Source organism: Hemiscyllium ocellatum, chromosome 26 (genome assembly GCF_020745735.1).
Source record: "Hemiscyllium ocellatum isolate sHemOce1 chromosome 26, sHemOce1.pat.X.cur, whole genome shotgun sequence".
Taxonomy (NCBI): Eukaryota; Metazoa; Chordata; class Chondrichthyes; order Orectolobiformes; family Hemiscylliidae; genus Hemiscyllium; species Hemiscyllium ocellatum.
In genome coordinates, this window is record NC_083426.1 from 3,353,380 (window position 1) to 3,482,112 (window position 128,733).

The following is a 128,733-nucleotide window of genomic DNA, read 5'->3' on the forward strand; positions in this document are numbered from 1 at the left end:
CAGAAAGAAAATTATAACATTAAGGGGATTAAGACTGAGGCTTAATCTGATTGAGTAGCAAAGCCAATGAATGGAAGAGACTGCATTCCAATTGGCAGTATTTCACTTAAACAGGCTAATGGGGAGCAGGGTTCAGAATATTATGTTGTTCAGGCCAAAGGGAGTTAGATGATGAAAGATGGTTCTTTTTCAGCCTCTCATCCTGTGTGGTGAACACTGATTCACTGATTTCCTTCCATCAGGAGCCTATTTCTAATTGAGACCAAGATCATCTTTTATAAAGGAAATTCAGGACCAACTTGATCACTGCGGAGGGCAGGAGTGTATAATATTGAAGAAGGATTTCCCAAGCTTTCCTTCCACTCCCCCTTTACTCCATTGACTGGGCTTCCTGTCTGACTTCCCAGTTTTGCAATGAGGCCAGGGCATGGGGCAGGCTGGATTAACCCGTGCATTATCTTGTATTCATCAATTTTCTTTTGGGATTGAGGTGGATCATCAGGATGTGTGGGCAATGTCTAAGTCTATTCAGTCTGTAGCACTGTATTCAGCTGCTCACTGGTTGCTATCCTCCTTTTTAATTCACCTTTGGGATGTGGCTATCACTGGCTAGACCAGCACTTATTGCCCTTCTCTAATGGCCCTTGAGCTCAGTGACTTGCTCGGTCATGTTGTGGGTCTGGAGTCACATATAGGCCAGCCCAGGGAACACAGGAGATTTGTTTCCGTACAGAACATTATTGAACCAGGTGGATTTTAACAGAATCGAAAATGATTGCATCACTATCGTTAGGGTAGCTTACAATTCCAGGTTTTTGTGGAATTCATCTCCACGGTGGGGTTTGAACTCATGTCCCCGAACAGCCCTGAAGGGCTTTTGCCTGAAACTTCGATTTTCCCTCTCCTCGGATGCTGCCTGACCTGCTGTGCTTTTCCAGCACCACGCTAATCTTGTCCCCAAACATTAGAGTCTGGAGCTCTGGATTACTAGCTAACATTTGCTCTCGCCTTCCCATTTTCCACACTTCAGAAATATGCTCCTGAGATGAATGTTTTATAAGCTGTTGTCACTGCACAGGGGATATATACAGAGGGAAGGAACAGGATAATCTTATAAATGATTCATCCTGGTGACTGTATCTGTCTAAGAGTACTCTCAGTATTCTCTGCTCTTCATTGTCCACCCTCAAGTCTCACTGCACCTAATGAGGGGCTGGTTTCTCAGTCCCCTCATGTGGGTTTTCAGACTCATACTCCACCCCCTTTCTGTTTTGGATCTACAGTACTCCAGCCCAAACTTCTCTCGCTCCTAATGTCCCTTCTTCCTATTCCTCTTGCTCCCAGTCCACGTACAGGAGGGGAACTGAGCAGTAAGTCAGCAAATATTATCATCAGACGTCATCACCTCAGAGTGACTAAGACTATTTTTGGATCATGGATGCTTGTTGAGTTTTTTTTTGGATGGAGGGGTGGGGAGTGTTTCCTTTTGTAAATCAATATTTTATGGCACAGGAGGAGGCCATTCTGAGTATTCTGCCTGTGCTTGCTCTTTGTTTCAGTGGACTCACTTTGTCCTTCCCAGGTCATGTCAACTTTTCCCTTTGAACATTTACCTGATTTCCATTTTATGAGGGATACTGAGTCAGCTCCCACTGCTCTTTCAGGCAGCTCATTCCAGATCTTGATGTATCAGAAAAACATCATCCTCCTGGTTCTCCCACCCATGACCTTAAGTATAGTGATGCAGTAGCCTCAACAGTGACATGGATCAGTGGAGTGAGGTAGCCAGCTATTAGTTGTATCATTCCTGGTTGTCAGGGGAATAAGACCAATGTCACCAGTCTGTATATTCCCAAAGAACTCCTGACTGACATTCCAGAGTACCACAACCTTCTCTGGCCCTTCTAATTCACGTACATTCCTGTCTACCTAAAGCTTGAACAAACTTCTTTGTATAAATCATAGCAAAGGACATATTATTTTTTAATTCATGGGATGTGGGCTGTTGGCTAGTCCAGCATTTATTGCCCATCCTTTTTACCCTTGAGAAGGTGATGGTGAGCTGCCTTCTTGAACCACTGCAGTCCACCTGCTGTAGGTTAACCCACGATGCCCTTAGGAAGGGAATTCCAGGATGTTGGCTCAGCAACAGTGAATGAACGGTGATATATTTCCAAGCCAGGGTGGTGAGTGGCTCAAAGGGATAAAAGGGGATCCCTTGTCATTCTGGGTGATTGTGTTGTGGGTTTGGAGGGTGCTATCTAAAGTGCTTTGCATCTTCTCGATGGAGCCTCAGTGCTGGATCTCCTGAATATTGAAGGTGGAAATGGGTAAGACCTCTATGTTGAGTTTAGTTTGGATATACTGAGCAAATTCAGCAACAACCCACCACCCAAGAGAAATGCTGCTTTTATGTAACTAACTATAGCAGCACTGCTTGAACAGCAACATTTATGTATTTTTGTGTTTAATCGAAAGTCTGAATTTGTTTTGTGTGTAAACTGTTTATAAACAACGGTAAGTGCTATTAACCTTGTTGAGAACGATGAGTAACAACTGAGCCACAACTGACACTGAAACATCAAATAACTAACCAGAAACCTGTGACATAACGGGGTCCAAAAACCAAGCTCTGTACATACATCAACCATACATCACAGTCTCTCTTTGTCAGGTATTTTAATTACTTCCCTGCAGCATGGAAGTTTATAAAATCATGGGCGGCATGGATGGGGTGAATAGTCAGGGTCTTTTCCCCAGGGTAGAGGAGTCCAAAACTAGAGGGCATAGGTTTAGGGTGAGAGGGGAAAGATATAAAAGAGACCAAAGAGGCGACATTTTCATGCAGCAGGTGATGCTTGTATGAAGTGAGCTGCCAGAGGAAGTGCTGGGAGTGAGTACAATTAAACATTTAAAAGGCACCTGGATGGGTGTATGAATAGGCAAGGTTTAGAGGGATATGGGTCAAGTGCTGGCAAATGGGACTAGATTAATTTAGGATATCTGGTCAGCATGGACGAATTGGACTGAAGGGTCTGTTTCCATGCTGTCCATCCTTACAACTCTATGACTGTATCTCAACACTGAGAAAGAAATAAAGTTTAAAAATCAATGAATAGATTGTTAGACCGCAGAGCGGAAAGCAGTGGACTGTAAGATTAGCCACAGAGAGAGTAAGGAACACATTATGCCGTGTATTAGTCATTGGGATTGCAATTGACCTGTACTGCCCCTGAAGTTTGGGCATGAAGTAGCCTGATATAGAAGGGGGCAGCCTACCTCTTCCACTCAGACCTTGGTCCCACTCCTTATGTCTCAACCATAGACAGACTTGCAAAAGTTAATTGGGGACCTTACTCTGCTGCAGGATCTTTACAGAAGTGTATTATGTATATGGAAAGCAAGCATTATGCCTTCTATTCTACTACAGAATCAACCCGCTCGTTAATCTCCTAAAACTCATGGCCACTCTCTAGCAGTCTAACTTGACCCAAAAAATTGCTGACACAAGCTGGGTTGGCATTAAAACTGCAGGTTAATTGTGGAAACAAAAAACTCAATGAAATTTTCCAATCTGAATTTTCTATTCTGCTAAATATTTAATATTTGGATCTAATCAGAAATAAATGGAGGATCATAGTTCATGGAAATATACGTGAGTCAGATTTGCACAGAATTGCAGATCGATCAAGGATTTGGTTGCAGATAGTTCAGCAGTGCTTTGTGTTGGTCCTTTCCACTAAGGAATTCTCAGTCAAGCTGCCAGTATAGTGACCAGCAAGGAGCGGAGATGGACCAGCACAATTCCAACCATCGAAGCAGTGTAGATATTCCCAGTTGCAGTCAGTTTCAGTGTCTGTGGGAGTTTGGTGCTGGTCGAAATTGTCAATCCTGGATTGGCCAAGCTCGTACCTGAGTGGTTTTGTGCATTCTGGGTACTTGCATTTTGTGCCAGTAGCCTTATCATGGATCTGTGATGGTGATTGACCAAGTCTGCCCCGTACTCCTTGTAATTGAACTTCTTGCCATACCGCCCAGTGATGTGCTCAACCCAATTCAGGTACGACTTGGTCACAGTGAAGACTCCAGGCCAACGTTTCTCATAATCAGTGATCCAACTGACAACCCCAATTAAGAAATACTGCTGCGTGCTATTAACTTTGCAAACGAGAGGGCCACCGCTGTCCAGGTGACAACCAATGCGCTCATTTTCTTCGAATTCCATGCACATCATTGTCGGTTGGAGATTGCCACCAAAAACTGTGGTATTGCATTCTCTGAAGGAGATGATCTTTATAGGTGCATCCTGCAATGAATCGGTCGTGTCTTCACCCGTCTTCATCCATCCTGTGATTCGACAGTTCAGCCAGGTATTCCCAAAGAAGATCTCATTGTTGGGAAAGCACACAGGCATGGCGTACTTCCCGAAAATGATGCGCTCACTCACCCGCACCAACGCAAGATCATTTGCCCCTGTTTCCTCATCAAACCCATTGTGCAAGATGACGTTACGGGGGTTGGAGTAGCGTACCCAGGTTTCTGGTGTCAGTTGCTTGTTCAACCCGATGACCACCACAATCTCCTCCAAGCTTTGTGATATGGGCGGCATAAAGCAGTGAGCAGCAGTGATGATCCAGAACTCATTGATGATAGCTCCACCACAAAAGTGCCTGTTCTCCACCGCCATCTCAATGCTGACTTGCCAAGGCCAGGGGCTTGGCTGGGGTTCGCCTTGGAAAGACTTCTTGACCTCCCACCGAGTTCCACATTTGACATGGTTCTCAGCCAAGAGTGGACCATCCAGGAGATATATCAGAATCATTAGAGCACAGAGAGAGACAAATGTCATCGCGTATTTCTCTTAACACATTCCTTTTGGCCATATGGTGTTGCGCCCTGAACTGAGGCCAGTTTTGATGTTTTGGCTTGCGTTGGATTGGGGTGTGCTCTATTCTGAAGGAGGAGGGGAGGTGACACAAGGATGAATGAGTTTTTGCATGAGCTGGAGGTTTGTGTTTGTGAGGTCACAGCTCTTTAACATAACGAGAAGATCATGTGATAAGTCAGCAAGTAATGACATCACCAGGAATTATGATGTCACTGCAGGAGTTGCTTCAGAAGTTAAAACCTTTTGAACATTTTTTCATTTCCATTTCAGTCCAATCTGCCCCATTGTTCAATCAGTTCTCAGAGTCCCTCGCCTTGGTGAGCTACACCCCAAACTGGCCTGCTCTGGTGTTCAGTTACAGGTTACTTAGCGAAGATAAGAAAAGTTCACTCATGTTCTTTTAGTGACTTACCTGGACTAGGACTCTCATGTCCCTTTGCTAGTCAGATTTCTGAATTTTCTCCCCATTTAGAAAATAGTCCATGCCTCTATTCGTCCTACCAAATTGCATGACTGCACACTTTCCCATGTTGTACTCCATCTACCATTTCTTTGCTCACTGTCCTAACCTGTCCAATGTAGTCTACTTTGAGGAATTCCTGCAGAGAGTTTCTGGGACTAGATAATTGGGACTGAAAACAATGACTTTGGTCTTCCTAATATTTAATTGGGAAAATATCTTCTCATCCAGTACTGGGTGTCTGTCAAGTGAGCAGTTTGATTTAACAACAGTGGAGGAATCAAAAATGTTTCAATAAGGTAAAGCTGGGTATCACCAGCGCGTGTATGAAACGTGACACTGTGTTTTTAGATGATGTGACCAAGGGCAGTTTGTGGATAAGAACTAGAAGGGGTCTAGGAAAGGTGCTTGGGGAACTCCAGAGTTAACAGTTCTGACTACAATGAGGTGACTCATAATGGAAACAGACAAAAAGCAATCCACCCGGACGGGTGACATCTGAATGGGGTCACTTGAGGATGAGGAGCCATTTAGTTGACCATATCAAAAATAACAAATGGGTTAAGAAGTATGAAGAGGGTAAGTGTACTGCAGTCATCGCCACACAGGGATGTTGCTTGTGAATTTACTAGAAGCCACTTGTGTATCATAGAGTCTTGAAGGGAGTAATGTTTCTCCTTAATAGAGGTGTCAATAGCTTTGCGGTGGTGGCAGTGGTGGGGCTTTAAGGTAAGGGGCAGGAGGCTTAAAGATGATTGTTGGAGCATTGTTTTCACTCAGAGATTGACTGCTATCAGGAACTAACTACATAAAAATGTGGTAGAGGTGGAAATCTTCAAGACATTGAAGATTGGAGAGATCATGGTGTTCTGGGAAAGCTGAGGATGGACTTTGGAGGTGACAACACATTGAAGGAACTTGGTGAGGAAAGCAAGGTTGGAGATGGGATGATGCTTTGCAAGGATGTTAGTTGAAAGGTCATTTTGTTTGGAGGAGAGTGATGCCAGATGAAGGCATATGAGCAGTGCTATTCTCAGGAGCAGTTGTGTTGCACCATGACTTAGTCTCTTTACTCAGGCTTGACTCACACAGCAGAGTTTAGTAAGAAGCTGAAGTGTTTGGAGGACTGCAGGCCAGCCCTGAAAGCATTGGAAGAGCTGACTCTGCAAGTAGCACAGAAATCCATGAGGTTTTCAGCAGCAACTATTGCCTGGCCTGCTGTGCTTTTCCAGCACCACACTCCTGACTCTGAGGCAGATTTGTAGTCCGGTACAAGGTTACAAACTCTGTGACTTAACCTGACATTGTAGCCAGGGAATGAGGTATTGTTTATGAGGATATGCAAATCTAACAGCTAATTTCAATGGTTTCAAGCCACCATTCAGTTTTCTTTGACTGTCACATTTTCCTTACTACAGTGTGAATGGAATAACATTGGTTGAAGGTTCAAGTTTCAAATGGGAAAGTGGAAAAATATTAATGTAGGAATGTTCACAATGGTTACTGCTATGCTGTAAATCAGACACTCTGTGAAGGAACTGGTGGAAGAATCCTTTGTCCTTTTTCTCATTAAGCACTTTCCAGGAATCTGCTCCTGAATTTTCCATCAACTAGATCGTTTGGTGATAAACCCAAGAGAAGGCAAATCAGTATTCAGGTGGCGAGAAATAGGAACAAAGTACAGTAAATTATTTATTATATTTTTCAAAATGTATTTCAAAAACAACAACAATTAAGTCCTGAAGGAATGAAATTACATATTTGTAAAATTTAATTGTTAGTGTCAGGGATGTTGTTTGACAGTAATTAAATTCAATGCAAGAACCCAGACTCAAAGGTCAAAAGTCACACAACACCCGGTTTATTTGAAATCACAAGCTTTTGGAGAACAACCTGGTGTGTGTGACTTTGGACCCTGTGCTGCCCAGTCCAACACTGGCACCTCCACATCATGGATACTGAGGAAGAGAGAAAACAAGAAAGGAATCAGAAAAAAAAGAGTATAGTTCTGAAAAAGACGGTAATGAACTAAAAGCAAAAAGAGACAACTTTCTTTAAATCAGAAGAGGTGCAATCAAATGTCCTTAACCATTTCTGAACTCTGTTGGTGCACTTTGTCTTTGAATTATGTATATATCTTGTGAAATTTAGATGCTTCTGAAAATTAAGCAATATATGTATTAACCTTTTCAGTGCAAGCTGTTACTGTTATAAACAAGCGCCAGTTTGTATCACCCACGATGTGTTCAATTATTTTAATGTAGATTATAGTGCATCTTATTATTAAACCAATATTGCATTGGAATGAACGTGGGAATTGTTGATAGTGAACTACATTTACATCTTCAGCTCTTTTTCACTGTTTTACAGTGTTACATGTTGCTTTCCTTTCATCTGGATGAACAATGTCTGACCTTGTCCATATAGTTTCAGCTTTATAGGCTGTCACTTCTGGTGGTGTGGAGGAACAGAGGGATCTGGGTGTGCAAGTACATAGATCTCTCAAAGTTGCCACTCCAGTGGATAGGGTTGTTAAGAAAGCATATGGATCGAGTTTAAGAGCTGCGAGGTTTTGCTGCAGCTCTACAAGTCCCCGGTGAGACTACACTTGGAATATTGTGTCCAGTTCTGGTCACCCTACTACAGGAAAGATACAGAGGTTTTGGAGAGGGTGCAAAGAAGGTTTATCAGGATGCTGCCTGGACAGGAGGGCTTGCCTTATGAAGAAAAGTTGAATAAGCTCGAACTTTTCTCTCTGGAGAGAAGTAGGAAGAGAGGAGACCTGATCGAGGTGTACAAAATAATGAGAGGAATAAATAGAGTCAATAGCCAGAGACTTTTCCCCAGGGCAGGATTGACTGGTACGAGAAGTCGTAGTTTGAAGTTATTAGGAGGAAGGTATAAAGGAGATGTCATAGATTGGTTCTATACGCAGAGAGTTGTGAATGCATGGAATGCGTTGCCAGCGGTGGTGGTGGAAGCAGAGTCATTGGGGACATTTAAGTGACTGCTGGACATGCACATGGATAGCAGTGAGTTGAGGGGTGGGTTAGGTTATTATATTTTACATTAGGATTAAATCTCAGCACAACATCATGAGCCAAAGGGCCTGTTCTGTGCTGTACTTTTCTACGTTCTATGTTCTCCAGCTATCTGATCTGACAGGATTAACTCCTGTATCAAGCTTAAAACTAACAAGATGTAAATGTGTTATGTGGAACATGAAATGGTTGCATCACTAACTTTGTTTAAATAAGCAAAAGCTTCAACACTAATTCTTTCAGAAACATTAGTGTACACATTTGGACCAAGTGTTGGTCCATGTAGATTAGATATTTTGGGGGCAGCATGTTGACTCAGTGATTATCACTGCTGCCTCACAGCACCAGAGACCCTTGTTCAATTCCAGCCTTGGGCTGCGTGGAGTTTGAACATTCTCCCCGTTTCTGTGTGGGTTTGCTCCGGGTGCTCCAGTTTGCTCCCACAGTCTAAAGATGTGCAGGTTCAGTATATTGGTCATTGGAAATGCAGGGTTACGGATATGGGGTGGGTCTGGGTGGGATGCTCTTCAGCATTGTAGACTTGCTGGGCCAAATGGCCTGTTTTCACACTGTAGTAATTCTATGATTCCAGAGTGTATCTTTATCAGTGCACGCTCAATGTGCCGATTCTATGACAACACTCATTAGAAATGCACAATAGGAACACTCCCTGTTGTTATGCATAGTAGCGCTGTTGCATCTGCATTGAAAGTTCAAATTCTACTCCAGAGGATTGAGCACAAAACATCTAAACTGCAAATCTATTTTCCTGAGCTTATTTAGACAAGACATTGAATATAAGAGTAAGGAGATAATAAAGGAATTCTACAGAGCATTAGGTAGGCCACAGCTGGAGTACTGTTCTTTTGCTACATTATCGGAGGGATGTGATTGCACTGGAGGGGGTGCAGGGAAGATTCCCCAGGATGTTGCCTGGGCTGGGGCTATCAGCTATTAAAAGAACCTAGATAGGGGAAAGTTGTTTACCTTCAAGCAGAGTAGATTGAGGGAAAATCTGATTGAGGTGTACAAAGTTCTAAGGGCCATAGACGGTATTGAAAAGGAGTAATGTTTCCCCTTTGTAGAGGAGTCAATCATTGCGGTGGGTCACAGTTTTAAGATAAGGAGCAGGAGGTTTAGAGATGAGTTGAGGACTTTTTTTTACCTACTCAGAGGTTAGTGGCTGAAGGGTGGTAGCTGTAGGAATCCACAAACATTTAAGAATATCTAGCTGAGCATGTGAAAGGTCAGAGAATGTAAGGCTGTGGGTCAAATGCAGGAAAATAGGATTAGACTCAATTGTTGTTTGACAACCAGCAGATACACAATGGGCTGAATGGCCTCATCTCATGCTGTAAAAACTCTCTGATTTTATGATCCTATCAAAAACAAGCACTAACATTTTTTTCTGACGATATTTGTGCACGATGTCATTTCATGCTGTTGCACAGTGAGAGTCTCAGTGAGATGCTGTTAGCATGTAGCTTCTAGAGGAACAGCGGATTTCAGACAGCAGCCTGGTGAGATCTGTATTTATGTGCTCATCTGCAATTGCTGGGAGACGTGGTCTGATTTCCACATTGTTCATCTCACCATTACGTCTCCTGCAGGCTGGTGTGCTGAGATTTCGCAGCCAGCAGATGGTGCTGCTGTACATGTTGGAATTGACAGCATAGAAACCGAGCCAGTCTATCAAGGTGTATCAATGATGTGGAGGTGCCGATGTTGGACTAGGGTGGACAAAATTAAAAATCACACAACACCAGGTTATAGTCAAAAGGTTTATTTGGAAGCACTATATGGTTAGAACATAGAAAAGGAGAGCACAGAACAGGCCCTTTGGCCCACGATGTTGTGCCAGTGATTATTCCTAATCCTAAAGTAAAATAACCTAACATACACACCCCTCAACTCACTGCTATCCATGTGTACATCCATCAGTTGCTTAAATGTCCCTAATGACTCTGCTTCCACTACCACCGCTGGCAAGGTATTCTATGCATTCACAACTCTCTGCGTAAAGAACCTATCTCTAATGTCTCTATAATTTCCTCTTAATATCTTAAAACTATGACTCCTTGTGCCAGTCAATCTTGCCCTGGGGAAAAGTCTCTGGCAATATCAGATCACCTCTCTTTCTCTTTCTCTCCAGAGAGAAAGGTCTGAGCTTAGTCAACCTCTCTTCATCAGACTAGTCCAGGCAGCATTCTTTGCACCCTCTCCAAAGCCTCTGTATCTTTCCTATAATAGGATGACCAGAACTGGATACAAAATTCCAAGTGTGGTCTCACTAGGAACTTGTAGAGCTGCAGCAAAATCTCACTGCTCTTAAATTCGATCCCCCTGTTAATGAAAGCCAAAAAAACCTTATGCTTTCTTAACAATCCTATCCACTTGGGTGGCAACTTTGAAGGATCTATGCACTTGAACATCAATATCCCTCTGTTCATCCACACTGCCAAGAATCCTTACTTTGATCCTATATTCAGCATTCAAGTTCAACCTTCCAAAATGCATCACTGGTCATGGAGAATAAGACTATAAAACACTGAATTTACAGCAAAAGATTACAGTGTCATGAAAGTGAAATGATATATTGAACAACCTGGATAGTTGTGAAGTCTTTCCTCTTTTATAATGGGTTGCAGGTTTCAGTTCATTAATACGTAAATTCCAGAACTTCTTTTCAGTCACCTTCTTGAGATAACTTAAGGTTTTATAACAAAAGGTGACAGCTCAGCTCAAGCAATGCATTAAAGGTGTGATGTTAGAGTCAGTCTGAATCCCAATCTTGAGTCAGACTGGTTCTATTTCCAAAGTGGAATTTACAAAATATTACATGGATTGACTGCCTTTACAGATTGGGCATTTTTTGGGCAAAATAATATGTATCTGCAAATACAAATTCATCCCATAGACTTATAGGTGTATGCACATGCCTGAGAGAGAGAGAGAGAGAGAGCGCATGATTGTGTGCATATGAGTGCACATGAGAGAGTCTGTGTTTGCATGTGTGAAAGCTTGGTAAAGTGTCTGTGTGGGTGAGATAGAGTATAAGCCTGTGAGTGTGTGTGTGCTTGGGTGTGAGTGTGGGGGGTCTGTGTGTGTATGAGAGAGAGAGAGCATGTGTGTGTGTGAGAGGATCTACATGAGTGTGTGTGTGTGTGTGTGTGTGTATGAGAGAGAGAATAGTGTTGTGGAGTTACCTGTAGTGCGACATGAACCCAAGGTCCCGGTTGAGGCCATCCTATTGGTTCGGAACTTGGCTCTCAGCCTCTGCTTGGCCAAGTCCTGAAGTCCGCCTTGGAGGATGGTCTCTGTTTCGCTGCTTCTAGGTTGGATGTATTGTTCCAGTCAAACAGCAGCTAATGAACTTAAAATACCCTATACATGTAAAGTGAACATCATTTACAAAAGACATTGGACAAACAGGCAGAAAACTAGCCACCAGGATGCATGAACATCAACTAGCCACAAAAAGACATGACCCAACGTCACTAGTATCCTTACATATAGATGAGGAAGGACACCACTTTGACTAGGCCAACACGTCCATCCTAGAACAAGCCAAACAGATACACACATGAGAATTCCTAGATGCATGGCATTCCAATTGGAACTCTATCAACAAACACATCGACTTGAACCCATCTATCACCCTCTGAAGAAAAGAAGCGGAAATGACATCACCAACCCCAGGAAACCTAAACACATAAATAGAAAGTGGAACATAACTCCAGCGCTTCACCGAGGCTCACTGAAGATGTTACATCATATGGTGACGAAATGTCTGAAAATGAACCTTCCAGCTCAGCAAGCAACCTTACACTCAGAACCTCAACCTGAGCTACAAATCTTCTCAAAAACTCACATGTAATATTTGGTAAATTCCACTTGGAAATAGAACCAATCTGACTCAAGATTGGGATACAGACAGACTCTAACTTCACACCTTTAAAGCATTGTCTGAGCTGAGATGTCACTTTTTGTTATAAACCCTTAAGTTATCTCAAGAAGGTGACTCTACAGAAGTTTTTGGATTTATATATTAATGAACTGAAACTTGTAACTCATTCTTAGCAATAATTTAGGTTTGTTCAATATATCATTTCAGTTTCATGATACTGTAATCTCTTGCTATAAATTCTGTGTCTTCTGGTCTTATTTTCCACAACCAGCTGATGAAGGAGCAGTGGTCCAAAAGCTAGTGCTTCCAAATAAACCTGTTGGACTTCAAACTGGTACTGTCTGATTTTTAACGAGGCTTATTTGTTGCACTCAATGTGGCCTCCTCTACATCAGGGAGACAGGATGACAACTTGCGAATTGTTTCAGAGAACATCTCTGGGACACCCACACCAACCAACTCCAACACTCCATGGCTGAACACTTCAACTGCCCCTCCCATTCTGCTAAGGACATACACGTCATGGGTCTCATCCATCGCCACTCCCTTATAACCCAATGCCTGGAGGAAGAACACCTTATCTTCCACCTTGGACCCTATGAGCACACAGATTTCGCCAGTTTCCTCATTTCCCCTCTTCCCACCTTATCCCAGTCCCAAACCTCCAAGTCCACACTGCCCTCCTGACCTGGCCATCACCTTTACCATCTATCTGCTCCACCCTCCTCTCTGACCCCCACCTTCATCTACCTAACGCATCTCAGCTACCTTCCCGCCAACCCCCCCTTCCCCCCCCATTTATCTCTCCACCCCCCCAGCCCACAACCACATTCCTGATAAAGGGTTTATGCCTGAAACTTCAATTCTCCTGCTCCTCGGATGCTGCCTGACATGTTGTACTTTTTCCAACACCACACTCTCGTAACAGAACTCCAGGATGAACATTTCCCAGCAACCCTCTGTCTTCTTTCAGCTAGCCAATTTCCAAACCACCAAATCGTCCTCAATCCATGTATTTTGTGCAACAGCCTGCCATGGGGAACCTTGTCAAACGCTTTACTAAAATCTGCATGAAGGGCTTTTACCCGAAACGTCGATTTTACTGTCATCCAGAATCTGGTTTCCAGCATCTGCAGTCCTTGTTTTTACCTAGTTGATTTTAATCCTACTGCAAATCCTCTTGCAAGGATGCCTACCTTGAAGAAGTTTTCTTCCTCTCTCTACAAGAATCTACTCTATGCTACTTTCTCCCCACCCCCACCCTCCTCGCATTTATAAAACATAGAAAATAGAACATTACAGTGCAGTACAGGCCCTTCGGCCCTCGATGTTGCGCCGCCCTGTCATACTAATCTGAAGCCCATCCCACCTACACTATTCCATGTACGTCCATATGTTTGTCCAATGACGACTTAAATGCACTTAAACTTGGCGCATCTACTACCGTTGCAGGCAAAGCATTCCATACCCTTACTACTCTCTGAGTAAAGAAACTACCTCTGACATCTGTCTTATACCTATCTCCTCTCACCTTAAAGTTGTGTCTCCTCGTGTTTGCCGTCCCCGTACTTGGAAAAAGGCTCTCCCTGTCCACTCTATCTAACCCTCTGATTATCTTGTATGTCTCTATTAAGTCACCTCTCAACCTTCTTCTCTCTAACGAGAACAACCTCAAGGCCCCCTGCCTTTCCTCGTTACACCTTCCCTCCATACCAGGCAACATCCTAGTAAATCTCCTCTGCATCCTTTCCAAAGCTTCCACATCCTTCTTATAATGCGGTGACCAGAACTGTACACAATACTCCAAATGTGGCCGCACCAGAGTTTTGTACAGCTGCAGCATGACTTTCTGGTTCCGGAACTCAATCCCTCTGTTAATAAAGGCCAAGACACTATATGCTTCTTAACAACCCTGTCAATCTGGGTGGCAACTTTCAGGGATCTGTGTACATGGACACCGAGATCTCTCTGCACATCTGCACTCCCAAGAATCTTACCATTAGCCCAGTACTTTGCATTCTGATTACTCCGTCCAAAGAGTATCACCTCACACTTGTCCATATTAAACTCCATTTGCCACCTCTCAGCCCAGCTCTGCATCCTATCTATGTCTCTCTGCAACCGACTACATCTTTCGTCACTATCCACAACTCCACCGACCTTAGTATCATCCGCAAATTTTCTAACCCACCCTTCTATGCCCTCATCCAGGTCATTTATAAAAATGGTGAACAGCAGTGGACCCAACACTGACCCTTGTGGTACGTCGCTAGTAACTGGACACCAAGATGAACATGTTCCATCAACTACAACCCTCTGTTTTCTTTCAGCAAACCAATTACTGATCCAAACTGCTATGTCTCCCACAATCCCATTCCTCTGCATTTTGTATAATAGCCTACTGTGGGGAACCTTATCGAATGCCTTGCTGAAATCCATATACACCACATCAACCGGTTTACTCTCATCTACATCACTTTGTCAAAAAATTCAATAAGATTCATTAGGCACGATCTACCCTTCACAAAACTGTGCTGACTGTCCCTGATCAGATTATTCTTTTCTAGATGGTTATAAATCCTATCTCTTAAAACCTTTTCCAACAGTGAGACTCACTAGTCTGTAATTACCAGGGTTGTCCCTACTCCCCTTTTTGAACAAGGGAACCACATTTGCCATCCTCCAGTCCTCAGGCACTATTCCTGTAGACAATGATGATTTGAAGATCAATGTCAAAGGCTCAGCAATCTCTTCCCTTGCTTCCCAGAGGATCCTCGGATAGATCCCATCTGACCCAGGGGACTTGTCTATTTTCACACTCTGCAGTATTTCTAATCCCTCTTCCTTGTGAACCTCAATCTCTTCTAGTCCAGATGCAAGTATCTCTGTATCTTCTTCACCAATATTTTCATTTTCTATAGTGAACACTTTTGAAAAATATTTATTTCGTGCTTCCCCATCTCCTCTGCCTCCATACACAACTTCCCACTATTATCCTTGATTGGCCCTAATTTAACTCTCGTCATTCTTTTATTCCTGACATATCTATGGAAAGCCTTAGGGTTAGCTCTGATCCTATCCGCCAACACCTTCTCATGTCCCCTCCTGGCTCTTCTGAGCTCTCTTTTTAGGTCTTTCCTGACTTCCTTGTAACCCTCAAGCGCCCTAACTGAGTTTTCACATTTTGTCCTAACATAAGCCTTCTTCTTCTTCTTGACCAGGGATTCCACTTCCTTAGTAAACCACGGCTCACACGTTCTATATCTTCCTCCCTGCCTGACAGGTACATACTTATCTAGGACACACAGGAACTTTTCCTTGAATAAGCTCCACATTTTTAATGTGCTCATCCCCTGCAGTTTTCTTCCCCATTTTACGCTTCCTAAATTTTTCCTAATTGCATCGTAATTTCCCTTCCCCCAGCTGTACCTCTTGCTCGGTGGAGTACACCTATCCCTTTCCATCACTAAAGTAAACCTGACAGAATTGTGATTGCTGTCTCCAAAGTGCTCACCTACTTCCAAATCTAACACCTGGCCAGGCTCATTACCCAGTACTAAATCTAAAGTGGCTTCGCCCCTTGTAGGCCTGTCTACATACTGTGTCAGGAAGCCCTCCTGCACACACTGGACAAAAACTGACCCATCTATAGTACTCGTACTATAGTGTTCCCAGTTAATATTTGGATAGTTGAAGTCCCCCATGACAACTACCCTGCCTCTCTCACTCCTATCGAGAATCATCTTTGCTATCCTTTCTTCTACATCTCTGGGACTATTCGGAGGCCTATAGAAAACTCCCAGCATGGTGACTTCTCCTTTCCTATTTCTAACCTCAGCCCATACTACCTCAGTTAACGAATCCCCAAACATCCTTTCTACAACTGTAATATTGTCCCTAATCAACAAAGCCACACCTCCCCCTCTTTTACCATCTTCTCTGTTCCTACTGAAACATCTGAATCCCGGAACCTGCAACATCCATTCCTGTCCCTGCTCTATCCATGTCTCCGTAATGGCCACAACATCGAAGTCCCAGGTACCAACCCATGCTGCCAGTTCACCCACTTTATTTTGGATGCTCCTCGCGTTGAAGTACACACACTTCAATCCAGGTTCTCCCTTGCCAGTGTCAGATACTTGATTTGGGAACTCCCTACTCTCATCCTCTTCTGTACCTGTCCTACAATTTTGGGAGGAGAAAGTGAGGTCTGCAGATGCTGGAGATCAGGGCTGAAAAATGTGATGCTGGAAAAGCACAGCAGGTCAGGCAGCATCCAAGGGGCAGGAGAATCGATGTTTCGGGCATAAGCCCTTCTTCAGGAATGAGGAAGGTGTGCCAAGCAGGCTAAAATAAAAGGTAGGGAGGAACAACTTGGGGGAGGGGTGTTGGGAATGTGATAGGTGGAAGGAGGTTAAGGTGAGGGTGATAGGCCGGAGAAGGGGTGGGGGGCGGAGAGGTTGGGAAGAAGATTGCAGGTTAGGAAGGTGTGCTGAGTCCGAGGGTTGGGACTGAGATAAGGTGGGGGGAGGGGAAATGAGGAAGCTGGAGAAATCTGCATTCATCCCTTGTGGTTGGAGGGTTCCTAGGTGGAAGATGAGGCACTCTTCCTCCAGATGTTGTGTTGCCATGGTCTGGCGATGGAGGAGGCCAAGAACCTGCATGCCCTTGGCGGAGTGGGAGGGAGAGTTAAAGTGTTCAGCCACAGGGCAGGTGGGTTGGTTGGTGCGGATGTCCCAGTAGTGTTCTCTGAAGAGTTCCACAGGTAGGCGGCCTGTCTCCCCAACAGATCCCACCACCAGGGATATATTTCCCTTCCCTCCCCCATCAGCGTTCCGGAAAGACCACTCCCTCTGCAACTCCCTCGTCAGGTCCACATCCCCCACCAACCCAACCTCCACTCCCGGCACCTTCCCCTGCAACTGCAAGAAATTCAAAACTTGCGCCCACACCTCCCCCCTTACTTCCCTCCAAGGCCTCAAGGGATCCTTCCATATTCGCCACAAATTCACCTGCACCTCCACACACACCATTTACTGCATCCGCTGCACCCGATGTGGCCTCCTCTACATTGGGGAGACAGGCCGCCTACTTGCGGAACGTTTCAGAGAACACATCTGGGACACCCACACCAACCACCCAGTGGCTGAACACTTTAACTCCCCTTCCCACTCAGCCAAGGACATGCAGGTCCTTGGCCTCCTCCATCGCCAGACCATAGCAACATGACACCTGGAGGAAGAGCGCCTCATCTTCTGCCTAGGAACCCTCCAACCACAAGGGATGAATGCAGATTTTTCCAGCTTCCTCATTTCCCCTTCCCCCCACCTTATCTCAGTCCCAACCCTCGGACTCAGCACACCTTCCTAACCTGCAATCTTCCTCCCAACCTCTCCGCCCCCATCCCCTCTCTGGCCTATCACCCTCACCTTAACCTCCTTTCACCTATCGCATTCCCAACGCCCCTCACCCAAGTTCCTCCTCCCTACCTTTTATTTTAGCCTGCTTGGCACACCTTCCTCATTCCTGAAGAAGGGCTTATGCCCGAAACGTCAATTCTCCTGTTCCTTGAATGCTACCGTGACCTGCTGCGCTTTTCCAGCAACACATTTTTCAGCTACAATTTTGGTTTCCATCCCCCTGCTGGATTAGTTTAAATCCATCTTAAAAGCTTTAGCGAATTTCCCCCCCAGGATATTGGTACCCCTCTGGTTTAGATGAAGACCATCCTGCTTGTAGAGGTCCCACCTACCCCAGAAAGAGCTCCAATTATCCAAAAACCCAATTTCCTCCCTCCTGCACCATCCCTGTAGCCATGTGTTCAACTCCTTTCTCTCCCTATTCCTCACCTCACTAGCACGTTTGTCCTAGCTCTAAGCTTCCATCCTAGCTCCCTGAATTTCTGCCTCAAATCCCCATCTCTCTTCCAACCTATGTCGTTGGTGCCAGTGTGGACCACGACATGGGGCTGCTCCCCCTCCCCCCTAAAATCCCAAAAACACGATCAGAGACATCACGTACCCTGACACCCGGGCGGCAACACACCAACCGTGAGTCTCTCTCGTCCCCACAGAACCTCCTATCTGTCCCCCTAACTATCGAGTCCCCAATGACTACTGCTCTGCTCCTCTTCCCCCTTCCCTTCTGAGCAGGTGCCCCACTGCTTTCTCCTGGTAAGTCATCCCCCCCAACAATATCCAAAATGGTATACTTATTGTTGAGGGGAATGGCCACAGGGGATCCTTGCACTGCCTGTCGGTTCCCTTTCTGTCTCCTAACTGTCACCCATCTGTCTTTTTTTTTTATCTGGGGAGTGACTACTTCTCTAAGTCCAGTCAATAACCCCCTCTGCCTCCCGAATGATCGGAAGTTCGTCCAACTCCAGCTCCAGTTCCCTAACGTGGTTTGAGGAGCTGGTGTTGGCTGCACTTCCCACATATGTAGTCAGCGGGGACACGAGTGGTGACCCTTACCTCCCACATTCTGCAGGAGGAACATTCCACAGCCGTAAGCTCTATTCCCATTATTCTAACTCCTGAAGTGACTACTAAAAAAAAGGATTAAGAAATAAACTAGTTACCTGACCTTGTCAATTTGGCTCCCACGACTGTTTTTTAGGTTCGAGGACGATGCGTGGGAGACACTACCCGAGTAATGTCTCGGGTAACACTAGCACACAAATATAAACTGTTCTACTTACCCTTCCCAGAAGTCCTTTGCTTGCTCCTACCTCGCTTGGCCTGAAGGTAAGAAGTTTAAATATACTTACCGGCCTTCCTGACAATCACCTCGCCCCAACGTCACCTCCTCCTGGCTCCTGCCTCTTGCTGCTCTCCACCCTTCAGGCTCTCTGCCTGTATTCCTGATGGAGGCCTTTTGCCCAAAACGTCGATTTTACTGCACCTCGGATGCTGCTTGAACTGCTGTGCTTTTCAGCACCACTAATCCAGAATCTGGTTTCCAGCATCTGTAGTCCTTGTTTTTACCTGAAATCCATATACACCACATCAACTGCTTTACCCTCATCCACCTGTTTGGTCACCATTTCAAATAACTCTAAGGTTTGTGAGGCATGACCTACCCTTCACAAAACCATGTTGACTAATCCTAATCAATTTATTCCTCTCTAGATGATTATCAATCCTATCTCTTATAGGTAAGGCAGATACACACACAACACAGGCACAAAACACAAGTACAAACACAAGTAAACATGGAGAGACAACATATAGACACAGGGAAGACAGCTACAGACACACAGAAACATAAAACACACAGATGGACAGACAGACACACATAGACACAGAATTAGACATACACACCCACACACAGGCACACATACACATCCACACACAGGCACACATACACATCCACGCACAGGTACATATACACACCCACACACAGGTACACATGCACAAAACACATAGGCAGACACACATATACAGACAGATATGCACAATGTGCACAACACACACATCTCCCTTACTTATTCCTTCAGTTCAGGCATTATGGGTCTACTGACAGCACGTGGACTGCAGCAGTTCAAGAAGTCAGTTCACTACCACCTTCTGAAGGATAACTCGGGCCAAGTAATAAATACTGGGCCAGCTGGTGATGCCCACATCCTGTAAATGAATAAAAAGATGGCAGACAAAGAGACACACACGTGACATGTACACACATACAGACACATGTACAAAACACAGGCAGACACATGTGACATGCACACACACACAGACACGTGTACTAAACAGAGATAGACACACAGACATCTACACAGACACAGATGTACACAGAAACAGACATACATAAGTGCATACAAACACAGATATACTGTACACATAGACTACACAAACTCACAAACACACTAACAGACATAAGTAAAAACACAGGCATATAAGAGAACTATAGCTAACACAACTCGCACAAAGACACAATCTCAGAGACACACAGCAGCCCCAAACTCTACAACTAGAACCCCATACAAATTGACAGTGTCCTCTACGCACAGACAACCAAGTACACATACATAGACACGTAGACACACAGAAATAGCCCGCCCGAGCATACACGCACAGGGCAGCGCAGAAATAAAATGCATTGTAAGGCAGATAAAGAAAAGTCACGATTTGGAGATGCCGGTGTTGGACTGGGGTGTACAAAGTTAAAAATCACACAACACCAGGAAAAGTCGAGACTATGTAACATGTAACATGCCAAATTCCTCTTTGTAAATGCTCCTGCGTTGTGTCTTGCAACATTTTATTCCAATAAGGACGCTATATAAAGATAAGTTGTTACAAGCCAATCACGATCCTCTAAGTTAAACAGTTTAATTTGAAAGAGCAATCTGTCGAGTTGGAAAAAAGGGTGTAAAACTTCTGAGGTGCCTAAACAGTACAACAAGAATGTCTCCACCAAACATTTTGTCATGTAGAGACTGCCTGAAATTGCCCAGGGGCACTAGGACCCAGAAAGAGTTGCTCTCTCTCTCTCTCTCCCCCCCTCTCTGACCACAGTTACAGTGACTGCTGAGTCCCTCCTGCTTTTGTTAAAACCGCAGACATGCAGCTCAAAGTCCTGCCTTTCAGGCCAGTTCAGTCTCAGGCTGTGTCATGTCCCGCAGTAGCTGGGCAGAGTTCCCAGCAGGACGCCGGCTCTCAGCATGGATCAGGGAACCATCCTGGTGAGGTTCCTCAGGCACATACACAACAAGAAACACAGCAAAGAGGAGACCATCTCGGGGGAGTTTCTGGTGAGTCTCTTGTTCAGTTTGCTCTGCTCAAGCCGAACCCTGGAGGGGATGAGAGAGAGAGAGAGTGCTGTTTAGAGACAGTCTGCCTTGGAGTTAAGCTGGAGAACTGACTGAGCCGGTTACAGAGAGGAGACAGTGTTCCTGCCTCCCCTCAGACCTGACCCAGGGCTCCCCGTTCTTTCATTCATTACAGGCTCTCGGATTTTTGCATTCTTTATTGAATTGTAAAAGTTGAAAGAGGAATAGTGTTCGCTGTCACTAACTGAAGACAGTAAGCGGCTGGCCTGCAATGATGGTGTGGAGGGACAAAGTTAGAAAAATCACACTACACCAGGTTATAGTCCAACAGGTTTAATTGGAAGCACTAACTTTCGGAGCACTGCCCCTACATCAGGTGATTGTCAACCTGATTGAGTCACCGTGTCCTTTTGGGGTACGGGAAGGTTAATCATTCGGCCTATTCAGTGGCTGCCGACTTTCTATTAAGTCAATGACTTTTAGCAACGAGCCCCTTATGATTGGGATCTCTGTCTTGCGGATGTTTGTATTCGAGGTTCAATTTTTAGAAAAGGAAGTGAAATCTGAGGGAGTCTCCATGTTTAGAGGTGTCTGAGTGTTGTTAATAGCTGGGGGTCTGAGAGTGTACCCGCTGTGTGTGTAGGGGAGTGTGTCAGTGTGTGTACATAGTCGGTTATTGCCAGCTGGACAGTGAGAGTAAGCTGGAGTTCTGTGTCGGGTTTTGATCCCCATTCTGAAGAAAAGAAAAAAAGTTACACCTGAAGCAGTTCAGCGAAAGTTCACTTTACTGGTTCCTGGTTGAACATGAAACATTGAGCATTGGAGTTTAGGAGAATGAGGGGCGATCTTCTCGAAATGTGGAAGAGCCCGAGGAGATTCTGCATAGGGCTGGGAGAGTGACTATTTCCCCTTGTTCAGAACTGAGGGATGGAAGTTAAAAATAACGGATTTCCTATTTAAGACAGGGACGAAGAGGGATTTTTTTAATCTCTCAGTGAGCTGTAAGGCTTTGTAACAAAACAGAACTTGCTGGCGAAACTCAGCAAGTCTCGCAGTATCTCTTGGAAGAAAGCAGAGTTAATGTTTTGAGTTCAGTGACTCTTCAGAACATCATCATTAGTCTTTGGAACTCTCTCACCCAAAGAATATAAAAGACTGGGACATTGATTAGATTAGTTTACTTACAGTGTGGAAACAGGCCCTTCAGCCCAACAAGTCCACACCGACCCGCCGAAGCGAAACCCACCCATTCCCCTACATTTACCCCTTACCTAGCACTACGGGCAATTTAGCATGGCCAATTCACCTGACCCGCACATCTTTGGGCTGTGGGAGGAAACCGGAGCACCCGGAGGAAACCCACACAGACACGGGGAGAACGTGCAAACTCCACACAGTCAGTCGCCTGAGTCGGGAATTGAACCCGAGTCTCAGGCGCTGTGAGGCAACAGTGCTAACCACTGTACCACCGTGCCGCCCACTACCACCGTGCCGTCAAAACTCTGTATACCTCAATGAGTAAATATGGAGTTACGGGTGTGTGGGGATGGTGGTAGACAGGGGATTGGAGCTAAGGCTATAACCAAATCGACAATAAACTTATTAAATGGTGGAGCAGGCTCAAAGGGCTGAATGGCCTACTCCAGTGCTGAGTTCTTATATTCTTCTGTGTACACATTTACCATTTTTCAGGAGCTTTCTTTCCAATGAAAGGCATTATTCCTGGGATTTAACTCTCACTACAAACCATTTCAATAAAGTGAAACTCCATGTAGGTTTCTGCCCAGTTATTCCAACCCTTTTAATTAGGATTTTTGTTAGAAGATAATTTTGTTTTTTTTCCCAAACAGTTTGCAGAGCAGTGCAAGTTATAAAATGACCCATCATTAAAGGGCGTTGAAGATATTTTTGAAGATAAGTTACTGGTTTATTTTTAGTGGTGTGCAAGCGACTGTACACTGTAATGGAAGAGCGCTCAAAATGGCTTTCTAGGCCACAGGAACTTCAATAGCATGAGGAGATGACTAGTGTAGTCTGGCTAAGAATGTAGGGAACTCAGTCCCACGAAAATGTCCACAAGCTTTCATCTGTCCCAGGTAGCCCATGATTATACAATAGAGATCATTTAGCCTGTGGTGCATGTGCTGGCCCTTTATCTGAGCTAATTTGTTTAGTTCCACTCCCTTGCTCTTTCCCCATCACCCTGCAATTACTTCTTCCCCAGTTCTCGTGTCTGTGTGGGTTTCCTCCGGGTAATTCGGTTTCCTCCCACAGTCCAAAGATGTGCGGGTTAGGTGAATTGGCCATGCTAAATTGTCCGTAGTGTTAGGTAAGGGGTAAATGTAGGAGTATGGGTGGGTTGCGCTTCGGCGGGTCGGTGTGGACTTGTTGGGCCGAAGGGCCTGTTTCCACACTGTAAGTAATCTAATCTAATCTCCTTTTTGGAGATCACTATTGAATCTCCTTCCACTGTCTTTGGAAAGACCACAATGCCAGTTCTCCAAACTATCAGTTGTAAGGAGACATGACATCAACTCGGCTTATATTCCTTATAGAAGGATGGGGAAATGCCTCGTTTAAAGATTGCTATAATCATAGAACCAGCTCCAACAAAAATCAATAGATACAAACCTAAAAATAATTTAAAATTTGTGATGGTAGTTTTGTTGCCTTATAAGGATGTGAAGTTAAGGTAGTTGGAGGAAGTTAGGACACAAGATCAGGTGTAATAATATAATAATTAGGAGGAAGTGGTCATATTCAAGCATGTTCCTCTATTCTATACAGAATATTGATGATCTTCACCCTAAATTCCACCTTCCTTCCTTACTTTTCATTTCCATGTTTCAGTTTCCTTGATCCACACTGGTAACCTCTCTGTATCAATCCTGTCAAGTCTTTCTGAATCTTTCATGAGTTCACCTCTCATTCTTCTAAACTCCAGAAAGTGTAAACACAGTTTACTCAGCTTCTTGTTGAAGGAGAACCCTCTCGTCCCAGAGACCAATCAAGTGAACCTTTATTCACTGCCTCCAGTGTAGTTCAATGTTGGTGGCAAATGTTCTTCCATTTAAGGAGGCTGGTTATACTAACTCAGGAAGCCCGACTGGAAAGGAACATGGTTTATTGTTAAACACCAAAATAGAGCCACTATTCATGTTGTTTGTAGGCTAGAACCAGCCTGGGACATGCAGTTCTGTGTCTGCTTTATTCTTTTTTTGATACATTCATAAGTGTTATCACACAAAACTGAATGGTTTTCTAAACACCAAATCACATGACATTTTTTAAAAGCTGTATTTAACTATCAACTACAACCAGGGTCTGCTTTATTTTCTAATCATCCTGCTCAAAGATGTTAATACACACCTCTGGAGCAGGTGGGACTTGAACCTGGGTCTCCAGGCCCAAACGTACCACTCCACCACAAAAGTCCATATAATCATTTGCTGGATACTTTCTAAGCCACCTGTTCAAAGATGTTATTACACACCTCAGGAGCAGGTAGGACTTCAACCCAGGTCTCCCAGTTCAGGAGCAGGGACACTACCACGGTACCACAAGAGCCCCACGCTATCCTCTGCTAACATCTCAGTTAACAGGAGTTTCAGCTGGGCAGGCTGTTGCCTGTTACCAAGGTAACTCAAACTCAACGAGCTCCATTTGGAGATTTGGGCACCGTGGTTAGCACTGCTGCCTCACAGCACCAGGGATCCTGGTTCAATTCCATCTTCAGGTGACTGTCTGTCTGTGTGGAGTTTGCACATTCTCCCTGTGTCTGTGTGGGTTTCTTCTGGGTGCTCCAGTTTCCTCCCAAGGTCCAAAGCTGTGCAGGTTAGGTGGATTGGCCATGCTAAACTGCCCATAGTGTCCAGAGGTGTGTAGTTTTGATGGATTGGCCTGGGAACTGTGGGTGGGATGCTCTTTAGAGGATCGGTGCAGACCTGATGGGCCAAACAGCCTCTTTCTGCACTGTGATTGTAATGAACGATTTTCCATGGGTATTGTAGAGGTTATCCCACCGGTCTATTCAGAGGCAAGAGTCATGAGTTATCATGTGACTGAACTAGCTGATTCTGAAGCTGTAGATCTTTGAGCGTATGGGGCAGGATGTGCCCTGATGTAGTGGGACTCAGACTGTGATGTGCTTCCTTTTCATCTCCACTACTGTTGTGCCTCATCAATAAACAGTCAGACTAATCACTGTCACTGTTGCTGCTGCACTTCAGAGTGTGTTTGAAGCAGTTTCTTAGTTCCAGTGAGGTTGACAGTGTACAGAGGATGTTCTTTGGCCATCTAGATGTAGTGTTCACTCACAGAATCCCTACAGAGTGGAAGCAGGCCATTTGCTCTTTGAGTCCACAATGACCCTATGGAAAGCATCCCACCCAGACCCACCCCCTTACCCTACTCTATCCCTATAATCCTGCATTCCCCGTGGCCAATCCACCTAACCTGCACACCTTTACACTGTGGGAGGAAATGAGAGGAATCCCATTCAGACTCGGGGAGAACATGCATACTCTATATAGATAGGTAAAAACAATGACTGCAGATGCTGGAAACCAGATTATGGATCAGTGGTGCTGGAAGAGCACAGCAGTTCAGGCAGCATCCAACGAGCAGCGGATATAGATAGTTGACCGAGGGTGGAATCAAAAGCAGATCCCTGGCACTGTGAGGCAGTAATGTTAAGTATTGAGCCACCATGCTACCCTCCACCAAAGTTGACTTTGTATGAATTTGATCTGAATGCTAATGGAGCTGGCTTCAAGGGGCACACTAGCATTTGGTTGACAGTCTTCCTTTAATTCTGGAGAATGTGGTGGAAGCATTACTGATGGAATTTCTCCCATAGCCTTGTTTGTAGCGTATATGCAGTCTGGCTCTCACTGCAGGCTAGAAGTGTGCTGAGTACAACTGCTCTGTACACTTGATCTTTAAGGAACTATGTGCTTCTGTAAACGTGGAGACCAATGCCGTGCACAGTATTGCAGATGTGGTCTCACCTGTAAAGTTTCAGCAAAACTTCCCTATTCGTGTTCTCCAATACCTTTACAATCAAGACCAACATGGTATTTACCTTGACAATCACTTGCTATATCAGCATGTCCTTTTTCTTGTATGAGTACCAACAATACTCCCTGATAATCAGCATTTAAATTTATTTAAAACTTTTATTCTGGCATTTTTTTTTACCAAAGTGAATAACCTTCACCACATAATGCCATCTCCACCTTAAAGCCCACTCACCTAACCTGCAGACTCTGTGTCCTTCTCACAGCTTACATTTCCAACCAGTTTTGTATCATCTAAAAATTTACATACGTTCCTCTCAGTCTTGTCATCCAGGTCATCAGTGTTGACCGTTTACAGCTGAGGGTCTAACACTGATCCTTGCAGCACTCTACTAATCTCAACCTGAAAATTCCCACTTTTTCCCTATCAATCCCTGTCTGTCCATTAAACAATTCTCTATCCATGTTAATACATGATCTCCAGGAGTTCTTATACTGTGTACTAACCTTTTTTATAAAAAACTTTATTCAAAGTATTTCGGTACGTCGAGAACACTGCATCCCTTGATTAACCCTACGCACATCTTCCAAAGTCTCTAACAAATTTGTCAACCATGATTTTCCTTTGTTTGCCATATTATGATTTTCTGAATTTATTGTTAAAACTTTCTCATTAAAGAGGTTTCAATCCTTTCCCAATGATTAACTGATCTATAGTTCCTATTTTCTCTTTCCCTCATTACTTGAATAGTGGAATTGCTATTGATAGTTTCCAATTCATTGGGACTATTCAAGAATCCAGAGAGTTTTGGAAAAGCGCATCCAGAATATGGACTATTTCTGCAATTATCTCTTTATATTCCTAAGACACAGATCCTGGAAATTTGTCTGATTTTAATTCAAGGCTTTTCAATACCTATTTCTTTACCTTAAGTTTCTCACTAATTATCTTCATTGTCACCCTGCAAGATGTCGCTGGATATGGTCGACTACTTGTGAACTCCTGCATGCAGATCTAAGTTTCCTATTTCCTACAATTGTTCTACACTTTTTAAACTTAACAGCATACTTTTAAAAATTACTAATAACTCTGTTTTATCTAAACTCGCAGGTTTGAAGCTCCTCCAATCCTCAAAGCCAGCTTACTGGCTACCCTACTGTTGTTAGAATACTGAATGGACTCAGACTATTCACATTCGCCTGTACCTGTGTTTTTGTTTTTTCCACTGTTTAGCTATTTTATGCTTATCTCTGCTACTTAACTCTGTGATCTGCCTGTATTGTTCACAGGACAAAGCTTTTCACTGTGCCTCAGTACATGTGACAATACATTCAATTTGATTCAACTCCATTCAATTCAATTTAATCACCTTCTAGTTCTAGTAATTAATTCCTGTCTTCTGCTTTTGAGGACAGATACAAAATATTTGCTCAACATCTCGACCATTTCCTCATTCTCTATGATGCCTCCAAAGGAATAATATGTCCTATTTTATAAACTTGTAAAAGTTCCTGCTCTCTGTTCTTAGATTAATGTTAGTTTATTGTTGGGTTCTATTTTTCCATTTTTGATAAACTTCAGTTGATCTTTTATCAGTCACTATGCTTTGCTATATTATAGCTGGAAGCTTGTGGAAGCATTGAGGGTATAGACTGTCTGTTAGAGAGACAGGAACCAGTGGATACACATGTAAATTGTTACTGAATATTGTGCCATCACAGAATAACCAGGTGTTCCCTATGATGATTAAACGCAATTGGACAGATACCAAGTAGGCAAATAATTGGTAACCTGCCACTCCAAAATGCTGGCTGCACTGTTTTGAGACATGTTATTCCAGAAGTATTTGGTACAAATGTGGGAGGTGACAGCTTAGTGATATTATCACTGGGCTGTTAAATCAGAGGGCAAAAGGGAGGACTGTAGATGCTGGAAACCAGAGTTCCTGATGAAGGGCTTTTGCCCGAAACGTCAATTTACCTGCTCCTCGGGTGCTGCCTGACCTGCTGTGCTTTTCCAGCACCACTCTGATCTAAACTGTGTTAAATCAGAGACCCAGATAATGTTCTGAGAGCCTGAGTTCAAATCCTGCTATGGGAGAATTTGAATTCAATAAAGCTCTGGAATTAAGAGTCTCGTGATGACCATAAAAACCATGTTCGCTTGTCATGAAAAACCTATCTGGTTCATTAAATATCACTCATGGAAGGAGACTGCCATCCTTGCCTGGTCTGGTCTAAATGTGTCTTCAGACCCACAGCAATGTGGTTGACTTGACAACCCTCTGGGTAATTAGGGATGGGTAATAAATGCTGGTCTAGCCAGTGATACCCACACTCCATGAATGAATAAAAACAAAATGTTTGACACAAAAACATGTTTCTTTAGGCTAAAATAAAATATCATGATCAGGACATTATTAGGGGACAGAGCTAGGGCTTGGCACAGTTTGAACATCTGAAGCTTTCTCCCCAAAAGGCTGTGAATGTTGTGACCAGCTGAAAGTTTCAGAACTAATTGTGAATGATTTTGTTGATATCAAGAAATATAAAGCACCAGTAGTACATTCAGTCATGATCTAATTCGGTGTTGGAACAGGCTCAAGGAACTGAATAGCTTTGACTGTTCCTAAAGCTGTTTCATTGATATTTCACTGAGAACGTTTATTTGGGAGGGAGATGTGGAAAGCCAAGTCCTCACAAAGATCAGGATGCGAGACAGGTCAGAAGTTGAGGAGCAGAGAGACTACAGAAAGCTATAGAGACAGGGAAGACGACAGCGACAGAAAAGGAGGGCGACGCCATGAAGATGCCAACCAGGATGAGAACTTTAAAATTAATTTAAAAATGAAAATTGACAAAGCAGAAGTGAACTTAGAGCCTTGTAAATGACATTGTGATGCTGTGTTTAATAGGATTTGGGCATCTGGCAATTAAGCATTTGTTGCTGTCCTTAATAGCCCTTGAACTGAGTATCAGGCTGGACTATTTCAAAGGGCACTTAAGAATCACCCAGCTTGCTGTAGGTCTGGAGTTGCATGTAGGCCAAATGCAGGTAAGGGTGAGCGATTTATTTTCCTAAAGGACATTAACGAATGAGGTGTATTTTTACAAGTGATTGTTTCACCATCAATGAGACTTGCTTTTGGTTCCAGTTTCACTCATTAAATTTGAATTCCAACAACTGCCACAGTGGGTTTTGAACTTGTGCCCCCAGAGCATCTATTTGAGCCTCCGGATCAGTATTCTGGTGCCATGCCACCACTTTCCCCCCCATGTCCCTCATGCGAAACAGAGATCTGCAGACCATCATTCTTAATATCTGTTTAATTACTATATCCTTTGGCTGCCAAAGGTGCCCTCCAATAAATTTGAAGTCCCACTTTAATCTTCTATGTTGGAAAAAAAATTAGTTCTCTTCATTATGTTTACGTTCCCTTCAATTTATTTAATATGTAAGTAGCTGATGTTTAAGGGTGATAATTTGCTGCAGTTCTGTGCAGCTGTGGAGCTGTGGCCCATCTTTCCGTTTGCTGCACTGTGTAACTTCACATTTCTGTCAGTCTCACTCATCCTCAAGTTTATTCACACCCCCACTGGCAGCTAGGCTGGCAGCTGTCTAGACCCTAAGCTCTTGCATTCCAACCCTAAACCCCTCCCCTTTTTAGATGCTTCTTTGAACTTATGTCTTCAACCAAAATTTTGGTCATCTGACCTAATATCTCTTCTTGCGATTCAGTGTCAAGTTTTTGGTGTAAACACTTTTTTGTGAAAGATCATAGGGTAGAAATGTAAATTGTTGGTGCAAAGTGCAACACAATGAAACCAAACTTCTCAACTTGTTAGAAACTGGGCAATGCTCAGTAGTTTTGACTTTGATGTTGGTCGTGGCTAATGAGTGATAGCTTTCTTGATATCGATTAACCAGCCAAATTGTCGTTGCATTGTAAAAGCAGAAATTGCTGGAGACACTCAGCAGGCCTGGCAACATCCATGGAGAGGGAACAGAGTTAACATTTTGAGTCCAGTGACCCTTCTTCCAAACTGGTCATTGTAATTGGTTGGCCATGCACCAACCTTCAAAGCCTGTAAATAATTATTCTTGAGGACTCTTGTGGTGCAGTGGTACTGTCCATACCTCTGAACCACAAGGTTTGAATTAAAGTCCCACTTGCTCCTGAGGTGTGTAATAATATCCCTGTAAAGGGTGATTAAAAAAATCCAAATGGTCACTCTTCCTTCATCCAAGAAACACCAAAAAGTCACAACCAGTGGCTCCAAAACTCAACTACTGAACATGTGGCAGAAAGGAGTGAATTGAATTGAGTTTATTGTCACATGTACCGAGGCACAGTGAAAAGCTTTGTCTTGCAAGCAATATGGGCAGATCACAAAATTAAGTAGCATAGTTAAGTAAATAATAGGTAAACAGCGGCAAAAACAAAAGCACAGGTCCAGTTGAATGCTAAGAGTTTGAGTCCATTCAGTATTGTAACAACAGTAAGATAGAAACTGTTACGAAACGGGCTGTGCATGTGTTCAGGCTTCTGTACCTTCTCCTTGATGGTAGAGTTTGCAGAAAAACATTGCCAGGGTGGGATAGATCTTTGAGAATGTTGGTTGCCTTTCCTTGACAGCGGGCCTGGTAGGTGGATTATATAGATGGGAGGTTGGCCTTTGGGATAGCCCGGGCCGAGTTCACCACTCTCTGTAACCGTCTCCAATCTTGAATGGTACAGTTGCCATACCAGGTAGTGATACATCCAGACAGAATGCTCTCGATGGCGCACCTATAAAAGTTGGCAAGGATATTTGTCGTCATGCCAAATTTCCTCAGCTGCCCGAGGAAGAAAAGATGTTGTTGGTCCTTTGTGCGTCCACGTGAAGAGTCCAAGAAAGCTTGTTGTGGATGACCACTCCCAGGGGCTTGACACTCGCAACTCATTTCACCTCTGGGCTGTTAGTGTGTAGGGGGGGCTTGAGTAACATCCCACCATAGGTCAAATATGAGTTCCTTGGTTTTGCCGGCATTGAGAGCTAGGTTGTTCTCAGTGCCCCATTCTTCCAGGTCTTCCACCTCCCGTCTGTAGTCTGTTTCGTCACCATCTAGGATTCAACGACTATGGTGGTGTCATCGGCAACCTTGTAAATGGCATTAGTCTGGTACTTGGTGATGCAGAGCTGAAAATGTGTTGCTGGTTAAAGCACAGCAGGTCAGGCAGCATCCAAGGAACAGGAAATTCGACGTTTCGGGCCAGAGCCCTTCATCAGGAAAGATGGCCCGAAACGTTGAATTTCCTGTTCCTTGGATGCTGCCTGACCTGCTGTGCTTTAACCAGCAACACATTTTCAGCTCTGATCTCCAGCATCTGCAGACCTCACTTTTTACTTGGTGATGCAGTCATGGGTATACAGTGAGTACAGTAGGGGGCTGAGTAAGAGACAAAGTATGAACAGGGTATTGCAATTGGAAGGAAGCTTGGTGGAGTTTAAATCCTTATATAGATGTCAAACTTCAATAGGTCTGACCTCTGTCCTCTCTTTTCCAGAGTGTTCAATCTTCCCTGAGAGCTTCTTCATCTCCACTCTATTAACATCCTTGATAATCGCAGTGCTTTAACATCCTGTTTTTGATTAGCCGTTTTGAAATAGTTTTATGTAAAGCGTACTTAATATTTGCATTCTTATCAGTTAAAATCCACCTGCAGTTGCAAACGCTAACAACTCTTCGTTTGTTGATTTGGAATTCTTCCAACAGTGAAGCATTAACTCTGAGGACGTAACCTTAGTAAACCTTCAGGAAACCCATCCAGTGATAGAACAGTGATTGCCTTACTCCCAGCAGAAGTCACATTTCTTGGTTCACCACTTGCTACAACACTTTGCTTCCAATTCTCTGACATCCTGTTCCCCAGAGCACTTCTCTTCTGCTGGAATTGGAACAAATCTGGCAAAATCGTTTTATAAACATGAAAAGCTCCCTCGAATTGCAACGTTTGCAGCCACAGTGATAGGGTTTCTAATGCTGGGAATTTCTTTCTACATGCATCCAAACCCAAAACTCTCACAATTCATCACCTGACACACCCCATTCGTATGGCACTCACCTCATGGTTAATCAGAATGTTAAAACCCTATTGCTTGGGCAATATGATCATTCTTAACTCTAAGTCAAATAACTTTGTTCCAAACTTCAATATTGATACAAACAAAACAAAGAAACATTTTCCTTCCTGTTGTAGGTTTATTCCATGCAGCGTCCCTTGGTCCAGTGTTTAATTCCCAGACACTCCAGGTCAATCATGGACAAGTGGCAACCCACTTACAGAGATGGAGTAAATAGAATCAAGAGTAGGCCATTCAGCCCTTCAAGCCTGCTCATGGTTGATCATCCAACTCAGTCTTCTGTTCCTGCTTTCTTCCCTTGTCCTTTGATCCCGTTAGCCCCAAGAACCGCATCTATCTCCTTCTTGAAAACATTCAATATTTTGGCCTCAACCCCTTTCTGGTGGTAGTGAATTTTATAGGCTCCCCAGTTTCTGTTGAAGAATTTTTCCTCACCTCAATCCTAGAGAGATTCCCTCATATCCTTAGACTGTGACCTTCTGGTTCTGAAAACTACAGTTCAGAGACCACCCAGCCTTAATGATCTGAATGTTAACCTTTGAAACAAGAAGTTAAAAAATATATATATATTAGAGCTCTAACCAACTGGCCAAGCCAAATGTACACAATTTGATTGGTCAAATAAGGACAACCACACATCCTGTTATGAAACTGTATAATGATGTGGTTCCCTCACCCATCTTTTCTGTCATTGAATTAATGTACATTGTACACGCACAGATATCATTCTCTTCTTTTCCATAACTATTGGACTTCCAAAAGGGGACACTGAAGATTCTGAGTAAACAAAGATCCAAATATAACTTGTTTGAAAAATACCAAGATATACGATAAAATTAAGTCCCATGTATTCTCAAACACCATTTTATAGTTATTCAAAAAAAAGGAAAATTTTCCTACCCTGCCCAAACCATAGGTTTGACTTCACTGATTATTTTCCTATTCCTGCGCTACCAGCTCTGAAGTCTTTCATTTGAATCCTCATACAATCGAGATCTGAGACTTTCTCCGCTTTGAATAATTAATGCAGAATTCAAACCAAATACTTCTGGCTTGGAAGTTTTCGCAAACTGAAACTGATACTGAAAGTAACATATTCACGTAACTGCTCTGAACAATTTCTTTTTTTGAGGAGAAACTATTCTTATACCTGTCTTCAATAAGATCACCTCCCAACTGCATTCAAAAGTGTTTACATTTTTTAAAGCTAGCTTCTGCTAAGCTCATTCCTTAATGTTTTTGTCCCTTCTCATGTTGTAAAACCTCAATATAATCAAACTTCCATTAACTCTTCAGGAGATCTTCAGCCATCTGCTCTCCGGTGCATGCTGGTTTAAAATTATAGCTTGGAAAAGCCTGGCCCTAGTTAATTATTAAACACTGTGACAAAGAAAAGACCAGCATCCCTATGCCTCTAGTTTAAAATCTAAATTCTAAATTAAGTCCATTAATATGTACAAAAATCACACACTTCCACCACAGAGTTCAAATATACAATTCCCTGAAAGTATGAGCACAGGTAAATAAAGACATGATTTTAAATAAGTCAATGGTTATAAATAGGTATGGGTTATAAATAATATAGGTATAGGCATAGATAATGCAAGAGGTGAGACATAAAAGCAGCAGTAGAGAAAGACCTTTTTCAGCTTTGGTTAAACTACTTTGGACAGTCCATTTTTGAAAGATTTTTAAACCATAAGAGGACAATTAGTGTGGATTCTCAGAAGGGAGGAGTAGAATTATAAAGAGAGACACTGTGACTGTGTTTCTTAAGAGCAGTCAAGGCCATGCCCAAACTTAAGAAGATAAATTTTAAACTGTGAAGGCTTTTGATGGAATGAATTATTATTTATTAAGATTGTTTCCGCTTGTTAAGGAGTTGTTGAGGCTGGTTCATCAATTTCAAATCTCTGCTACATGAATGAGAGGAGTGATTGTTGTAATAGAGAAGTACAATATTGCATCTTTAAGGGAAAAAATTGGAGGCATCTTGGAACAGAGGATGATACACATATACACAAGATCAGTAAGTGGGTTTGAGATTGGCATAGGAAAAATTTAGTGGGCACCATTATTTTAAGTTTGGTTAAAAGTGGAAATTATGTGATATCAAATTAGCTGTTCACTCCACATCAAAAGCCTTTTAACCAGCTTTAATGGAAAAGCGGCTTAAGTGGGTTGCACAATTAGTAATCATTTCAAAATCAATAATCTTATACAATGACCATGGTTCCCCACGTACAATGAGATGAATGGTCTCCTGCACTAAAATAAACTGTTTCTGTATGAAGAAAGACCATTTTCTAACCAATACTGTTTTACCAATTAGAAAGTTAGAAATCACACAACACCAGGTTATAGTCCAACAGGTTAATTTTGAAGCACTAGCTTGCAGTGCACTGCTCCTTCATCAGGTAGCTACCTGGTGAAGAACCAGTGCTCCAAAAGCTTGTACTTCCAAATAAACCTGTTGGACTATAACCTGGTGTTGTGTGATTTTTAATTTTGTCACCCTAGTCCAACACCGGCACCTCCACTTCATGATTACCAATAAGAGGTATTGCTGATTGCTCAGAAAGAATTTAAGAGCATTTGCTTTTCTGGACAGATAAGGGATGCATGTTTACAATTAGGGATCATTTTCCTACAATAGGGAAGCTTATGTGTAACCTGATAAAGATAAATCATGAAAGGATTTATTCAAGTAAAACTTCGAGATAACGTGTAGCAAAGACGAAAACTCAGGATGTGGATATAAAACAGTCGCTAATAAATCTAATAAGGAATTCAGTAAAAACCTCTTTTTTTTAGATTAGACTTACAGTGTGGAAACAGGCCCTTCGGCCCAACAAGCCCACACCGACCTGCCGAAGCGCAACCCACCCATACCCCTACATTTACCCCTTACCTAACACTACGGGCAATTTAGCTTGACCAATTCACCTGACCCGCACATCTTTGTGACTGTGGGAGGAAACCGGAGCACCCGGAGGAAACCCACGCAGACACGGGGAGAACATGCAAACTCCACACAGTCAGTCGCCTGAGTCGGGAATTGAACCCGGGTCGACAGGCGCTGTGAGGCAGCAGTGCTAACCACTGTGCCACCGTGCCGCCCTCATTGCCGCCCTCTTTGCTCAGACGGTGGGAGAATGTGTAATTTGCTCCCACAGTTAACCTGAAAAGGACGGATGTTCTTAAGAGGAAGCTGGATATGAGGAAGCACGGTGGGTGGAGGCTTAAGAGGAAGAGATCAGAATTGACCAGTTGCTATATTTCTGTGTAGGAGCCAAGAAGGGTGAATGGAGAAAACCTGGCTGAACTCAGGTTTTATGATCCCAAGTGATGGTAATACTGCACAAGTCAGACCCCAGAATGAAACCTGTTTTGATAAACAATAAGCTTTATTGTTACAGTTGACAATACTCACTGGAGTAGTGCATTGGAAATCAAGCCGCACTACTTAGAGTCATCACAAATGCAAAAGGATTTAGTCAAACTTAATGACAATTTGGTTACAGTGGTGGTCAGTGCTGAAAATATTCACATGAGGCTGCCAATATTCTTTAACAAAGTAACACAAGTTGATTACACAAAAGAAAAGAAAACAATCCAGAAAGATTGCAACATAAACTGCAAGAGATTTAAACTTTTTTCCAGCAATATCCTTCACAGTCACTCAATCTCAATGCAGTATGACTCCCATCTTAAGTATTTAATTTCTGATGCAAATATCTCTATCTAGATTGTCCTTGGATGGCTCTGAAAGCCTGAGTACTTCTTTCCAAGTCTGACAGCCTGCAGATTTCTAACAATTCCCACAGCCTGGAAACTTCCACCAGATTGAAATCTGCCCTTTTCTTCTTCCAAACTCAGACAAACTCTGTCCTTCTATACATCATGGAAATTTAACTTTGTAAATACTTCTTCAGTAACTGCCCAGGCAGTTAATCGAGTCACAAATTAAGTCACATGCTTTCTTGGGAAATCTGTCTTTTGTTCACTATTCAAAATAACTTTCTGACCTCTGTTAAAACAAAGCACGTCTCTTTCACAAAACTGAAAACTAAAATCTATTTACCTCCACTTTCAAACCAAGTTCCCAAATAATAGCAATGTACTACAAAGTATATCACAGGGCCTGAAGCCACATTATAGTAACATGGGGGGGAGATATATTTCATTCTTTTCTTTTTCAAATTTTTTTCCCCTAAACACTTGTACTGAAGAATCTCTACCTGAGTGCCTTGTACCTAAGATGGTGCTGTAAGTGGCGACTTGTAAACTTTTCACTGTACTCATTTGAGTATGTGTGACAATGAAGCTCATTCATTCAATATATCCCAGAGAGTAATTATAATGAGGAACTTGGGGAGGCAAATAAGGGAAATAAATGAAAGGTCATGAGTGTGAATATATAAATAATTACAGAGCATTTAGCTTTGTTTCTGTGCTGTAGAGTTTATGATTTGATTAGATTATATTACTTAGTGTGGAAATAGGCCCTTCAGCCCAACAAGTTCACACCGCCCCTTCGAACAGCAACCCACCCAGACCCATTCCCCTACACCTAATACTATGGGCAATTTAGCATGGCCAATTCACTTAACCTGCACATCTTTGGACTGTGGGAGGAAACTGGAGCACCCGGAGGAAACCCACGCAGACACGGGGAGAATGTGCAAACTCCACACAGACAGTTACCTGAGGCAGGAATTGGACCCGGGTCTCTGGTGCTGTGAGGCAGCAGTGCTAACCACTGTGTCACCGTGCCACCCATTATGTAATTCCTTACAATAAATGCATTCTTTCTTTACTATACTTTTCACAGAAGGAGTGAGTTTTGGATTGGCGGGACAGTTGCAGTTGTTGTCTTATGATCCTTGAGCTCAATCTTTGTTTATTACCAAAGAAATTTGGAAAATTAAGATATTTCCTAATCAACCTGTCTGGGGATGTTTTTAAACACCTGTGTAGCAGGTGGAACTTTAAACCAGGCCTTTCTGTCTCAGAGATAGGGACACAACCACTGCATCACATGAGACCCCTGTTTGGAAAACTGAAGTTGAGGTTAATTTATTTTTTATCACCACCTTTTAGATGACCCTTTAGAACTCAGATGAGGAGGAATTTATTCGGCCAGAGGGTAGGGAATCCGTGAAACTCATTGCCCCAGGAGACTATGGAGGCCAAGTTGTTGCATATCTTTAGGACAGAGATAGATACGGTCTTGATTGGTAAGGAGATCAAGGGTTATGGGAGAAGGCAGAAGAATGGGGTTGAAAAACATATCAGTGCTAACCACTGAGCCACCATGCAGCCCAAGTGAGGGAGTGATAAGAAGCCACAACAATAAGCTAATCACAAATTGAAAGGTAAAGTAAAAGTACTTGGAAAGAAGAAATCATTATCAAAAACAGAGAACAGGTTCTTTGAAAGTAAGTGAAGTAATTGAAAAGATTCCCTTCAGGTAACACACCATCTTGACTTGAACTTATATCATCATTCTGTCACTGTCATTGGGTCAAGTTCCTGGAATTCCCTTCTGTGTGTGTGTGTGTGATTCTCCAATCCATTACTGTTTCAGAAGGGAAACACCAAATCATTAAGCTCTGAGTACAGAGGAATGAATTGCATGCCTTGCTCCCCACTTTATTCAGGCATCCCCTTGGTTGGTCACAACAAGGTTAATTTCAAAACTGATCCTCTTCCTTATGGAGGATTTTTCTCCCACATTCAAGCTAATTATGTTTTAAAAGAGTCAATTTAACCAAACTTTCTTGAATTAACAAAGAGTGAGTGTATTAATAGTCAATGCAACACATATACAAACAGGTCAGAAAGTAGGGGTGAGTCTAAAAGCGTAAAACAGTTTTTTTTGGAAAAAACAGGAATATGGATCTGTCTCTGAAATGTTCATGGAGAGCTGACAGTTGAATGCTGCAACCGTCACAGTGGATGTTACTGGTAGCATTGACATTTATAGTTGGACAGTGTAAAAACAAGGACTGCAGATGCTGGAAACCAAAGTCTAGATTAGAGTGGTGCTGGGAAAGCACAGCAGGTCAGGCAGCATCTGAGGAGCAGGAAAATTTTCCTGCTCCTCGGATGCAGCCTGACCTGCTGTGCTTTCCCAGCACCACTCTAATCTAGACTCTATTTATAGTTGGACAGTCAGTTTTGTTTTCCTTAGTTTTGCACATTGGTTGAGGCTCTGCAGTTCTTTCATTTCTACCGTGACTGAATTCCAGCCATCAGGGTGACAGACAATCCTTTTATGGTGCTGTTTCCTTTTGTTTAGCTGCTAGCTAGTTGACTTTTAGTATTCAGGGTGAAAGATTCCCTCTTACCAGCAATAGAGGAGTAACCAGGGGATAGTTCTTTGACTGTCACCTTCCCAACATGTTAATACTCAAACCTGGGGTGGTATATATGACACCAGACCCCCACCACGCTCCAGACCTGTCAAAAAGGCTTTCTAAAACCACTCCTGATGAAGGGCTTTTGCCTAAAACATGAACTTTCCTGCTCCTCGGATGCTGCCTGACCTGTTGTGCTTTTCCAGCAGCACTCTAATCTTGACTCTGATCTCCAACATCTGCAGTCCTCTCTTTCGCCTTTCTAACACCTAGTCTTGTATATTCTTCAAAGAGAAATCACAAAATATCTCTGAAGTTTGGGATATAACCGAGAGGGAATGGTGTGCTATTGAGCGGGGATTGTGAACCCCTTGATATCCTTTTTGTCCAAACAGATCACAGTCCAGTCTGTTTCGATGTGCCTTCCCACACCCCCTTCTCCACAGCTCCTGCGTCCCTGTCTATGAACATCTGTTATTTAACATTCCCTCACATCAGAAGGTGCGACATTATGGGTCTCTCTCTCGCTTGCTCACTCTCTCTCACGCTCTCTTTCTCTATCTCTCATTAGGGATGGACAATAAATGCTGGCCCAGACAGCAATGTCTTCATCCCATGAAAGAACTTTTGAAAACTGGATAAGGGGAAGAGCAGCAAAGTGATGATAGACATTGTAGGATGTTAGAGGATAGAGAGAATGAAGACACAGACAGCTTGATTACATGGGGTGTGATTAAAGGATCAAGGGAATGAATAAGACAGCAGGATTAGGATATTTAAGTCAAATAAAATTATTGTATAGAATGAAGCCATGCAGTCCATTATGTCTATGTCATTTGAGAAACAGTTATCCGTCCTAATTCCATTCCAGAACTTGGTCCATAACCTTGTGGGTTACGGCACATCAGGTGTATATCCAAGTTTTAAATTTGGAGAAGTTTTCTGCCTCTGCTACCCCTTCGGGCAATGGGTTGCAAACCTCTGGCCCCCTCTGTAGGAAAAGCACTCTTCTTATTTCCTCTCCAACCCTTCTACCAATCCCTTTAACACATTCCCCTATCGTTACTGACCTCTCTGTTAAGGAAATAGGTCCTTTCTATCCACTCTATCAAGACCCTTCAATTTTAAAATCCACCACTAAATTACCCCCATACTCCTCTGCACCAAAGGAAGCAACCCTAGCCAATTGAACTTTTGTTTAGAGCTAAAATTCCCAGTCCTGGTAAGATCATCTGTACTCTCTCTAGTATGACCATATCCTTCCCGTAATGAGGTGACCATAATTGTACACAATCCTCTTGCAGAGGGTTAATTACTGTTAATTAATATGACTTTCCTGCTCTTCTCTTCAGTTAGTACAGGAAAGAATCACATTGACCTTCTTTACCACTGTCCTGCTACCTTCTGAGACCTGTCACTGTTCTTATGTAATTTACAGTAACCTTCCACTTATTGTGTACTAAACATTGTGGAGAGTGGAATGCAACTGGATAGGATATTTATTGAGATGATGGTGGTAGGCTGCCTTCTTGAACACATTTCAGTGGCATTGCTAGGCCTTTCAGACCTTTGGTCACCTCAGCCTGAGAAGTAGCTTTGTTCCTCTTCACTGACGCTGCCCAACCTTCTTATCATCTCCAAGAAATGTTGGTGTTACTTCAGCACTGACAAGATTTTGCTTTTGAGAGGGTCAGTCACTTTAGTGGGGGAGTCCCATATGGGCCTCACTAGGCAAGAATGGCACGTTTTCTTCCCTGAAAGATTAAAGGCCCAGGAGAGAGTGGGTTGAATTGGATGGTTCATGTGGAGAATAGATCAGCAGGAATAAGACGATCTGAATGGGCTCGTAATATTGTAATATTCTAGTATTCTTGGAGACTTGCACAAATCCCCTTCATCAAAGAGAAATGTTGTTGATGAGAAAAGATTTTTTGAACTAGAGAAACTTTCTCATTGCAAGAGGAAGTCTACACTGATGCAATTTTCTGCCTGCAAAACCATCATAAATATATCTTTGTCTTGTTTGTCCCTAACCCCTGCAGAGATTGAAAAGACAGTCAGTTAAAAACAAGAATGACAAAGTCTACCCAACGGGTTATGCAGAGAAGCAAGAAAACGTCAAGAAAAATCGTTACAAAGATATTGTACCCTGTAAGTCAAAGTTTTCCATTTTAAATCTTCCAATCCTTTTCAGAGAACACTATCATCCTCCAGGACTTTTTCATTCTTAACTTGTGTTCAACTTTTTTGCTTAATTAATACTGAGCATCTTAATTCAATATCAAGAAAGACAAATTACTGCATTTTCAGGGTATCGTAGGATATTTACTGACACAAAATTGGGATAAATTTGAAGCATTTAATTTGAAGCTAAATATTCCTAAGGAGTTTTATACCTGTATCTAGGAATTGATGAAGGTGTGTCAGGATTTAATGATGTTTCGGTACAGGGGTACAGTAGCAAGTTGTTGCTACTTTTTCTTCACATTTGACAGGGTTAGGCAGAGAGTTAACTATTAAAGATCTCAAAAATGAACATAACATTCCTCAAACATGCACACTTTTGCCTTTAATGGAATTAGAACTAAGGAAGGAGATTGAGACTGTTTAATGATGCTGACTGCTTCCATTTTGTAATGTTCCTATATTAATCCAAGCTGGACAGGCTTCAGGAAAGTGAGGAGGAAAAGGAGGTTCAAAAAGGTCAAACCTATGAGGGGTATGACTTTACAAAATAGCTGGAGGGTCAGGAGGAGCAGGGATGTTACCTCCAAATCCAACAGACTCACCTAGGACCTACCTCTACTTCCCTGGTCTTCAAATATATTTGAGCTTTAATGTAATAAAGTTGCCCCCAAACTATACTTGCTTCTGTTCATCTTGCCTGATTTCTTATCTCCTGACCAATCACTGAGAAACACCCAGCACTGATTCTCATGATTGTCAATCACCTTCCCTGATCACCAACACCTCATTCACATGCTCACACACTCACTCACAGAACCACCATGATTGTGGGCATGCTCGTTGAGCTGGGAAGTTGATCTGCAGATGTTTCGTCCTCTGTCTAAGTGACATCTTCAGTGCTTTGGAGCCTCCTGTGGGGCGCTGCTGTACTGTCTCTTCTGGAATTTATTTGGTTCTGTTCCTGCTGCTTCTGGTTACTGGTTCCTGTTGATCATTGCAGTGCCCGGTATATCGGGTCTAGGTCAACGTGCTTGTTGATAGAGTCTGTGGATGAGTGCATTGCCTCTAGAAATTCTCTGGCTGTCCTCTGTTTGGCTTGTCCTATGATCGTTGTGTTGTCCCTGTCAAATTTGTGGTCCTTGTCATTTGTATGTGTGGCTACCCGGGACAGCAGGTCATGGCGTTTAGTGGCTAGTTGGTGTTTGTGAATGCCAATTGCTAGTTGAATTGATGTTTATCCTATATTGTGTTGTATAGAACCACCATCTACCTTGCAGATCCTTGAGCTCCTACAATCTCTCCCCAACAACTGCAAACCTTTGACTTCCCATGCCCTCACTATTACCCCCTACTGTGTTTAAAAGAGCAACAGCATGGTGTGGAATTACAGGAACACAATAAGATACCGATGCCATGACTGCAACTCACACTCAACATAAAGTTGTGAATGTTTCTGGACTTGAATTGCATCAGTTGACATTTTCCATCACTCACTACTTGTCAAGAGTCTGATGAATCTGAGACCTCTGTAAACAGAATCCATTCTACAACTAAAATACCAGAGAATATAACTCATCAGTGAGTATATATTGAGGCTGAGCCTTTTTTTTTCTTAAATGATGGAAATAATTATCATGACCATATTTAGAATCCAGTGTACAGTTCTGGTCGCTAAATTGTAAAAGTTATAGCAGCTGTCAAATTTTTGTGGCAGAGAACAACTGGAGAACAGCTGAATGAATATGTTTAGAGGTTCTGAGGAAAAGGTATATAAACTGGACATGTTCACACTGAAAAAGAGATTATTTGTTTGGAGGCTGAATAATTGTTATTGGCCATGGTGCCTTTCACCTTGTCTGGAACATTAGATCAGGAAAACGTTGTACCTGAAGGGGTTAAATTCTGAAGTAATTTGCAGAAGCTTTATTCCAGCCAGTGAGCAGTCAATCAGTGGATCTGGGAGATGGTGCACCAATTAGTATGGACTCGTTTAAATACACATTACATAAATTTATTTTGGGAAAAAAAACTTTGAGTTGAAGTATTGGACAAATTTGATGAATGACTTGCAGTGAATGTAACATAGAGTCATAGAGATGTACAGCACGGAAACATACTCTTTGGTCCAACTTGTCCAAGCTGACCAGACATCCTAAATTAATCTAGTCCCATGTGCCAGCATTTGGCCCATATCCCTCTCAGCCCTTCCTATTCATATACCCATTCAATGCCTTTTAAATGTTGTAATTGTACCAGCCTCCACCACTCCCTCTGGCAGCTCATTCCGTACACACAGCACCCTCTGTGTGAAAACATTGCTCTTTACGTCCCTTTTAAATCTTTCCCCTCTCACCTTAAACCTACACTGTCTAGTTTTGGACTCCACTATCCTGGGTAAAAGACTTTGGCTTTTCACCCGATCTATGCCCCTCATGTTTATATAAATGTTGATAAGGTAACCCCTCAACCTCTGACATTCCAGGGAAAACTGCCCCAGCCTATCCAGCCTCTCCCGATAGCTCAAACCCTCCAGCCCTGGCAACATCCTTGTAAGTCTTTTCTGAACCCTTTCAAGTTTCACAACACCCTTCCCAAAGCATGGAGACCAGAATTGCATGCAATATTCCAAAAGTGGAATAAACAACATCCTGTACAGTCATAACATGACCTCCCAACTCCTATACTCAATGCACTGACCAATAAAGGCAAGCATACTAAATGCCTTCTTCACTATCCTCACTACCTGTGACTCTACTTTCACCAAACTATGAACTTGCAATCCAAGGTCTCTGTTCAGCAACACTCCCTAGGTTCTTACCCCAGGACCTTTACTGGGATGAACTAGAAAATGGAAACCCATCCTTAATTATTCAGCCATTCTTTTATTCCAGTGACAGTGCAGTGAAAAGTCCTGGGAGCAACTTGTAAAAGACTCAGCTCTGTTGGAACCTGTCCATCAGACTCCAAATGGGAATTTCTTGTGAGCTGCCTGTTCCACTATCACTTCCACCTTTACAGCCTCCCTGGAAATGAATATGTCCATTTGAAGGGCTTTTAACTGTCGAATAATCTATTTCATGTGAACCTGAGTATGTTGGCATTGGTTCACTGACTTTAAGTTTCTGAAATTACCAAGTTGATGGAAACTACAGACACCTCTGGGTCAAATAAGTAGCTTAGCTCCTCTTAGCTCAATGGGCAGAACAAGGAAATGGAAAATGTGTGCTGGGTGTGTACGTGTAATTTGCATTTTGTTTTTCAGTTGATCACAGCCGAGTGCAGCTGTCACTGATCATTTCCGACAGTGATTCTGATTATATCAATGCCAATTTCATCAAGGTATGCATTTTAAAAATGGAAATGTTGTGACAATTAAAAGAAAAATGGCAGTGCATTTCAGTTGAAACCATCCCCACTGTTGAGTTAATTGTGGGGTGGGGAAAATGTGTTAGTCACTGATGGGTCATATTAATAGAAGCTGTGATTTTCCTCTTGATAGCAGAGAAGGTAAAGAGGAGATTTGACTAAGGCATTAAAAATCCTGACCTACTTTGATAGAGTAAATAAGGAAAACAGTTTTCAGTGGCTGAAAGGTCAGTAACTATCAGATAGCTTAAATGGGAGAACCAGTGATGACTTGGGGAAATATTCTCTTACACAGGAAGCTGCTGTGATCAGCTGAAGAAGGGGTAGTGGTAGAAAATGCATCGTTACCTTTCAAAATAGCATTGGCTAAATTTTAAAGGGAAACTATTTGCAGAGCTATGGGTAAAAGAGCAGGAGAGTGGCCCTAAGTGGACACCACTAACGAAGAGCTGGCATAGTCATGATAGACGGAATGGCCTCATTCTCTGATGTATCATTCCCTGATTTTGTGAATTACAGCAAAGCATTACAGCCAATGATTAGAAATAAGGAAACAGTTGAAATTGGAAACAATGCTGCAGGCATGACAGGATTAGCAGTTAAATATCACAGACTTTAATGTATTTAGAAATTTATATAGAAGGAAGGCACCATGAGGTAACTATTATTTAAAAATAATGATCAGCAAGAAAGGATTTAACTAGACATAGAGACAGACATCCAAATGAATTGAGGGAATGGTTCGGAAGTGACGAATCATTCTGTAAAACATCAGACATGAGAGAGAATTATTTAAATGCACGGGAAAAAAATCATAGTCATGGGAGGTTTCAACTAAATAAACTGATGGAGCGAGGGAGTGGCATGGGAGAAAAGGATGGAGATTTTATTTTGTGCACAAGACTTGCTTTCTGAGTCATTATGTAAGAAAAGAATAAACATTGCTAATCATAGAAGAGAAATGAACAGGTAAGAGAGGGAGAACATCTGGTAATAACGATTACATTACAAGAATTAAGACAAAGAAAGATAAGATAGTCCTAAACTCAAAGTGATAGACTGGAATATTAATCAGCTATGAGGGATCAAGAATGGAGCTAAGGAGCATAAACTGGAGAAAAGTTTAAGAAATAAAGTAGTAAACAGCATGCAGGATTAAAGGAGATGTTGATAGATATGAACATTATCATATCTATAATGAAGAATTCTCTCTGTGTTACATTAAAGATTTTCTCCAGTGTCATGTATACCTGCTCAAGTCCTGGAAAGAGGCTAAAATTCTCAATCTTCTAAATCCAAGGAACAGATGGGGCTGGCTGAGCCAAGTTGTTATTGAACCTTACCACTTAAAAACTAACTGAAAACAAAGACTGGGGATAAATGGGTGTTTTTCTGGTTGCAGATAAGTGACTATTGGTGTGCCTCAGTGTTGGGACTGCAACTGTTAATAATCAACATTGATGATTTGGAGTTGGAGACCAAGTGTGGTGGATCAAAATTCACCAAGATGAGTAGCCGAGCAAAACACGAAGAGAACACTGAAAGTCTGCAGAGGGATATAACAAGGTTAAGAGAGAGGGCAAGGGACTGGCAAATGGAGTACAATATTGGCTAATGTGATGTTGTCCATTTTGGTTAGTATAGCAGCAAAATGGACTATTATTTAAATGGTGAAAAGTTGCAGCATGCTGCTGTGCAGAGGGACCTGGGTGTTTTGTTCATAAATCACAAAAAGTTGGTTTGCAGGTGCAGTAGGTAATTACGAATGGAAATGGAATATTGTCCTTCATTGCTACAGGGATGGAGTTATGCTGCAACTGTACAGGGTGCTGGTGAGGCCACACCTGGAGTACTGTGTACAGTTTTCATCTCCTTACTTGAGAAAGGATGTATGGGCACTGGAGGGGGTGTAGGGGAGGTTCGCTAGGTTGATTCTGGAATTGAGAAGGTTGCCTTATGAGGAAAGATTGAGTAGACTGGGACTATACTCATTGGAATTTAAAAGAATGAGGGACATCTTATAGAAACATATAAAATAATGAAGGGAATAGATAAGCTAGAAGCAGGGAGGTTGTTTCCACTGGCAGGTGAAACTAGAACTAGAGGTCGCAGTCTCAAATTAAGGGGAGCAGATTTTGGACTGAGTTGAGGAAGAACTTCTTCACTCAAAGGGGTGTGAATCTGTGGAATTCCCTGCCCAGTGAAGCTGTTGAGGTTACCCTGTTGAATCTTTGATAGATTTTTGAACAGTAAAGGAACTAAGGGATACAGCGAGTGGGTAAGTGGAGCTGAGCCCATGAAAAGATCAGTCATGATCTTATTGAATGGCTGGGCAGGCTCGAAGGGCCAAATAGCCTCCTCCTGCTACTGGTCCTTAGGTTCTTATGTCACAAACCTGAGACCAGTTCAATACACCTCAAAACATATATCTGATAAAATATGCACTTTTATTTGACATTATATTTTGTGATTTGTATCACATTTGATAGAATATATTTTTTCAGTAATTACTTTACACTGGGTGGCATTTATAAATGGTTTTCTTTCTAAGGGAGTGTATGGACCTAAAGCTTATATAGCAACACAAGGTCCTTTGCCCCATACAGTGACGGACTTCTGGAGGATGCTGTGGGAATATAATGTCCTGGTAAGTTATTGATTTTTTTTCAGTCTAATGTTTAAGATATATGCCCTCTGAAAATTGTGCAAAATATCACCATTAAACAATATTGCAATTGCCAACAAAATCAAAATAATGCAAATTGTGTAAATTAGAATAAAGGGTGAAATGTTTGGAAAAATTCCAAAGGTCACTGTGAAGAGGCAAAATTTAAAGTTTCATGTGAACTGAAATGGTTAGGGGCCTGAAAGGTCTTAGGTAAGTGTTAGCTTTTGCTTTGTGATTCGCACCAAGGTTAGCACCTTGTCTAAATGTTGAGAGAGCCAGTACAGACACGATGGGCTGAATGGCCTCCTCTTGAGCCATAACAAACCTGTGATTCTTGCTTTTAAGGATTTTTAAAAGACTGTTAATTCTCCAGCAAGGTTAACATTAACCCTTCCCTAGTTGCCCTAATTTGACTCAACAAATTGTTACTGGCCCATTTGAGTGCGTACTTAAGGGTGTTCACATAGGTCTGCAGTCAGGTAGGTATCCTTTCCTCAAAGATATTAGGGAACCATTCGAGGTGACTTGCCATATTCTGACAGGCTCTTGTTTGCTTTTACTCATTTTTTTAATATTGAGGTTTTTAAAACCTCAATTCAAATTCAATATAGTGGGATTTGAATTCATGTAGTCTGGATTATTAATTCAGCAATTGCCTTAATTAAAGGATTGCAGAACAATGGGATGGGAACTGGTAGAGTTGGACTCTTTTTTTGTTTTTAGAAAATTCATTCCTAGGATGAGGCTAAGCCAGCATTTATTATCCATTAGGGATTGCCCTCAGAGCAGCTGAGAGTCAACCACATAGCTCTGGGTCTGGAGTTACATGTAGGCCAGACCAAGTAAGGATGGCAGTTTCCTTCCATATCAACATTAGTGAACCAGATTTTATTTTTCCTGATAATTGATTCATGGTCATCAATAGACTCTTAATTCTAGATTTTTTTTTAATTCAAATTCCACCATCTGCCATGACAGGGTTTGAACCCAGGTCCCCAGAACATCCCCTTGGTCTCTGACGTAACAGTTCAGTGATAATATCACTGGGTCATTGCCTCCCCTTCCTCCTGGACAATGTTTTTTCAAAGAGCAGGCTCTGGTGTGTTAGCCCAACTGTCCCCTTTCTGTTCTAGATGATTCTATAATTCTTGTATAATCACCACATTATTATACTCCCACATGACTGAATGTACTGGTCTGTGGTCTGATCACAAAGCCGAGAATCTGTGCAAACCTCATAAAACGGGATCCAAACCTTGCTCGGACATTAGCTGGTGTCCATGGAATGGTTTGTTGTGTTGTGAAGCAGCGTTTTGAGGAACCACGGAAAATGAAAGAATTTTGCTAATTTATGTATAAATCCTGGAAGCTTTGCAAAATGAGACTGAACGGGGGTCTTTTTGTGGTTGAGAAATGATTGTTAGGGCAAGATCCTCCAACCACAGTGTCAAATGATCAATTCATGTCAAAAAATAATGTAACTTACCAGGCAGTTTGCAGGAACTGCGCAGTGGGTAATCAAAGGGGAATTCTTCACTGGTAGTTTTTGTAGCATGGTTTACTGCTTATTACATGAGCCTTAATGTAAGGTTAATATTTGCAGAACTACAGATATAACTGGTTTCATTAAAAAAGACAATAAATATGCTGAATGTTCAAGGCATGAACCTATCAGAACCTGGTGGCAGCCAATTCCACAGCTTCCCCATTCTCCATTCTGTGCAGCTTCCACATTCTGGGTTCCTGATTTTACAAACTGGAAATATGAAAAATCATTTGATTCTTTCACAACACTGAGCTGTTAATTCACAGTCAGAGTCGCCATTCAGTGTCCTCTTGTGGAAGTTTCAGCCCTCAAATTACCTTTAGAAGATCTGGAGATGAAGAACAGCTTGAGAAAAATGGAACATGAAGCAGTCAGGTTGTCACAAGAACCCACGTATAATCGGAAACATCCTTCAGGGAAGGAAGGCTTCAGCCTTACTTGATCTAGACCTGTATGTGACTTCCCACACCAACATAGTTGAGTCTTAAACACCTTCTGACATGGTCCAGTGAAAACAAGGACTGCAGATGCTGGAAAACAGAGTTTAGATTAGAGTGGTGCTGGAAAAGCGCAGCAGGTCAGGCAGCATCTGAGGAGCAGGGAAAATCAATGTTTCGGGCAAAAGCCCTTCATCATGGTCTAGTAAACCACTGAGTTGTAACAAACCTTTATCAGTGAGTCAGAAAGAAAAAAGCTCAACATCACCACATCAGGGCAAGCAAGGGTGGGCACTAGTCAGTGTACAGATGCCAGCATTGTCAGTGATGCCCACATCCCGAAATCCAATAACACAAATAGAATGTTTCTCTTTTTCAAACTTTGCTTAGCAGAACCTTTAATATACAAAGGGTGCTGGGTGTTTGGAAAACCCTCTTCCACAAACAGCAATTGTTGTTAGTTCAGCTGTTAGCTTTAAATGTGAGATGGATATATTTTTGTTCAGCAAAGGTATTAAGGGACATTGGGCAAAGACAGGTATATGGAGTTAGGCTACTGATTAGCCATGATCTCATTGAATGGTGGAACAGGCTGGAGAGGCTGATGGCCTACTCCTGTTCCTGTGCTCATGTGTACTTTCCATTTTTGCAGGAAAATGTTGACAGTAAAATGAGATTAATAACATTACTGGCAGTCAGCAGGTGGTCTCAGAGATGCCGTTGTCATTGCCCCTTGTTACGAGTAGGTATGAGTTGAAGACTCAGGAACTTCCTGTCCAAGTTTGTCTGCTGAGGTACTGGGTCACCAGTGGCCTCCATTTTCCATGATTGAACCCAAAGCCTTGGGTGATTGTGTGGTACAGGCAGCTGGACACTGGATCTTTTACGCCTGGCATTGGCCGGTTCAATCAGTTAGACGTTAGTTTCTCACTTGTTGGACCTAGTCCAATCCAGTCTTAGCCAATGGGACACTTCAATGCAAAACTCAGGATGTGCTGCATTGTCAGAAGTGCTGTGTTCTATTTGGGATGTAACACCGAAGCCCCCTCTGAGCTATAAATTGAATGGAAAGATCCCATGGTATAGACTCAGAGAAGAACACTGGAATTCTTCCTGGAGCCATGGTCAATAATTAAATCTTAATCAAAGTCACTGAAACAGATTACCTGGCCATAATTACATTGCTGTTTCTATGATCCTGCTGTTCACATGTTGGTTGTCATATTTCCTACATTACAGCAATAATTACACGTTAACACTGGCTAAAAAGACCTTTGGAATGTCCTGGGGACATAAAAAGTATTAAAGAAATGCAAAAATCTTCCTTTTCTTTCTTAATGCCTGACAGAGTCTATTCGTTTTCCATATCATGATTAAAGTTACCTTCCTATCTGTCCCAACAACATCAATAAATGTTACACTTTCTCCAAGAGCTGCTTCACATCGTTGCCCTATGTTGTTTTCTTTAATGCCAATCATGATGTTAACTATGGAATGGGAACCCGTTTCCATTAGGAATGAAATAGCAGTAAAATTTGTCTCTGGCACCACCCTGAACACCGTGACCACCAGGACCCAATTGATTACAGTAGAGTCTAGCTCAACACGAACAGGTTTAGTGCCATTGAAACAAGAGGCTATTCAGCCCATTCAGTCTGTTCGAACTCAGAACCTAGAAGTTACCCACTCTTCAATCCCATTCTAAGTTTGGCTGCACATATACACTTCACAGATTGGCCATCTGTTCTCACAGCCTTTTACTCTCTGGATTGATAAACCATTTTATTAGTGGAAAATATAAACTTATTTTTACTGGGCTCCATTATAATGGAGTCTTCATGTTTTGTTTAACTCTGAGCCTTGCATAAGGAGTTATTTCTTGATCTAATCCCAGGAAACCCCCACCTACTGAATAGTTTGTGTCTTGTAAACTCGCCCAATATTAAATATTCACACTTTGTCATCCCCGTCCCCCAAACCTCCATTAGCCACCCAGCTTCCAGTACACCAATTCTCCTTCCACCAAACTCCCAATCTTTAATCCAATTCTCCCTCCGCTTTTCTGACTTGAATTCTCTCCACAATTCTCCTCTCCTTCTCCCATGCCACCCACCATGGTCTTCAGCTACTATGACTCCACACTCAGCAATAATGATCTTTCCAAATCATTTCCCTAAATCCCAAAATCCCAAGCATTCTCAGACCTTCAGATCTCCAAAATATGTGTCCCCATTTCCCCATCATTCTCCTCTGAAGAATATTTTTCTCCCTTAAACATTGTCATTAAAAAGTTCTTTCTTCATGTAACTGTAATTCATTATAGGCCGTTTTTGACATGTTTAAAGACTGGAGTTCAATAGCAGAAACAATCTCACTGTGTTGGTTTTTCCCTTGTTCTATCAGGTCATAGTTATGGCGTGTCGTGTGTTTGAGATGGGGCGGGTAAGTTGTCATTGTCTCCACCTTTTATGCTTTTAATCTTTTGAAGAATTTAGAAAACAATGTGTATTGTTAAAGGAAATGACACTGGTATAAATAAACTATATTCACTGGTTCGGGGACCTGTAACCCACGGAAAAAAATTAAAATGATGAAGAAAAAGTTAGGGGGTGATCGTGGCCAATTTATTTTACACAACAAGTTGTTGTGATCTGGAAGGGCAGTGGAAGCACATACAATTGTGTACAAAAGCTACAACTGTAAGAAAAGGAACTGGATACATACATGAAAAGATAAAAGAAAAATGCAGTTCAATGAGAAAAGAGCAGGAGAGTGGGATGAATTTGATGGTTTTTCAAAAAAGCCAATACAAGAAAAATTAACCCTTTCTGTGCTTCTCTGATTGATATCTGTCTTTACGTTTTAGAAAAAGTGTGAGCAATACTGGACAGACATGGGGGAGGAGCCATATCGTTGTGGTCCTTTCTGTGTTACCTGTGTGAGTATTTTAATTGTGGATGAACTTACTTATCTCTGAGTGGAGTGAATCAGCTCCCTAACCCAGGTCCCTATTTCTTACATGCTTGTCAAAGTTGTTTAGTTTACAACCAAGTAAACAACTGGGAAGGAAACTAGTATGTCAGTCTTTATTGCAAGAAGTTTAAGGTATAAAAGTAAGGAAGACTTGATCCAGTTATCTAAGGCTTTGGTGAGATATCACCTGAAATACCTGTCTACATTTCTGGGCTCTTTACCCAAGAAAGGATGTAGTTGTCTTCAAGCAAATGCAAGAAAATCTAATGGGATTGATTCCTGGGATAAGAGGATTATCACATGAGCAGATACTGAGGAGGATGAACCTACTTTCCCTGGAGTTGAGAAGAATTGGAGCTGATCTCATTGAAGTATATAATTGTGAGAGGGTCTGGTAGGCTAGATGGTGAGATGCTATTGTGGACTGAGATGAGCAGACACTTCTTTGATCAGAGGCTTGAGTCTTTTAGAATTCTCTACCCTGGATAGGACATCCAGTTCATGAAAAAGCAACACAATTGTCCATTACATTTCAGACAATGCATTCCAAACCTTCAAGAATGAAAATGCAAAAAGGAAGCCTGTCCTTTCATAATGAGCTTTATATTCACTGTTCAATTCTCAACTTTGATTGGACACAGGCCTGCGTTGCATCGACTATTAGAATTTTAGAATGTTTGAATTTTAAAAAGAGAATTGGATGTACAAGGCTGTGAGGATGACTGTCTGTTGGTATGGATTAGTTGAACTTTCAAAGAGCCAGCGCAGCTATAACTGATTGGCCTATTCTGATGTAAAATTCTATGATTGTAGCACCCCCATTTCTAACTTGAACCAGGGAACTTCCTTGTCTGTGTGAATTAACTACCAATGAGATTAAACTCAGTGTGCTGGCAAAAGAGGTCAGTTATACAGTTTTATATATTCACCTATTGACCATGCAGAGTTCCAAAGGAGCCACTGGTCTTCAGTTCATTGTTGAGTTTGGGCAGATTGTGGTCAAGTCCCTGTGGGTAGCTAGTGTATGAGATCCACCTTATCTTGCTTCCCAATCAGATAATATTAAAAGAATGTGTTATAGCATGTTATTATGGCTCACTCAGTTTTTAATCTCTTCCTGATTCTCCAGGAAGAAGAGAAGACCAAACCAGAATATGTCATTAGAACATTGAAAGTTCAGTTTCAAAATGTAAGTATGGCTTTACAGGAATTGCAGTCAAATATTAATCTTAATAAACACACACAGTAATAACTCACAATCTGACATTATTAACTCTTAAACTGATGCCTTTTTGGGAAAACCAATTTCTCATCCATTTATTCACGACATGTAATGGGACATTGATGTGGTCACTAATACTATAATGAGAAATATACCGAACTAACATGATAGATTCAGCAAGAAAGTAAAACATGTTGTACAAAAAATATAAAACACATTAATTTCCTTCTGGTGAGTTCCTTTTATTACTTTACCCCCTGATTTTCCTTTTTCCTTCCTCCATCTGGTTTCTACCTTCTTGTATCAGTCTCTTGAATCCTGACTTTCATCTCTCTACACCCCACCACTCACACCCCCCTCACATCTGCCCATCTTGTCTCTGTCTCCTGTGGCCTAATCCTATCTTCCAGCTCTTAGTCCATGACCCAGTAAGTTCCCACATCTCCAGAGCTCACCTAAACATTGTTTCAATGTGTTGAGGGTTTCTGCCTCGATCATCCTTTCAGGCAGTGAGTTCCAGAACTCCATCACCCTCTGCGTGGAAAAAAATGACTCCTCAGCTCCTCACTTATCCTTAATCTCCATGCCCTGGCTCCTAACCATTCAAGAGAGAGACATCCTTACTGACCTCTCTATCTAGGCTCATAGTTTTAAATCTACCATTCTTACCTGATCTGTCCCATATGTGACTCCAAGCCCACAGCAATATGAATGTCTTGTACTGCTTAGCAAGCTACTCAGTTGCACAACGCTGGTCAACAAATGCTAGCAATAGCCATGATGCTCACATTCCTCAAAGAATAAGAATAAGAATAGGTATGTAACTTTAGCTTATAGTTTTCTCATTACAGTATGATCCCTCTCTTTGATGCTCCCAGTGCTTTGTGTTATCTTTCCTGCATTAGTTATATTTCATTGCAGTATGGCCTTTGGACTGATGGAATCCAAACCATTGGCCAACATTCATCTGTGCTGTATGTAATATTCTTGACTAAAATTAGTGCCGGTGTCTAAAATGGTGGAGAATTTAGCCTATGGTCTGTCCGTGAATTCAATTGGAAAAGCTTCATAACTTGGTGTTGTTTGTTCCTGACCCAGATCTATCGGACTGTGTACCAGCTTCACTATATCAACTGGCCAGATCATGACATTCCATCTTCAATCGACCCTATCTTGGAATTGATCAAGGACATGAGGAGTTATCAACCAGACGATGACAATCCCATCTGTATCCACTGCAGGTAACACACCAAAGTCCAAACAGCAGAAAGGAATAGCTGACAGACCACAATAAATGCACAGTTTTAGGTTCAGCTTTAAGCCCATTGTTCCCCTCTAATATCTTGTGACTTGTCAAAGGGGAAAAACCCAGCAGTGAGAAATATTCCCTTGGTAATCATTCTTTTTCCACTGTTGTGATTACACAACCTGACAAGAAAAATATTTGTGGTTTTATTGCCCTATGTTGGCTAACTAGCCATAAACACTTCTCATAAATACAGTACTTGGTATGAAGGAAGCCCAAATGGTTTGAAAAATAGCATCCTCATCTTAATTCTGATTCCATGAGTTTATTGTCCTAATTTAATCCCAAACTTCATCTTTCCCCATCCAATGTTTTATTGCCTGTCCGTAATTTCCCTTCTAAGGGCGGTGGCTTGCTTTCCTGTTGCTATAGTCCGTGTTGCGTAGGGAGGGAATTCCAGGATTTTGATTGAAGGAAGAGTGTTAGATTTCCAAGTCAATATCATGTGTTATCCCTGGTGGTGTTGCCATATGCATCCATTCCTTGGTCTCATTGTTCAAGGCAATGGGATGGAGCAGGCAGTGTGTTTATATTGGGGGTAGATTATCTATCTCCTCGATACCCCATGCATCCACCCAAGCTTCAGGATGGGCATGAAATGTTTATTGCAGGCAAGCAAAGGCTTCCTTAATATGAAAATCAGCACAAATTGAATTCCAGATCCTCCCTAATATAAAATGGTGAGACAGTCACTGTGTATCAAACAGATCACAGGAAACCCGCAATAAACAGGATGGTGGCTGGGGAGTAAACTAAAGTTTTGATATAAGTTCCTCCAGACTTCTCATTTCTTCCTATTTCACATTTCCCCGCCTTTCTCACCAACCCCTGAATCTCCTCTCCATTGGATGACTTCCTTGACCAAGGCTAATATTCCTGCAGGGTTGGGTAATCGGTCAGTCTCCTTAACCTGCTGAAAGTAGCTCATTTGGCCACAATCAAAACTAACAAAACTGACAGCAAGCCAAACCAACGCTGAAATTAGCATGTGGCCTGCTTTCCGGCAATGAGTTGCTGCTGGTTAGAGCTTTCCCTTCCTGAGCTGGGAAATCATGTCCCTCACTGACAGGAGCAATGCAGGGTGTCACGGATGAAAGGATTGCCTTGTTTTCTTTGACATCCTCTCCTACAATGTCTCTCTCTCTTATAGTGCTGGCTGTGGAAGGACCGGTGTGATCTGTGCCATTGATTATACCTGGAAGCTGCTGAAGGATGGGGTAATGTTATCTGAATATCCGATTTGCATATATGAAGCCCATTTGAGAACAACTTTGCATCACAACAGGGAACTGAGAGATCTAAAAACACATTCAGCTAAAATATCTCACTGGCAGTTTATTGATGCTGTAAAATGTTTGAAGTGAATGCATTAATGAAAAGAACGGCTTAAGAACTATTTGAGAAACACAAGCATATTTCAGATCCACAACAATATGGTTGATTCATAATTATCCTCCGAGCAATTGTAGATGGGCAATAAATGCTCACATCCCATGCGAAAGTGAAAAGGTTAATGCAACAAGATAAGGGTTAGAGGTGATGTATCAGATTGGATACAGGATTAAATGGGGCAAGCTGTGACTAGTAACTATTTACAATCCATCTTAATGACTAAGCCTCCTCAAATTTGGGGTTAGGGCCCCAAGTGGGGTCACAAGCTGACATTTTGGGTTTGAAAATGGTTACTGAGTTATACCAGCTGTGCTCTAACAAGCTACCACTCTCTCAGCTCTCACTGACGAGTCATGACTATCTTCAACCTTCAAAATGGGGTCACGGGGGGTGAAGGTTTGGGAAATACTCACTTAGACCAAGGGACATAGGATAACAAATGTAGGTTGGCTGATGACACAAAGCTAGAGTGCACTGTGTTGAGGCCACAAACAGGCTCAGTGAGTGGGCCGATGGAATACAATGCGGGGAAGTGTGAAGTTCTTCATTTTGATTCTAAAAATAGAAAAGTAGAACATTTTGTAAAAGGTGTGAAATTTGGAAATGTTGATGTACTCTTATGAGGAACATAAAACGTCAGCATGCTGGTAGACCAAGCAACGAAGAATGCAAGTTACGTGTTGGCCTTTATTACAAGGAAATTAAGTAAAGAATAAAATTTCTTACTACAACTGTGCAGGGCTTTGATGAGACCACACAATGAATGCTGTGTGTGGTTTTGATCTCCATGTTTAAGGAAGGATACATGTATACTGGAGGCAGTTTGATGAAGGCTCACTAGATAGAGCAACTTGATCCCAAGGATCAATGATGAGAAACTGAGTAAATTGGATCTTTATTCTCTGATGTTCAGAAGAATGAGTGGGCGATTTCATTGAAACATACAAGATTTGGAAGGGTTGAAAAGTGTGGTGCTGGAAAAGCACAGCAGGTCAGGCAGCATCCAAGGAGCAGAAGAGTCGATGTTTCGAGCATAAGCCCTTCATCAGGAATGTAGGGAGTTGACAATGAAAGGTTGTTTCCTCTGAACTCGATTATGTAGAACAAGGGGAGGGCTGATCATTTAGGACTGAGATGAGGAGAAATGTCTTCACTCAAAACATGGTGAATCTTTGGAATTCTCTACCCCACAGTGTCATAAATGCTCCATCATTGAATATATCTGAGGCTGAAGTAGACTGATTTTTGGTCTCTATAGGAGTCAAAGAATATAGGGACTGGGCATTAAAGTGAAGTAAAAGCCCATGGGATATTGATTGGCAGAGTTTATTTGATGAGCCATATAGCATTTTTAGAATCACAGAGTTATGACAAGACAGAATGGGAGCACTTTGGGCCCATTGGGTCTCCATCAGATCTCCAGAAAAGCATATCACTTTATGCCATTCTCCTGTCTTCTCCCTGTAACCCTGCACCCTGCTCCTTTTCAAATTACACTCTAACTCTCTTTTAGATGCATTCATTGAGGCTGCCTCACCAATCCTATACAGTGTATTGCAGATGATAGTCTCTGTCTATATGAAAAAATGTTCTCCCGCATCATTTTTGCTTCTTTGACCAATTACATGCAAGTCTGTGTCCCCTCCCTCTCAATTCTGTCACAATTAATCCAAACAAGGACAGGGCTTATACAATGAATGGTAGGGCCCTGGGTGGTGTTATAGAATAGAGAGAGACCTAGGGTTTCAGGTACATAACTCCTTGAAATCTGCATCACAGTTAAAAAGGGTGACTGAAAAGTCATTTAGCATCGTTGCCTTTATTGCTCAAACCTTTGAGTATAGAAGTTGGGACAATCATGTTGAGGTTGTACAGGACATTGGTGAGGCGTTTCTGGGGTACTGTGTGTAGTTCAGGTTGCCCTGTTATTGGAACGATATTGTTACATTGGAGAGGGCTCAGAAAAGATTTTTCTGGATTTGCTGGAAATTGAGGGTTTGAGATCTATGAGTGGGGACAGCTCCTCTCTAGCTACACCGTATTGGTGATCCTTTATTTGTTATAATTTTGTGGACTTTTTTGACAGACTATTTTTAATTTTGTAAAACAGTTTAGAGTTTATTTCTTACTGATTTGGTTTTAGCATGCTCCTGAAATTTTCAGAATCGCCAGGATCACAATGATAGTCAGTGTGCACACCCTAGTATTTACCACAAACACTACCTAGTTCGATATTATTGCCACTGTAATGGTACATACCAGTGTAACACTCAATCTCCGACTTCCTCAAGACTGGACAGTTGTTGGCTTTGCCTTGATGAATTATTTTTAAAGTCTGTTTGTAGCCTTTACATAACCAGCTGGAGCTTAGAGTTGATGGATTTCAAAGACTGTTTTATGTTTTGGGTGGTACAGTGACTCAGTGGATAGCACTGCTGCCTGACAGCACAAGGGACCCAGGTTCAAATTCCCCCTCTGGTGACTGTCTGTGTGGAGTTTGCACATTCTCCCCGTGTCTCCGGATGCTCCAGTTGCCTCCCACAGTCCAAAGATGTGCAGGTTAGGTGACCATGCTAAGTTGGGATGTGTGGATTAGCCATGTGGAGGGATGTTGTGGGAAATCTACAACACACACCAGTTTAGAAGGGGCCTCAGAGCCCATGCAAAATATTAGTCTGTTTGTGCAGAAGGACATAAGAAATATGAGTCCCTCAAGCCTGCCTGGCCACTGAACATCATGGCTGATCTGTCCCAGGCTCAACTCCTCTTTCGTGTCAGCTCAGCACAACCATCAACTCCCTGATAGTTCACAAATCTTTCTATCCATGTGACAATTGTCCTATGCTTGGCTCTTCTCCCTTTGTACTTGTGGCCTTGTGTGATGCTCTAGCAGTTTCCCTTGGCATAATGATGCAGGATGACCATTTCACATCGTTGATTCTCTGGAAGATCTCTCCTCTTGACTGTTATAGGCTTAAATGTCCAATGTTTTTCTGACTTCTCACCATAATTCAGAGATGACAGTGAGGATCAGTCTCTGAGCACCTTTCACAGGTTGAATTTCTCTTTATCAGGGTTAGAAGTCAGGCTTCTTTTAAGGGTAAACCAGAACAGCTTCAAAGTTCATGACCTGAAAGCAGGTAATGCTGTCACACAGCTAGTCCCTTTATTTTTATAAAAGCTGGCTCAAGGAGACTCTCTCCGTGCTTTTTCTCAGTGGGGTAATAAACCAGGCCGGGCTCCGATCAGGCTGGTTTGGTACAGAGATTAAAGGATTTTGAGAGGCCTTTTGTTTTTATATAAACAGATGAGATTTCAGGCCAAAGTGGTCATGTTTTCAAAGTGACCTGTATAAAGAAAGGGGAGTGGTCAGCTCTCTAGCTGAGCTGAGCAGTTTTAGTTGAGTCTGGAACTGGTTGGGAGTTCAACAGGGAGCTGTGTGGAAACTCTCTCTCTCTCAATCTTTCTGCCCTTCAACTTCAACCTGTAAGCATGTGTTCCACTTATACTGGTTTTTAAAGGGGGTTTACTTATTGGGACTGTTGCGTATATTCGGAACAGCATAATTAAGTCTTGTTAGATAGGTTGAGTTCTGTAGGGATTCTTTATGTTTTTGTTTCGTTATGTAATTTTGTGAATAATTCTTTCTATTTTAAAATCTAGTAAACAACCTAGCTAACTTAATCCGGGTAATTTTCACTGTACGGCACTGGGCGGCACGGTGGCACAGTGGTTAGCACTGCTGCCTCACAGCGCCAGAGACCCGGGTTCAGTTCCGCCTCAGGTGACTGACTGTGTGCAGTTTGCATGTTCTCCCCGTGTCTGCGTGGGTTTCCTCCGGGTGCTCCGGTTTCCTCCCACAGTCCAAAGATGTGCGGGTCAGGTGAATTGGTCATGCTAAATTGCCCGTAGTGTTAGGTAAGGGGTAAATGTAGGGGTATGGGTGGGTTGCACGTCGGTGTGGACTTGTTGGGCTGAAGGGCCTGTTTCCACACTGTAAATAATCTAATCTAAAAATGTACACTCACCAAAACAAGTTGCAAAGTTATGGTCTGAGCTGCCTGCTTAAGAATGCTTTGAGTGGTCTAGCCTAGTCCAAAACAATGCTCACTGGACTTTGTATTTAAGAGCTGGGTTCTTCACTATATTAAAAAATATATGTATAATCATAGGATGATTTGGGGGAAAATCAGACCCAGGGTCCTTCCTGTGATAGAGTGGGTAGTGTCCCTATCCCTGATCTGAGAGGCCTGAGTTCAAGTCCCATTTGCTCCAGAGGTGTATAATAACAGCTCTGAATAGGTCGATTATGAAAAATTGGTTAAATTTAATGAAAATAAAGGTGGCTTCTTTATGAACAGGTCCAGACAGCGGACTATGGGTGGGGTCATCTCTGCCAATTGTCTTCCATGGTTATGTTCATGCCGTGGTGTCTGTGGAGAAGCAGCACCTGGTGTCCATCAATACTCTCAATGCCTTTAGAGAGGTGGGCACTATGTGGGATACCGTGCCTTATCTCCCCCCTCCAACTCTCCAACGTTTTGAGTTAGTCCCTTCTCTCTTACCCTACCTCCCCCTCACATTTAATGGGCTAGCCGGGTGGATACTGGTGGTAGTTCAAAGGAAAAGGACCATCAAACATCACACTGGTATTGCTGGTGAGAAAGCCATTCAGTTGTGCCTGATAGAAAATAAGAAATAAGGGAAAAAAAGTGCTGGGCTCTTTTAAAAAAAAACAAGAGAACTGCAAATACTGGAAATCAGAAACAAAAACAGAACTTGCTCAAAAAGCTCAGCTTGTCTGGCAGCATCTGTGGCGAGAAAGCAGAGTTAATATGTGAGACTTCTGACACTGGGTTCTTTGCTCTTGCTGGGCTTTGCCTGTTATGTGAATAACTGGAAATGGGGTGATTTAGTGATGTGGAATATAAATAAAAAGTCCCACTGGGAGAAAAGGCATTGAGTTGTCTGTAATAATACTGACTGGGATAAAAGAAAGAGAGAAAAAAGAAGTTGTATTCTTTGGGAGCTCTTGAGGTACAATGATAACATCTTTACAACTGAGTCTCAAGGTCCAGATTCAAGTCCCACTTGCTCTAGAGATGTATCACATTTCTGACCAATTGGTTTCAAAGGAAAAGGGCTGGGCTCTTCCTCAGGGTGAGCTTCTGGGCAGAGATAGGATCTACATGGGAAAGATAGAAACTGCTATCTCTGAAAGTCTTATTTCTGAAGGAATATTTCCGATAGATAAGAGCCTGTTAAATATCATTAACTTTATAGAATCCCTACAGTGTGGAAGCAGGTCATTTGGCCCACAGTATCCACACTGACCATCTGAAGAGCATCCCACCCAGACCTATCCCATTCTGTATCTCTATATTTCCCCATGGCTAGTCCGCCTAACCTGCACATAGTTATATAGTTATAGAGATGTACAACATGGAAACAGACCCTTCAGTCCAACTTGTCCATGCCAACCAGATATCCTAAATTAATCTAGTCCCATTTGCCAGCACTTGGCCCATATCCCTCCAAATCCATCATATTCCTATACCCATCCAGATGCCTTTTAAATGCTGCAATTGTACCAGCCTCCACCACTTCCTCTTGCAGCTCAGCCCATACATGCACTTTCCTTTTCATGAAAAAGCTGCCCCTTGGGTCCCATTTAAATCTTTTCCTTCTCACCGTAAACCTATGCCCTCTAGTTCTGGACACCCCACTTCGGGGAAAAGACCTTGTCTATTTACACATCTATGGACTGTGGGTGGGTGGGGGAGAACTAGAGCACCCGGAGGAAATCCACACAGACACAGAGGGAATGTGCAAATGTCACATGGACTGTCATTCGAGGCTGGAATCAAACCTAGGTTCATGGCACTGTGAGGCAGAAGTGCTAACCATTGAGCCACTGTGCTGGATCCAGTGAAGAACTTTTTAACCAATTGGTCACAGCCCAATTAACAAAGCCTGGACGATGAAATGACATTGACCACAAAAGATAACTCTGTTTCTGTCTCCGCAGATACTGTAAGAACTGCTGAGATTTAGCTGCACTTTCTATTTTTATTACATTCTGAACCTTTTTTATTCAGCACCCACCAGCTTTTGCAATTATAGGAGCTTTCTAATTGATATTTTTCCATTGCAGATAATTCCAGAAAATTTCAGCATTTATGACCTGATTCGAGAAATGAGAACGCAAAGACCATCAATTGTACAAACCAAGGTACAGGTGAAGTTGTGAATAATGTTGAAGGTGTAGAGAACATGTGGCATTGGCAGCTATCAGATAAGCTAATTCTTCCTCGTTCAATCAGAAAGAGAGATGTAACTTGCATTTCTGTAGTGCCTATCATGTTTCAAAAGGGACTGTAAATATTGCCATACCACCTGGGGACCCCACTGTAAACAATGCAAGTTCCCCAGGGAACAACCCCCCCATAAATATTGTCACTTTCCTACAGACACCTTATAAATACTGTCACACATTTCCTAGAACCCTCTGTGAATACTGCCTTGATCCCCAGGATTGTCCTGTAAATAATACCATGCTGCCAGAAATTGTCATAAATTAGATTCTACTAAAAGCCAATCATTTGAAAGTGTAAGCAGAGGTAATTTTAACATGATGTAGGTTAATTAATTGTCTGTCTCCAGGGCGTAAGCTGTAACTTAGCACAATTGCAAGAGTTATAGAGCCATAGAGATGTACAGCATGGAAACAGACCTTTCGGTCCAACCCATCCATGCCGACCAGATATCCCAACCCAATCTAGTCCCACCTGCCAGCACCCAGCCCATATCCCTCCAAACCCTTCCTATTCATATACCCATCCAAATGCCTCTTAAATGTTGCAATTGTACCAGCCTCCACCACATCCTCTGGCAGCTCATTCCATACACGTATCACCCTCTGCGTGAAAAAGTTGCCCCTTAGGTCTCTTTAATATCTTTTCCCTCTCACCCTAAACCTATGCCCTCTAGTTCAGGAATCCCCGACCTCAGGGAAAAGACTTTGCCTATTTATCCTATACATGCCCCTCATAATTTTGTAAACCTCTGTAAGGTCACCCCTCAGCCTCCGACGCTCCAAGGAAAACAGCCCCAGCGTTCAGCCTCTCCCTGTAGCTCAAATCCTCCAACCCTGGCACCATCCTTGTAAATCTTTTCTGAACCCTTTTAAATTTCACAACATCTTCCCGATAGGAAGGAGACCAGAATTGCACACAATATTCCAACAGTGGCCTAACCAATGTCCTGTACAGCCGCAACATGACCTCCCAATTCCTGTACTCAATACTCTGACCAATAAAAGAAAGCATACCAAACGCCGCCTTCACTATCCTATCTATCTGCGACTCCACTTTCAAGGAGCTATGAACCTGCACTCCAAGGTCTCTTTGTTCAGCAACACTCCCTAGGACTTTACCATTAAGTGTATAAGTCCTGCTAAGATTTGCTTTCCCAAAATGCAGCACCTTGCATTAATGTCGCACAGGCCATTTCAGAAATGCATTGCCTGGTCCTGTACATGAGCTGGGCAGATCATAACCCATTCCCCTCCTGAACAATAAAGCAGAAGAAGAACAGCTATTTTCTGTCATCGTAGATTATTCTTTCCTTCCCTTAATTTTTAGTCATAAAATTGTATAGTGTAGAATCAGACCCTTCAGTCCAACTTGTTAATACTAACTAACCTAATCTGGTCCCATTTACCAGCACTTGGCCCACATCCGTCTAAACCCTTCCTATTCATATACCCATTCAGATGCCTTTTAAATGTTGTAATTGTACCAGCCTCCACCACTTCCTCTGGCAGTTCATTCCATACACGTACCACCCTCTGCATGAAAACGTTGCCTCCTAGGTCCCTTTTAAATCTTTCCCCTCTCACCCCAAACCTATGCCTTCTAATTTTGGAGTTGCAACTGCCGGGTAAAAGACCTTGTCTATTTACCCTATCCATGCTCCTCGTGATTTTATAAACTTCAATAAGGTCACCCCTCAGCTTCTAATACTCCAGGGAAAACAGTCCCAGCCTGTTCAGCCTCTCCCTGTAGCTCAAATCCTCCAACCCTGGCAACATCCTTGTAAATCTTTTCTGAACCTTTTCAAGTTTCACAACATCCTTCATATAGCAGGGAAGCAAGAATTGAATGCAGCAATCCAAAAGTGGCCGAACTAATGTCCTGTACAGCTGCAATATGACCTCCCAATGCCTATACTAAATACACTGACCAATAATGGAAATCATGCCAAACGCCTTCTTCACTATACTGTTGACATGCAGCTCCACTTTCAAGGAACTATGAACCTGCATTCCAAGATCTCTTTGTTTGACAACATTCCCAGGATTCTCCCCATTAAGTGTATACACCCTGCACTGATTTGCTTTTCCAAAATGCAGCACCTCACATTTATCTCAGTTAATCTCCATCTGCCACTTCTCGGTCCTTCAGTCCATCTGATCAAGGTCATTTTGTATTCTGAGGTAACCTTCTTCACTGTTCATTACACCATCAATTTTTGTGTCATCTGTCAAATTAATAGCCATTCCTCCTATATTCACATCCAAACCATTTATATAAATGACAAAAAGCAGTGGACCCAGTACAGATCCTTGCAGCATACCACTGGCCACAGGCCTCCAGTCTGAAAAGCAACCCTCTACCACTAGCCTTTGTTTCTGACCCTCAAGCAAATTTTGTATAAATAGCTAGGTCTCCCAGTATTCCATGGGATCTAACCTTGCTAACCTGTCTACCATGCAGAAACTTGTTGAAAGCCTTACTGAAGTCCATTTAGACAACTTCCACCACACCGCTTTCATCAATCTTCTTTGTTATTCTTAAAAATACTCAATAAAGTTAGTGAAATATGATTTCCCACATAAAAAGTCATGTTGGCTATCCCTAATCAATCCTTATCTTTCTAAATATATGGAAATCCTGACCCTCAGAATTCCTTCCAAAACATACACACCAATGATATCAGCCTCACCAGTCTATAGTTCCCTGGCTTTTCCTTACCTCATTTCTTAACTAGGCACCACATTAGCCACCCTCCACGATTCCAGCACCTCACCCCACGCTATCAACGATACAGATATCTCAGCAAAGGGCCTAGCAATCACTTCCCTAGCTTCCCACAAACTTCTGGGTACACTTGATCAGCTCCCAGGGAATATTCTACCTCTATGCATTTTAAGATGTCCAGCATTTCCTTCTCTGTTATATGGATACTTTTCAAGGATATCACTATTTCTCCATGTCTTCTAGTTTCTATATCCTTCTCAACAGTAAATACTCTTTCAAAATACTCATCTCCCCCATCTCCTGTTCTACACATAGGCAATCTTGCTGATTTTTAAGGGATCCTGTTATTTCCATAGTTTTGTCCTTAATGTATTTATGAGATTCCTTTGGATTTTTCTTAACCCTATTTGCCCAAGCTATCTCATGTGGCCTTGTTGCCCTCTTGATTTCCCTCTTGAGTGTATTCCTACTGCCCTGATACTCATCTACGGATTCACTCAATCCTAGCTGTCTATATTGGACATATGTTTCCTTTTTCTTGAACAGAGCTTCAATTTCTTCTAGATTAGATTAGATTAGATTACTTAGTGTGGAAACAGGCCCTTCGGCCCAACAAGTCCACACCGACCCGCCGAAGCGCAACCCACCTATACCTCTACATTTACCTCTTACCTAACACTACAGGCAATTTAACATGGCCAATTCACCTGACCCACACATCTTTGGACTGTGGGAGGAAACCGGAGTACCCGGAGGAAACCCACGCAGACACGGGGAGAACATGCAAATTCCACACAGTCAGTCGCCTGAGTCGGGAATTGAACCCGGGTCTCAGGCGCTGTGAGGCAGCAGTGCTAACCACTGTGCCACCGTGCCGCCCGTGGTCATCCAGCCTTGCCCTTCACACTAACAGGAACGTACTGCCTCTGGACTCTCGTAATCTCATTTTTAAAGGCCTCCCACTTTTCAACTATTCCTTTTCCTGCAAATAACCTCTCACAATCGACTTTGAAAGTTCATGCCTAATACTATCAACATTGGCCTTATGCCAATTTTGAACTTTGAATTTTAGATCAGGTCTATCCTCTTCTGTCACTATTTTAAAACTAATAGAATTACGGTCGCTAGCCCCAAAGTGTTTTGCCACGAACACCTCAGTCACTTGCTTTGCCTTATGTCCCAAAAGAAGGTCAAGTTTTGCTCCTTTTCTATCCAGAACATTCACATACCGAGTAAGAGACATTTCTTGCACACACTTAAATTCGTCTCCGCCAAGCCCTTAACACAATGGCAGTCCCAGTCTATGTTTGGAAAGTTAAAATGGCCTCCCATTACAATCTGTTCGTCATTTTTATAAATGACCTGGATGAGGGCTTAGAAAGGTGGGTTAGTAAATTTGCAGATGACACTAAGGTCGGTGGAGTTGTGGATAGTGATGAAGGATGTAGTAGGTTACAGAGAGACATAGATAGGATGCAGAGCTGGGCTGAGAGGTGGCAAATGGAGTTTAATGTGGACAAGTGTGAGGTGATACACTTTGGCTGGAGTAATCAGAATGCAAAGTACTTGGCTAATGGTAGGATTCTTGGGAGTGCAGATGAGCAGAGAAATCTCAGTGTCCATGTACACATATCCCTGAAAGTTGCCACCTAGATTGACAGGGTTGTTAAGAAGCATACAATGTTTTGGCCTTTATTAATAGAGGGATTAAGTTCCGGAACCAGGAGGTCATGCTGCAGCTGTACAAAGCTCTGGTGCGGCCGCATTTGGAGTATTGGGTACAGTTCTGGTCATCCTTATAAGAAGGATGTGGAAGCTTTGGAAAGGATGCAGAGGAGATTTACTAGGATGTTATCTGGTATGGAGGGAAGGTCTTACGAGGAAAGGCAGAGGGCCTTGAGGCTGTTCTCGTTAGAGAGAAGAAGGTTGAGAGGTGACTTGATAGAGACATACAAGATAATCAGAGGGTTAGATAGAGTGGACAGGGAGAGCCTTTTTCTAAGTATGGGGACGAGAACTACAAGGGGACGCAACTTTACAGTGAGGGGAGATAGGTATAAGACAGATGTCAGAGGTGGTTTCTTTACTCAGAGAGTAGTAAGGGTATGGAATGCTTTGCCTGCAACGGTAGTAGATGCGCCAAGTTTAAGTGCATTTAAGTCGTCATTGGACAGGCATATGGACGTACATGGAATAGTGTAGGTGGGATGGGCTTCAGCTTAGTATGACAGGGCGGCGCAACATCGAGGGCCGAAATGTTCTATGTTCTATTATTCTTACAGATAACTTTACCATTTGCTTCTCAATTTTCTGCTATTGGGGGGTCTATATAACAATCCCTTTTAAGTGATCATCCTTTTCTTATTTCTCAGTTCCACCCAAATAACATCACTGGGCATACTCCCAGAAATATCCTCCTTAAGTACAGCCATAATGTTATCCCTCACCAAAATGCCATTCCTGCTCCTCTCTTGTCCCCCTTTCTATCCTTCCTGTAGCATCTATACACTGGAACATTTAAGCTGCCAGTCTTGCCCTTCCCTGGATCACATCTCCATAATAACTATGATATCCCAGTCCCATGTTTCCAACCATGCCGAGTTCATCTACCTTACCTTTTAGGTCCCTTGCATCAAAATAAATACAGTTTAATTCATCAATGTAGCCTCGTTCTCTCGCCTTACTCTTGTCTGCCCTGACTATTTGACTTGTTCCTCTTCCCAACTGTACCAGCCTCAAACTTATCTCTTAATCTCCATCCCTCCACCCTACCCACAACCCTCCACTCTTCTAAAACCTCCCGAGTAGCATTAGCAAATCTCCCTGCCAGAATGTTGGTCACACTGGGAGTAATCCAGATGTTACTACTCTCAAGGATCTACTTTTTAACCTCCTGCCTGATCTCCTATATTCTCTCTTTTTTGTCATTTTCTCTTCCTGTGTCATTGGTACCAATGTGTTCAACAACCTCTTGCTGATCACTCTCCTCTTTTGAGAATATTCTGTACCCTCTCCAAGCCATCCTTGACCCTGGAACCAGGGAGCCAACACACCATTCTGATGTCTCACTATAGAAACATCTGTCTGTGCCTTTTACTAGATAGTCCCCTTTCACAATCAATTGATTGGAACCTGACATACTCCTCATTACATTGGAGCCAGTCTTGGTGCCAGAAACCTGGCTGTCAGTACTATAATCTCCTGAGAGTCCATCACCCCTTTACATTTTCCAGAACAATCACTTTTTCTCATCAAACTTGGATTTTCTTGTTCGCTTTCTCTTTCATGTCCCCCTCTTTCTGTTTTTGCTCTTATTCTCGGCTGCTCTCTGACTTTCTTGTTGAGGTCTCTTGCTGCTCTCTCTCTCACTCTTGTACACATTCTTTCTCTCTCACCTTGAATTTTTTTGTTTAAAAATGTGTTTCAGTGTCAATCAGACCGGGTTCTTTTGTGACCAGCGGAAATGCTCAGTGCTCTACTGCGTGCTGGAGGTTGTTGTTTGTGGCAAGAATGAAGCAGTGTTCTGACATCTATGTTAATATTTCCTTTTACTGTCTGTAGGTGGGACAGTTAAAAGTTGATGTAGTAAAGAGGAAAATGCACAGACTTTGATAAATGGGTCAAGTAACTTCACAGAATATAAAACTGCCTCAAGTAACCTTTCCACTTCAAACAAAACTGCATTTTCACACATTTTGGATAATAAAACTCTTTTTCACTTGTAGGCTTCCCACTCTGTACCTGAAAATAAATCTGATTAAACAGCATTATCATTGTAGAAATGTGATTTCAGCAGATGGTTGACACAGCTTGGAACAATTGAGCACTCCAGACACTACGCACAACCTGAAGCTTGTCAGTTCTTCAAGATCTCAAGACTTCTGGTTGGATTTTTATCTAGTAAAAAATTAGGTCTGCAGATGCCGGAGATCACAGCTGCAAATGTGTTGCTGGTCAAAGCACAGCAGGTTAGGCAGGGGGAATTAGAGGGGAATGTTAGTCCTGGAAAAGGACATTCTATCTCCCACAACTGTATAGGCTTCACTCAAAGCAGTTGGAGCCTAGGAACTTGGGAAGTAGTTTAGCTCATCATCTGCGGTGTTTGAGGGGGTACTTGATTATATGGATAGAGGGTGGCACGTTGGCACAGTGGTTAGCACTGCTGCCTCACAGCGCCAGGGAGCCGGGTTCAAATTCCTGCCTTGGGTGACTGTATGTGTGGAGTTTGCACATTCTCCCTGTGTCAGCATAGGTTTCCTCCGGGTGCTCCGGTTTCCTCCAATAGTCCAAAGATGTGTAGGTTAGGTGAATTGGCCATGCTAAATTGCCCATAGTGTTCAGGGATGTAGGTTAGGTGCATTAGTCAGGGGGAAATGTAGAGTGATAGGGGAATGGGTCTGGGAGGGTTACTCTTTGGAGGGTCGGTGTGGACTTGTTGGGCCAAAGGGCCTGTTTCCACACTACAGGGATTTTAATTCAAAATAATGTGTAAATGTATCGGAAAAGCAATCAGGTAACTGGCATTAGGTAATAATGCTAATTTGCAGATCTGGCCAGACACAATCGGCCGAACGGTCTCCTTCATTTCGTATATGTCTGATCTGTCTCTCACCTACAGTTACATGTTTTTTGCTGCATATATCCATGAAATACTCTCATTAAAATCTATCACCTAATTGGTAGATCAACATTTCCCCAAAGGAATCGAATAGAAACTCAATGCAAGTTTAGGAAATCAAGGATATTTCAATAGAACAGCAAAGTGAAACTTAGTTGGATTAGTAAAGATTTAATTGAATGTGGGAGCAGGCACAAGGGGCAAATGACCTATTTCAACTCCCAATCTCCCAATATCATTTGTAGAACTGGAGCAGGCCATTCAGCCCCTCTTTCACTCCCTATCCAATATAGTCATGTACAAAACAGTCTGAGGCTTGTAAAACCTGATCATCCAACCTTAGCAGTCCCAACAACCCTTTCTTAAATCAGGTTAACACAGGAATATAGGAACAGACCATTCAGGCCATCAAGCCTGCTGTATCATTCAAAGTGACCATTCAATTCCATTTATGAAATCTACTTTAATCTCTACCTTAAACATTCACAAAGACTCAAAAGTGATCAACCAATGGAATTTGCTACCACAGCTGACTGTGGAGGCTAGGTCATGACTATATTCAGGAGAGATTTTTTTAGATATTAAAAGCAGAGTCTGTGGAGAGAATAGGAGAATATGACATTGAGCTACAGGATCAGCCATAATCATATTAGAGTCATAGAGATGTACAGCATGGAAACAGACCCTTCAGTCCAACCCATCCATGCTGACCAGATATCCTAAATTAATCTATTCCCATTTTCCAGCATTTGGCCCATATCCCTCCAAACTTTCCTATTCATAAACCATTCAGATGTCTTTTAAATGTCATAATTGTACCAGCCTCCACCACTTCCTCTGGCAGCTCATTCCATACATGCCCTGCATTAAGAAATTGCCCCTTAGGTCCCTTTTACATCTTTCCCTTCTATATTGAATAGCAGAGTGGGGCTGAATGGCCTACTCCAGCTCTTGGCTTCAATGGTAAAGGTGTTTTATATCAATACAAGTTTATTTTGCTGTTCTCAAGTGTTGCAGCATTACCCCACCATTCTTTGAATGTGACTACATCCTGGGAGGATGGGCTGAGTGAAGTGGGGTCCCCTGCAGTGTTTGGGATCTTGGGGAAATTCAATTATTTTCAAGATCAGACACAATGTTAAAAATTCTAACTGGCACATTTGTGCCATTAATAACTAGATTGGTTTTGCAGTGAATATGTGGTTTTGTGACTCACATACTAAAGCTCGAGAGGTGCATTGACTTTCTACGTTAACTAGACTGGTTATTTCCTGCAAACATCTGTTGTGAAAGCTTTATTCTCTGTGCTTTCGCTGTGACTCGAGATGTTTGTTTTCATGTGCATTTATACACACTAGTTTATTGGAATTTGCATTTATATAGCACCTTTAGAGTAGTAAGATGTCACAAGATGTTTCTCAGGAGTGATTATCAAACAATATTAAATGCTGACTCACTGAGGGGGATATTAGAACAGGAGACCTAAACCTGATCAGAGAAATGTTTAAGGATTGTCTAAAAGAGTTAGAGAGGCAGAGGGATGTAGAGAAGGAATTCCAGAGATTAAGCTTTAGGCAGTAATACTCAGGTGCAGAGACTTAAAGGGTCAAAATAAGAGATTAAGTTGCTTAAATGTGGTTTGCATTCTCATGAGTTTCATAGGTTGTGGGTCAGCGAAAATCCAGAAATTTCCAAGCTGGTACAGTACTGTTCCCTGAAATATCTTAAGCATTGACAATTTTGGAACTTAAATGGTAATTGGTAGGAGGTAGAAAAAGAGGTAGCAACATTTTAAACAATATTTTAATTCATTTATGGTTCGTGGATGTTGCTGGCTGGGCCAACATTTATTGCACATTACTAGTTGCCCTTGAGAAGGTGGGGGTGAGCTGCCTTATTGAACTGCTGCAGTTCATTTGCCGTGGGTAGACCCACAACGCCCTTAGGGAGGAAACTCCATGATTTTGATCCAGCGACAGTGAAGGAACGGCGATATATTTCCAAGTCAAGGTATTATATGGCTTTGTGGGGATCTTTCAGGTCAGCAGTGTGACGCTGCCCTTGTCCTTCTAGATTAGATTAGATTAGACTTACAGTGTGGAAACAGGCCCTTCGGCCCAACAAGTCCACACCGACCCGCCGAAGCGAAACCCACCCATACCCCTACATTACCCCTTACCTAACACTACGGGCAATTTAGCATGGCCAATTCACCTGACCCGCACATCTTTGGACTGTGGGAGGAAACCGGAGCACCCGGAGGAAACCCACGCAGACACGGGGAGAACGTGCAAACTCCACACAGTCAGTCGCCTGAGTCGGGAATTGAACCCGGGTCTTCAGGCGCTGTGAGGCAGCAGTGCTAACCACTGTGCCACCGTGCCGCCCACATGATGTAGTGATCATGCGTTTAGAACATAGGTGAAAGTGAGGACTGCAGATGCTGGAGAACAGAGACTGGATTACAGTGGTGCTGGAAAAGCACAGCAGATCAGGTAGCATCCGAGGAGCAGGAAAATCATTGTTTCGGGCAAAAGCCCTTCATCAGGAACGAAAAGGGCTTTTGAAGGAAACATTGATTTCCTTGATCAGGATGCTGCCTGATCTGCTGTGCTTTTCCAGCACTAGTCTAATCCAGACGTGTTTAGAAGGCACTGAGTAAAGAACTTTAATGAACTTCTGCAGTGCATCTTACAGATAGTATGCACTGCTGCTGCTCCTGAACTTCAGTGGGGGAGGGAGGGGATGTTTGTGGTTGTGGTGCCAATCAAGTGGGCTGCTTTGTCCTGGATGGTGTCGAGCTTCTTGAGTGTTGTTGGAGCTGCATCCATCCAGGCAAGTGGGGAGTTTTCCAGCACACTCCTGACTTGTGTCTTTTAACTGGTAGACAAGCTTCGGGGTGTCAGGAAGTGAGATACTCGCTGCAGTATTCCTAGCCTCTGACCTGCTCTTGTCGCCACATTTAAAAGACTTTTGGATAATTTCATGAATAGGAAATCTTTGGAGGGAAGTACAGGAAAGTGGCACTAGTTTAGCTTATGAATATGGTCAGTGTGGAGTAGTTGGACCAAAGGGTGTGTTTCCATGCAGTATGATTCTATGACTGAACGTGGACTGCTTCAATATTTGTGGAGTCACATTGTGCAATCATCAGCAAACATTGCCAATTTTCATCTTAGAAAGGAGGGAAGGTCATTGATGAAGCAGCTGAAGATGGTTGGGCCTAGGACAGTACCCTGAGGAACTCCTGCAGAGATGTCCTAGAGCTGAGATAACTGACCTCCAACAACCACAGCCATCTTCCTTAATGCCAGTCCAACCAGTGGAAAGTTTACCCCCAATACCCACTGATTCCAGTTTTACTTGGGCTCCTTGATGCCACACTCGGTTGAATGCAGCCTTGATGTTAAAGACTGTCCCTCTCCCTTCCCCTCTGGAATTCAGCTCTTTTGTCCATGTTTAAACCAAGGGTGTAGTGAGGTCAGGAGCTGAGTGGCCCTGGGGGATCCCAAACTGGGCATCACTGAGCAGGTTATTGCTGAGCAGGTGCTGCTTGATAGCACTATTACTGACACCGTCCATCACTTTCCTGATGATTGTGAGTAGGCTGATGGGGCGGTAATTGGCCGGGTTGGATTTGCCCTGCTTTTTGTGTACAGGACATACCTGGGCAATTTTCCTCATTGTTGGGCCGATTTAATACTGTAGCTGTATTGGAACAATTTGGCTCAGAGCGCGGCACATTTGGAGCACACGTCTTCAGTAATATACAGGACTATTCCTGGAACATTGTAAAGGCCCACAGCATTTGCAATATCCAGTCCCTCCAGCCATTTCTTGACATCACATGGAGTGAATCAAATGAGCTGAAGACTGGTGTCAATGATGCTGGGGACCACTGGAGCAAGCCAAAGTAATATCCATTTGGCCCTTGGCTATTTTCTATCATTGAAAAAAATCAGGGCTCACCTAATTGTGGATTTAACTCTACTTAATCAACCCACAAATACAGATCCAAGCTCCATTGTTGTCTGGGGAAGAAAATTCCAAAGTCTAATGACAACATGAGAGAAAAAAAATCCTCACCTCCATCTTAAACAGGACTCATTATTTTTAAATCATGCCTCTCTATTCCAGATTTCCCCGGGGGAAATACCCCTTAGCATCGATCCTGTCAACTTCCCCAAAAACTTGCATGTCTCAATAATTTCTCTTCTCATTTAGATTAGATTACTTACAGTATGGAAACAGGCCCTTTGGCCCAACAAGTCCACACCGACCCTCCAAAGAGCAACCCACCCATACCCATTCCCCTACATTTACCCCTGCACCTAACACTACAGGCAATTTAGCATGGCCAATTCACCCAACCTGCACATTTTTGGACTGCAGGAGGAAACCGGAGCACCCGGAGGAAACCCACATAGCACGGGGAGAATGTGCAAACTCCACACAGACAGTTGCCTGAGGTGGAAATTGAACCCGGGTCTCTGGCGCTGTGAGACAGCAGTGCTAACCACTGAGCCACCGTGCCACCCCCCGACCCCCATTGATCTGACCTCCCATGAATATAGGCCCAAACTGTTTAACCATTCCTTACTAAATAACCCCTTCATTGCAGGAATCAGCAACGTGAACCTCATCTGAACTTTCAAATCCATGTACATCCACATACACAGAATTTCTGATAATTGAAACACAGAAAATTAATGCAGGAGTAGGCTGTTCAAACCCTCCACCCTACGCCTCCATTTAATATGACATTGCTGAGTTCAGTAGCCTAATCCTTGGTACATGGTGGCTCAGTAGTTAGCACTGCTGTCTCACAGCGCTAGAGACCCCAGATTCAATTGTAGCCTTGGGTAACTGTCTGTGTGGAGTTTTCCCATTCTCCCCATGTCTGTGTGGGTTTACTCTGGGTGCTTTAGTTTCCTCCCTCAATCCAAAGATGTGCAGGTTGAGTGAATTGGTCATGCTAAATTGTCTGTAGTGTCCAGGTTCGGTGGATTAGCCATTGGAAATGCAGGGTTACAAGGATTGGGTAGGAGGTTTGGGTCTATGTGGGATGCTCTTTGGAGGGTCAGTGTGGACTCAATGCATCAAATGACCTATTCCACACTGTAGGGATTCTAAGATTCTCTCATCTCATCCTCCCTCTTTAGTCCACAAGAATCATATCTGCCTCCTTCTTGAAAACACATTATATTTTGGCCTCAACCACTTTCTATAGTAATGATTTCCACACACTCACCACTCTGAGTGAAGAACTATCTCCTCATTGCAGTCCTAAACATTTTCCCCCTTATCCTTAAATTATGAGTCCTCCTGCTTGACTGCCCAGTCATCGGGAACAACTTTCCTGTGTTAACCCTGTCTGGTCCTGTCAGAAACTGATAAGTTTCTTCTAAATTCCAATGAAGATAATTGTAACCAATTCAATCTCTCCTCATATGTCTGTCCTGACATCCCCGAATCAGTTTGGTAAATCTTCACTGCATTGCCTCCAGAGTAACATTCTTCCTCAGTTAAGGATTATATTTGCAGTTTCCAATCCACTGAGGCCTTTGAGCAATCCAGGGAATTTTGGAAGGTTACAACCATTGTAGCTACTTCTTTCAAGACCCTATGGTGCAGATCATCAGCTCCAGGAGACTTGTCACTCTTTAGATCCAATAGTTTTCCCAGGACTCTTTCTCGAGAGATTGATTGTTTTAAGCTCCTCTTCAACTTTTCTGTATTGATTTTATAATGTTTTTGGGTTGATTTTTGTGTCTGCTACAGTGAAGACACTGTTAAAAATTAAGACCCTTCAATGCTTCTGCCATTTCCTTATTTCTCATTAATCTCCCAGTCTCATCCTCTCAGGAACATTGATCACTTTAGCTACTCTTTTGCTTTTTATATCCTTGTGGAAAATGTTACTATCTATTTTTATATTTCTAGCTAGCTTTCTCTCATTCTCTAATTTATCCTTTCTTTCTTTGCTGGTTTCTAGAATTTGTCCAATGTTCTGACCTTTGGGGTATTGTATGTATTTTCTAACCATTTGCTACTATCCTTCAGTTAGTTAGTTGGGGATGGGGCATCATTTTCACTGTGTTTATCATTTTTTAACTGTTCAGCTGGTGGTTTGACAGGAAATGTCCAATTGGTGACAGTTTATCATGTTTCTTTATTACAGGAACAGTATGAGCTGGTCTACAGTGCAATCAGCGTTCTATTTGAGAAGCAGCTAGAAGTCCTCAACACCAACGCGACCTTCTGTGAAGATGAGGTGAGTTTTTGTCCTTGTTCTGTGCTTTGTTGTCTCAGCTGTCTTCAGCTGCCCCCACTTTTAAATCATCACTTGGCTTTTATCTAGTCTCAGAACCATTTGAAAAGGTCTGGTAGATTCCCGCAAAAAACCACCTCCTCTAAACACACACACACAAAAACTCACTCACAGAGAGACTCACTCACACTGAGACTCACTCACACACACATGTGCGCACACACAAACACAGTTACTCACATGCACAGACACCCTCACACACCCTTGCTAGAAGGAGTGAAAACTGTATCTCCCATTCCCAGTTTCTGCATGTGAGTCTTCACTGCCCCTAGCTGTCCACAATTCTGCAGGAGGTTCATTTGCAGAATTGTGCTAACAGCATGGGATCAGTTCTCACACTGGCTGAGTTGACTATGAAGGACCCTCCTTCTCAACATCTCCCCTTCACCCGAGGTATATTATGACAAATCTCTCTCTCTCTCTCTCTCTCTCTTTCCCACCCCCCCCCCCCCCCCCCCTTCTGAAATGACAGTGTGATGCTGTGGCCTGATAAGACTATGGCTACTCTACCACAACATGTTTTTAAGATGCTCTGGCCAGAACTTTATCTAATGCCTCAGATGCAGCGAACATCAGATATAAGTTCACTTATTTAGTGATTTTGAAATTTTTTGTCCCATGTATTTTTAGACAGAATACTTAACGCATCAGGGTCCTCCCTAGGCATTTGCATTTTTCAGATCCCATTCTCTGAAGACTACTTGGAAGTAGAGTTTCTGACTTTTAGCATTCCATATTGACAAAGCAACTAATCCCATGTTTCAGGTGCAATTTTCTGATCCAATTTTAAGTCATGTTTCCCTTTCAGCCAGTTTAATCTCTGTACAATTTCCAGGACAATCTACTCAATCTTTCCAACTTGAAGAGATTCAATGTCAGCTGGTTTGGCAGCATCAGTGAAAAGGGACAGAGTTAACTTGCAGCTAGGTTTTTTCTGAACAGTTATGATTTGGGACCCCTTTAGAAATGAAGAATTGGTCTCAATTTCAGGATTCCTGGTGCTTCTAATTTTCGGGATTACTTCTTAAGGGAGCAGGGGGATTCAGGTTGTGAGTGTGTACCCAGCCTTTCCAACCAGACCAGTTCCATACAGCATGACCTTGTCTTCCATTTCATCTTGGAGTCGGACCATGTTTTCAAATGGTTGTGATTAGATCCTTAGAGTCATAGAGATGTACAGCATGGAGACAGACCCTTCTGTCCAACCTGTCCATGCCGACCAGATATCCCAACCCAATCTAGTCCCACCTGCCAGCATCTGCCCCATATCCCTCCAAACCCTTCCTATTCATATACCCATCCAAATGTCTCTTAAATGTTGCAATTGTACCAGCCTCCACCACATCCTCTGGCAGCTTATTCCATACATGTACCACCCCTGAGTGAAAAAGATGTCCCTTACGTCCCTTTTATATCTTTCCCCTTTCACCCTAAACCTATGCCCTCTAGTTCTGGACTCCCTGACCCCAGGGAAAAGACTTTGTCTATTTACCCTATCCATGCCCCTCATAATTTTGTAAACCTCTATAAGGTCACCCCTCAGCCTCCGACGATCCAGGGAAAACAGTCCCAGCCTGTTCAGCCTCTCCCTATACCTGAAATTCTCCAACCCTGGCACCATCCTTATAAATCTTTTCTGAACCCTTTCAAGTTTCACAACATCTTTCCGATTGGAAGAGACCAGAATTGCACGCAATATTCCAACAGTGGCCTAACCAATGTCCTGTACAGCTGCAACATGACCTCCTTACTCCTGTACTCAATACTCTGACCAATAAAGGAAAGCATTCTTCATGGTCTGCATAAGGGACCTCTTTGAAAGGTAAATGCCCCTCCCATGCCAAAGTATGACCTCCCCAAAAACCACCACCTCAAATAACCCTCATGACCCACTGTCAAAATAAGATTCTTTTTTACTATCCATGAACAACCTCATTCACTCTCTCTCTCTCACTCTCTCTCACACACGACTGTTGACTTTGCAAAAAAGACAAGCAATTTAATTCCTAGCTTTTCACTACATTAAAAAATGAATGCCTTTATATTAAAGGACATTAAAACTATTATTCATGCAGACCCTTTAAAGTTTCAAAACCTAAAACAACAAGGCACTTGTAACCACTTACTCCTCCAAGAACAGACAAGGTGAAATTGGTAGAGATCACTCATCCAAAGCTGCTAATCAAATAGAGACTTGGGTGTTTCAGCAATCCATTGGTTGATTGGGCACTTAGCCAAGAAACATAATAAGACTTTTGAAAATCTAGCCTATTGGCTACATTTAACCAAAAATAGATTTAAAATGCCTCATTAATACTTTGTCTGAAGAAGATGAAGTGGACAGTGAAAAAGGTTACCTCAGAGTACAACGGGATCTTGATCAGATGAGCCAATGGGCCGAGGAGAGGCAGATGGAGTTTAATTTAGATGAATTTGAGGTGCTGCATTTTGGAAAAGCAAATCAGAGCAGGACTTATACACTTAATGGTAAGATCTTGGGGAGTGTTGCTGAACAAAGAGACCTTGGAGTGCAGGTTCATAGCTCCCTGAAAGTAGAGTCGCAGATAGATAGGATAGTGAAGAAGGTGTTTGGTATGCTTTCCTTTATTGGTCAGAGTATTGAGTACAGGAGTTGGGAGGTCATGTTGCGGCTGTACAGGACATTGGTTACGCCACTTTTGGAATATTGCGTGCAATTCTGGTCTCCCTGCTAAAGAAAGACTGTTGTGAAACTTGAAAGGGTTCAGAAAAGATTTACAAAGGTGTTGCCAGGAATGGAGGGTATGAGCTATAGGGAAAGGCTGAATAGGCTAGGGCTACTTTCCCTGGAGCATTGGAGGCTGAGGGGTGACCTTATAGAGGTTTATAAAATGATGAGAGGCATGGAAAGGGTGACTAAATAAGGTCTTTTCCCTAGGCTAGAGGAGTCCAAAACTAGAGGGCATAGGTTTAGGGTGAGAGGGGAAAGATTTGTTGGGGCAATTAGGGATGGATAATAAATGTTGGCCTGGCCAGTGATGACCTCATCTAATGAATGAAAAGAAAATGAAAAGTAGTTCCTGTTCTCAGTTGTTTTCCCCAGTTTAAATTTGTGTCATTATTTAGGAGCACAGTTAGTTATGTTGAGTTAATAGCCTTCTCAGAACCAGAGAACTTGCAACTCCTATGCCTTTGCCGGCTCTTTTAGTCTAATTAGTCCCACTTCCCCTACTTTTAACCCATAGCTCTGCATCTTTTTCAGGCAGTGCAAGCCAGATCACAATTAACAAGTTGTGGAACAAAGTTCTCCCCATTGCCATTTCTCTGTCTTTTGCAAATTAATTTCAACCTGTGCCTTCTGATAACCTGTCCTCCAACTTGCAGAAGATGCATTAATAACACCTCTACCAAATATTTCATTAAGCTTATTGCTTCAAGTCAACAATCATATTAGTTTGTTGCCATGAACTCTGCCAAAAAAGGGATTAAAACAAACATTTGGTTGGGAAAAAAAAACATTTTTCTTGTCCTCTCATGGGATGAGAGTATCACTGGGGCTTTGTTACCCATCCTGAATTTCCCTTGAACTGTGTGGGTTATTGGGCCATTTCAGATGATAGTTAACAGTCAACTACATTGGAGTCTAAATTAGGCCAGACCAAGTAAATATGGCAGATTCCTTTCCCCAAAGGAATTTTGTGGACCAGATGAATTTTTACAAGTAATAATAGTGATCATGGTCATCACCAAGCATAGCATTGGCATTGTGCCAATGTGCTTATATTCATAACATCTTTTATTTGTCAACTTCCTCCTTGAGTGAGCTGCTATGGAACAGTGCAGGGAGCTGTGGTTTCTGCACAATATGAGTTTGCAGTGTTTGGGAGGCTCGCACTCGCATACCGGATGTGGTAAAACAGATGGCGCGCAAACAAACAGCTCCACTGGAGAAACAGCCTTATCCTCAAAAGCAGGACTTCTGCATTTGAATAAAAATGACAAGAGGTGGCACTCCTGTTGAAATCTGCGAGTGAAGCATTTTCTGCTGTGAAGCTTCTCTATGGGGCCAGTAATGGGATTGTCAGGATGGTGGTTGTAGTGGGGTTGGGACAGGAAATCAATGTGATCAAATTAGCTCCGCCCACAGATGTAGAGCATGGTTGGGTTAGGAACTTTCCAGGATTGACTTGAGGAATTAAATGAGTCAGAATAAAAACCAAAATAAAACATTAAATTACACTCAAAATAATAATCAAACAGTCTGTTAGATTCTCTTCCAAGTCTTCTAGCACTTTCCAAAGGTGCACAATTTGCAACTCCAGAGACAGATTCCCACCTTTCGATAAAGGTTCAGATTTCTGACTGGTATAAAGATTAATCATTTGGTTGCAACATTCAATGGGGTTACAAAAGCAGAAAGACATTTCAAAAAAGTGGATGTTGGAGACAAGCAGGACAGAAAATCAAAATTATCCAGAGGTCTATTTGTCCCCCAGTTGATGGTGAAATTGGGGCACGATGAAACTAGCCAATGACAAGAGTGTGGGGAAAGGGTGATGGTGACTGGTCACCAGATGAAGCTGTCAGAAATGCATTCAATCAAAATTGGAGACTCTGGAGCAGAGTGTACGCAGTATTACTATCCCATTGTACCCTGAAGCCATAATATTGTACACTCCTATGCCCCAAAATGCCACACTCTACTCTGAAGCCCTTATACCACAAACACTATACTATGGCATAAAAGCCCTTCACCAAAACCTCTATATCCCTGTACCCCAAACCTCCTCCATTCCAAAACGTCTGCACCCTGAATGCTGTATTCTCTAAAACCCATATACACCAGTGACTGAACGTGCAGGAGCCACAATACCATGTTCCAGGCACTGTACCTTTGCACCAAGTTTTGTTTTGGTCATCTGCTGTTCATTTCTTTACTGCACTGTCAGCCCTAATAAGGAACACATGGTTGACTAAGCCTGCTTTTTCCAGTGTGCACCTAGACTCATTGTGGTAGGGGGAGGCTGGGACCCGGCTGAGCAATGATAAGGATCCAGCCTGGAATGATGTTCATACCTGCTGCCACATGGGTTCACTTTTCACCATCACAGAGGATCCCTGAGGCTGGAACCATCGCTTTTCCTGCGAAACACACCAAACTCCCTTCCTATTGATATCCAGTTTGAATGCATTTCACTCACTTTCTCCCTCTCTTCTTTTCCTATGTCTCCTTATTTCTCTTCCCTTCCCTCTTTCTGCTTCTTTCTCTTTCCTTGTCACTTTGTTTCTGTTTTCTCTGCATCCTTCTGCTTTCATTTCTTTTATTTTCTCTTGCTTACTTTCTCTCTTGTCTTTTCCTTGTTCACTTTTCGTCCCCCTCTCTTTCTTCTCTCTGAATCATTTTTACTTCCTTCACACACTTTGTTCCCTTCTGTAACTGTTTTCCAGGTCAGGAGACTGTCTCTTGGTGCATTATCCAAGCTGGACCAGGTAACGGACCCTTCAAGAAAGTAAATTACAGATGGGCAGCGAATGCTGGTCTTGTCAATGTTGACCACATCCCAGGAAAAAAAGTTAAAAGTTAACTTTTTGGTGAATTTCAGCAGGTTGGCAGCATCTGAGAAGAGAGAAACAGTTACTGCTTCTGGTCTGATATGACCTTTCTTTGGAATCAGAAAAAGAGTCTTCTGAGGGCTCTCCTGTGGAACAGTGGTAGTGCCCCTCCTCCTGAACCTGGGTTCAAGTCCCACCTGCTCCAGAGGAGCGTAATAACATCTCTAAACAGGTTGATTAGGAACAATAGGTTAATTTTTAAAAAATATCTTCTGAGGAAACATCATTGAACTTGTAACATTAACTCAGTTTTTCTCTCTCCACAGATGCTGCTAAATTTGTTGAGGTTTAAAAGAGGGTTTTTTTTCAGATTTCCAGCACCCACAGTATGTAGGCTTGTTTTAGTGAAAAATAAAAAAAAGTTTGCTGACGTTATTGGTGTTTAGAAATTTGAAAATTCAAAATAGTGTTGGGGAGTTGGGGATTCTGGAAGACTTTGCTGCACAGGCTGGAAGCATTATGGAGAAGCAGTTGAATGGGTTGAAAGCAAGAATGTTTACAATTACTTACGAGGGGAAGTGTCGGAACAATGATAATGTCACTTATCTAGTAATCCAGACATTAGGCTACTGTTCTAGCAGATTGTGAAATTTGAATAAAAGTGAAATCATTTGAAAAGAAATTAACCTAATGGTGACCATGTATAAACTGTCAGTTGGTATAAAAAAAGTCCGTCTGGTTCACTAACTCCTTTCAGCTTTTCATGGTCTGACCCATAAGAGATGTGTTTGACTCAATTAGGGATGGGCAATAAATGCTGATTTAGCCAATGATGCCTACATCCCATGAATAAATAACGAAAAATGTGAAAAGGATCATTTCTTTAAGCAAACCCAAAGTATCTGTTCAAGGGGTTGAAGGTTCCAAGATCCAGCAGCTGTTGATGGCACCCAGTTTAGTTTCAGTTATGTAGAACCCACAGAGTCTGCACAGGTTTGACCAGCCTTCTCTTTAAATGAAATATGTTGGTGATGATTTGAGCGGTTTGGTTTTAGAGCAGCCTGTTACTGAGGTTGGGAGCACTGAGGTGCTGAGTGTGTGGTTTCATTCAGGAAGTCACTTAGAGTCTAAAATTGAAAATGACATTATTTACAGGAAGATACTGACCAAATGCAACTTGGTTTTGACTATTGGCGGAGCATACAGGCAGGTCAAACTATGTATACTAATTATATGAGTGCAGGGTATTCTGTATGTCTATTGTGTGCAAGTATATGTACATGTTTTTATTTTTAAATTGTCCTTGTTTGTTCTCATGCACCAAGACCAGGGACAGAATATTAATCATTGACGTTTCTCTACCTGTGCTATTCCTCCCCATCACTTGTCATCTTCTGAAAAATGCTTTCTACTCTTTCCTAGGAATCTAAAAAAAATTCTCTCTTATCTTCACCCTTCAACCTTGTGTCTGATTTCATTGTTCAAGTTGTTACAGCGAGGGACCTTAGGCAGCTTGTGTCTCCTGGTGATGGTCTGTCACATGTTGTGAGTGTTTTTGTAGAGTCATAGAGTAATATAGCACAGAAACAAATGCTTCGGTCCAACCAGTCCTGGCCGACCATATTTGTAAGTTTCATTGTAAAGTATTTAATAATTCGCATTTTCACTCTTAGTGTGATCATTCTGCCATTGTTTTAGAATGTCCTGTGGCTGAGTTTGGCTTACACAAACTAAACACGTTTCTTGTTAGTCGGGCCTGGTCTTTCAAGGTACCTGAAACTACTTCAGAATTTCACAGAAAAATTGTGTTTAAACTCTCACCTTTTCTTTTGGGAAACACAAGGTCTTTGCCACTTTAACTTGGCTTGAAATTGTTGCCAAAATTTTGCAAGCCCATGTGAAATAAGTCAGTATAAGTTGGGCTGCTGATTCACTCCCAGCCTGTTTCCCGTGGCTGATGTGAACACATTCACTCTCCTTTTGAGTTTTGGTAAATCCAATCTGGTGTTCAATGATGTTGAGGACACGTTGACTGACATTTTGCTTTTACATTTATCCTACAGATTATTGAGCCCTCTGTGGAATTAGAGAGACCTCAGCGGCCACCAAAATCCATTTCTCTTTCAACAAACTCATCACATCACAGGTAACACACGGAGGCTAGTAATGCATGTAAATAACCTTGCTGTGTCTGTATCTCCTTATCACTGTGTAACCTCTTCCAGGTCTATCAACCTCCATGAAATCTGCACCCCCCCCCCCCCACCCACCCCACCACTACCACCACCACCACTACCAACACACCCCAATTCTGGTTTCTTGTGCTTCAGTAGCTTCCATCATTCTACCTAATGCCTTCAGTTTTGGTCTGGAGCTCTGTTCCTCTCACTCATTTAATACCCATCTCCCTGACCAAGCTTTTGATCACCAACCCGAATATGTGTTTATGTGGCTCAGTGTTAAATTTAATCTGATTATGTTCCTCTGAAATAACTTGATACCTATTAGCACATTAAAGACACCAAGTCAATACAAGCTGTTGAATCGAGCAACGGAACTAAATCAGTAACTAGTTGCAGAGTTTGATGAATAAGGAGGCAGTGAAAGCCAATAAGTTAGGATTACGGAAGAAAGATAGGAACTAGTCATGGGGGTTGATTAGTGACAAACTGACGGAAATGGATTATCTTAGGTTTTCATCATGCCTGTCCATAATGGGATCAGCCATCAATGTCTCTTGGCTTTGTTACTGCACTGAATGCACTATTCCCCATCCCACTGATCAACTGGATTTAACCTAGTCAGCCAACAATGGGGCAGGGAGTTTGTGTTGTTCCTGAACCACCATTGAACAAAGCTCTCAGTCAATTTCCCCATAAGGCTGCCTTGACTTATCAATAGAAGAACATAAGGCAGTCTTGTGGTTTTTACACAGGGAATCAGCAATTAATCAAACAACAGCTAATTTCTTTGAAAAAAAACTGAAGTATTATCATAAAGAATGTGATGGAATAATGTCCATCCTGTAGTGAGACCTGCCAATATGCTACCCCCAACTCCACTCTTCCCCAACAAAGAGTCTCAAACCAGTAACCTGAGTATTCAGACTCTGAATCTGAATTGAATGGCTTCACTGTTACAGACACAAAATTTAATGAATAATGGGACTCTCTAATACATAATGTGGCTACACATCTTGAGGACATGTTTGTGATTCAGAGCAATAACTGAATAGGCTGAGAATGTAACTGTGCAATCACTCAGGGATGGGCCTCAGAAATGTTCAACTCACTTTGTGCTGTCCATGCCCTGGGAGAATTTGAAGGGTCCAGTGCAGGGAGAGTTTTCTCCGTATCTAACCACATGCAGTTCCTGTTCTGAGTTTGTTTGATGGGAGACAATGTAAAGGGAACTTTACTCTGTATGTAACCCAGTGCTATCCCTGCCCTAAGAGCTTTTGATGGAGGCAGTGTAGAGGAAATGTTTTCTGTATCTAACCGCATGCTGTCCCTATCCTGAGAATGTTGATGGGGACAGTGCAGAGGGAGCTTTACTTTCAGTTTAAAAGAATAGAGGGAGCTTCACTCTTTAGCTAACCCAGTGCTGTAAATGTCCTGGGAGTGTTTGACGCGGACAATGTAGAATGGATTTTTTTCTGTATGTAACCTTGTCCTGAGAGTGTTGGTGGGAACAATGTTGGGGGAACATTACTTTCAGTATAAAAACAGAGGGTTTTACTTTCTATTTAAAAGAGTAAAGGAAGCTTTACTCTCTTTCTAGCCCTGTGTTGTCCCTGTCTAGGAAGTGTATGATGGGGACAGTATAGAAGTGTAACCTACATATCCTTAAACACTATGGATAATTTAGCATTGGCCAGTTTACCAATGCTCGGTGTTATTCCATCCTGAGAGTGTTTGATGGGGCAATGTAGAGCTTAGTGACTGGTTAATAATTCAGTTGAGCTGGTTCCTGATTAAATTGGCAGACGTCATTTCCTCTCTGTTTATTCTGTGGTTATGTTTTATGCCTTTGGTGATTTTTTTTTTGCAATGTGCTCAAATTGCAGCATATACTGTATACCACCTCTGGCTCAGAGGCATCTGTGAATCACATTCTGAAAATAGTACTCAGAACAATATCAATCCCACAATCTATTCTCACAATTTCTCAAGCTATTAGTTTTGAATCAGAAAATAGTGTTACCTTTTGACTGGATATACCAGTTCTTAACAAATAGAAATGTATTAACTGGAAGCATTTGGTATTTTAAATGAAAAGTTTTATTTGTCGATTTTCTTTGAGCTTTCAAATGAAGCTAAGTGGTAATGGAAGCTAATCTTGAGCTGGATGTGCAGAGTTGCAAAAAATAGTCACAACTGTGAATGTAATGTTGCATCTAATGGGAGTATGAAGTGGTGATTAAATGCCATCTCAAGCCCTGCTAACAGTTTTAGATACTGCACATGAGGAATGATGTAATGCAGTGGAGGGTGGCAGTGCGGAATAATTATTATGACATTTATTCACTTGAGTTCAGAGGATTCAGAGGCAATCTAATGGAAGTGTTGAATATGGTGATGGGTGAGTTCAGATCTGGGGCTTGTCCATTCAGGAGGGACATTGTGAAGAGCCACTTCTGACAAACGGCAAATCTCCATCCTCACGAAAAGAAATGTCACGTTCTGTGGTTCAACTTGAGCTTTCTAGACTGAGAGTGATCGATTTTTTTTGAGGGTGAAAGGAAATGGAGTCAAGACAAGTCAATAGATCTGAGATAATACTCAGGCAGGGTGGAACAGATTCCTAGGGTCTGTTCTCTGGGTTCCCGGAATGGTTCCTGTTCCTCCAGGTTGGTCAATCAATCTGTTTGAAGACAATATTAATATTTGCCACACTAGAATGGACAAACCTCCATAAATGCACTGGAGTCTCCAGGAGTTAGAGTGGTGACTGGTAATGAGCTTCAAGAAAAACATATCAGGGTGAAGGGGGAGAATGGGGCTGGGAGGGACTGGGGCATAAGAATAATTGGATAGCTCTTTCAAACTGTTGGAAAAGACTTGATGGATAGAAAGGTCATTTTCTGTACTATACAATTGATTCAATGAGGAATGTCTTACCTGAATGTGAATGTGAGATTTGGTGCACTCACTGACACATGAGAGATAGCAATCTCCTGGGAAGGTGAGGAAGTGTGAAATTCCTGATGGTTGCCATGACAATGCTATGGATGAGAATATAGGAGGCATTGTGAGTAAGTTTGCAAATGACAACAAAATTGGTAGTAAAATGGACAGTGAAGTAAGTTATCGAAGATGACAAAGAGATCTTGATTAATTGGGTCAATGGGCTGAGGAGTGACAGATGGAGTTTAGAATCATAGAATCCCTACAGTGTGGAAACAGGCCATTTGGCCCAACAAGTCCACACTGACCCTCTGAAGAGTATTCCACCCAGACCCATTCCCCTACCCTATTATTCTACATTTCTCTCGACTAATGCATCTAACCTACACATCTCTGAACACTATCGGCAATTTAGCATGGCCAGTTCACCTAACTTGCACATCTTAGGACTGTGGGAGGAGATCTGAGCACCCGGAGGAAACCCATGCAGACACATGGAGAATGTGCAAACTCCACATAGACAGTCACCTGAGCCAGGAATTGAACCCGGATCCCTGTGAGGCAGCAGTGTTAACCACTGAGCCACCGCGCTGTTTAATTTGGATAAATACGAAGTATTGCATTTTGATAAAACAAAATAGGGCAGGACTTATACAATTAATGATAGGGTCTTGGGTTGTGTTGTAGAAGAGAGACCTGAGGGTTCAGGTACATAGTTCTTTGAGATTTGTATCACAGGTAGACAGGTGGTTAAGAAGGAAGTTCACATGCTTGCTTTCATTGTTCAGACCTTTGATTATAGGAGTTGAGATGGTAGTGTTGAGGTTGTACAGGATGTTGATGAGGCTTCTTTTGTAGTACTGTGTCCAGTTCTGGTTGCCCTGCTATAGAAAGAATATTATTAAACTAGAAAGGGTTCAGAAAAGATTTACCAGGATGGAGGGGAATGGAGCTTTGAGTTATAATGAGACTGGATAGGCTGGGACTTTGTTCTTTGGAGCATGGAAGGTTGAGGGCTGACCTTACTAAGATTTTTAAAATCATGAGCGACATGGATAGAATGAATAGCAAGGGTCCTTTCCATTGGGTGGGGGTGTTCAAAACTAGGGGGCATACCTTTTAAGTTGAGAGGGGAAAGTTTCAAAAAGCACATGATGGGCAGCCTTTTTACCCAGATTGGCTCATGATGTGGATGAACTACCAGAGGAAGTGTTTGATGCAACATTTAAAAGACATTTGAATAGGAAAGGTTTGGAGGCATATGGAGAAAGTGAGAAGAGCAGATGCTGGAGTTGAGAGTCAAAAAGTGTGGCATTGGAAAAACGCAGCAGGTCAGGCAGCATCTGAGGACCAGGAGAATCGATGGTTTGGGCATAAGCCCTTCATCAGGAATGAGAAGATGAAGGCCTTATGCCCGAAACATTGATTCTCCTGCTGCTCGGATGCTGCCTGACCTGCTGCACTGTTTCAGTCCAATACTTTTCAACTTGTAGGAATATGGGCCAAATGCAGGCAAATGGGACGAGTTTAGTTGGGAGCATGGTCAGCATGGACAAGTTGGACCAAAGGGCCTGTTTTCATGCTGTATGATTCTAGAACTCTACAGACTCTTTTCAATTGCAACTCATTTCATAATCCATATTTGAGAAGGTTGAAGTCACATGACACCAGGTTACAGTCCAAAAGGTCAGGTGCAGTGACTGGTGTCACATGACTTTCCTACCTTGTCCACCCCATTCCAACACTGGCACCTCCACATCATATTTGAGAAGATCATGAAAGGACAAAGACTGTGCTGGCAACTAATGAACAATATCTGCCCCCCTCGTGAATCTCCCACGTACCCATTTAATGTTGGGAATAATTTCTAGGGAAAGTTATTACAGGTGGGAGAGAAACAATGCAGTAGCCTCATCAAGACAAGCACACTTCGTTGGCTATCAGGTTGCAGGACTCTAACTGACACTAACTCACCAACTGTTCACTCCAGTTGGTGAGTTCAGTGTCAAATCTGGTGTAGGAACTGAGTGTATGAAAGACTGGATAGATAAAGGCAACAAGAGAAAAACAGAATAGAAAGGCAATTATATTTTATTAATTTAAAACTTTTTTACTTTTTTATTACTTTTTAAGGTTCTTGAATAACTAAAACCTGAAGGTGAAACTTCATACATATATCATAGTTAACTTGCAATGCCAGACAGGCTGACTTTCAATTATTAACACTTTCCACAGTGTTAAAAGGTTATGCTGACTTGATATAACTGTATGTTCTGTGGCAGGATTATCTGGGCTGCTGCAAAAACAGCAACTTCACATGGTCAGTATATTTCTGGTGAGGAAGTCAATAAGATGCCTTTCCTGTGAATCTATCAGTGCAACAGGGTCAATTTCTGGATTTCTATATTTATTCACTCTTCTTGAAGTTGCTGTGATATTTGCACATAAATATGAACAGCAACTTTAACCTCCATGTTATTTTGAAGGCAGTTATTGGAGAATAATTCAATGAGGAAAAGTATTTAATAATAACACAACTGAAATGTTTTTCACAACTTTTCTCAATTGCGCATTCTTACCATTACAGTTCACCAAAAGAGGAAAGGAGTTTGCGATTCATGGCACAAGAGACCACTGGTTTACAATCCTCAGAACAACACAACCAGTTGGATTTCTGCTTCCTTGGCGATGACCAGGCTTGTGGATTAATCACAGATTTGAACAGCAGCCCCAGTAATTGTAGCAAAGTCTCTCAGTTACCCGAGGACAAGACCCCTTGTATCACAAGATGTTCTCCAGAGATAAGGCCTGAAAGGCAGCTGAGTTTGGACAATGTTGGGACATTATGGGGAGAACTGTCCCAGGACTCGGCAAGACAGACGCAGGAGACAAAAGAGTTTACAAGCAAGACCTGTTTGACCAGAGTAAAGTCGAACCCCTTTTCCACCATGAGCCAGGATATTGAACACCCCATGGAATCACTTAAAGTTAAGCAATATAACTTCTTTTCTTTGGAAGATCTACTGAATGTCTCATCCAGTGGCTCTTCCTCATCCAGATCAAACAGTTTACCAGAAACAGGAAAGACCTGGAACTACTGTCATTGTGAATCCACTCAGGAAGAGAACCCCAACATTCTTGAAGACCCAGAGGAACAATTCTCCGTGCATTTCACTTCCCCTGCCCACTTCGAGTCCACTTATTTCACCGAAGATCCTTATTTCTCACCTCCCAACTCGGCTCAGCTCCAGGAGAATCGCCTCTCGTACTTGGAATCCCCCTGCCATTACCTCGATAATCTGAACCCGATCCAGAGTCGATCCGAGAACGATTACAGTGAGCTGCCGTTATTCCCGGGATACATGGAATCTGCTCTGACCCAGCCACAGGAGGAAGAAGATCATCACACTGCCGTTGGAGTAAAGGAAAATCGTAAGTAGGAATCCCAACTCTACAAACAAAAATCATTAAACGTAAAGCTGATTGGTTAACCTGTTGTTGCTTTTAGATTGTCAAAGTCCTTAAGGAGCTGCTATTCCTGCCTCCTGAAGCCTAATGTAATTGACTCTTACTATCCTCTTGAAACAGACTAGAAAACCAATCGTTTATATCACTAGAGTACTGGGGAAGGACCGCCACCACCCAGGTCACACAGCTGATATCTATGGGTTACGCACATTCTTGTTTCGGAATCCAAAATATGTGGGTGATGAGACGTGAGCACATAATCCAGGCTGACACACCCAGTGCAGTGCTGAGGGTGTGCTGCATTATCAGAGGTGCTACCTTCGGAATGAGATATCAAACCAAGATTCTCTTTGCCCTCTCCAGGGGATGAGAAAGAAAAATCTCACTCCACTATGTTGAAGAGCAAGGGAGTTCGTAGAATCCCTATAGTGTAGGATGAGGCAATTCAGCCCATCGCGTGTGCACCAACCTCTGAAGAGCATCCCAGACAGACCCATCTCCACGTCCCCTATCCCAACACCACCTTACCCAATAAACTCACATTTCCCATGGCTAATCCATCTAGCCTGCATATCCCTGGACACAATGGACAATTTAGCATGGCCAATTCACCCTAACCTGCACATATTTGGACTGTGGGAGGAAACCAGGGCACCCGGAGGAAACTCATGTAGACACAGGGAAAACATGCACACTCCACAGAGACAGTTGCTCGAGGGTGGAATCGAACTCCGATCCCTGGCGCTGTGAGGCAGAGTGCTGAGTACTGGGAAACCGATAGGGCACATCAGAAAAGCAAGGTCACGGTGATCATGGGGGACTTCAATATGTGGGTGGACTCGGTGAATAATGTTGCTGGTGGATCCAAAGAAAGGGAATTTGTGGAATGCTTACAGGATGGCTTTTTGTAACAGCTTATGATAGAGCCCACAAGGGAACAGGTTATTCTGGGCTTATTGCTATATAATGAGCCAGACTTTATAAAAGATTTTAAAGTAAGGGAACTGATGAAAATTGACTGACTGGAAGCAGAGCCTAGAGGGGAAGACTGTAGAGCAACAATGGCAGCAGTTTCTGGGTGTAATTGAGGACACAGTACACAGGTTTATCCCAAAGAAAAGAAAGAGGTGTGTGTGTGTGTGTGTGTGTGTGTGTGTGTGTGTGTGTGTCATGGCTGACAAAGGAAATCAGGAAATGTATCAAAGGAAAAGAGCAGGCCTATAAAGTGGCCAAGAGCACTGGGAAATCAGAAGATTGGGAAGACTACAAAAACAAACAGAGGAAAACAAAGAGAGAAATAAGGAAGGAGAGGACCAAATGTGAAGGTAAGCTAACCAGTAATATTAGAGATGATAGTAAAAGTTTATTTCAATACATAAGAAACAAACAAGAGGCACAAGTAACATCGGGCCGCTCCAAACTGATGCAGGAAGGCTCAGGCTGGGAGATCAGGAAAGAGCTGAAGAACTTAATAAGTACTTTGCATCAGTCTTCACAGTGGAAGATATAAGTAATATCCCAACAATTAAGGAGAGTCAGGGCAGAGTTGAGTATGGTAGCCATTACAAAAGAGAAAGTGCTAGAAAAGCTAAAACGTCTAAAAATTGATAAATCTCCTGGCCCCGATGGGCTACACCCTAGAGTTCTGAGGGAGGTGGCTGAGGAAATAGCAGAGGCATTGATTGTGATCATTCAAAACTCACTGGCACAGGGAAAGTCCCAGATGATTGGAAGATCGCTGCTTTAACCCCCTTGTTCAAGAAAGAGTCAAGACAAAAGATGGAAAGTCATAGGCCAATTAGCCTAACCTCAGTTGTTGGTAAAATTCTAGAATCCATCGTTAAGGATGAGATTTCTAAATTCTTGGAAGTGCAGGGTCGGATTAGAACAAGTCAGCATGGATTTAGTAAGGGGAGGTCGTGCCTGACAAATCTGTTAGAATTCTTTGAAGATGTAACGAGTAGGTTAGACTAGGGAAACCCAGTGGATATTAGCTATCTAGATTTCCAAAAGATCTTTAATAAGGTGCCTCACGGGAGGTTGCTGAGTAGGATAGGGCTCATGGTGTTCAAGGTGAGCACCTGGCATGGATTGAGGATTGGCTGTCTGAAAGATGGCAGAGAGTTGAGATAAAAGGTTCTTTTCAGTATGACATGTGGTGTCTCGTAGGTTTCAGTGTTGGGGCCGCAGCTGTTCACTTTATATGTTAATAATCTGGATGAAGGACTTGGGGGCATTCTGGTGAAGTTTGCTAAAGATACAAAGTTAGGTGGACAGGCAGGTAGTACAGAGGAGGTGGGAAGGGTGCAGAAAGATTTAGACAGTTTAGGAGAGTGGTCCAGGAAATGATGGATGAAATTCAATGTGAGCAAATGCAATGTCTTGCACTTTTGGAAAAAAGAATACAGGTATGGACTATTTTCCAATTGGTGAGAAAATTCATAAGCCAAAGTACAAAGAGATCTGGGAGTGCTAGTCCAGGATTCTCTAAAGGTTGACTTGTGAGTTGAGTCCGTGATTAAGAAAATGAATGTAATGTTGTCATTTATCTCAAGAGGGTTAGAATATAAAAGCAGCGATGTGGTTCTGAGCCTTTATAAATATCTAGTTAGACCCCATTTAGAATATTGTGTCCAATTTTGGGTCCCACTCCTCAGGGAGGACATACTGGCACTGGAGTGTGTCCAGCGGAGATTCACATGGATGATCCCTGGAATGGTAGGCCTAACATACGATGAATGGCTGAGGATCCTGGGATTGTATTCATTGGAGTTCAGAAGATTAAAGGGAGATCTAATAGAAACTTACAAAATAATGCATGGCTTAGAGAGAGTGGACGCAAGAAAGATGTTTCCGTTAGGTGGGGAGACTATGACCCATGGGCACAACCTTAGAATTAGAAGGGGTCAATTTAGAATGGAAATGAAGAGACATTTATTCAGCCAGAGAGTGGTGGGCCTGTGGAATTCATTGCCATGGAGTGCAGTGGAGGCCAGGTCATTAAATGTCTTCAAGGCAAAGATTGATAAATTTTTGATCTCATAAGGAATTAAGGGCTATAGGGAGAGTGTGGGTAAGTGGAGTTGAAATGCGCATCGGCCATGATTGAATGGCAGAGTGGACTCAATGGGCCAAACTGCCTTAATTCCACTCCTATGCCTTATGAGTCACCATTCTCCCCAATGCCATCACCACTATTTATCCTGCGACTTGCATCAATGAAACAGCTGAATATTAACACAGTGCGAGTTCCTTGCGTACAATTTCCTTCAGTGTCACTTGGTCAAAATCCTGGAACTTCCTCTCTAACAGCACTGTGGGTCTACTTACCCCAAATGAACCACAGCCATTCGAAAAGACAGCTCGCCAGCACATTCTCAAGGGTAACTAGGGACGGGCAATAAATGCTGGGCATGCCAATGACATTCATCATTAAATGAGAAAAAACAGTTGTTACTTTTCCTGCAGAAACGACTTCCTTGGCTGTTAAAAAAAAAAATTTTAGGGGTTGCAAAAGGTGCTATAGAAAGGCAAGTCTTTGTTCTGAAACTGTGTGCTCAAGACAGTAGGTGATGCCACCAGTGGCAGTGAAAATGTGGAATAAATGTTGGCCTTGACTCTCCCATCTGAAGAATAAATGAGAAAGAAACAAACAGAGTAAATGTTTTACACTGTTCATGTGTTCCACCTACTGCTGCCTCTGTCATCTCTGGAAACCTACGCCCTTTCTCTGATCTTCCATTCCGATGACACCTTCACACACATGAACTGGACAGAGAGAAATGAATGAAAGGAACCTGCATTGATATAGCAACTTCCACAACCTTTGTACATTGCAAGCTAAGGAGTATTTTGTGACATCTGGGGCTGGCTAACTAATGAGGTCTGGGATGTGGTTCAAAATGATGCGTCACTATGGGGTTGGATTCTCACTCGAACTGAAGTAGCCTCAGACCCTGTCTCCTCACCTTTAGCCAGAGTAAAATCACTGTATGACCTGTGGTTTATCAACCCTTAAATAATCAAGGATGCTACTTGAAGCAGTTGGTGAAAGTCCTGGTGTAATGTAAGAAATAACAATCCAATTTGAATCCTTACTCAAAGGCCTTAGAGGGCCAGGGATGAATATGTAAAAACCACATCAATCACAGCTCTCATAAAACCGTATGCCATTGGAGCAGAAGCAGCTCATCGAGTCTGCTCTGCCATTCAGAGAGATCATGGCTGATCTGCTAATCTTCAATTCCACTTTCCTGCCTCTTCCCATAATCCTTGACCCCCTTCTTGATTAAAAATCTGTCTATGTCAGCCTTAAATAAATTTAATGATCCACCTCAACAGGCCTCTCTGATAAAGAATTCCACAATTTCATTGCCCTCTCCGACAAAAGAAGTTCAGCCTCATCTCTGTCTTAAAGAGTGCGGCCTCTTTATTCTGAAATTCTGCCCTCTCGTCCTGGACTCTCCCACAAGGTGACACACCCAATCCTCATTGAGTCATAGAGCTGTACAGCACAGAAATAGACCCTTTGGGCCAATTCATCCAAGCTGGCCAGATATTTTAAATTAATCTAGTCCCATTTGCCAGAGAACAACTGGAGAACAGTTGGAATGAATGAATTGAAGGGTTATGAGGAAAAAGAATATAAACTGGACATGTTAACACTGACAAAGAGATGGTTTGTTTGGAGGCTGAATAATTGCTATTTTTAAGATTCTAAAGGAACTGGATCTCATTGACCATGAACCGTGACCTTGTCTGGAACAGTAGAACAGAAAAACATTGTACCTGAAGAGATTAAATTCTAAAGTAATTTACAAAAGCTTTATTTCAGCCATAGAGTCATAGAGATGTACAGCATGGAAACAGACCCTTCAGTCCAACCCATCCATGCTGACCAGATATCCCAACCCAATCTAGTCCCAACTGCCAGCACCCAACCCATATCCCTCCAAACCCTTCCTGTTCATATACCCATCCAAATGCCTTTTAAATGTTGTAATTGTACCAGCCTCCACCACTTCTTCAGGCAGCTCATTCTATACACGCACCACCCTCTGCATGAAAAAAGTTGCCCCTTACCTCCCTATTCAATCTTTCCCCTCTCACCTTAAATCTATACCCTCTAGTTTTAGATTCCACTACCCTGGAAAAAAGACCTTGCCTATTTACCCTATCCATGCTACTCATGATTTTACAAACATCTATAAGGTCACCCCTCAGCCTCTGACACTATCTATCTTTTCAAGGCCTCTGAGAATCCTATATATTTCAATAAAGTCAACTTCATACTTTTTTTACATTCCAATGACTACAGGCTCAATCCACTCAACTCAACCTAATGTTCACAGTCAGAGAGGAGGAAGAGCATCACAACTTGCTTGGGTAATGTACATACACGAAATGATACCAGGACCATAAGACCCCTCATGCCTGCTACAATATTCTGAGGTCAAGGCTGGTCTTCCATCTCCATTTCCCTGCACAATAGATTAGATTAGATTCCCTACATGTGGAAACAGGCCCATTGGCCTAACAAGTCTACACAGACCCTCTGAAGAGTAACCCATCCAGACCCATTTCCTTCTAACTAATGCACCTAACACTATTTAGCATGACCAATTCACCTGATGTGCACATCTTTGGACTGTGGGAGGAAACAGGAGCACCCGGAGGAAACCCACACAGTCACGGGGAGAATGTGCAAATTCCACACAGACAGTTGCCTGAGGTTGGAATTGAACCCAGGTCCCTGGCGATGTGAGGCAACAGTGTTAATGACTGAGTCACTGTGCTGCCATGTGGAGGATCCACAATCTCTGGTCTAGACTGTTCCAAAGATTCATGACCCTCTATTTGAAAAATATTCTCCCAATTCTCACTCCTTATTAACAAATCCTTTATCCTGAGTCTGTATGCCTGTGTTCTTAATACCGTAGCCAAGGGAAAATGCCTCTCAGTGATGGTCTCTATCATTTACCATCTGTACACTCTTAACCAGGCGCATATAAGTGGAGATTGATCATTCAAGCAAGACAGGCTTGAATTGGGCACTGCCACTTGACTGTGACTCAAACAGTGATGCTCAACACGGCAGCCCCAAGGTTTGAACTGTTCCACAGTAACTGATAGAATAGCATTACCCATCATTACGCTGAGTTCAAATGGTCAAAACAAAATCTTCAATATGATCTAACAGAATCTGTGTCTTTTTCAGAGATTTGCAGTAATTCTCCAAACCATGTACTTTGATTAAGTATTGAATAAACTAGACTTCCCCTTTCATTTTTGTTTCCCAGATTCCGATGAAGAAACTCCTCCTCCTCTGCCAGAAAGAACCCCTGAATCCTACATGCTCCCAGATAACCCCGGTAAGTGGATCACAGATCTCTCCAGAAGACTCACGTCACAACTCGGAACAAAAGCAACAGTGAGGAATTTCCAGATCATGGGGGGTCAGATCATGAGCTGGAAAGTTCCAGAATGATTTATTCATATGATTCAGGTAAATGTGGGGGGGGTGGGGGGGTGGTTTGGGGGAAACAGAACAGAAAAGCAGAATATTTCTTAAAAGGTATGAAATTCATACATGTTGATGCTCGAAGAGAGAAATGGGGAGGGGGGGGGTGTACTCCCCATGAGAACAGGGAATGTTAATACACAAGTATAGCAGGTGATTTGGAAAGCAAAATGCTTGTCACCCTTTATTGCAAAGGGCATTGGAGGACAAGAGTAAAGAGGCCTTGCTGCAATTGGGCAAGGCTTTGTTGAGGTAACACCTGAAATACCATGAGTAGATATAAATGTGTGCAAAACATTGATAGTTCCACAGACAGTCCACATCTATCAAGTCATATAAAGACTATTTATACTTTGAAACATTTCATAACTGAAAAAAAAGGGTTTGCAATTTCCATTAGCATTTGTTGACACAATCTGAGGGTTATCATTATGATATTGTAATGATCCCAGCTGATGTCATTATGGGATAAATCAGATCCCAGATGAAATTTTATTTACCAAAGCAGACTTGCATCAAAACATAATCACGCAATGCTGCAATGTACTTTTAGCAATTAAACAGAGATTTATTCCGCAAAAGAAGTTAAGATAAGATAGAATAAATGAAGCTTTTAACAAATAACACAATTTGAAAGATTTTGAAATATGCAATAAAGCATCCAATATTCCACCTATCCAACAACATCACACTACCGAGCAAGTTTATTTCCCTATCATATCTATAGTTTTTGAAAAGCTTTGTGCAATTCTGGTCATCCTGGTAGAGGAAAGATGTTGTGAAACTTGAAAGGGTTCAGTAAAGGTTTACAAGGATGCTGCTGTGGTTGGAGTGTTTGAGCTATGGAGAGAGGCTGAAGAGGCTGCGGCTATTTTCCCTTGGAACCTTATAGAATTTTATAAAATCATGAGGGACATAGAAAGGGTCAATAGCCAAGGGTAAAATAGAATAAATGAAACTTTTTAACAGATAGCACAATTTGAAAAATTTTGGAACATGCAGCAAAGCATCCCATAATCCCCAGAATAGGAGAGTTCAAAACTAGAGGGTGTAGGTTTAAGGTGACAGGGCAAAGTCTCAAAAGGGACCGAAGGGGCAACTGTTTCATGCAGAGGATGGTGTGTGTATGGAAATGAGTTGCCAGAGGAAGTACAGGAAGGCTGGTACAATAACAATATTTAAAAGGCATCTGGATGGGTATATGAATAGGAAGGGTTTAGAGGGACATGGGCTAAACGCTGACAAATAGGACTAGATTAAGTTAGGATATCTGGTCAGCATTGACGAGTTGACTGTAGAGCCCGTTTCTGTGCTGTACAACTCTGACTATTTTCCTTAACTGTTTCTTTCAATTCCTAGTTTTGAAGGGTTGAGAGCCTCTTCCTTGAGTAACATAACTGAGCTCAGACTTTTTCAGCATTGAATGGCCTTTGCAAGATCCTAACCAAGCATTTCTGGTCTGGGACTTACAAAGTAAAGCCCTAACACTGAGGTAACATATTTCCTAACTTTTCTGAAGTCTCCTTTCGATAGGGAAACCATTTCATACATCTTACTTCAATCTGTATTGCTATCGACTGAAACCAAAAGCTTTCCGAAGTTTGTCCCCTGTACAACGCAAAGAAGGTCAATTAATGATTGATTCTAACTCAACACAAGCTCGTGTTTTTCACTGCTTTCTCTGTCCATTTGTAAATCTTTCCCAATGCAAACAAATACCCATTACCATTTCTGGAACCCTCTCTCTTTTTCTGGTGTGATTAATTATGGGGAGGTGATGACCTAGTCTCATTATCACTGGACTATTAACCCAGAGACCAGGTAATGTTCTGGGGACCCGGGTTCAAATCCTGCCACAGCAGATGGTAGCATTTGAATTCAACAAATATCTGGAATTAAGAGTCTAATGATGACCATTAGTTGATTGTTGTTGACCCATCTGGGTAACTAATGTCTTTTAGGGAAGGAAACTGCCATGTCTACACGTGACTCCAGTCCCACAGCAATTTAGTTGACTCTTAACTGGCCTCTGAGCAATTAGGGATGGATAGAAAATGCTGCCTGACCAGTGGTGCCCTCATCCCATGAAAGAATAAAATAAAGGTTCCAGAAAAACATGACAAGTAAATCATTGAACCCTTCATATATAAAGCCTAAAATCCATTTGTTACGAGCTAAAAATCCAAACTCTAAAATAAAAGGGATTCAAACATATATAGATCACAGTTCTTACATCACAATATTACCTCTGCTTGAAGCTGCGATAACTTCTCATAATCACTATGGTGGCTTGCAAGTTAACAGAATCACAGAAGGAGACCATTCTGTCCTTCCTATCTGCACCAGCTTATAATTAAACATCATTACCCAGTGCCAATCTCCTGCTTATCTCCCCATATCCTTGTGCATTATTTCTATTCAAATAATCATCCAGTGCCCTCTTGAATGCCTCAAATGAAGCTGCCTCTACCACACTTCCAAGCAGTGAATTCAAGACCCTAACAACTTACTGTGTTTTCTCCTCACTTCACCCTTGTTTTGATTCTTGTTCTTTTTATGAGCAGGAATTTCCTTTCTACTTACTCTATCCAGCCTGCTCCCTCAGATCTCTTCTTAGCCTTCTCCTTTATAAGGAGAACAATCCCAACTTCTTCAGTCTATCTACATAACTGAAGTTCCTCATCTGTGGGACCATTCTTGTAAACCACTTCTGCCCTCTCTCTGATGCATCCATATCCTTCCTTTTAACGTGGTGACCACAAATGTTCACAACACCCCAGCTGAGGATGAATAAGTGGGTTGTACAAGTTCAACATTACCTCCTTGCTCTACACCCTATTAATAAAGCCAAGAGCACAATATGCTTTATTAACTGCTCTCCACCAGTCCTGCCATCTTCAGTCATCTGTACACATAATACCCAGGTTCTTCTGCACCCGCATCTCCTTATTTTGTGTTGACTTTCAATGTTCTTTCTACCAAAGTGCATCCAAGTCTCACATCTCTGTCACCTATCCGCCCACTCCAGCAACTTGTTAATGTTCTTTTGACGTTTCACACTATCCTCTTCACAGTTTACAATTCTTGTAAGTTCTGTCATCTGCAAACTTTGGAGTTTCCTCCAAACATCATGATCTAGATCATTAAAAATATCAGGGAAAGCAAGAGTCCCAATATTGACTCCTGGGGAACGCCTTACAACCTTCCCCCAGACCATTGACCATTACCCTCTGTTTCCTATCACTCAGTCCATATTGTATCCATGTTGCTACTGTCCCTTTTATACCATGGATTCTAATTTTCCTCACATGTTGTATCACACTGTATCAAACACCTCATTATCCTCATTGAGTCTTTCTGTTGCTCTTCAACAAACTCCAGTAAGTTACTTAAACATAATGTCTTCCTTAGAAATCTGTGCTGACTCTTCATAACTGATTCACCTTTTTCCATGGAACTACTAATTCTATCCTGTGTAATTGTGTCCAGAACCCCCACCCCCATCACTGAAGTTGAACTGACTGGTAATTGCTCAGCTTATCCTGACAACCTTTCTTGAACAAGGTAGTAATGTTTGCAATTCTTCCATTATGGTCACTATCCCAAAAATGCTCGCCCACTGATACTTCAACTACTTGACCAACTTCATTCCTGGGATTCAGTCTAGCACTGCCCCTCTCTAGTCGGATATCTGCATAATGGCACAAAAAGCTCTTCCAGAAACTGGATTAATACTTCCACTCTAAAGAGGCAGTATCAATGAGGATCTTTTATTTTGAATAATAAAGTGACAGCTATATTAGATACTCAGAACCTTATTTCGTGTCATTGTAGTTCCTGAGGTCTGTCTATGGTGGCTACTGCATGAATTGGTATGAAGGATGTCAAAGCAAAGAACTGGCACATGGGGATTTATGGGTTAGCTCTAAGTTGGCACAGGAGTTTAACAAGCCAAGTCAGTAATAAAGAGTTTTATGTATTGGACTGGAGGGTACAAGAGGAAAAGGGGGTGGATAAAGAGACATACCTTGTTACAGAGGATAGGAGGGGCCATGAGAGATGGGTGAATGGACAGAGCTCTGCTTGGGATGGGGTGTGGAAACTGTGCAGGGTGAGAGGGAGGTGAGATCAAGAGCACTTTTTTTTGTTGTACTGCTGGTCTTACAACTGGGATGATATTACAGGGCACTGCTTTTCAAACAGGCCTCCTCTGCCTGTATATTGTTTGTGGAAGGAGAGTGTGGAGCTAGAATCATGTTAACAACTTTCTCCCAAGAACAAAAATCCAATGGCTCAGGGCAGTTTCTGGATCTACAGAGATGGAAAATTGCCAAATGCTATGTTCCTGGTTCAGGAATAAAAATTCCGGTGTTGGTCTTCATATTTATGGAAGGATTCACTTGAATTAGAGATGAAACAGCAAAGATTCATTACATGGATCCCTGGGATGTAGGGCTATCAGACCCGCTGAGTAAATCAGGGCTTTATTCTCTGAAGTTTAGAAGAATGAGAGAAACTCCTGGAACTCCCTCCCTAAGTGCATGAACTGCAGTGGTTCAAGAAGGCAGCTCACTCCCACCTTCTCAAGGGCAACTAGGGACAGGCAATAAATGCTGGCCCAGCCAGCGATGCCTGTCCCATGAATGAATCTCTTTAAAATCTCATTGAAATTTTCAAGATTCTGAAGGGGCTTGACAGTGTTAATTCTAAGAGGGTTTCTCTACAGACTGGGTAATCGAGAACCTGAAAGCATTACCCAGGTGAGAGGCTGATCATGTAAATGAGATGAGAAGATTTTCTTCAGTCAAAAGTGGGTGAATTTTGTATTTTTTGGAAGGCTGTGGATGCTCTGTTTTAAATACATTGAAAACTGAGACAGATTCTTGGTCACTCAGGGAATCAAGGGATATGAAAAGTGGGTGGAAAAATAGTTATAGCCAAAGATCAGTTCTTGAAAGTGGCACCAGGGTGGTGGTGAAGGCGTTTGGCACAGTTGCCTTTATCGATCAGAGGTTGGGGCATGTTGCAATTGTCCAGGATATTGGTGAGGTTACTTTTGGAACACTGTGTACAATTCTGTTCGCCCTGCTATTGGAAAGATATATTAAGTTGGAAAGGGTGCAGAAAAGAATTACAAGAATGTTACCAAGCCTGGAATATTTGAGTTATAAGGAGAGGCTGGATGAATGGGACTTCTTTCGCTCAAACATAGGAGGCTGAGGGAAGACATTATTGAGGTTTATAAAATCATGAGGAGCATAGATAAGGTGAATAGTCAAAGGCGTTTCCCTCGGGGAGTTCAAAACTAGAGGGCATATAAGGTGAGTGGGGAAAGATTTAGAAGGGATCTGAGGGGCAATGCTCTAACACAGAGGGTGCTTCACATACGGAATGAACTGCCAGAGAACGTTGATGCAGGTACACTTACAACATTTAAAAAACACATTTGAACAGGTACATGAATAGGAAAGGTTTAAAAAGATATGGGTCAAATACAGGCAAATGGGACTAGTTTAGTTATGGCAACTTGATCAGCATGGACCAGTTGGATCAAAGGGTTTGTTTCCGTGCTGTATGACTGTATTGACTAACAGAGCACACTAGATGGGCCAAATGGCCGAGTCCTCCTTCGAAGTGAGAAGCTAGATTATAACTCATCCTATCAGTGCTCTATAGACTACAATTCAGCCAAACTTGCAGTTAATGCACATCATCACGTTTGATTTGGTTTAATTTATTATTATCACAAGTACTGAAATACAGTGAAAAGTCTTGTTTTGCATGCAACCAGGCAAATCATACAAGGAATGGGGACAAGGTAAAAGAGGTGGAGGATGGTATTGCTAATCAGGGATAGTATCATGACTTCAGAAAGGGAAGTCTTCGAGGAGGGTTTGTCTAGAGAGTTAGTATGGGTGGAAATCAGAAACAGGAAAGGGACAGTTACTTTATTAGGAATTTTCTACAACCTTCCCAACCCCTTCCCCCAACCAATAGCAACAGAAACACGGAGGAGCAGATTGGGACGCAGATTTTGGAAAGGTGCAGAAGTAACAGGGTTGTTGACAGGGCTGACTTTAACTTCCCTAATATTGTTTGGAACTTTCTTAGTTCAAATCATTAGGATGGAGAGTTTTTGTCACGTATGTCCAGGAAATGTTCCTGATGCAATAGGCAACAAGAGGGGAGGCCATATTGGATTTGGTCTTTGGCAATGAACCAGACCAGGTGTCAGATCTCTCGGTGGGACAACATTTCGGTGATAGTGATCACAACTCCCTGACCTTTACTATACTCCTGGAGAGGGATAGGAGCAGATGGTATGGGAAAGTATTTAATTGGGGGAGGGGGAACTAAAATGCTATTAGGCTGGAACTGGGGCACCTAAACTGGGAACGGATGTTCTCAGGGAAATGCACAACAGAAATGTGGAGGTTGTTTAGGAAGCACTTGCTGACAGTGCTAAATAGGTTTGTCCCACTGAGGCAAGAAAGGGATGGTTGGAAGGAGGATGCGCTAACAATTTTGAAAAACATAAGGATAGATAAATGGACAGCACAGTCATTTAGTGGTTAGCACAGAAGGCTTACAAGGTCAGGAATCTGGGTTCAATTCCTGCCTCGGGCGACTGTCTGTGTGGAGGTTGTACACTCTCCCCCATGTCTCTGTGGGTTTCCTCCCACAATCCAGAAGATGTGCAGGTCAGGTAAATTGGCTATGCTAAATTGCCCAAAGTGTTAGGTGCATTAATCAGGGGTAAATATAGTGTAGGGGAAGGGTCTAAGGGCAAGTTACTCTGAGGAGGGTCAGTGTGGACTTGTTGGGCTGAAGGGCCTGTTTCCATACTGTAGGGGAATCTAATCTAAATCCCTTTGACCAGATGGGACATACCCTAGGTTACTATAGGAAGCAAGGGAAGAGATTGCTGCACTTTTGGCATTGACCTTTGTATCCTCACTGTTCACTCGAGTAGTGCCAGATGACTGGAGGGTACCAAATGTTATTCCTTTGTTCAAGAAAGGAAAACCCTGGGAATTACAGACCAGTCAGTCTTACGTCAGTGGTGGGCAAAATATTGGAGAGGGTTCTGAAAGACTGATTTTCTAAGTAATCTTAAATCCTTAGTTTGATTTGAGATAGTCAGCATGGCCTTGTGAGGGAAAGGCCATGCCTCACAAACCATACTGAATTATTTGAGGATGTTGATGAAGATCGAGCAGTGGATGTGGTGTACTTAGATTTTAGCAAGGCATTTGATAAAGTTCCCCATGGTGGACCCTTTCAGAAAGTAAGGAGGCATGAGATACAAGGAAATCTGGCTGTCTGGATACAGAATTGGCTGGGCCATAGAAGACATAGGGTGGTGGCAGATGGAAAGTATTCAGTCTGGAGCTTGGTGACCAGTGGTGTTCTGCAGGGACCTGGAACCTCTGTTCTTTGTGATTTTTATAAATGAGTTGGATGAGCAAGTGGAAGGGTGGGCTAGTAAGTTTGTAGATGACACGAAGGTTGGTGGAGTTGTGGAATAGGGTGGAGGACTGTTGTAGGTTGCAATGGGATATTGACAGGATGCAGAACTGGGCTGATAGTGGCAGATGGAGTTCAACCTGGAAAAGTATGGAGAAGTCTTTGATTATGTTGGCTCCTTTCCTGAGGAAGTGGAAGTGTAATTGTCAGACACAATTGCTGCCCAGACCTGACCAAAGTTAATCATTCCTTGGTTTATTTTCCTCTGATACAGAGTTGGTACCAATTCCTTCAGCATCTCGGAAAATTGGATCATCTTCAGAATGGAGTGGATCTACACAGCTCAAGACCTTTGTGGAATCCAAAAATGTGAAGACACGGAGTAAGGTATTGGTCACAAGCTACGAACTCTGCATATTGGAGACATAAACAATGGAGTAACTGCAGAAAAATCAAGACCTTTGTCAATGGGGAAAAAGGCTGAGGTGGCCTGAGTTAGCTTCTAGTGGATGTAAAATAGAGGAATTCCCTGAAGATTTAATAGTGGGACATCCAGCATTGAATCTGTGAAAGCCCGGCAATTTTAATGCAACCAAGATAGCTGCCCCACTGAACTCATCTCTACCTACCTCGACACTGTCCTATCCCCCCTAGTCCAGGAACTCCCCACATATGTTCGAGACACCATCCACGCCCTCCACCTCCTCCAAGACTTCCGTTTCCCCGGCCCCCAACGTCTCATCTTCACCATGGATATCCAATCCCTCTACACCTCCATCCACCATGACCAGGGCCTCCAAGCCCTCCATTTTTTCCTCTCCAGACGTCCCCAACAGTACCCTTCCACCAACACACTCATTCGTTTGGCTGAACTGGTCCTCACCCTTAACAATTTCTCCTTCGAATCCTCCCATTTCCTCCAGACCAAAGGGGTAGCCATGGGCACACGTATGGGCCCCAGCTATGTCTGTCTCTTTGTTGGCTACGTAGAACAGTCAATCTTCTGTAATTACACCGGCACCACTCCCCACCTCTTCCTCCGCTACATTGATGACTGCATTGGCGCCACCTCGTGCTCCCACGAGGAGGTTGAGCAATTCATCAACTTCACCAACACATTCCACCCTGACCTTAAATTTACCTGGACCATCTCTGACACCTCCCTCCCCTTCCTGGACCTCTCCATCTCCATTAATGACGACCGACTTGACACTGACATTTTTTACAAACCTACCGACTCCCACAGCTACCTGCATTACACCTCTTCCCACCCTATCTCTTGCAAAAATGACATCCCGAATTCCCAATTCCTCCACCTCTGCCGTATCTGCTCCCAGGAGGACCAGTTCCACGACAGAACACACCAGATGGCATCCTTCTTTAGAGACGCAATTTCCCTTCCAACGCAGTTAAAGATGCCCTCCAACGCATCTCATCCACATTCCGTACCTCCGCCCTCAGACCCCACCCCTCCAACCGTAACAAGGACAGAACGCCCCTGGTGCTCACCTTCCACCACACCAACCTTCGCATAAACCAAATCATCCGACAACATTTCCGCCACCTCCAAAAAGACCCCACCACCAGGGATATATTTCCCTCCCCACCTTTTTCTGCCTTCCGCAAAGACCATTCTCTCCGTGACTACCTGGTCAGGTCCATGCCCCCCTACAACCCACCCTCCTATCCTGACACCTTCCCCTGCCACCACAGGAACTGTAAAACCTGCGCCCACACCACCTCCCTCACCTCTATCCAAGGCCCTAAAGGAGCCTTCCACATCCATCAAAGTTTACCTGCACATCCACTAATATCATTTATTGTATCAGTTGCTCCCGATGTGGTCTCCTCTACATTGGGGAGACTGGGCGCCTCCTAGCAGAGTGCTTTAGGGAACATCTCTGGGACACCCGCACCAATCAACCACACCGCCCTGTGGCCCAACATTTCAACTCCCCCTCCCACTCTGCCGAGGACGTGGAGGTCCTGGGCCTCCTTCACCGCCGCTCCCTCACCACCAGACGCCTGGAGGAGGAACGCCTCATCTTCCGCCTCGGAACACTTCAACCCCAGGGCATCAACAGTTTCCTCATTTCCCCTTCCCCCACCTCACTCTAGTTCCAAACTTCCAGCTCAGCACTCTCCCCATGACTTGTCCGGACTTGTCCGACCTGCCTATCTCCTTTTCCACCTATCCACTCCACCCTATCCTCCCTCACCTATCACCTTCATCCCCTCCCCCACTCACCTATTGTACTCTATGCTACTTTTTCCCCACTCCCACCCTCCTCTAGCTTATCTCTCCACGCTTCAGGCTCTCTGCCTTTATTCCTGATGAAGGGCTTTTGCCCTAAACGTCGATTTCGCTGCACTTTGGATGCTGCCTGAACTGCTGTGCTCTTCCAGCAGCACTAGTCCAGTATACTGATGGGGAAGCCAAGTACTCCAATCCTGTGCTCTTTCTGTACTGGGAGTTTTTGATGAGGAGAGTGTAAAGGAAGCTTTACTCTGTATTCCAATCCTGTGCTGTTTCTGTCCTGGGAGTGCTTGATGGGGACAGTGTAGAGAGAGCTTGACTTTCAGTTTAGAAAAATAAAGGGAGCTTTACTTTCAGTTTAAGAGTTGAGTATTTTCTTCCCAATTACATCTAAAGGCGACTCCAAATTCAAAGTTCTGAAGACCTGCATCCCTCCAGAACCAGGTCACACTCACTTATTGGCCTAGATTTAATTAGCTATCACCTGGTTACCCACTGTCTGGGCTCCTGCATTTTATTTATCAGTTTCTCTATAACCTTGGCCCTCCCTTCTCCTACACAACTCCTCCTCTTGTTTGTCTGTCACCTTTATTGCTCTGACATGCATTGTTTAGAAATCCCGCTCTAAACGTTCCTTCCTTCCTGCTTCTCCCTCAGCCTTCGTAAATGTTCCCTCCTGCAGCTTATCTTCGAACATGAAACTGTACTTTCTCCGCACCTGACCTCTCCTAACCGGTCTATCAGAGCAAGATGAATGTTGCTGCTTCTGGGAACTGTAATTCATTTCACTGCATTGTCAGAAAATCAATTCACTAAAGTTTATGATTCATTGCACTGTGTCTTTTTCAGAGTTTAAAGTTGAGAGCTTTTAGATTGGGTGAGTGTTTCAAGCTAATGGTTTAAAATACTTTTAATGTTGTAGACAGTTAATTTATGTATATTTTCTTTTTTGACGTTACTCTTTTCAATTTGAAAACTACATTTATTGATCGCTAATTAACAATTCCTGGAATTTCAGTAACTATTAGTCAAGTACTTCCAGTAACTATTAAGCATCTCATCATGCAGGAATGTGGTAACTGTTAACCATATGAATAATTCTAGTAACTAGAGTTATATAGTCATTATCCCACAGCAGGAAGTCACACAATACCTTAGGTCCAGGCTAGTAGCCATGGAACTGTTTGGGATTTCTGATCCATCTTCCCACATATCAGATTAGGAATAAAGACTTACTTCCACATGGGATTTTTTTCTTTGAAATTTCAGTCAGCTTTCTCTGAGTAGAGTGAGAGGAGCAGTCACAGCAACTTCCAGACTCCATCATCTAGAAGGACAAGGGCAGCATCCGCATGGAAACACCACAGTTAAAAGTTCCCTTCCAAGATGTGCACCATCCTGACTTGGAAATATGTTGCTGTTCCTTCCCTGGACCAAAATCCTGGAAATTGCTCCATAACGGCATTGTGGTGTTCCTATATCACATGGACTCCAGCAGTTCATGAAGACAGCTCACCAACACCAGCCCCACCACTACCTCAAGGGCAAATGAGATAGGCAGCAGATGGCACACCTGCCAGAGATACCCACAACAGAAGGATTAATTTTCAAATGATAACATGGCATGATTGTTGTATTTTGGAAAATTTAAGCACATTTGTTGTCACATGAATTAGAAAATTCATAGTCTTGAACCTTTTTTATGTCACTGTTCATTACAGCTCCCGCCATCTTAATTTTTAGACAATCAAATATTTTGGAGAGGAGTGGAATGGATGAGATTGGATCCGTGTGGAAGATCAACTAGTGTCTGCAAAAATCTGGTGTTTAAGTCATTATTTTTCTTTTGTCCATTCACTAATAGATTTTTCTTTCTCCTTTAGAAAGAAAATGTGACACATTATCACTTCCAAATGCAATCAGTGAGTATTATTCTCTCTCCTTTTGTGCATCTCCTCAACACCCTTAAATAAAAGTTAGCAGTGCTCAATTACTCTGATGCCGATTCTCTCCCTGTGTCATGGAATAAGACCAGATGGACTGCCCAGTATTAACCTGTACTAGAAATGACAATGGCACAACCTGCCTCGTCAACCCTGCCAAGGCTTCTTTACTAACGTTTGGGAACTTGTGCCAAAATTAGGAAAGTCGTCCTCCAGGTCAGTCAAGTAAACGCCTGACCCAGTCAAACTCGGAGAATCACACCTTACAGATATTGCCCCAGCCTCTCTCATCATTATTCTTGGATGTATCCTGCCCCACTAACAGGACAGACTCAACAGAAATGGCAGCGCAGTGATATGCCATTGGGAAGGAGTTGTCGTGGGAGTCCTCAACATTGATTTGGGATCTTATGAAGTCTCGTGGCATCATGTCAAACATAGGCAAGGAAACCTTCTGCTGCTTATTACCTCCCCAAGTAATTTTTGAAACAGCACTCCTTCATGTTGAATATCTTTTGGAAGAGGCACTGGGGTAGCAAGGACACAGCTTATACTTTGGGTCAGGAACTTCTATGTACATTACCAAGATTAGCTCGAGTATGAGTGTTAACTGAGCCAGTGGTGGAGAGGTATGAGGTGTGGTGTGGGATGAGAGAAGACACACTGATCGCAAACACTGGTCACTGTTATGTTACATATCTGGGGAGAGAGTACCAACTGAATTCCCTCCTTTCTCTGTGCACTCACTGGTAGGATATGAACTCAGTCACAGAATGTCTTCACTGAAACTCATCAAATGATCCTGTTTCTCAGCAAATGTATATCTGCAGCATAAAGAAATTAGAGAAATACATAGTGGGCAGTTGTGAATGGTTTTAACCAGTCAGCTGCGTCCACAGTTGAAATCCATATCCAGGAGATTCCTTGATGATGTGTCCTTGTGTATAGTATCTCCCATTGTGTGTTCGGGTCATTCCAGGTGATTCACATTTATGACTTTCTGCTTTCTTGTTTCTTAAGCATGACTGTCTCCTCATTTCACCCGCAGCCTTGCCCCAGTCTGGACCACTTTCATTACCTGAGACTGACAGCTCCAGATCATTAAACGATTCCAACAAGCCTTTTGCAAGGAGCAAGGTGAGGAAGTTTGTCTGTCCCGTAACCATGTTTGATCTGTGTCTGTAGGGGACACAGTATTGGGGGTTTATATAGGTCAGTTACATTATGTGATAATTAACTGACATTTTACTTTCTGCATCCTTTGTTGAGGTTTTACTTTCAAAGTAATTTGTGACAACAAGCAGAACTTGGGGAAATAGTTTTGAGGCAAAAACAGAAACTCGGCAGCATCTATGGAGAGAAAACTGGCCTTGTGCGATGCAAAGGTTACTTGCTACTTCTCAGCCTAATCCTAACATTGCCCAGGTCATGCTGCATTTGAACATAAGAAGTAGGAGTAGGCCTTTAAGCCTGCCCCATCATTCTATAAGACCATGGAAGATTTGTACCAGGTCTCAACTCGTCTTTTATACTAGCTCCATATAACACTCAAATCTGTCAATCTCCTCTCTAAATACATTCAGTGATCTAGCCTCCACAGTTTTCTGGGGTACAGAATTCTAAACATTCACTATCCACTGAGAGAATACCTCCACATCTCAGTTTAAATGACTGTCCCCTTATTCTGTAACTGTGTCCCTCACCGACGAGTGGAAATATCTTCTCAACATCGACCTTGTCAAGACCCCTCAGAATCTTGTATATTTCAATAAGATCACCCTTCATTCTTTTGAGCTCTATTGAATGAAGGCCAAACCTGTTTAGTCATACTCGAGAAGTCTACTCCTTTATCCCAGGGAGCAGATGGGGGAACTGTCAGAATGGAAGTATGGCTCCTTATCTCCAAAGGAAGCCTGGTTGAAAGCTCCTGTCAGAAATGAAGAGCTCTCATGCATCCCAAAACAGAATGGGCGGACTACGAACTGCATGAGACTGCCATTCATAAAATCCAGCCTAGTGTTTCAGGACAAAGACCTTTCACTGGAAAGATGGAAAAGATTAGTTAGAGAGTAGCTCATCTCTTACATCATTCTGTTTGTGATGAAGGACACCTGAGATGTTAACTCCATTTCTCTCTCCAGCGATGCCGCTGGATTTGCTAATGATTTGTTGTACAGGGAAGGGTCACACAACCTGTCATAGCTTGGCTAGCTGTTTGACAGAGCTATTCAAATCAATCCTTGCTTCCTCTGACAGTGCTGCTGTTTTTTCTTCAAGCTTCATCTGTGACTCTTATTCCTGAACCGCTTTCACAGCCATTTCACACCAATTCTCTGCATTTCATTCATTCTATAAACTGAATGTGCAGAACCTTTTAGCTCCAGCAGGTGGCATCTGTATTAGAGGAGCATGTTCCACCTTAGGAGTTGTAGTGCAGATACAAGATAAGGCTATTCAGCCCCTTAATTTAACTGTGCCATTCAGTGAAATGGTGGCTAATCTATAGCACAGCCCCTTTTTATCTGCCTTTCCTCCATATCCGTCGCTAAATATCCTCACTTATTTGAAAAATTCAGGTTTTTAGACCATCAACCATATAATGAAGTCATTCCTGATGAAGGGCTTATGCCCGAAACGTCAAATTTCGTATTCCTTGGATGCTGCCTGACCTGCTGTGCTTTAACCAGCAACACATTTTCAGCATAAACCATATGAGCAGACATAGGCCATTCAGCCCATTGGTTGTGCGCCATCATTCAATGTAAGCATGATTGATCTGATAATTTTCAACTCCATTTTCCTTCCTTATCCCCATGCCTTGCTGGAAAACTGAACAGCTATGGTCCCCCTCCTTTAAGGAAGGATACATTATCATTGAAGGCATTCCAGAAAAGGTTCATTAGGTAGATTCTGAATGTGGAGCCACTGTCTTATTCCCTCACTAATTCAAAACCTGTTTATCTCAGCCTAGAATATGTTTAATGACCCAACCTCAATAGCCTCCATAGATGAACAATTTCAAAGATTAACTCCCTCCCACCCCCGGAGAGAAAACCTCCCCCTCATATCTACCTTAATGTGCAACCCCTTATTCTGAAGATGATTCTCTCTAGGCCGTGACTCTCCCATCGAGGGGACAACTTGTTTGCACCTACCCTGTCAAGTTTCCTAAGAATGCTGAAACAGAAATTGCTGGAGAAACTCAGCACCTCTGGAGAGAAAGCAGAGTTAGCATTTCAGGTCCAGTGAGCATTCTTCAGAACATCCAATAAAATCTTGTATGCTTTAATAATATCTCCTCTCAGTTTTTTAATTTCTAATGAATACAGGCTCAACTCACTCAACCTCTCCTCATATGACAGTGGCTCCATATCCAAAATAGACCGAATAAACCTTTTCTGGAATGCCTCCAATGATAATGTATCCTTTCTTAAAGGAGGGGGCCCAAAACTGTTCAGTCATCCAGCTGTGCTCTGAACAATGTCTTGTCTCGTTTTAGTGAAACTTCCCTACTTTTATATTCCATTCCGTTTGAAATAAGGAGAGTTCCAAAATTCCACACTCCTTTGTGGTTAACAACTGCTTCCAAACGTTGTTGCTGAAAACCTAGCTCTGCATAAACCTTTTGAGCCACTCTTCAGAATTCCCTCAACCAGAGGAAACAGTTTCCCACCCTATCCAAACTCATTCTCGTTTTAACACCTTAAGCAGATCACATGTAAATTACAACCACCATCCTTAATTAATCAGGTTCTCCAGTTTAACCTCCCTAACCACACTGTGGGTGCACTTACACCCACAATTCAAGGCTGAGGCTTAACCACCACCTTCAAAAAGAGTAATTAGGAGTGGGCAACAAAGATGGGTCTTGCCAGCAGTATTCACATCCTACAGAAGAATAAAAAAGCTCTACCGAACCAGCACTCGTCAAAGAGAGAAGCAACTAAACCCCTAAAAATGCACCGACATAGAGTACAAAGTCATTCTTAGTTCTCATGTTGGTGGTGGAGTCTAGCGGGTTACAGCTTGTTGTCTTGCTCCCTAGATTAGCTGCTACAATGGTTGAATTGGCAATAGATCTGGTGTGATTTGCAATAATACACCAGCTTTTCTAAAGAACCTTTTTATGATTATCTTTCTTTTTCTCTTTGGCTGTTTGCAGAGTTTGAAAATTCTCCGAAGTATGAAAAAATGTAAGTGGAATTATCTTCAAACAATCACTTATGAGGAAAAGCATCATGGAATCACACAGCCAGGAGGCCATACTATCCATCACGACTGTGCCACCTCTTAGAGAGCTGTCCAATTAGTGACCCTCTACTATGCTTTTGTCATTGCCCTGAAAATGTTTTCCTCCTCCAGTATTTATCAAGATCATAAAATGTCAACTGTGCTAGACAGGAGAAACTAACAGAGCACCAGACAGGCTCACTTTAGAAGCATTCTGTAAATCTGAAGTCAGCATTAATCTGATCCAATCCTGTACTCTTAATTGTATTGTCCATTTTGCACTCTATCTCAACAGAAGCTTGGTGATTACGTAGTGTGCATGTGCGCTCAATGTTAGCTGTTAACTCAACAGGTGATTGTAAGATTATCTCCTGTACAAACTGGCTGTTTCATTTGCAGTGCCTCAGACTCTTAACGCTGAGTTTGAAGGTTTGGGTTCAAATCCCTCTGCACAAAACTCCACACTGGCACCTTCATTGCAGGACAGAGGGTGTGCTTCACAGTCAGAGGTTCCTTCTCTCAGATGAAGCAATAAACCAAGGCACCATCGGCCTGCTCAAGATCCCAGAGCACTATTTGGAAAAACACAAGGGGTTTCCCACAGCTTCTTGGCCACAATTTGGGGTCTCAGCTGATGTTAATTAAACAGGTTACCTGGCTATTGTCGAGATGCTGTTTGTGGGATCTTGCTGTGTACAATTTTGCAGGATTTCCCGTATTTCAACAGAAGCTACACTTCAACAGTGCTTCATCAGCTGTCATTTATTTTTACTTTACCTGAGGTGGCGAAAACGTCATTAGGTCTGTTACTGAGAGCAATTTGAGAAGGGTAATTATAGCACATTAAATTCATTTATTTTTCTTTGAGGGAGGGAAGTAGGATTCACTGGCTTGACCAGCATTTGTAACCCATCCTGAATTGCTACTTCAACTGAACAGCTTGCCAGGCCCTATTGAAGTAGATTAGATTAGATTACTTACAGTGTGGAAACAGGCCCTTCGGCCCAACAAGTCCACACCGACCCGCCAAAGCACAACCCACTCATACCCCTTACCTAACACTACGGGCAATTTAGCATGGCCAATTCACCTGACCTGCACATCTTTGGACTGTGGGAGGAAACCGGAGCACCCGGAGGAAACCCACGCAGACACAGGGAGAACACGCAAACTCCACACAGTCAGTCGCCTGAGTCGGGAATTGAACCCGGGTCTCAGGCGCTGTGAGGCAGCAGTGCTAACCACTGTGCCACCGTGCTGCCCACGAACCAACCATGTTATTTGGATCTGGAGTCACATTTAGACAAGACCAGATAAGATAAGCAGATTCTTTCTCTAAAGGACATTAGTGAATATTTTACAACATTCGATGCTAGTTTCATGGGAACCAAGATTGAGACTTGCATTATATTCTGGATTTATTCATTGAATTCAAATTCCACCGGGTACTTGGGTTTCTGGATTACTAGAGCTGAAAATGTGTTGCTGGAAAAGCGCAGCAGGTCAGGCAGCATCCAAGGAACAGGAAATTCGACGTTTCGGGCATAAGCCCTTCATCAGTGGAAAGTGTGTCCAGCAGGCTAAGATAAAAGGTAGGAAGGAGGGTCTTGGGGGAGGGGCGATGGAGATGTGATAGGTGGAAGAAGGTTAAGATGAGGGTGATAGGCCGGAGTGGGGTGGGGGCGGAGAGGTCAGGAAGAAAATTGCAGGTTAGGAAGGCGGTGCTGAGTTTGAGGAATTCGAATACAGACCATGGCCTAATGGTATTAATGCTGGACTATCAATCCAGAGATCGAGGTAATATTCTGGGGGACCTCGGTTCAAATGGCAGATGGTAGAATTTGAATTCAATAATAATCTGAAAATAAGAGTTTAATAATGACCACGAAGCCATTGCTGAACCCATCTGGTTCACTAACGTCCTTCAGGGAAGGAAATCTGCCATCCTTCTCTGGTCTGGCCTACATGTAAATCCAGACCCATAGCAATATAGTTGCTGGGCAATTAGGGATGGGCAATAAATGATGCCGAGTGACACACACATCCTGTGAATGAATAAAACAAAAAGACCAATGACATTACCACTGTGCCTCCATCTCCCCTGCATTACTGCTTCACATGAGATACAGTCAGTTCTGCTATAACGCAATAGTTCTATTCCCGTGCAATCCCGTGTTATAAGAAAATCGCATAATAGCAGCACCATTTAAACTAACGGGGCTGGAATTGTGTTATAACCAATACATGCTTTAAAACTTCGGGCTTTAGAAACCCAATTTGTCAGGCGTGTTACAGTGAATTGATGTTAATGAAATGAGTGTTACAGCAGAATGACCTGCAGATAAACCAAATCTAGTGAAAGTTTATAATATATCATCATCTGTAGCTCCACTGAAAACAGTTTGCAATAATGCTCTACTTAGATAAGTTTCATCATATTTCCACCGACCAGAAACATGGAGGTTGATTATTATGTAAATCAGGATTATTTAAATCCACAGTCAGTATTTTCAGACACTGAATCTAGATTTAAGGCAGATGCTGCCTGTACTCTATTGAAGGAGTGCTACATTGTCAGAGGTGCTGTCTTTCAGGTGAGACAAATCGAGGCCTCAGCTGCAACATAAAAGATCCCATGGCATCTAAAGAAGAGCAGACCATGACTGTTTGTCTCTGTCCACAGATGCCACCAAACTTGTTGCATTTTTCCAGAATTTTCTAGTTTTATTTAGGGGAGTTCTTCCCACTGTCCCATTATCCCTCAATCAATATCTGTACAACAAATTACTTGTTCATTTTCGCAGTGCTGTTTGTGGGATCTTGCTGTGCAAAACCTGGCTGCTCAGTCACCCATTCAATGTTTTACATTCCAACGATGACTACTCTTCCGAAAATATCTTCTTGACTGCAAAGTGTTTTTGGCCATCCTCGAATTGTCAGAGCTGGTATATAAATGCAGTATAGTTCCTTTAAATATTAACTATTAATTCATTTAGCACTGGTTAGCACTGCTGCCTCACAGCGCTAGAGACCCGGGTTCAATTCCCGACTCAGGCGACTGTGTGGAGTTTGAACATTCTCCCCGTGTCTGTGTGGGTTTCCTCCCACAGTCCAAAGATGTGCGGGTCAGGTGAATTGGCCATGCTAAATTGCCCGTAGTGTTAGGTAAGGGGTAAATGTAGGGGAATGGGTGGGTTGCGCTTCGGCGGGTCGGTGTGGACTTGCTGGGCCGAAGGGCCTGTTTCCACACTGTAAGTAATCTAATCTAATTTTGTGAAGGAATGTATTTATCCGCCCGCAGGTAGGCAGTATATTTCATCAATCTTTTAATCAGAAATCTGAACTTACCAACAAAGACATTGCAACCAAACCATTGGAATGTGTGTTAACCCTTCTTTCCATGTCTCTTTGTGATTACAGCCATAACCAGTGTTCCAGCATTGTCCAAGGCTTCAGAGAGTGAACCAAGCACAGAGCACAGTCGCTCATTTCTGAACTTTGGTGAGTTTATCAGTGTTTACTGAGGCTGATATCTGGCACCCTTCACTCTGAGCAGATGGTTGTGGTGTTAGATTATCGGCTGTAACGGCTATGGGTCCGCATTCAACCCTCTAATTGTTATGATTCAGTTGGGATACATCTTCCACTCTCCATAATCCATTCAATAAAATCACCACTGATCTGATTACTCCCCAGTCCTGCCTACCCCAGCAAATTTTCACTTCCTTGCTTAATAAGAATCTATCTAGATCTGCCTTCAAAATATTTAAGGACACTGCTTCCATCACCTTTTCAGGGAGAGAGTTCCAAAGAGTCACAACCCTACAGGAGAAGAAACATCTATGTCTCAAATGAGCAATTCCAGATTTTTAAGTAACTACCCTGGTTCTAGAATCTTCCACAAGAGGAAACATCCTCTCCACACCTACCCTGTCAAGAGTCTTCAGGATTTTATGTTTCAATTATGTTGCCTCTTATTCTTCTGAACTCCTAAGGCTGCAATCCTATGGGGTTGGTTAGCTCAGTTTGCTGGATGGCTCGTCTCAAACGTAGAGTGATGCCAAAAGCATGGGTTTAATTCCTGCACTGGCTGATCCAATCAATGAAGGACTCTCCCTCTCAACCTCTCCCTGAACCTGAAGCGTGGTGGCCCTCAGGTTAAACCACGGCCAGTCACTTCTCCCTAATGACAGAGAAAACTAAATGGTGACTTGGCTTTATGATCCTAACCTGTCAAACCTTTCCTCATAGAGAAACCTGCTTATTCCAGGTATTCTAGAGTCATGCATAATGGAAACATACCCTTTGATCCAACCAGTCCACTCCAACCCATGTTCCCAAATTAAACTAGTCCCACTGGCCTGCACTTGGCCCATATCCCTCCAAATCGTTCCCATTAGTGTACTTATCCAAATGTCTTTTAGACATTTGTAACCATACCTGCACTCACCACTTTTTCTGGCAGTTCATTCCACACATAAACTACTCTGTGTAAAAAAAAAGGTGCCATTTATGTCCTTTAAATATTCTTAGCTCACCTTAAACATAAAGTCTAATAAACCTTTGCTGAACTGTTTCCAATGCCTTTGCAGCCTTCCTTAAATAAGGTGATCAATAATGTGCATCGTACTCAAGACACAGTCTCACCTATGCCCTGTATAATTGAAGTATAATCTACTTTTACTCAATTGTCCCAAAGTAACAACATTTTCTATTAGCTTTCTTTCTTTGTAGATTTGCCTCCTCCTTATTTCATCACCTCCTCCAGCCATGTAACTGATCAAGAATCCTAGAATCACCCAGCTCAGGCATCCTGTGCCTCTCCCATTCCCTTTAATCCACCATTGTAGCCTTAGAATAGTTTTTTAAAAAAAACAACCTGTTTGAGACATGCAGGATCCTGAGGGATTTTGACAGGAAAGAGTATTCTGTCTTGTGGAAGCAACTGGAACTAGTTGTTACTGTTTAAAAATGTGATCACCCATTTAAGACAGAGGTAGGCAGAAATTGTTTTCTCTCAGCAGGTCATTCGGCACTGGAATTCTTCCTTAAAAGGTGGCAGCAACAGAATGTGTGAATACTTTTAAGGCACAGTGGGTAGTTCTCAATATGGGGTGAGAGGTTATTGGATTAGGCAGGAATGTGGAGTAATTAGATCAGCCCTGATCTTATTAAATGGTGAAGCTGCTAATTGATATGTATTTTAAGATGTTCCTTAAAACCTGCTTTTTTTCATCCAAAGGTTTGGTCATCTTTCACAGTATCTCCCTGTGTGACTTAAGGGCAAACATTGTTTCATAACATTCCTGTGAAGTGCCTTGGGAAAGCTTTACATTAATTAAAGTGTTATATGATAAGGTGTGGTTAGAGTATATGTCAATAAAAGATTGTTGAGCATTGTGTTTGATAAACATAAACTATGATTTCAAAATGTTGGAAACAGCCTTGATCTTGTGAAAGGGATCAGGGAAACATAAATGCAGAAGTAAAAGACCAGAAGAAGATCAATGAATCAAATGGTTTCTCAAGTCCAAAGTCAATATTCACTTCCTATTCCTTGCCTTAAACAAAATGCAGAACCATGTTGTTGTAAAGTTATAGTCATATGTTAAGGAAATAATTCTTCCCTTTAATTATTTTGGGGATCTTTGCAGTTTCATTTCTGACTTGCTTATAATCAGTGAGGCTAGCTGGTTTTGGTTCGGCTGCAGTCTTACTGAGAAAGTCAAGCAAGAATCTCAATATCACAGAAAGCATGAATGTAAACAAACTCAGTTTCTCCAGTTTTTCTGATCACAGATTGAATTTAGTTTTCTTGATGAAGGGCTTATGCCCAAATCATCAACTCTCCTGCTCCTTGGATGCTGCCTGACTTGTTGTGCTTTTTGACTCTGATCTCCAGCATCTGCAGTCCTCTTTCTTTTAGTTTTCCAACTGTTGGGCCATGTTTGGGATCCCAATATCAAAGACTCTGTTCCGCAGCGTTAATAGATCTTCTAATACACAGAAGGCAATTGACTCTCAGTGACAACTTACCTTGTGTACTAGTGTAAATGGTCTGATTTCTAAGGCAAAGTTTTTAGGCCCAAGTCAGAGGGTTGACTTTTGCACATGCTATATTTTTGAAAGGTCCACATGCATTTTTGATCTGGGTCCTGAGAGAAATCCAAAACCATAAACTGTAGTAATGAACAATGAATAATTAATAATCACAACATGGTCAGTTTTTCAAAACCACTTTAATATTTTGAATAAATAACAAAAATTACATGTAGGAATGTTTAAACACTTCATTACGAGTATTAAAATTGATTGTTTTTATACATTTACAATGAATTCAAATCATTAACATCTCTGGGAATGGGCAGAGATTCTGAAATGTTGGAATTGTGATCCCTGAAAAACTGTGGTCAACATGTAGGTAAAGTATATGCAAAATTATGCAATTTTAAGCCAATATTCATTGGTTAGCTTTACATGAAATTAACTGTTACACAAATGTATAGAGTATTGATCAATGAGAATGTGAAACTTGCTACATTGCAATGAACGTCAAAGATTAATTGAAACACAATCTAGAGAAACACACAGGAGAGAATGGAACAGAAGTCTGTGCTGATAGTGAGATGAGGTATGGTGGGGGAATGGGAGAATGATAGTGAGATGAGGTATGGTGGGGGAATGTGGAGCAGAGACAGCAGTTGAGCACAACTGGACCTGCACTTTGCTGTGAATATTTTGTAATGCTAAATTGTTTATTTATTATAGGTTTTAAGAGCCGCTTTGTGAAACCCAAAGGACCAAGAAATCCTCCTGAAGACTGGGTCTGACACAGCCTCCTCTGTGAAATACCCACACATCCTGAAACCAAATGGGACAAAACTCATTCCTTGGGATCAGGCTCGCCTTTTGATTTAATTGGTCTTCCACAGGCTGCATAATTCTTCTTAGAGGAAAGAAAAGGATTATTCCTCTCCTTTTAAAGGGAGGAATGCACGACTGAGTGAGATCACATTCTCTGAGATGGTGCCCTTCCAAGCTTCGCTTCCCCACAGTTTCTCTCCTGAGTTCCTGAACAGCGAAGGATTCTGTGCCTCGCTGAGGAACAGTTTCAATAACTCAGGATCACAATCAGAAGTATTCACATTGTTGAATCTTATAAACTTGAACTGTTGCACCCTTTGAAAGATCAATGGCTCATTTGTGCTTCTCCTCTGTAGAAGCACTTGTACATGATTAAGGAAATAATCACACACTGAAAGCAGGATATGTATGTGCATCTACATGGCAAAAATACAGTGAATGACAGGTTTACATTTGCAGAGTTAATCCTTTTCTACTGACAGGCAATGTCTTTATCTACCATTTGTATATTTTCAATGGGTTTGGAGATGAATTTCTCATAAATATATTTAAAATCCAAAGTCTTAGTGGAAGCTTCCTGTGATTTGTATTTTCATTAGGGTTTCCCGAAATCACAAACAAGAGCAATGCAGACCCAAAGACAGTGTGCTTTTTAAAACAATTATTCCTGGATGTTGGTATCGCTGACCAGGCCAGAATTTATTGTCCGTCTCCAAACTGCCCTGAAGAAAGTGTTTCTGAGCTGTCTTCTTGAACTACAACAGTCTATGTGGTGCAGAGGCAGCTACAGTGCTGTGAGGAACTTCCAAGGTCCTGACCAAATGACGCTAAAGGAATGGCAATATATTTCTAAGTCAGAATGGTGAGTGTTCTTGGAGGAGAACTTTCAGGTGGTGGTTTTCTTTTGTACCTGCTGCCCTTGTTCCTCTAAGTGGTACAGGCTGTGGGTTTAGAAACTGCTCTCAAATAAGCTATGGTGAGTTGCTGCAGTGAATCTTGTAAATGGAACACACACATACCATCACGTGTCACAGCGGAGGATGTGAATATTTAAGCTGAAGTGACTGCCAATCCAGTGCACTGCTTTGTCCTAGATGATGTCAAGCTTCTTGAGTGTTGTTGGAGCTGCACTCACTCAGATAAGTGGGGAGAATTCCATCACACTCCTGATTTGTGGACAGGCTTTGGGGTGTCAGGTGGTGAGTTTTATTTATTGTGGGATTCCTAGCCTCTGCCCTGCTGCTATAGCTAGACTATTTACAGAACTAGTCCAATTCAGATCTGGTCAATGGTAACCCCCCAAGATATTGATAATGGGAGATTCAATGATGATAATACCCTAAAATATCAAGAGTCAATGGGCTGAGGAGTGGCAGTTGGAGCTTAATTTAGAAAAATGTGAGGTGCTGCATTTTGGAAAGGCAAATCAGGGCAGGACTTGTACATTTAATAGTAAGGTGTTTGGGAGTATTGCTGAACAAACTTGGAGTGTACGTTCATGTTTCCCTAAAAGTGGAGTCTCAGTAGATAGGATAGTGAAGGCAGCATTTGGTGCACTTGCCTTTATTCTGGATGTAGGTTTGCTCACTGAGCTGGAAGGTTCATTTCCATTTGTTTTGTCACCCTACTAGGTAACATCTTCAGTGGGCCTCCGGGTGAAGCACTGTTGATAATTCCTGCTTTCTATTTATATGTTTGGGTTTCTTCGGGCTAGTGGTGTCATTTCCGGTGATGTCATATCCGGTTCTTTTTCTCAAGGGGTGGTAGATGGGGTCTAACTTGATGTGTTTGTTGATAGAGTTCTGGTTGGAATGCCATGCTTCTAGGAATTCTCGTGCATGTCTCTGTTTGGCTTGTCCTAGGATGGATGTGTTGTCCCAGTTGAAGTGGTGTCCTTCTTCATCTGTATGTAAGGATACTATTGAGAGAGGGTCCTGTCTTTTTGTGGATAGTTGACATCTGGACTAGTCTCCTTACATACATGACATGGTATTTCAATTGAAACTCTATCAACAAACACATCAAGTTAGACTCCATCTACCACACCTGAGAAAACGGAAATGACATCACCACAGGAAATGACAAAACCAACCCAAAGAAACCCAAATATATAAATAGAAAGCAGGAATTATCAACATTGCTTTGTCTGGAGACCCACTGAAGATGTTACCTAGTAGGGTGACGTAATGTCTGGAAATGAACTTTCCAGCTCAGTGAGCAAACCTACATCCAGAACCTTAACGTGAGCTACAAATCTTCTCAACTCTTGCCTTTATTGGTCAGAGCATTGAGTACAGGAGTTGGGAGGTCATGTTGTGGCTGTACAAGACATTGGTTAGGCCATGTTTGGAATACTGCGTGCTATTCTGGTCTCCCTGCTAAAGGGAGGATATTGAGAAACTTGAAATGGTACAGAAAAGATTTACAAGATGTTGCAAGGTTTGGAGAGTTTAAGCTACAGAAAGAGGCTGAATAGGCTGGGGCTGTTTTTCTTGGAGCATTGCTGAGGGGTGGCCTTATAGAGGTTTATGAAATCATGAAGAAGGGCATGGATAGGATAAATAGACAAGGTGTTTTCCCCAGGCTAGGGAACAGCAAAACTAGAGGGTGCAAATTCAAGGTGAGAGGAGAAAGAATTAAAAGGGACCTAAGGGGCAACATTTTCAAACAGAGGGTGGTGTGTGTATGGGATGAGCTGCTAAAGGAAGTGATGGAAACGAGTACAATTACAACATTTAAAAGGCGTCTGGGTGGGTATATGAACAGGAAGGGTTTAGAGGGGTATGGGGCAAATGTTGGTAAATGGGACTAGTCTGTTTCCGTGCTGTACATCTCTATAGCTCTACGACAGAGGTTTGATGAACTCTTACTGGAAATGGCCATTTTCTTGCAGTTGCATGGTGCAAATGATGGGGAAAGAGTGAGCAGAGTGAATCTACTGCAATAGTGGGGCGTGAGGATATAAATCAAGAGTAGTTGCTGGATATGATTGTCAGGTTCATGAAAATTTCATCTAATTTCTGAAATGTGACTTCATATTCCTGATCATTATACTGATGCAATCTCTGATTTTCAGATTTGGAGGCATGCTCATAAGACACACTGATGTCAAAATTCATTCAATGGATTTTAGATGAATAGACAAAGTCTTCAAATTAACTTACACAATGTCTGTTGGGTTTGATACGGCAACTGATTGTTTTATAACCACAGTTGAACAATGGGTTATGTGGTCACTAGATGGAGCCATCAAAGCATAAAAGCTTTGCTTCACAGACTGTAGGAAGAATGAGGACATTGGTTTGAGGAACACAGAATTAAATAGGCATTGAGTTCCAGAGCAGTTAATGAATGTTTATTCATAATTTTACGTTGGTTGTTTTTAATACTAAACATGAGAAAAATTGCTTTTCAAGTGAATGATCAAAGCACTCACAATAACCATCACCCTCTCGACTTCACACTGCCTGGAGAGTAGCAGGCAGTGTATCCATCATCCAGTACAGGATGAGAAGACATTTCCTCCAGTTAAATACTGGGAAGAGTGAAGCCATTATTTTCAGCCCCCACTCCAAACTCGAATACCTAGCTACCAAACCCATCCTTCTCCCGAGCAACAGACTGTCGTCAGTCAAGTCAATCTTGTCATAACCTTGGTGTTACATTTCATCCCAAGATGAGCTTCCAATCTCATTTTGCCACATACTACTCTCTGCAAACCTGAGGTCATCTGAAACTCTGGTGTCCATGCCTTCACTCACACCAGGTGCTGGTTCCCTATCACTCCTGTGCTCACTGACCTAGAGTGACTCCCACCCAAGTAATGTCTCCACCTTCATCTCGAGTGCTCTTGAGCAGGGCTGAGTCCATCTCAGAACCCACTGAATCAAAGTGGTAGCATTGCACCTCACTGGGGTAAACACATTGAAACTTAAGGAGAAAGTGAGATCTGCAGATGCTGGAGATCAGAGCTGAAAATGTGTTGCTGGAAAAATGCAGCAGGTCAGGCAGCATCCAAGGAACAGGAAATTCGACGTTTCGGGCATTAGCCCTTCATCAGGAGTCCTGATGAAGGGCTTATGCCCGAAATGTCGAATTTCCTGTTCCTTGGATGCTGCCTGACCTGCTGCATTTTTCCAGCAACACATTTTCACCACATTGAAAATTAAGCCCTGCTATTTATTCCTGCAGTTTTATTGAGGAGGCAATGACCTAGTGGTATTATCTCTAGACTATTAATACAGGAACTCCGTTAGATTGTTAGAAAAAGGAAATATGCCATCCTTACCTGGTCTGGTCTACACGTGACTCCAGACCCATAGCAATGCGGTTGACTCTTAACTGGGTAATTATGGTTGGGTAATAAATGCTGGCAGAGCCAGAGATGTCCACATCCCATCAGTGAATTTTAAAGAGACATCACAAAAATCAAAGATTTTATAAAAGTCATCAAAACTCCCCAGTTTGAGACTTTTAGACCCAGGTTGGGACAGAAAGCATGGACCAGGTTTTTGTGCCACCTGTGGTAGTGTCACTATTCCAGGACCAGGAGGCCCAGGTACAAGTCCCATCTACCCCGGAGGTGTGTAATAACATCTCTGAACAGGGTTAATTAGAAAAATGGATGAAATTAAAATAGATAATTTATAAGGTGAAGATGGGGTAGTGGAGTAAGAGGATAGGCTGAGATGTAACCCAGAGACAGAGCAAGAATTACAAATGAGCAAACAAAGGTATAGATGTTAATAAGTGAGGGAAGGAGAGAAGCTGATAATGGGGACAATGAGAGATGAAGATGGGTTGATTGTGCTAAAAGCAGGCCATATCCTGATCGGGAGAAAGTGAGGACTGCAGATGTTGGAGATCAGAGTTGAGAGCGTGGTGCTGGGAAAGCACAGCAGGTCAGGTAGCAGCAGAGGAGCAGGGGATGGGTAAAGGGTGTTTAGGCTCTAAAATGTCTGCAAGTTTTCTGTTTGCCTGAGAGAAGGAATTCCCATGAGGATGCGAAGGTTGCATGACCAATGGACGGGAGTTGGGGGGGGGGGGGGCAGAGGAAGGGTGTAGGAGATCATGTGATAAATCCCCAAGAAATATGTCCAAATGAATCTCCCTCCGATTGATGTCAGAGCTCAGACCTGGAGTGGGATGTTTAGCAGTGCGACTTCAAATTCACCTTCCTGCCACTATCTTATAATCCACAAGAATCTAATAATTTCTGTCTCAAATACAATTGACTAAGCATTAATGATATCTTCGATAGAAAATACTGACTTCGACAGAAAATATACTGAAATTGGAAGGCTAGCAAAAAGATTAGCTTGGCCCTGGCGCAGGGTGACACGCAAATTCAGGAGGGTGAAAGTGAGGACTGCAGATGCTGGAGATCAGAGTGGTGCTGGAAAAGCACAGCAGGTCGGGCAGCATCTGAGGAGCAGGAAAATCGACGTTTCGGGCAAAACCCTTCATCAGCCCGATTTTTCTGCTCCTCGGATGCTGCCTGACCGGCTGTGCTTTTCTAGCACCACTCTAATCTTGACACAAATTCATGAAGCATTCCATACTTTAGGGCCCTTTTATGGCACAGTGGTAGTGTCCTGACCAGGAGGTTTGGATTCTAGTCCACCTGCTCCAGAGGTGTGTATTAACATCTCTGTACAGGTTGATAGGCAAAATAGGGAAAAGTAGAAAATGCTAAAGATTCATCATGCTTTTGAGTGAAGGAACGTCTCCATCTCAGTACTAAATGGCCAAGCCCTAATTCTGAGACTGTGGCCTTATGGTCTGGATCCTCCAGCATCCACATTAAGACCCTTAATTAGCCACCAGCAGACTTTCATGACTCTGCAGGGACTGTTCTGTTAGGTGGGTTGTGCAAATATTAACAGCACAACAAACACTCCTTCTGGATTTGGGTTTGCTTATTGAGATGGAAGGTTCCTTTTTGGACATTTTGTCACTATACTAGGTAATATCTTCAGTGAGCCTCGGATGACACACTGGCGGTGTGGGCCACTTTCTACTTACGGAAAGACACTCCTTCAGCACAACACTCCAGTGTCATACTGAGGGAGTCTTATACGGTAGGAGGTATCTTCCTTCTGTTAAAATGTGAAACTTAGGCACTATTTTTTCCGTCAAGTGAGTGTAAAAAGATCTCACGGCACTATTTCAAAGAAGGACAAGATGTGGAGGTGCTGGTGCTGAACTGGGGTAAACCAAGTTAGAAATCATACAACACCAGGTTATAGTCCAACAGTTTATTTGGAAGTGCAAGCTTTTGATGCTACCTGAAGGAGCAGCGCTCCGAAAGCTTGTACTTCCAAATAAACTGTTGAACTATAACCTGGTGTCGTATGATTTTTTTCAAAGATGGACAAGAGAGTTATCCCTGGTGCCTTTGTTAATATTTATCCCTCAATCAACATCACAGAAATAGATTATCCACTCATTAACATATTGCTATTTATGGGAGCTGACTGTGCATTTTCTACATTATATCAGCGACTATACCTCAAAAGTACTTCAATGGCTGTTGGGGTGTTCTATGATGTGAAAAGTATTATTAAAATACAATTTTTTTTGTTAGTGCAAAATACTTTAAAGGATCATAGGAGACTGAGAGGTGACATTGCAGAGGTTTGTAAAATCATGGAGGGCATAGATAGATTAAATAGACAACGTCTTTTCATTGGGGTGGGGGAGTCCAGAACTAGAGGGCATAGGTTTAGGGTGAGAGGGGAAAGATATAAAAGGGACCTAAGGGGCAACTTTTTCACGCAGAGGGTGGTGTGTGTATGGAATAAGCTGCCAGAGGAAGTGGTGGAGACTGGCACGATTCCAGCATTTAAAAGGCACCTGGATGGGTATATGGAAGGGTTCAGAGGGAAATGGGCCCAAGTCTGGCCAATGGGACTAGATTAGGTTAAGATACCTGGTCGAGTTGGACTGAAGGGTTTGTTTCTGTGCTGTACATCTCTATGACTCTATAATTGTTATAATGCAGAAGTCCACTTGGTCCATTGCATCTACATCAACGCACTGAATGAGGGTAAAGCCATTCTCTCACCTGAGGGTCAGACAGCATCCATGGAGAGAGAGCAAGCCAATGTTTCGAGTTGAGATTGTTTGATGAAGAGTCCTCTAGACTCGAAACATTAGTTTGCTCTCTCTCGCTGGATGCTGCCTGACCCACTGTGATCTCCACCATGTTGTTGTTTTCAGTACAGATTCCAGCAGCTGGAGTCATGTGTTTCTCCATTTTCACACTTGTTCTCCATACGTCTGCACATTATTTCCATTTAAATAATCGTCTCATGCCCTCTGAAACATCTTAATTGAACCTGCCTCCCCACACCGCAACTACTCACTGTGAAAATGTTTTTTTTGCTTCTTTCGTAAATCATTTTAAAATGTCAGTTTCTTATGTTCAGACTTTCTATTAGCTGTGTCTTTGTCTAAACAGGGGAACCTCCACATGTTGCAATGGAATGTGGATGCCAAGGCGCACACTAAAACTTCCACACAAACACAATGTAACACAGAGGTGCTTGGAAATACAACAGCAAAAACGAATTCTAAAATGTGACTCTTAAAAAATGTCAGTGGAGCTGAAAACCTAGAAATGACCACTGGAGACCAAAGTGGAGGGCAGCAGAGAGAGGGGTGATCTCAGCTGAGGTGGATGACAATGTCAGAGATTGATAATAGATGAGCTACAATGGGTTATCCCATTGTTAAACACATTCATAAAATGTTGGTGGAAAACAGACACAAGTCTGTGATACTGACGTGGCAGACCATGTGAAGATTGTGCAAGACATATGTGTTTGACGTACCATAATAGCAGGCAGGGCAAGCTCACCTCCCTGAAACTGGCCAGGGTTTGGGGGCGACTTGTTCCCACACTGATACGATGGGTTCTGAGGTAGCTGGAAAACTCTGCAGACTCTACTACATGCAGAGCTTTGGATGGTTAGCTGGAGGACTGTGTACTACCACCAAGCCTGACTCGGTCCCTGCATATTCCCCAGACAGGCTCTCAATCTGCGTAGCACATTGCACCTTCTCAACTGAACCTCCTCCATTCCAGCCAGCCACAAACCCACGGGTTGGCAGAAATGGTGGATCTTTTCAGAGGTGCTTTGAGTCTGAGGAGAAGCATTTGCTTAGTACTATTGTCATTGGGCTAGCAATCCAGAACTCAGGTCATGGGAGATGGTGAAATGTGAATTCAATAAAAGTATTTTAGATTAGATTAGATTAGACTTACAGTGTGGAAACAGGCCCTTCGGCCCAACAAGTCCACACCGACCCGCCGAAGCGCAACCCACCCATACCCCTACATTTACCCCTTACCTAGCACTACGGGCAATTTAGCTTGGCCAATTCACCTGACCCACACATCTTTGGACTGTGGGAGGAAACCGGAGCACCCAGAGGAAACCCACGCAGACACGGGGAGAACGTGCAAACTCCACACAGTCAGAGGCCTGAGTCGGGAACTGAACCCGGGTCTACAGGCGCTGTGAGGCAGCAGTGCTAACCACTGTGCCACCGTGCCGCCCACTAAGTTAGTTAAAAAGCTGACCATTAATCAGTCAACATGTAGAATTAGAATCCCTACAATGTAGAAACAGGCCTTATGGCCCAACAAGTCCACACTGACCCTTGGAAGAGTATTCCACTCAGACCCAATCCCCTACACCTATTACTTTACATTTCCCCAATTCACCTTGCCTACACATCCCTGAACACTACGGGTAATTTAACACGGCTAATTCACCTGACCTGCACATCCTTGGGTTGTGGGAGGAAACCGGAGCACCCGGAGGAAACCCACGCAGACACGGGGAGAATGTGCAAACTCCACACAGACAGTCGCCCGAGGCTGGAATTGAACTCAGGTCCCTGGTGCTGTGAGGCAGCAGTGCTAACCACTGAGCCACCCCAGCCAGTTCACTGATGTCTTAAAAGAAGGAAATTTGCTGTCCTTACACAGTATGGGCTACATGTGACTCAGACTCACCAACAACTCTCAGCAGAGCAAACGGACAATTAGAGCAGGGCAATAACATTAAAATAAGGAAAATGCCTTTCACGAGACAATGGTATCATCCCTACCTCTGAGCCAGAAGGTCCAGGTTAAACCCCATCATCTTCACAGACGTCACAACACATCAGAATAGATAGATTAAAAACATCTAGAAACAAGGATAGTCTAGCAGCAGTTGGTCATTTGTCCTTTGAACCTGCTCCCCCATTCACTATGATCACAGCTGATCAACCAACTCAGTCCCCTGGTCACATTTTCTCCTTGATCCCTTTAACCCAAATAAATGCACATCCCATTAACAAATTTTTAAAAAGGCAGAAAGGGACTCTCAATCACACAGTGCAGAAGAAACCCTTCAGCTTATCCAGTCTGTACAGCCAAAAATACACCAGTACCTACAATACAGTATTCCCCCCTACCCTCGGGGGAGAGGTTTCAAGACCTACCACGAAAGCCCAAAAATGTGGATAGGAGTGAACCAATTCATTTCAATAGGAGATTTACCTTCCCAGCAGCCCCTGGTCCTGGAAGGTTTCCTAGAATATGTTCAGGCTGCGGTAAACCATGGGTAACGGAAACTATCGGAAATAATTTCACGGATATGGAGGTCGC

The 128,733-nt window shown here is 42.6% G+C and overlaps 2 protein-coding genes across 3 annotated transcripts; one reads left to right on the forward strand and one right to left on the reverse strand.

The window, feature by feature from the left end:
• Positions 1 to 3,754: 3,754 nt before the first annotated feature.
• LOC132828073 (serine protease 27-like) lies at positions 3,755 to 4,849 on the reverse strand. The gene has a single exon (XM_060844986.1). It carries the CDS (start codon positions 4,847 to 4,849, stop codon positions 3,755 to 3,757), a length of 1,095 nt encoding a protein of 364 aa, XP_060700969.1.
• Positions 4,850 to 20,892: 16,043 nt separating this feature from the next.
• LOC132828135 (tyrosine-protein phosphatase non-receptor type 22-like) lies at positions 20,893 to 119,629 on the forward strand. 2 transcript variants are annotated; one of them, XM_060845050.1, is made up of 22 exons: positions 20,893 to 21,051; positions 40,618 to 40,726; positions 44,025 to 44,101; positions 46,680 to 46,775; positions 51,183 to 51,221; positions 51,646 to 51,717; positions 52,882 to 52,941; positions 54,073 to 54,215; positions 55,431 to 55,497; positions 61,827 to 61,904; positions 75,513 to 75,605; positions 81,090 to 81,131; positions 83,258 to 83,340; positions 88,908 to 89,752; positions 96,088 to 96,159; positions 104,050 to 104,162; positions 106,882 to 106,909; positions 107,916 to 107,954; positions 109,024 to 109,112; positions 112,138 to 112,168; positions 115,626 to 115,706; positions 118,974 to 119,629. In XM_060845050.1, the coding sequence occupies exons 1-22, from the start codon at positions 20,962 to 20,964 to the stop codon at positions 119,033 to 119,035; spliced, it is 2,409 nt and encodes an 802-aa protein (XP_060701033.1). In that variant the 5' UTR covers positions 20,893 to 20,961; the 3' UTR covers positions 119,036 to 119,629. The 2 variants fall into 2 exon arrangements, with proteins under 2 accessions (XP_060701033.1, XP_060701034.1); XM_060845051.1 differs by lacking the exon at positions 81,090 to 81,131.
• Positions 119,630 to 128,733: the final 9,104 nt, after the last annotated feature.

Coding starts and splice junctions, on each gene's coding strand:
- LOC132828135 (XM_060845050.1), top strand. CDS start 20,962: ATGGATCAGGGAACCATCCTGGTGAGGTTCCTCAGGCACATACACAAC. Junction 54,216..55,430: donor CCCATCTGTATCCACTGCAG/GTAACACACCAA, acceptor TCTCTCTTATAG/TGCTGGCTGTGGAAGGACCG. Junction 83,341..88,907: donor ACAAACTCATCACATCACAG/GTAACACACGGA, acceptor TTACCATTACAG/TTCACCAAAAGAGGAAAGGA.
- LOC132828073 (XM_060844986.1), bottom strand. CDS start 4,849: ATGACATTTGTCTCTCTCTGTGCTCTAATGATTCTGATATATCTCCTG.